This window comes from Salvia splendens, chromosome 3 (assembly GCF_004379255.2).
Source record: "Salvia splendens isolate huo1 chromosome 3, SspV2, whole genome shotgun sequence".
Lineage (NCBI taxonomy): Eukaryota > Viridiplantae > Streptophyta > Magnoliopsida > Lamiales > Lamiaceae > Salvia > Salvia splendens.
In genome coordinates this window covers 8,722,016-8,847,581 of record NC_056034.1, presented here as the reverse complement: position 1 = coordinate 8,847,581, position 125,566 = coordinate 8,722,016, and the positions used below count along the sequence as shown (strand labels likewise).

The following is a 125,566-nucleotide window of genomic DNA, read 5'->3' as shown; positions in this document are numbered from 1 at the left end:
GGTTGCAGGTTCCGTTCCTTAGTTAAGGAATGGAGTAAAAAAGTACAGTGGGGCCCTCAAATAGTGGTTTAAGGAACGGTTTAGGAACGGTATAGGAACGGCGTTGTGGATGGCCTAAATAGCTCAGCCACATCAATAGCCACATCACTAATAACAATTATATAAAATGAAATAATTAACAATCACACAGTATACGGAATTAAATTTACGCACAAAAACGAGAAAATTCACTAATATTAATAAAATTACATAATTAAAAAAAACTAACGTCATGCAGTCCTCCGCGCCCATAACTCTTCAATTAAATCCTTTTGGAGTCGAATATGAGCCTCCGTTTGGCGCATGTCGGCATGTGCTTGGAGGCGGCCGTCTTCATCGTGGGGTACCCCACTCCGTACGTTAGGGGCGGCAACGCCGTGGCTTGGACCAGCTTCATTATCGTCGTTGGCCCAATCAGTCAGTTGTCCACATTCATCTTCGACAATCATGTTGTGCATGATTATACAGGCGTACATTATATCAGCAATGCAGTCGACATGCCACAAATGCGTTGGCCCCTTAACTGCCGCCCATCGAGCCTGGAGCACACCAAATGCTCGTTCTACGTCCTTGCGCGCCGACTCCTGCCGTGCCGCAAAGTAGGCCTTCTTCTCATCTCCTGGGCATCGGATCGTCTTCACAAAGACGGGCCACCTAGGGTATATCCCATCCGCCAAGTAGTAGCCCATATCATGTCGGTTGTCGTTGGCGACAAAACTGATGGCCGGACCGACACCCTGACACTGCTCGTTGAAAAGTGGCGACGAGTTGAGGACGTTGAGGTCATTGTTCGAACCAGCTATCCCAAAATACGCATGCCAAATCCACAGCCGGTAATCAGCTACGGCCTCGAGGATCATCGTGGGATTCTTTCCCTTGTAGCCGGTAGTGTACATCCCCTTCCAGGCGGCGGGGCAGTTCTTCCACTCCCAATGCATACAATCTATGCTGCCTAACATCCCTGGGAACCTATGCTGTTCCCCGTGCATCCGCAACAAATCCCGGCAGTCATCGGTGGTAGGGCTTCGAAGGTACTGCTCACCGAATATTTCAATCACGCCCTGACAGAAATACTTCATACACTCCAGGGCAGTCGTCTCACCGATGTGGAGGTACTCGTCCCACATGTCTGCAGCGCCTCCGTAGGCCAACTGCCGGATTGCCGCAGTGCACTTTTGAATAGGAGTGTGGCCGGGTCTGCCAGCCGCATCGTGCCTAAAGCGGAAATACAGATATCGTTGCTCCAATCCGTTAACAATACGCATAAACAGGGACCTGCGCATCCTAAAACGGCGCCTGAAAAGGTTGGTGTTGAACCGTGGCTCCTGTGCGAAGTAGTCTTCGTTAGGGCTGGCAATTTTCGACACGACACGATAATCCGACACGAATCCGCACGAAATTATTGGGTTGGGGTCAAGTCTTAATGGATCCGTGTCCTTACTGGGTTGACCCATTAAGAACCCGATAATTTCGGGTTGGGTTCGGGTCGGATGCGGGTCGGATACGGGTAACCCATTAAGAAATAATATTATTATTTTTATTATTATTTAAAAATATATATATTACTTTAACGTTTTAATTTCTTATAAATTAGGTTTAAATAGTATAAAACGAATTTTAATTGTGTAAATTAGGTTAAAAATTAAGGTTTAATCGTGTAATATTATGTTTTAATCGTGTAATATCAGGTTCGGGTTGTTATCGTGTCGTGTCAACCCATATTATATCGTGTCGATAACGGGTTCGTGTCGGGTGCAGGTCGTGTTCGGATTTGAAGGTAGCAGGTCGGGTTCGTGTTCGGATTTACAGTTTCCTTAACAGGTCGGGTTCAGGTTAGGCCTTATTGGGTTGGGTCATTATCAGGTTGACCCGATAACGACCCAATCCGCACGATTTGCCAGCCCTAGTCTTCGTATAGGCGCTGATATGCAGCTACGTGATCACGATCAATCACCGCTCGGCGGTGTACCACTGGTCGAGGTCGAGGTACCGCCGGCTGCAAGGCCCTCTGCATCCATTGATCAATCTCACGGTTCGTATAGGCCTCTAGCGCTTCGTTCATTATATATAGTGTTTCGGAAACAAAAAAAAATTAAAAATTCGCGCTAGGCGATCCGGACGCTGCAATAGCGCCTAGCGGATCGCCTAGCTCACCGCCTAGCGCCGCGGATCCGCCGAGCGCTAGGCGGTTTTTTTCCGTGAAATCGGCTAGGCAGCTGCAATAGTTCGCCAAGCGCACCGCCTAGCGCCGGCGCTCGGCTAGGCGGTGCGCTAGGCGCTATTGTGGATGCTCTTATGGCCAGAGTTGTATATGTGGACAAGTATATGCTGAAAATCTATCATAGTGTTCCCACTTACTTGCTCGACGATGAAAGGGTGAAGATGGGATCATCTGCCATACAATAATTTGTTCGTTTTACTTTTAGGGCGTTCATTGCCTTCCCACTTGTATTCCAAAAAATATATATATACCATGCCGCTTTAAGTAATATTTTCATTATTGTGGAAGCGTTTTCTTTTTGCATAAAAAAATTAACAAAATAAATTTTTATTACTTGTATTAAATGGAGATGTAGTAAAGCATGAAAGAAAAAATGACATAACAGAGAAAATAGGTTAAATGTCAGTAATATACTAGCGAAAAATGAATCAACTATAATGAAACTTTCTAAAATGAAAAAACGACTTACCTATAATGGAACTTTCCAAAATAAGAAAAGGTAGAGAGCATTTTTTCTATAGAGGTGAGCAAAATATTTAAAAATACAAAATCTGACCTTACGAAATTGAAATTTTAAATTTGGTTCAAATTTCATTTCGGATCATTCAATTTTTTAAATATTTCAAATATTTGGATCAAACTGGATCTGATATTTTAAAATTTGAAGTAATGCAAAATTGGAAATACATTTATATACTTATACCACTTCAGTCGATTAAAAAAAAGTCTTAGTGGTGGACACCACGAATTTATATACAGAATTGGTAACTAAAGATATTGGTTGAAGTGTCATCACAAGAAAATAGAACTCACCTCATTAGAGATTGAAAACTTACAACAGATTAGATATAAACTACTTTTTGTCATGACCGAAATTGAATAATAATACTATTTTTGAGATCGGGTTATTATATATATAATAAATATATTATTATTATTATTATTATTATTATTGTTAAAATCTAACAAATACTATAAAATATCTGTGTTTAAAAAATCTGAAGGAATTAAATAATTTGATTTCCCATCTTTTGGTTTTCAGTTTTGAAATTTTGGATTTTAATATACGTATAACTAATTTTGAAATTTTTGGATCGAATTTCATATCTCGAGTTTCAGATATCGGGCATTTCAAATTAGATCACATTCATCTTTTATAAAATTTTGGATTTTCTGATCAAATTGAATTGGACTAAAATCCAAACCAAAATTCAAATGCTCACCCTATTTTTTTTATTCCAAATCAAATTTACATAAGGTGATTTACATCTTAATCCCTTTTAACTATGCCAAAAAAAATGCTAATTCACTTTATTTTTCCTATCCCTTCTTACATTCTTTTATCAAGACAACAAATTTCATACTTCTATATATATATTTTTTAAGTGATGCATTTTATTCTAACACAAAAATTAAGAAAATAGAATTTATTAAATTAAATTAAATAGAAAAAACAAGATACACCAAAGTATTAGAGCAAATAAAAATTACTTTCACACAAGATTTTATAAGAGCATCCGTGGCGGTGCTCGCTGGGACGGACGGCGTCCGTGCCGCTGCGCTTTCGCTGCTGGCACGGCGCTGCTCGATGCATCGAGCTCGTCCGTGCCGCTGAGCAGGCGACGTGGCGCGTTTCTATTCGCCAACGGATTTTCCGTTGGAATTCTTTTTTTAAAAAAAATCGAAAATAATACAAAAATTTTAAAAAAAAATCAGATTCCAAAAAATATAGCCGTTTTTTACCGTTTTTTTTTTGGATTTTTTTGATTTTTTAAAACCCCAAAATTATCTATAAATACACACATTCATCATCTATTTTTCACATCAAATTTATCTCTCCTTCATCATTTTTCATACAACTTATCTACATCTTCCTCTCTCACTCAAACCCTCTCTAAAAATGGAATTCACCGATATCATGGCTGAAGCGGAGCGCGAAGAACAAGAATACTATAAACAATATCGTGCCGCCTATGAAGCCTATATCGCCGCCACCACCCCCGCCCCTCCTCCTCGACCAACTAGATCAATTCGCCGCTACATCCCTCGTGACCGGGAGGGAGCCAACGAAAGGCTCGTTGCCGACTATTTTTCCGACCAGCCGCAGTTTCCGGAAGATTACTTCCGGCGCCGTTTTCGCATGTCAAAACGGTTGTTTATGCGTATTATCAACACATTGTCCGCCCGTGTTGAATACTTTCAATCAAGTAGAAACGCAACTGGTCGGCAAAGTCTCTCGGCGTTGCAAAAGTGTACTTGTGCCATCCGACAACTTGCTACTGGGCAAATGGCTGACCTCTACGACTAGTATTTGCATGTGGGTGAGTCAACTGGAATCCTATGCCTCAAAAATTTCTACGACGACATTCGTTCTGCTTTCGGTGAGGAATTCTTTCGGGCACCCACCACCGAAGATTGTCAACGGCTGCTTCATCTTCACGAAACAGTCCGTGGTTTTCCCGGTATGCTTGGCAGCATTGACTGCATGCATTGGAAGTGGAAGAATTGACCGACTGCTTGGAGGGGGCAATACTTAAGTGGCCACAAAGGCGGATGCCCAACGGTTATCCTTGAAGCGGTCCTCGACTACCGCCTATGGATTTGACATGCATATTTTGGTGTTGCCGAATCCAACAACGACTTGAATGTTTGAATGTGCTTTATTCTTTACCACTCTTCAATGATGTTTTGAATGGTGTAGCACCGGTGATCGACTTCACCATCAACGGAAATGCATACCACATGGGTTACTATCTCGTCGATGGTATCTACCCAAGGTGGTCTACTTTCGTGAAGACGTTCAGCAATCCGCAAGACCCGAGGCGAGTTTTTTTGCGCAGCGTCAAGAGTCGGCTCGGAAAGACGTCGTAAGAGCTTTTGGGGTCCTTCAAGCCTTATTCAACATTGTGAAGGTCCCGTCTCGGCTGTGGTACGTTAAGAATATCGCTGACATCATGTACAAGTGTATTATCTTGCACAACATGATTATAGCTTACGAAGGACCGAGTGCGGCTAACTTTTACGACGAGAATGAAGCCGGAAGCTCAACCGCGAGGTCTCCCCCACGCCGAGGTGTGCATACGACGGTGTGCGAGAAGATCGAAACAAGACACACAATGCGCGATACCAAAACCCACACTGAGCTACAAGAAGACCTAATCAAACACATTTGGGCGAAATTTGGCCACGAGTAGTGTGTTTTTTTTATATTATGAATTTAATTATATAATTTTTTATTTTTAGGATTTTAATTATGTAATTTTTAATTTTTTAGTAATTTGTAATGGTATCAGATATTGTTAATGCATTTTAATATTGTGAAAATGTTTTTAGTAATTGAAGTATTTAAATTAAATAATTGAATGGTGGGACCCTTGAGCACGTCCTTGCGAAAGAACATGAATGTGAGTGTTGTGCTCTTGGGGAATAGTAGAGAGTAAAAAAGTAATAAATGTGGATCCAGGCCCACATCCGTGCTCTTGCCAAAGAGCACGGATGTGGATGCTCTAATAAGGAATGCATCACTTTGGGGCGTAGAGAGTATTAGCAAACGCAAGAGCTATTTGCGTTTACTTTACTTATTTCTTGAACGAGTGTTGTAAGACTATCTCCAAGGGTACATTAAAACCTAGAATGAGATATTAGCTCCAATAGTACTCTAAAATTATTCTCATTTTACGTTTTTGAGTAAAACATACCTATTTTTAGGTTTACACTAAACCAAAACCAAAAGCTTTTTCAAATTTTGTGAGTAAAAAAACATAATTTAGCGAATATTCCTTTAAGTTTGAGTTTAGTATAAATGGTTAGAGTATAATCATATTTGACGTGACATTTACACTAAAATAAGTTTGAGTTTAGTGTAGATGGTTGGAGATGTTATTAGACAGAAAAAAATATTAAGTTATAATGAAGGGTTATTAAGAGGTGGCAAAATTCTAGTCGTACTGAAATATTGAATACAGAATAAAATTGTTAGTTTGAATACAATTGCAAGGAATTCAATAGAGAATAGAATACGGTCATTTTCAAATCGATAAAGACGATCAAAATTACTTTTTTGTTTTATCTTATTGCGATAAGAAAAATCCTAAACAGATCATAATAATAAAAAAAGAATGGCCGTATGCAAAGTAGTGTATTTCATTTTGGCCCATTGTTTATCGAAGGAGGCGTGTAACTTGGTGGCCATGAAGCATTTTAATTGGATATTCTAAGTCAAATGTAGATATGCAAATCACTAGTGCTTCCAAATTGGAGTATTTAATTTGGTAAAAGATTAAGACAAATAGTTTCCTAAAGAATAAAGTTAGTCCACCACCACCTGTAGCCTGCATTTTTTGACTAATCACGAGTGAGATCTAATATATATTATATACACACATATACTATATTATATACACACATATACTAATAAAAAAGTTTAAAATTCGTTAGAAAAATAATCAAAGAGACGTTCTAAAGTTTGTTTTGGTGAAGTGGAATGTGAAATATATAATCATTAGTAACTGACTTAATCTTGAATCCATTAAAATCACAAGAAATGTTGTATAATCATCAAACCTAAACTTAAGGTCATTCTTTTTACTTATGTACAGATCAAGCAATACTGTATTCGTATTTTTTTTAACAGGACTATATGTTAATGCTAATTGAATATGACTTTTGGTCCTACATAAGTCCATCTTTTATATTTGTTTCACAGTTGTTGATAGGTAAATTTCTATTCAACATTAAATAAACCTAGTCTAACTTATTCCAAAGTTTAAGTGAGACTCAATCACACGGCAAACTAATACTAGTATATTGAGGGGTGTTCGGTTGGCAAGATTAAATCTCATGATTAAATATGTATCATGTTTGGTTCATAAGATTGAACCCTTCAATTTAATCCTAGATGGATAGTCTCGTGATAATTAGTCATAGCCTCCCCCCTCAAACTAAAATAATCCCACAACTTAATCCTAGATGGATAATCTCATGATATTAGTCATGGCAACCGAACGCCACCTGATTAGATAAAAATTATAGTGGATTGTTGTAATTCTTCGAAGGTTGTGATGAAGAAAAGGAGGTCTAAATCTAAATTTGTTGCCTTCAATTAAATGCACTTTATCCACTTATCCATTTCTCCTTCATCTACTGCAATAATTGCATCTTACAACCAGTCTTTATTTTCAACCTATATTAATATACCTAGAAACATATAGACACGTGCAAAATTATTCTATCAACAACAATGATATAAATATGGATCTGCCTGCCTTTCATCTGCTTCACTCGGTTGATATAAATTATAGGAGTACATGCAATAGACGTTATTCTACATTGTATTATGTTTATTTGTAGTTGTTAAGTAAAAATATTTTATTCATAATTAACAATGTCTATATCTGCTAAACTAGCCTTTTGTTTAAAGAAGCCTGGAGCATATTTATACATTGCATTATTTTGGCATCGTATACTCTCTTAGCCTTGAACTTTAATTATCCTTTTAGAGCATCTCCAATCACGGATGTCCCACTCGGACTTCCCAAAAACACCTCCTGCCACGTCAGTAGGACTTCCCATCCCACTGCCACGTCAGTAGGACTCCCCTTCACAATACGCCCTTCCCACTAAGACTTCCCGCAATAAAAAAAAATCACAAATTCACAAATAAAGCAATTTACGGTTACGGAAATAAAATTTCAACACGAATACGAACGGGAAAAATTATCAACTTCATTAAAAAAAACATACATGATTTGAAAATAGAGATGTAGAGAGAGAAACTTGTTAACACAAGTGGTGCGAATGAAATGAAGTTCAACGAGCCGTATATATAGAGTTTTAAAAAAAAATTAAATACCGGACGTCCGACCCACGCCACACAATGGCGGACGTCCGCCCGCCCGTCGCCCGCACGTCTGAGGACATCCGACGTCCTTACGGGACGTCCGTATCCGAGTTGAAACGCCACAATGGCGGACGTCCGGATCGCCCGTCGCGGATGTCCGACCGGACGTCATTCATTGGTGATGCTCTTAGCCTTGCTCAATTAATACTCCATACACGTCAAGAAGGACAAGGAGTTACAAAAAATGTTAGTTTATGATTGAGTTTATTAAAATTATTACTCCCTCCGTTTCGCCATAGTTGAGGCGGAACTTTTCGGCACGGAGTTTTAGAAATGAATGTTGAGTGTGTTAAATAAATAATAAAAAAAGTAAGAGAGAGCAAAAGGTAGAGAGAATAAAGTATAAAGTGAATAAAGTAGAGAGAATAAAGTAAAAGAGAGTAAAGTAAGAGAGATAAAAGTTACCATATATGGAAATGACTCAACTATGAAGAAACTTCCCGAAATGGTAAAATGACTCAACTATGACGAAACGGAGGGAGTATTTGCGAAGAAACATTTAGCAAAATTTAGTTGTACTAAGACATCTGCAATATCTGATACCACCATAGATTTTATCCAAACTAAACATAATCTCATGGTGCAATAAAGTTCAGTTTATTTGTGTTGATATTCAATATGTCTCTACCAAATTACAATTCCTCCTAGCAATTAATGTGTAAGGTGTAGTTTGTTCTCAACTTCTCCAACGATTCACCATCACCATTTGTTGCATCTAATTTCTCCAAACTGTTTCTTTGGATTAGTTTTTAGTCGCAACGTCAAATTGTCAATCGATGTAGGTCTTGTTAATAAGAAGGTTTCACATTATAGCTTAAAAAAGAAAAGTTACGGTCAATTAATATCTTTACACTACAAAAAACTCTCCATAATAGATATCACACTTTTTTTTTAGTTTGTCCCACAAAATATGTCACATTTCCTTTTTTGGAAAAAGCTTCATCTCACATTAATATAAATATACTATTTCCTCTCTTCATCTAACCAACAAAACAACATCACCTAAAATCTCATGCCAATCCCCAATTGTGCCATCTATTATGGGACGGAAGGAGTACTATTTTAAGGACACAAAAATTGAGATGCAATACCTAGTGTTTGAATTTGTTTGAAAAATAATCACAATTTATGATGCAAAAGAAAACGTTCCTAAGTTGATGACAAATTATCTTATTTTTTTTTGTTTTTTTAGGACGCTTCTATTTGTGTCCTCTAATTTTAGTTGTGAAATCAATAATAAAGACATTTTATAAAGTGTTAGGTGTTATAATTGGAACATAAGTTAGTATCCTTAATAGCATTAAAAAATGTCCTTTGCCGTTTTTTTTGCTAAGTGTTAACTAAAACAAAGTTTTATTAGTATCATTTTCTTCTCGCGATGTCTTGTCTCAGTTAGTTAAAATAATCACATTTTCGACCTATAGAGTTGCGAGTAGCTATAGATCCCCACGTTCTAGCTATCATATAGTAGTATTAAAATATTATGAAGTGGAAAGAGATTAAAAAGTAAATGACAATATTCACGTACTCTTCCATTCAAACTAAGATAATTTCCTTTTTTTAGACGATACAAGATTTTATATGTATTATTTGACCTGTCAAATTGTGAAAGAGTAAATTTGAGAAGATAGTATTTTGATTTTTAACAATTATTCACTTCGTTCTACATTAAGAGTCACATTCTGCTATTTTGATCTATCACATAATAAAAGTCACATTTCACCTTTATCATAAATAGTAAGTAGATCTCACATTCCACTAACTCACTTCATTTATATTTTTTTTATAAAATCGATATAAAAAATGACCTCATAGTTCACTTATTTTTTTAACTCATTATTTTTAAAAAATTTTAAAACTCGTGCCTATACACAATTGTGACTGATATTATAACACCGAGGGAGCAATCAACTTCGCTAGGAAAAAAAATGAGTCAAACGGAGTATTCATTATTTCTATTCGAAATATACAAATTAGTCCTATTTGTATTTTATTGAAAAGTCAATATCATATGTATGTATGATGGCGGGGCAACTCTGATTACCTATTCCTCATTATCTCAAGTCTATATGTATTTATAAATTCTTAGGCCATCCACCATAGGAATAGCCATAACCTAGCCACAAACTCCTCCTGCCACATCAACAACACTAAAAATCCTCCTGCCACATCATAAATAGCCCAGTCATAGCCTAGCCACATCATAAATAGCCCAGCCACATCAATAGCCACATCACTCAAAATTATATAAAACAAATAATTAACCATCACACAAAATACGCAATTTAATTTACGATACATATACGAGAAAATTCAATAATATTATTAAAATTTAAAAAGTACATTAATTAAAAAATATTACATAATTAACAAAAAAACTACGGCCGTGCAGTCCTCCGCGTGTATATAGTGTTTCGGAAACAAAAAAAAAATTAAAAATTTGCACTAGGGGGTGCGCTAGGCGATCCGGACGCTGCAATAGCTCCTAGCGGATCGCCTAGCGCCACGGAACCGCCGAGCGCTAGGCGATTTTTTTTCGCGAAAATCGCTGGGCGGCTGCAATAGACCGCCTAGCGCCGGCGCTCGGCTAGGCGGTGCGCTAGGCGCTATTGTGGATGCTCTTATACTCTCATATTTTAAAATATCTATTTATGGGGGTGAGGTGGAATGAGCAAAAACAGCACGCTGGGCCCCACTTCCGAGCTGGAGTGTACGTATTCGGATAAGATTTATCGGACACATCAACAGCACGAAACGTTTTACTCCATGACACGTCATTTTTTTTATATACATGTGTCTAGTAATATCAAATTTTAACATAGATTATCTTAAAATTTGAAAACCACATCATAATTTTAAAAGTTTAAATGTATTATTAAATTTTAAAATTACAACAAGTCAACAACACTCATAGGCTTCGTGACTACCCCAGTTCCCACGTTACCATGTAACTATTGAGTATAATAATCTTTAACACTTTCTAACATAATTGGGATAAATGTCATCATTAGAGCATTAGTAATGGGGCGCCCTAAAGGACACCCTAAAGTTTGTCTTATGCACCATCATATTAGCATTTTATCCTCCTACCATTCCACCTGCAGTAGGGCGCCCTATAAGCCGCCCTAAAGACCGTCCTAAGCATTTTTTTATTTGAATATTTAAATAATTATAAAAATTAGAAAAAAACCTACATTTCATTTAAAATTAATACATTACAATACGAATTTAAAAAAATACGCATTCTCAACGACGGCGGTTACGGGCCCAAACTTTTTCAACCATGTGTTCATGAGCTGAGCATGGTCTTGTTGGTTGCGCATTGAGGCATGTCTAGACAGAACCTCATTGAAGCCCGTCGGTAATCCTCGAGCGTGGGGCGCGGTCGCCGTGCTGGAGCTAGATCCACCTTCATCATCGGCCCAATCGGTGACGCTTTCACCTTCGTGTTCGACTATCATGTTGTGCAAGATTATGCATGCATACATGACATCAGCGATGACTTCCTTGAACCAGAGACGCGCCTCCTCTTTCACTATTGCCCACCGTGATTGGAGCACACCAAATGCCCGCTCCGCATCCTTCTGCGCCGCCTCCTGCTTTTGCGCAAATAAAACTCCCTTCTCACCCATTGGGCAGCTGATCGTCTTCAGAAAAACAGGCCACCTTGGGTACATGCCATCGGCCAAGTAGTACCCCATGTGATATTGGCACCTGTTGGCAGTGAACTCGATGGCCGAGCCGTTGCCATTGCATTGCTCGGTGAAGAGGGTGGATGAGTTGAGGACGTTGATGTCGTTGTTCGACCCCGCTACACCGAAGTAAGCATGTCAGATCCAGAGCCGATAATCAGCGACGGCTTCGAGGATCATCGTCGGGTGGCTGCCATTGTATCCACTAGTAAATTGGCCTCTCCACGCCCTCGAACAATTCTTCCACTCCCAGTGCATACAGTCGATGCTCCCTAGCATCCTAGGAAAGTCGTGCGTCATCTCGTGCATCTTCATCAGGCCATGGCAATCCACAGCAACCGGCTTTCGCAAATGTGTGTCGTTGTAAGCCTCCACAACTCCCCTACAAAATCTCTTCAGGCACTCGCGGCCAGTTGTCTCCCTGACGTGAAGGTACTCGTCGAACATGTCCGCCGTGGTGCCGTAGGCCAACTGCCGGAGTGCAACCGTGCACTTCTGCAACGGGGTAAGTCAGGGTCTACCGAGGTCATCTTCCCGATACTAGAAGTATTCATCACGTGACTCCAACGTCTGGACAATGCCGAGAAAAAGATAACGATGCATTCTAAACCGGCTGTGAAAAACAGTCGGGCCCCACCGTGATTGTTGGTGATCTACAGCGTGTTCGCGGCGGACAAATGTCCGACGTCGAATAGGTATGGGGATCTGCTCCGCCGACGCCGCCTCCTCGCGCTGCATTTCGGCTAAGCAACCATTGCGTCATTGACGACATCGAATAAGGCTCGCGTCAAGGTCCGACTAACGCCCTCCGAGGTACTCCAGTCGTCGTCGTGGTACATTTTTATTTGTGAGAGATTATCGAAATATTCGTATGGAATGTGAGAGATGAGAGAAATGTTCGTATGAAAAATAGAACGACAAACGAGGTTTAAATAGACAAAAAAATTGAAAAAAAAACGAAAGCTCGTTGCATCGTCCGCGCCATCGTCCACGTATCGTCCGCGGACGATCTATAGGGCGCGGACGATGCATCGGGCATCGTCCGCGCACCCACAGTGGGCGGACGATGGCGCGCCCGAGGCATCGGGCTGCCTATCGTCCGCCCCATTGCGGATGCTCTTAGACAATTTTTAAAATTTCAATCATACTATCTCCTTTATTATATCATCGTTAAATGCAAATTATACAACTGATACTTCTTTAAACCTAAAAATCGAATGTATTTCAAACTTAATACTAGTAGAATATTTCTATATTTTGTAGTAGTAGTATATTATATTTATTTTTTGTTTTGCACATCTACCCATTTTATATGATTATTATATCATTTATCATACTCCATGTAACAACTTTATATGGAGTACAATATAACTTTTTGAAATGATAACAATATTTATTTACACAGTACTATATTTTATTTTTGAATGAACTGCTACGATTTTATGTATTTCATAATACTTATTTTAATTCTCTCTCGTATTAGAAATGAGCTATCAATTGTTGTAAAATAGGTGGGGTGCGCCTTAGTTCTTTACAATATCACTTAATTGTTTAATAAATAATTAACGCTAATGATATTGACACAACCAAGATAATGGATCATGGTAATTTGTAATAAAAGTAACATATACGATATAATATACTATGATTTATTAAAGTATGGTAGTACTAAGTGATCCAAATAAAGCTCGAAATCACAAGTGAATTTGTCATAGAAATTTTATTCATCTACTATTTTTTATTTCTACAAAATAATCTACCTAATAACAAATTAATTAATATAAATATAATCCAATTTAAGTATAAAGGAATTATGTACACTTATCTTTATTCTTTGGCAAAATCATATACTCCCTCCGTCCCACTTAATTCGTCCCAGTTTTCCATTTTGGTCCGTCCCACATAATTTGTCCCACTTCAAACTTTCCATTTATGGCAAATTTTTATACTAATACTAATTACAATAAGGGACCCAAAATCACACAATTAGCATATAATTAGTTGTTGATTGTGTCCCCCTAATTGATGAACACATTCATTTTCGTCTCCCACCTTCATCCACTCTTCTCTGTTGGAATTTACTCCTCCCAACCGCCCCCCCCTTCAATTCACCTACCCCATTCACTTCATCCCCCATTCAAGAAACCTTCCACCGCCTCACCCATTCAATTCTCCTCCCAACCGTCTCCCCCATTCAATTTTAATTTACTCATTCCCCCCGTCTATAAACCCTAGATCTACACTCATTCCTCCTCAAATCCCACCGCCTCCCACCACCGTCTGTAAACCCTAGCTATTCGCTGTGAAAACCCTAGATATACTCGGATTCCTCCACAAATTCGACCGCCTCCACCCAAATTGATGGATGCGTATCCCGACTCACCAACCGGTTTATTATCGATGGATCTGGACGATCTCGTCGTCCCAGACACCCCGGAGCATGTATGGGGTTCTGACTCCGCCGTCGACGCCGGAGCCCTAGTTGATACCGTTACCCCAGCTGATCTCTTCATACCCGTAGATGTGTGGCCTTCTCACTGTGGCATCATGTACGACGACCGCGGTTGCCCTTACTACGGGCCACCACCACCAGCCTCCCCCTACGCCGGGCCACCACCACCAGCCACCCCCTACGCCGGGCCACCACCAGCCACCCCCTACGCCGGACCACCACCAGCCACCCCCATTGTGTATTCTGACTTCGAGAGGCAGATTCTTGCAATTTTGGTGCCTGGGATTTTAGATTTAATATAAGCTTGTTGTCCCTCAATTTGGTTGTGTTGTTGATGCGTTTGTTTGGGTTGGAGGCTGTGGTTGTGTCATTTGGGTTGGAGGCTGTGGTTGTTCCATTTGGGTTGGAGGCTGGGGTTGTGTCATTTGGGTTGGAGGCTGTGGTTGTGTCATTTGGGTTGGAGGCTGTGGTTGTGATATTTGGGTGGGAAGCTGTGGATTGGAGTGATTGTGTGGGTTTGAGGTTTTGGGTTGGAGGCTGTGGTTGTTCCATTTGGGTTGGAGGCTGTGGTTGTGTTATTTGGGTGGGAGGCTGTGGATGTTTTGTTGGGGGAGGGTCTCTGGTTGTTGGATTAATTGTTGGTTGTATGTTGTACATTGTGATGTGTTGCATGATGATACTCTTTTGCCCTGTGATGATATGCTGTGTGTCTAAATTACTGATACTTTATGCATGATAAAGCCACCCCTCTAGTTAGGTTAGGAGGCTTATTTGTGAGTTCATATAAACACAAAGATCTGAGGGATTACAAAAAGCCATGCAATGACATTACAAAAGCCACCCCTCTACAAGGTTAGGAGGCTGCCCTATGATGAAACTTTTCTGAGGGATTAGGATTTTAGAAGCCACCCCTTTACAAGGTTTGGAGGCTATACAAAAGATGTCAAAATACAGTTGATAGCATAAGCCACACCTAATCTTGAGGCTTACACACCCAACTGCCAAAAAAATGATTCCTAATGACTGAAATTAGAAACCTACAGCCCTACATATATGTGAGATGTCATATGCTGTCCCAGCATCATTTTCACTCTGTTGTAGATATGTCACTGCAGCCTTGACAACATTTTCTTCAATCTCTAGAGTCTGTGGTAGTATTCCTAACCTTGACAACCTATCTTTGTTAATGTGTGGAGTTTTGTAGCCATTTCCCCCTTCCACTTTCAAGATCTCTGTTAAACAAGTTTGAAGAGTTAGAAACACTTTGTTGAGTGTTTGTGCACTAAGTTCTTCAAATGAGCTTTGCACATTGCTCAACAAGTCATCCACTCCCCTGGCCAGTTTGTCATCTTGTATAGACTGTATTGCTCTGAAAAAACCTAAATCCAACACATTACAATCTGGGGAATTGGCTGGTTGGCAAATGATATGGAATTTGAAGCCATCAGTGTTTGCAACTGACTGAAATTCAGCATCATTATGCATGATGTGGGGTCTTGCATTGTCTTATTGTATGAATATCTCCTTGCTTATGTTGGCTGGCCATTTAGCCTTGATTGTTGGTATGATCTGCATTAAGGGTGCTTATGTGAGGGCTGGTTTCTGATTTGTTACAGTTTGACGAAAAAATATGGAACAAAAACATTACCTTGTGGATAAGGCAGTCTCTCATGACTTCCTTGTTCACAGATTGAATTGGTTTTGTCTCCAAGGTGCCTTTTGCTCTGTTCTTCGATTTTCTTTGGGCTTGCTCTTTTGTTGTGAATGGAAAGATGCCTATTTTTCTATCAAATATGACATCTCCATCTTCTCCAAAGCATAGTCTGCACACAGGACACATAAACATCACCTTTGTGATAAACCGCTTTGACTTACATGACCTATATGGTTCTTCTTCATCTGGCAGCAGGTAATATCTATCTGTAGCCTTGGTCATGAAAAACCATTTTTCATCTATGTGTACTACATTGTGCATTGTGTGGTATTTGAGCATACCATTGTGCACCAGAGGCTGGACATGAATGAGACCCCATTTCATTCTTGCTAACTTGTTTGCGGCAGTAAGTAGGGGCTTCACCGCATTTGTGTGTGGCCTCAGTTCCCCTGCTTTAACCTTTCTTCCCACTGCACTCTTACTTAACTCCAGTTTGAAAGCCAGTTTGCGGATGGTAGATCTTTCAAGGAATGAAAGAGCTCTTACTCTGTTTGAATCTATCTGAACTCTATCACTGCGCTTGTATCCTCTAACACGATCTTGTATGCTCACAGGTACTCCAAGCTGGATTTGGTTGCTGGCCTCTGCCCATATTCTATGTACTGTCTTCCTGCTCACTCCAAATGCCTTGGCTGTCTTCACAAAACCTCCATATGCTACTTTACCTTCATGGCTCAATTGCAGCAGCCTCTGAGCTATCAGATTTTTGGTATCCACTCCTACTATGCACGAGTTCTTGTCGCTGGCACTGCCTCCGGCACTGTCTCCGGCACTGTCTCCAGCAGTATACACCATAGCCCAATGATGAAATTTTTCTGAGGGCAATACATAAATGAATCTCTTTTTGTTGTGTAGGTAGTCCTTTGTAGCTAGTGGTAGTTGGCCATTCCCTACTAAGTTCCCTCCAAAAAAAAATTGTTTGAGTTACTTGGATTTGGGATTTCCCTCCCAGAATTTCTCATTTGTAATCTTCATTATGTACATTAAGAATTTGTATTGTGTGGAGTTGAATTGAAGAGGCAATTTGGCTAACTTTACATTAAGAATTTGCATGTTTATAACATGCCACGAATTAAGTGGCTAACATTACAATTGAGTACCTAGAATTTTATTTTGTGTACATAAACACAGTAATTACAATTAAAAAATTTAACTTTCTTAATTTAATTATCCTCAAATCATCACTACTTCAACATTTACATAAAAATAGAAGAAAAAGAAACAAGGTGGGACCCCTTTTCCACTACCTAACTTCATTTAAATCAAAGTCAAACAATATTTCTTAAAACTCGTGCCAGGTCAAACTGACCCGAATTAAGTGGGACGGAGGGAGTATACAACATCTTTCCTATTTTATTGTACACATATTTGCCATATATGAAATTACTGGTATACAAAAGAGTAAACTTTGAATGTTTGTACAAATTGCCAAATTTATGAATATTTTATACTCATATAGGTTGGTATTGTGCAATCTCCCAAATTTGATCTCACGCACAAACTATAAATTCCTCAGTAATTACCTCCTATAAAATGACAATATCAAGTGACTATCAGAACACAAAACGAATAAAAACAAAGGGTAGTGATTTAGAGACATAATGTCTCCAAGCCATAATACCCTTATGGCATTTTGACATAGATATATTTTTTATTATGACTAATTTACCCAATATCATATTAAATGGATACAAATCTATTTAAGGAATATTAAATTAAATTAAATATCTTTGTCTAAATGCATATTTATTGATATGATTAGAGATAAACCTCGAAACTTTTTATATGTTTACATATCATTTTTTCATGTTAATTTTATACTATATTATTTATTTAAAAATCATGAATTTAGATTATAAATTAGTTACTATAGTATTAATTATCAAAATACATACTAAATTATTACTATTTAATAATAAAATAATTTGATAACTTCATATATTATTATTTTTAAAATAAATTTTTATCTAATCAGTTGATAATTTAATTATGAGTTATTTTCTTTTTTTATGTTATACTTTCACAGCCGGTTTTATTATTTTTTTTGTTAAATTTCTTATTCAAATTTGAATTGTATGATTAAATAATAGTAGTAGTTATTATGATGAATCATTTGTTTGTGTTATCTTTTGTATTTTTGTATTAATTTTCTTAGCTTTTATCACATGTAATATTTTTTTTATATTTTGATTGACAACTACTAGTTAGACTTCGACTCTATAAAATTATGCTTAGAAAATTAACTTTATAACATTTCAAAAATTAAAAATTCTTGTATTTTTTAAAAAATTATTTATTAGTATTAAAAAATTATAAGTCATAAAAACGGCTACATGTATATATATACTTAATTTCTAAGTGTTATAATCCAACGAAACGGTAATAGTACTCACATCAAATTATGTTATTAGTAGTATTAAATAATTATTAAAATTTAAAGTCATAAAAATGAGTACATGCATATAGATACTCAATTTCTTAGTGTTATCGTCCAACTAAATAGTAGTAATAGTCATTTGAATCAAATTATTTTATTAGTATTAAATAATTGTTAAAATTCTAAGTCATAAAAATGACTACATGCATATACATACTTAGTTTCTTAGTGTTATCGTCCAACGAAATAGTAATAGTCATTCTCATCAAATTATTTTATTAGTAATATTAAATAATTGTTAAAATTCTAAGTCATAAAAATGACTACATGCATATACATACTTAATTTGTTAGTGTTATCGTCCAACGAAATAGTAATCTTCATTCTCATCAAATTATTTTATTAGTAATATTAAATAATTTTTAAAATTCTAAGTCATTAAAATGACTACATGCATATACATACTTAATTTCTTAGTGTTATCGTCCAACGAAATAGTAATCGTCATTCGCATCAAATTATTTTATTAGTATTAATTAATTATTAATATTCTAAGTCATAAAAATAATTACATGTGTATATGCACTTAATTTCTAATTGTTATCATCCATCGAAATAGTAATAGTCAGTCTCATCAAATTATTTTATTAGAATTAAATAATTATTAAAATTCTGAATCTTAAAAATGATTACATGCATATACATACTTAATTTCTTAGTGTTGTCGTCTAACGAAATAATAATAGTCATTCACATACAATTATTTTTTTTCTATAAATAATGTGTAAAATTCTAAATTTTAAAATAGTAGTAGTATAAATATGTTATATACTTAATTTCTACTTGTTATCATCTAGTGAAATGATAATAGTCATTTGCATCAAATTATTTTATTAGTAATTATTAAAATTTGAAGTCATAAAACTACTACATGTGTATATATACTAAATTTCTTAGTGTTATTACCCAGCGAAATAGGAATATTCATTCGCATCCAAGTATTTTGTTATTAAATAATCGTTAGTATAACGAAATAGTAATAGTCATTCTCATCAAATTATTTTATTAGTATTAAATTATTATTTAAATTCTGAATCATAAAAATGACTACATGCATATATACTTAGTTTCTTAGTGTTATCGTCCAACGAAATAGTAATAGTCATTCACGTCCAATTTTTTTTTTATTAATAATGTTTAAAATTCTAAATTTTAAAATACTAGTAGTAAATAGATGTATGTATAGATACTTAATTTTTTACTTGTTATGATCTCATGAAAGAAAGGGTTGTGCATGAAAAATGAAAAATTTTAATTGTGAAATATGACTATTAAATTTCTATAGCTAAATTATTTTAGCTATAGAAATTATTACTTAATTAAATTATTTTGACACTATCTAACAATTTAATTCTAGTATACAAATTTAAATTGTTGTTCCCTAACATTTTGTCCATTAATAAATTAAAACATGTATAAATTTCAAATCTTAATTTTGATGCTCTAAGAACTCAAGCAATTAAATTGATTTATTAATTTTATACATATAAATTATAGATTCAATAATGTTTTGTAATGATAAAATTAAGATTGAGTGTTAAATCTATTTAGTACCTATAAGTTTAGAATTTAAAAAAATATAATTTTATAATGTATTATTTAAATAAAGTTTAAATTCATTATTTAAAATTATATTTTTTTAAAAATCGTGACTTAGCATCATTGGAGTATTTAATACACTTCATACAATTTGAATATAATTTGCTTAAATCAAGCCATCCATATAAATACACACAACTTTCCTAAGCAAGTAAATATAAAAAAATGTTTTTATATGCACAAGGGTAGTATGGTATATGTACAAAACATTTATTTAAATAAAAATATAAAACAATCTAAAATGACTACTTTAACCTCATTATGTTTTAGACATTATGTCTCCAAAACATTTTTCAAAAACAAAATACACGACACATAATTAAGTTATGATTTATTATTCAAAAAATGAGGTTTTTCATTTGTATTTTGGTTTGAACATTCTTGTTTCTATCATACTACTTATGTATATCTGCTTTCGAGATATTTTTTTTCAATAATAAATACGCCGTATAATAATTACACTATGTCATTGTGTTGTTGTCTCATTGATTATGGAAGTACTAATTTGTCATGTGGTAAATTGTAGTACTGATCCTTATACGTTTCTCGTAGGAGTATATTTCATGCTAATCAGAATTGTATACGATTTTAGATGGATTAATGCTAATTAATTATGAGAGGATTGATTTCTTTATCTCAAAAAGAAGAAAGAAAAATCAAGATGGCTAACATTGTAGTAGTAGTACTCCCTCCGTTTTTTAAAAATAACAACTATTTTCATTTTTTGCCGTTTTTTAAAATAGAAATTTTAGAATTTTTCTATTTTAGGATATGGATCTCACAAATCCACTAACTCTACTTTCATTTTTTTTTCTTCCCCTCTTTTACTTCACTAATTTTTTTCATCTCTCATGTTTTATCAATTTTTCACTTACTTTACCAATTGTGTATTAAAACTTGTGTCATTTCAGATGTTTCTATTTTTTAGAAGGAGTATTTTAACAGGAATAAAATATTTTTGGAGGGAGTATTTTAACAGGAGTAAAATAATTAGCCAGAAGAAAAAAAGAAGTAGCAGAAGCGTAAATAACGGTAATATAAGGTCTGTGCGGCGACAAGTTTGTTCAAATCGGACAATTATGAGTATTCCGACAAGGATATTTTCGGATTCACAATTTCTATTTTCCTCATCCACCCACTGACCCACCGTCGACGTCCAGCCGACGGGCCCACATCGACGCCGACGTACCAATTAGCGCACAACACGTCTTCCAAAAATGGTATCCAACTGTCTACGTCAGAAGATGGGCACGTGAGAACCACGTGGTCCGAAGTTGGAGCGTGGGGCCGACGTTATCCGAAAGGCCGTATTTATCGGACAGGCTATGTCTAGAGAGATGGATGGCGTGTGGGCTGCTGTTTCACCACCCCCTCTAATTTGACCCCACACCTTTTGATTTTTCCATTTTCTTTCTTTTTTCTACCCACTCAAATAAGAATGTTCCAAATTCCAACCGCATCTTCAAGCAACATTTAGCCGCTTTTAGGTGGATATATATTTAATGGGGATATGAATTCAGATTCAAATTTTGATCAATCTTATTCTTAGTACTCCGTGTACAACTAAGACGGTTTTTGCAATTCAAATTTTGATCAATCTTATTCTTAGTACTCCGTGTATAACTAAGACGATTTTCATGCAAATTGTTTTGATCAATCTTATTCTTAGTACTCTGAGTATAAGTAAGACGGTTTTCATGCAAATTGTTACTCTCTCTATCAAAAAAAATATGAACATTTGATTCGGCATTAATTTTAATGTATAATTAATAAAGTAAGAGAGATATAGATAAATAGTAGTAGTATAAGTAGTGTTAGGAGAGTGGACTCCACATCATTTATAATGTAGTATAATGATATAAGTTGTAAATAAGTTGTTTAACTATTCAAAAATTAGAAAACTCATACTCCATTCGCCCCATATTCCTTTTTGGGATGATCCAAGTAAGTTGAGTAATTTCTTTTTGAGACAAAAAATAAAACATTCAATCATTCTTACTTTACTCCATCACCTACTTTACTCTCTCTTTATCTTTCCTACTTTATTATTATTACATATTTTTCAACACAATTTCTTAATCTCTGTGCCCAAAAGTTTTGACTCAACTTAGTTGGGACAAATAAAGTACTTTTCAAGAACGGGCTGGATTGATAAAGAAATAGTTCATATAGTACTTCTTAGAGACAGAGAGAGTATTTTAATTTGGTAAAGTATTTTTTAGCTGGTATTTTTAATTGCACCATGAAAAAAAGAGTATGTTAAAAAAACTTCATTCTATTTTGGATAATCTCCTCGATACTTCTTAAGGGGATGAGTAACTCATTTCTATATGGTACTAGAACAATTCAGGTCGATGTGAATCTCTTTGTTCCGGTATGGAAGTCTAATCTCTGGTGTGCATTCTGATCCACAGGTGGTGGGAATTTGTTTTCTTGACTTATATCAACTTATTAATGATCATTGAATTCCTTGATTTGTAATGTCTATTATATTCATCATTGACTCACTTAAACTTGAAAAATGAAACGTTATACGAGGAGAAAGACTTACTTTAACTTCAAAATTGAAACCTTATATAGGAAGAAAAAGGTTTTCAAAGTAGTAAAATTTAATTTTATTCCACCACATTGAGCAAGATCTAACTAGCACATCACAAATTATATCCGCTAAAAGAAATTTATTGTTTGCTAGATACAATTAATAACATAAACTCATATACATTGCTGTTAAAAATGGCATTATGTTTGATCAGTTGAAGTACTTATATTGTGCTTAGATTGACGTTAAACTCAAGTAACAAATCTTGTGTTCTTTTACATATTTTCATTAATTGTGAGTGGGAGATAAGAGAGGAATGAGAATAATTGATACGTATGTTCTTTGAAATAAGTGTGTGTGGTGTGTGTTTACCAAGTTGCAGTGCATATGGACATATTGATACAGCATGGATATTGTACAACATAATGACTCGTTACATTTATTGTTCCACTTGCAAAGTCTTTATTACAAATCTCAAAGATTCTCGTGTCCCACAAATGATCTTCAATCTTAAATTTGCAAGTCCTAAATTATTTCCACAGCCAATTTGCAGCCTTTATTGGGTAACTTTGAAAGCTTATTCTCTTCCACAATCGGACAATTACCTTCAGAGTCAAATGAATGCTCAATTACAATATATTAACCTATATTATAGTATCAATTTCAATTTATACTCTATAATAAGTGGGTGTTTCTATAGTATATACAGATCAGGATATGCCTCTTAGTTTATGATGATCATTCACGGTCAATATTCGCCATAGTTTAGTTGTTGATAATTTACTAAACATGATAGTACTTATTTATTTGTGAAAGTAGTACTAGTATCAAATAAAAATCGTTCTATAATTTTGTGAAAATAGTATCCTTTATTTTGAGTGGAAAAGTAGTGTTTGTTTGGACGAATTTTGTTAGAAGTAGAGCTATCATTGATCCAATCAAATTTTGCAAACCTTTGTCTAGGATTTTGACATTTTTGGGCCTCCTCGGATTCCATTTTTGTATGCTAGGATTTTCCTTTTGTGTTAGAGAAAAGTGTTAAGAAGGAGTATGATATTTGTAGTGGCTTTATGTGAAAATCCTTGTACATCAATCAATCGGTTTTGGACTTTTGGTAGTAAATTACAATCATACTACTCCAAATCATTTGATCTCGCTTTTCCGAATTGTGGAGGGGATTCTGTGAGATTTGGATCCAATTTTTTTCTAATTACATCGAAAGTTGACTACAATTCAAATTTTATATATATTATAATTGTGAGATCACTTTAGATTTAACAATTATTTAATGGCCCAAGTGGACCCAAAACTTAACCCTGGTATTAGTCGCTCAAGTGACTTACTATGGTTTCATGGTTGGTTTCGAGGACAAAGGCATGTGTCTCGTATAACGAATACATCAACTTTTATATTTTCGCATTGTGTTTTCTTTAAATTTTGTAATATTATAGATCACAATCGATAAAAGCTAAATCTAACTCAATTAGGGTCTTCTTGTTACAAATTTTGTATATTCTCAGTATTAGTATTTCTGTAAAAGATGTGTTCGTCTTATAGAAATGAAGTCTTGGTTAATAGTGAATCTTGGACAAGTCTGATGATCCTTACATCAAGATGTGTACTTATACTTTTCTTTTCTTTCTGAATTCTGAATATAGTCCTCATATTTCAATGGTTCAAAGGATATCAGTATTATTATTTTGGTTGAAGTTAAGTTATATTTCTAGAATGTGCTCTAACATAGAGATTCCATCTTAATCAAATCAATCCAAAAAAACTGTATATGTCCAGGTTCTTGTATGGGTAATACATTTATTAAAATTATGAGGCACGTGAATTAATATTGATTAATTAAAGTATATGGGAAGAAGATACCCAAAACGAAAAACACAATAATCCACCATTTATTTATATTTGGAATAGGATAAATGCTGGGTATATGCATGCTGACTTGTTACCCGTAAACTAGCTGGCATTTCATGCCATAGCTTTTGTTTGTGCCTAAAATTTTAATAGTCCGAACACATTATGTGGTATGTTAGTTAAATCACAATTATAATAATTAGAAGAATATATATATATAGGGTCCTATTAGGTTGAGATTATTTAGCTAAATTGATAAATGAGATGCAATATCAGCCACTAATCTACAAGATTAACTAAATGTCAATAGCTATCACATTATGTCAACACGGGGGTATAAGTGTCATTTCATTCCAATAGTCAAAATATCAAATGTCAACCGCTCGTATTAAAATGTCAACAACTAAAAATTAACACTTACAATTCACATATCAATACCGAAAATATCAAATGTCAACAACTCATATTAAAATGTCAACAACTAAAAATTAACACTTACAATTCACATATCAATACCGAAAATATTAAATGTCAACAACTCGTATTGTAAATGTTATTGTGAAGAACGCGAATTGAAAGATGATGATCTTGAGACCTCGTATTTGGAAAGGGAAATTTTATTCAATTGAATGGGAATACAGAATACAAGAAGATACACACGTGTTGTATATGTATACAACTTCAACTAACATTTCACACCTAACCGAAACCAATCCAACGGCTAGTATTTATCAGCTAACTAAACATGAAAAGAACGGCTCAGATTCTTCTATTTAAAACCTCTTCCAACAGTCACACAATGAGCTCGATTAAGCTCCATGTATATCATGCAATCAATCACCCAACAGTCTCCACCTTGATTGAATGTTATCAACCTTCCTTCAACCTGCATATACGCACCAAGAACTTGCATTTTTCAAACTTGTCTCGGTTTATTGGCTTTGTCAACATATCAGCCGGATTGTCATCGGTGTGCACCTTAAACACCTTTACTTCACCCTTCTCTATACCTTCTCTGATGAAGTGTAAACGTACGTCGATATGTTTACTCCTCTCATGATACACCTTGTGCTTTGCCAAACACAATGCACTATTGTTGTCACAACCTATCGAAATAGCTTGTTGTTTGAAGCCAAAATCAGTAGCTATTCCCTTCAACCAGTAGCTTTCTTTCACGGCTGCTGTCAAAGCCATAAATTCAGCCTCTGTAGTTGACAATGCAACTACACTTTGAAGACTCGATTTCTAGCTTATAGCTGCTCCAAACATAGTGAACAAGTACCCGGTTTGTGATCTCCTATTGTCAATGTTTCCCGCAAAATCAGAATCACAATAACCAACTATCACATCACCCTTGTACTCATCATCACCCCTGAACAATATACCAACACCCTCAGCTCCTTTCAGATACCTCATTAGCCATTTAAGTGCCTTCCAGTGATCTCTTCCATGGTTGGCCATATACCTGCTGATCACACTTATAGCATGAGCCACATCTGGCCTTGTTGATATCATAGCATACATGATGCTCCCAACTATGTTAGCAAAAGGAATCTTCTGCATTTCAATTGCCTCTGCTTCTGTCTCTGGTATCTGCTGCACTGACAGCTTGAAATGTTGAGTCAGTGGGGTTGCAGCTTCCTTGACATTGTCCATCTTGAACTTCCTCAAGAGCCTCTGAACATAATCATGTTGATTCAGCCATATTAGCCTCCTCTTTCTATCCCTGACTATGTTCATACCCAAGATTCTTTTGGCTGGACCCAAGTCCTTCATATCAAAGGCTGCAGTCAAGTCATCCTTCACCAGCTGTAATTCTTTCTTGCATGCTCCAGCTAGCAACATATCATCTACATAGAGTAGAAGGTAAGCAACAGGTACTCCATCCTTGCTCTTGATATATACACATTCATCATATAGAGATTTCTTGAAGCCACAAGTGAGCATGTGATCATCAAATCTCTTGTGCCATTGTCTACTTGCTTGTTTCAAGCCATAGATGCTTCTCTTAAGCAAGCAAACTTTTCCCTCATCTCCTGTACTGATAAAACCCTCAGGCTGAGCCATATATATGGTTTCTTCTAGCTCACCATGCAAGAAGGCGGTTTTGACATCTAACTGCTCCATTTCCCAGTCCTTCTTGGCAACCACATCAAGCAAAATCCTAATAGAGGTATGTTTTACAACTGGAGAAAACACCTCGTTGAAGTCCACACCAGCCTCTTGTGTGAATCCTCTTGCAACCAAACGGGCCTTGAATCTGATGTGATCACCATCAGCCACTGATTCAAGCTTCTTTTTATAAATCCACTTGCAACTAACAATCTTTCTACCCTCCACCTTGTCTACAAGTATCCAAGTGCCATTCTTGAGTAGAGATTCAATTTCCTCCACCATAGCTAGCATCCATCTATCAGATTCAGGAGATTGAATTGCCTCTCTGTAAGAAGCTGGCTCACTATACTCCACCTCCTCAGCAACACAGAGAGCATAGAATAACATCTCTGAATCAGAAAATCTTGAGGGCATCTTGACATTCTTCCTTCTAACTCGGTCCCTTGCAAGTTGATAATCCTTCAAAACATTTGAACCAGTTGCTGATTCTTCTGGACCAACATCAAATCCTTGGTCTTTGTCAGCATCCTCAGCCTCAGGTGGGGCCTCTACTGGCTCCACCTCAAGATCAGTAACCATCATCCTTTGATCAGTTTCAGACCTTTTATTTGAGAATGGCATCTCAGATTCCCAGAATACTACATCTCTGCTAATGATAATCCTTGCTTCTCTAGGCTCTGTGCACCATAATCTATACCCTTTCACCCCACTTTGGTAACCCAGCATGATGCATCTCCTTGCTCTTGCTTCCAGTTTCCCCTGCCTCACGTGAGCATAGGCTTTGCAGCCAAAAATTCTCAATCTGGAATAATCACCAAGGGCTCCATGCCATCTGTAATCAGGAATGTCACCTTCAATACTTTATGCTGGGCACATATTAAGCAGTTTAACAGCTGTGGAGGCAGCCTCGGCCCAGAACTTTCTCTCTAGACCAGCAGAAAGTAGCATGCATCTTACTCGTTCCACAATTGTTCTATTTGCTCGTTCTGCCACACCATTTTGTTGTGGGTTCATAGGGACAGTTCTGTGGCGTTTGATGCCCTTATTCTTGCAGTAATCATCAAACTCCTTCGACAAATACTCCAAGCCATTATCTGTCCGGAGACACTTCAGTACCAAGCCTTTCTCAAGTTCAACTTCAGAACACCAAGTAGAGAACTTCTTGAAAGCTTCTGATTTTTCCTTTAGTATATAGATCCATATCTTTCGTGAGAAATCATCAATAATGGTCATGTAGTATCTGCCACCACCTATAGAGTTCACTTGAGCAGGCCCCTAAAGGTCACTATGAGCATAATCCAGCGGCTGAGTAGATAGATGCCTTCCCTTTGGAAATGATTGTTTCTTAGATTTTCCCAGCACACACTCTTCGCACTTGAGTTGTTGCTTATCAATCTGAGTCTGCACTGCTCCTTTCCTGACCAACTCCTTCAAACTCCCTTGAGCAGGGTGACCAAGCCTCATATGCCATAGCCTCTCATCTGAGACTACTGAGTTTATCTGATCAGTGGAGATCTGCACTTCGGCTAGCAGGTAATACAAACTGCCCTTTCTGTCAGCCTCCATAATTGTCTTTCCTCCCTTACTGACAGTCATCCTTCCATCAGATGAACCAAATTTACATCCCTTCCTTTCAAGAAGTCCAAGGGATATTAAATTCCTCTTTACTTGAGGAATATATCTTACATCAGTAAGGGTTATCACACAGCCACTCTTCATTTTTAACTTCACAGAGCCAATTCCTCTTACTTGACAAACTTGATTGTTGCCCAATATAACTGACCCAGTGCTTTCACTCAACTCTTGAAACCATATCAAATTGGAGCTCATGTGGAAGCTGCAGCCTGAATCCATAATCCAAGAACCACCAATCCCATTCTCCATCACATTAAGAATCTGATCTTCATCCATCTCATTTTCACCATCAGTGGCATTAACCAGCTTCTCACCAGTTTGTGCTTGCTTCTTCTTCCAAGCAAAGCAATCTTTCTTGAGATGTCCAGGTTTCTTGCACCAATGGCAAGACCTGCTTTCCTTCTGGCCATTCTGGAAAGATTTCGAGCCATCATGATCCTTCTTGAACTTATGCTTCCTAATGTTCAGACTCTCTGCAATAGATGATCCAGCTTCACTGTTTATTCCCTCTTTGTGAATTTCCTTAGCTCTCACAGCGGTTTGAACTTCCACAAAAGTAATCGCCTTATCTCTCCCATACAATAATGCATCACGCAATTGATCAAAAGACCTAGGAAGAGCATTTAATAACAGAATAGCCTTATCCTCATCTCCTATAGCTGCATCAATATTTTCCAGATCATCTACCGATTTATTAAATTCTTCTAGCTGTTCTAACACCCCTCTATTCTCCAAGAATTTATACGAATACAACCTACGCTTCATATACAACCGGTTGGCCAAAGATTTCGTGAGATAAAGATCCTCTAACCTGGCAAGAATGCCCGCAGCCGTTGTCTCCTTCGCCACCTCCCGCAACACTTTATCGGCGAGGCACAATACAATCGTGTTGTGAGCCTTGGCTTCGATCTCGGCTTGCTTTAATAAAGCCTTCTCATCGAGAACCCCTATTTCCTTCGGATCTTTCTGCTTCGTTTCCAAAGCCGATGCGAGCCCTTGCTGCGTAAACATTGCTCGCATTTTCATTCTCCATAACCCGAAATCGTTGGTGCCGGTGAATTTCTCAGCTTCAAGTCGAGCTGCCATCTTTAAGAATCGCGATTGAAAACCTCACTCCGATTCTCAGGTTGGAACTTTGGGGAAAACTACAATTTCCCACAGACGGCGCCAATTGTAAATGTTATTGTGAAGAACGCGAATTGAAAGATGATGATCTTGAGAGCTCGTATTTGGAAAGGGAAATTTTATTCAATTGAATGGGAATACAGAATACAAGAAGATACACACGTGTTGTATATGTATACTACTTCAACTAACATTTCACACCTAACCGAATCCAATCCAACGGCTAGTATTTATCAGCTAACTAAACATGAAAAGAACGGCTCAGATTATTCTATTTAAAACCTCTTCCAACAGTCACACAATGAGCTCGATTAAGCTCCATGTATATCATGCAATCAATCACCCAACACGTATTAAAATGTCAACAACTAAAAAATAACACTTACAATTCACATATCACTAGCGAGAACATCAAATGTCAACAACTCGTATCAAAATGTCAACAACTAAAAAATAACACTTATAATTCATATATCAATACCGAGAATATCAAATGTCAACAGCTCGTATTAAAATGTCAACATCTAAAAAATAACACTTACAATTCACATATCACTAGCGAGAACATCAAATGTCAACAACTCGTATCAAAATGTCAACGACTAAAAAATAACACTTATAATTCATATATCAATACCGAGAATATCAAATGTCAACAGCTTGTATTAAAATGTCAACAACTAACAAATAACACTTATAATTCACATGTCAATACCAGCTTCTGCAAACTCATGTCAAGAGACAGTGCCTCCTAAAATCCCTACGCCGATCGAGGCCTCGACAAATTCTACGCGCTCCTAGCAGATCTCGATGATAAGAATCAGAAGATCTACAAGCAGAAAGGCTCCGAGGACATCTCCTTTGTCCGATTCGTCTACGATAACGACTCCGACAACGCTAAACAGATCATAATCAAGGTCAAGGATAGATCTCCGCCTAAATTGGCGAAGAATTTCACCGATCAACGCTGCGCCGCCGCCATCACCGGAACCGGAGGCGGAGAGCGAGAAAATGATGAAGAAGAAGAGATCGCGGAGAAGCAAGGGGAATTTCAAGATAGAGGATCTGAAACGTCCTCAATTGATTTTCCCGGTGATGGTGGTGCTGATTCTGCTGTTTCTGGCGATCTACGGCAGGTCGTTCACGATTCTGTGCACGTCGATTGTGTGGTATTTGGCTCCGACGATCAGCGACACATCGGCAGCGGCGGGTGGTGAGAGAAAACCAAAGAGGAAGAAGGAGTAAGTGAGGAAAAGGAGCGAGAAGATGGTGGTTGTGAATAGTGAGAGAAGAGCAGCTGCTCAATCTGCTTGGACGAGTTTGGAGGAGGCGCAGAGGTGTGTTGAGAACCCTAATTAAACCACGAAATGACCATTATACCCTTTCATAATAAATTAATTAAAAAAAAATTTTTGTGTGGCAAAATCTGGACCACTTATATAATAAGAATGAGTGGCTGATGTTGCATCTCATTTCTCAATTAGCAAAAAAAATCTCAATTGATCATGGACATATATATATATATATATATATATATATATAGGGGAGCGTTATTCTCCTTTCCACATCTTAGATCCTTTTTCCTTCTTAATATTACGCGTTAGATCTAAGGCATCAACGGATCAGATTGATTCTATAAAACTGGTTCCGTGTTGCATTATAAAAGGTGGTTGTATGCATTACAGGGTTATTATTGACATTTGACGGAAAAGTAACTGCCACATTTTGGTATCTGCGAATAATGCACCACATGGTCACGAGTAATGCATATAATTGACTATATAATGCACAATATGTGAACTGCAATGCATACGAATAAGATGTACCATGTTATGATGTTTGGACACACGTTTCTTGTTTCCCCTAAGGGTTTAATAAGCTTAGGGGCTAGGGTATAGTACGTAGACACGTATGTAATCTTCACATGGTAACGAGTAATGGATATAATTGACTATATAATGCACAATTTGTGAACTGCAATGCATACGAGCAAGATGTGCTGTGTTATGATGTTTGACACACGTTTCTTGTTTCCCCTAAGGGTTTAATAAGCTTAGGGGCTAGGGTATAGTACGTACGCATTAATAACAAATTATAAAACGATACGAATAATTCACCAAATTTTCACGAGTAATGGATGTTATTAACTATATAATGCACAATATGTGAACTGCAATGCATACGAATAAGATGTACCATGTTATGATGTTTGACACACGTTTCTTGTTTCCCCTAAGGGTTTAATAAGCTTAGGGGCTAGGGTATAGTACGTAGACATTACTAACAAATTGTTGTTATTGGAATATACGTATGTGCATTATTTGGTTTAGGTAGTGCATTATGTAGCTGTTAATTGTCATTATCTCAGTATATTATGCATTATTAGAGGTATTGTGTATATGGGTTAATCAACGGATTGAATATTACATACGTGCATTTAGTAATGTCTACGTACTATACCCTAGCCCCTAAGCTTATTAAACCCTTAGGGGAAACAAGAAACGTGTGTCAAACATCATAACATGGTACATCTTATTCGTATGCATTGCAGTTCACATATTGTGCATTATATAGTTAATAACATCCATTACTCGAGACAATTTGGTGAATTATTCGTATCGTTTTATAATTTGTTATTAATGCGTACGTATACCCTAGCCTCTAAGCTTATTAAACCCTTAGGGGAAACAAGAAACGTGTGTCAAACATCATAACACAGCACATCTTGTTCGTATGCATTGCAGTTCACAAATTGTGCATTATATAGTCAATTATATCCATTACTCGTTACCATGTGAAGATTACATACGTGTCTACATACTATACCCTAGCCCCTAAACTTATTAAACCCTTAGGGGAAACAAGAAACGTGTGTCAAACATCATAACACAACACATCTTGTTCGTATGCATTGCAGTTCACATATTGTGCATTATATAGGCAATTATATGCATTACTCGTGACCATGTGGTGCATTACTCGTAGCGGTTTCCAGCCATTATTAGATTACTATTGTACCCTCATAATGCACAAAATAGGACAAATAATGCAACACTGGATTAATTACCCAATGTTGATCTTGACCGTCCATTTCTTGATATGTTTGAACCATTTTTTCACATTCAAAGAAAAAGACACTTCTTTAAAATCAAACATTGTTCATATATTGAACACAATCGGTCTGAAATCATCCCTAATTGGTCACGCAAAAACTAATCGAACCCCCGTTGATCCTTGGAGCCTCATCTAGTAAATCTATCCAGACATTGATTCCTCACCAAAGCTCGCATGAAAGTCAATCACCTAGTTTCCTTAGTTATAAACATGGCCAAATCGAACAATCTACTCTCATTGTATCGCGATTTGAATGTTTTCCACCAACACCAAAGCACTTGTTCTACTTCCATGTCTTACAACATGTGCACAACAATCAAATTATCGCTCTGAGCAAATAAATTTTGAATATCTCGTTGCGGGGCTGATTTCATGCTATCATAAATCGTCAACAACTCGACTTGCACTACAATGTGTCGCCCGACCTGCCTTGACAAGCCGAAGTCCGGCACCCTGTATTAACTCGTCACCTATATATGTCTAAACCAGATTTTTATACACTGGCCACTTGTCACCTCATTTTGATATCTATGTACACTTGACGCATGATATAAGTAACATAGTAGTGCGAATCTACATCAAAAAATAGGCTACACTCTTTATAGTCATTTAATGTAGGCCTAACTGTCCTATGAATATTAGTACAAGATTTGTCATTTTCGAGTTTTCTAAAATTGACATGCAAATAATATTAACTCGTTGTTTTTCTTTTCATATATCGAAGAATTTAATTATTATAGTCAGCCCAAAACACGTAGGCCCAATGTTGAACTCATAAGCCCATAACTTCTTACACATAAGTAGAACAATAAAAAACAAAACTTTAAATTGGAAGAAGTATGTGTAGTAAACTTACCAATCTAAACAAAATGTTATCAACTCCTACAATAGATTTTGCTATTTTAACTCATCATCCTCAGCAACACATGTAAAGCTTCCTATCTACAATATAAATAAACAAAAAGCAAAAGAAAAGGAAGAAAAAGAAAACATGTACAAAGTTGTTGAGAGTAACTCAAATCAAGAAGACTCATATATGATACACCATTCCCACTTCCAATGTTGAAGAATGAGGTGAGCTCAAAGCAAGAGTTGAAGCCCTACAATTCCTTCTCAAAAAATCATAACCACAATTTATTACCATCTTCTTCATAAAACTTGACCCTTGCTTAGCTCTCACATATGAATGCCCCAAGATATAGGCTATGCCAGCTTCCCTAGCATCCATCAGATCCCTCAGCTCCTCCCGCGCCCCTCGGTCGATCTTTGGGTTCTCCGGGATCACAAACCTAACCTTCTTCCTCGCCTTCATGGGCGGGGCCGGAGGCGACTGTATCTCTCTGTGCTCGGACGTGCCAGCCACGTCCGGGTTCACCCCGTCGTCCTCGCATAACAGAATCCCGTGCAGATGAGTCGAGGGAGTCCCGACCACTATCATGTCCTCGTTCTGTCTCGTCACGTCCTTGTCTTTACCGTTGAGCCCCGTGCTTCCGGTTCGGATGTACTCTGCGATGCTACACACGAGGTCGTTCTCAAACTGCAGATCGTCCTTGTGAGCGTCCCGGTAACCGTACCTGACGATGCACCTATACATGCGATACTCTCTCGGGCCAATGTGTCCAACGAGAAACCGCTCCTCGTGTTTGACGTGGGGGATGGGGACCGATTTTACGCAAAGGAACACGAGAACCTGGTGGAAGGCGGGGAGGTTGGTGACGAAGTGGGAGAAGATGGCCGGGATCCCAGAAACGAGTTCCGTGTGGATGAGGCCAATTCCACGGACGCGCACAATGCCCAAGCTCGGACCCAGGCCGAGGAGCCAGTCAACCGAGACCTTGTTTTGGACGTCGAACTCATACTTCTTTAGCGTTCCGTAATGCCACACACACATCACAATCATGAAGGTCAATGAGAGGGCAATAGGCACCCAAGCTCCTTCCAAAAACTTTATAAGCGAAGCAGAGAAGTATAAGGCTTCGATCATCCCGAAGAATAACACAAAGCAGACGGCGAGTATAACGTTGTGGTGCCAGCATAAAACGATAACGAGAGACATCAAGCACGTAGTCACCAGCATGACAGTTATCACTGCTAGACCTGATCGAAACGAAAATAAGAAATCAAGAAACTAAATAGAAAAGATCAACATAGGCATCTTTACGTGATCTTGTAGTGTGTGTCGTACCTGAAGCATTACCGAGCCGTTTGGTGTCTCTAAAACCGATTGTCACAGCCAAACATAGAACCATCAAAATCCAGTTGATTTCTGGGATGTATATCTGCCCGTGCATTTTCGACGACGTGTGCACTATTTTGACTCTTGGAAAGCACCCTAGAGCAGAGCACTGCTTTATGATGGAAAAGGTTCCGGTTATGATGGCCTGGCTTCCGACCACCGCTGCCATAACAGCAATCACCAGCACCGGCCATCTCAATTTCTCTAAGAAAAGAACGATATTATCCATGAGGTGAAATTTTTTTATACACATTCTTATACGCTCAAAGAGCATCGGTTAAAGGCAATACCAGGTACGGACACATAAAAGCCGATACGGTAATCACTTTGAAAATCGTGGTGCATGGAAAGATAAGCAGCTTGCCCCATATACGCGAGGACTAGTGACGGATAGACAATGGATGTGAATGCTATCTGCCATTTCACGACAATTAAATGTTAGACGAGGCATCATTTTTCACTAAATTGTTATGTAAAAATTAAAGAAAACAGTATACGTGCCTTAATTGACAGCTGAGAGAAGTGTCCGAGATCTGCAAACATCGCTTCCGAACCTGGAAATTTGAAATCAAGTGTTAAAGGAAATCTTGTGAAGGAAAGCAAAATATCTGCGACAAATACTTGTATTTACCAGTGATGCACAGTAGAATTCCACCCAACGACATCCAACCTCCTCGTTGGGTTTTCTTGAGAAATTTATACATGTAGTACGGAGAGAGAGCTTGATACACGTGAGGGTTCCAGTAGAAAATGTTATATAAACCGATAGCACTGATGCACAAGAGCCATGTTATGACCACGGGTGCAAACAAGAATCCAACCCTGTGAGTGCCATAATGTTGAAGGGCAAACAAGGCTATCAGTACGATACAAGCAACTGGGACTTCTACATCTGCAAAATTATAGGATTGAGTAGTGCAGGCATGTATGAAAAGAGGGTCATAATTTATCGAACAAACATGCCGAGGGAAGACAAGAAAAGTTAAGGCATCACTGCATCAGAAAAGGAAATATATCATGTAAATATTCATACTGTACTTAATCAAACTCTTAATCAATAAGATTAGAATGAAGTACTTCTTAGATCTTGACTGCTCATAAATATGATGTCAAATTCAGCCACATTCCAATATTATCCATGGTGAAATGCTTAAAAGAATCATCCATCGACAAACAATTCATTTAGCAACGGATGTTTGTTGGAGCAGCGATTGGTAACAGCAAGCAATCAAGGAAGATTGGATTGATGTTTTTTTGTCGTGAAAGGTAAATTATAGCTTTCAGCAGCATATATAACCATGTTTTGATAAAAATGGGAATCTTCACATAAAGAGTCGGAACATGTTGTTCGCACATCACGATTCATTCTAAATGATTTCCCAAGCCTAAATGAAAACCATAAACAGCTTGACAATCAAAGCATGAATACTATTTATCTGTTACAGTAAACACTTGGAGTCAAGGGTTCCAATAAACATGAGTTCCAATAAACATGACAGCTAAAATATAAGGAAAAGAAGGAATTTTACAATCTTACATTTATGATGCTCCTTAGCCATGGCAAGTTCTACGCCAGAAACGGCTGAGAAAACTGCAATACCAACCCAAAAAGGTTACTCAGATAGATACCAACAAACTCCAAAAGACACAGGGCTAAATTAAATCAACAAAAGGTGTGAGGCAATACCGGAAATAGCCGGAGTTAATATGCCATCTCCAATCACCATACAAGCACCAAGCAGAGCCAAGAGAAGCAAAACCCTCTGCAACACTCTGTATTTCTCCAAAGTGGATTTAATCTTCGCCCTAACAGTCGAGGGAGCAGGGCTCGTTATATCCTTCTTATAAGTCGACAAATCCTCATCGGCCGACTGAAAACTAGGCAGCGAATTAACTTTGGCGTGCCTACATAAGAGTGAATACAATGCAAATGTGCCTCCTTCACCATTGTCATCAGCTCTCAGCACAATGAACACATACTTCAAAAGAGGGACTAAAGTCAACGTCCAAAATATGAAGGAAAGAACTCCAAAAATCTCATCATTTGTCTCAGTGTGTTCTATATCTTCAGCAAAAGTGCTCTTGTACACATACAATGGCGATGTGCTCAAATCCCCATACACTACACCTAAACTCTGATACGCCAATGTAAATACAGTTCTCCAAGACTCTCTCTGCAATCCAATCATTTAATAAAGGGCATAATTAAAAAAAATGCTCAAATTGTTCAAAGATTGCAACTTTATTGACAAAAAAGCTAAAAGAACTCACCTTAACATGATTCTGATAAAACCCACTTTCAAGATCCATGGTAATGCCCTCAGAAATTCATGCCCGCTGCAAATTCAAGAATTTCAACCATGACCCTTTCTCCAAACCACCCTCCCCAGTAGAGAACTCCCACCAAAACACATACTGACTCACACAATAGGAAATTATATACTCAACACAACCACAGAAATGGATAATTTATTCGGATAGTACCTAAATGTGCCGCAGTTCAACAGCCTCCAGAGAGAGAGAATAAACAGGGAAAAGAAATCACAAACGTGTGATGATGTAATAACAACAAAATACTATTATTAATAGGCAGTTGGAAATTGAAACAGAGGAGCATAAATAGTGGGAGGAATATTTCTGTTGTGACCCCGAAAAGAAACTTCCACTTTCCATTTATTACTGAAAACTAATTTTTTATGTTGAGGTAAGTGAGATATAGCTTGTTTGCTTCAGTTTAGTTTATTTCTAGGAGTGATCTCGGACATCACACACGCAATGCTCCACGTATTAGTGTGTGAGAGAGAGGGGGGGAGAGAGAGAGAGAGAGAGAGAGAGAGAGAGAGAGAGAGAGAGAGAGAGAGAGAGAGAGAGAGAGAGAGAGAGAGAGAGAGGAACGTGTAGACGTGTGCTTCAAGCAGACAATAGATATTAATATATGGATATTCAGTGAGGATTATAGAAAAGTTTTCTTCATGTTTTGCTGATTTTACTCTCTTATTTTAGTTGACTCTTGAAGATATGAAAGTGACCATCAGATTTATTACTGGTTCTTGATTTCTAGTATATAATTATTATTTTTTTTCTAATTCGAGAAATATTTACTTTTAATTTTTGGCAGATAGAAATATTTACTTTTAATTTTTGGCAGATACCTTTTTTGACGAATTAAAGTTGTTGATTGGTGAGAAATTTGTGTGTGTTTGGTGAACTAAATATCCTATATTTTGGCTTTTGGGTGTTCAAAATTAGGTTCTACATATTTTTTTATGTATTTATGAAATATATTTAATGTTTTAAACATAACCCTTACGTAACAGCTAATAAGAGTAACAATATTTCAACGACCAAATGTTAGTAATTAAGAATTGTTAATTAATTTAAAACCTACTTAAATAGCCTCTAGGAAATATTTTGAGCCTGCCTTTTCTGTAACGTATAATTAAACAGTTTTTTTCGACCTTAACTGAATAAAATAAAGCTATTTTTTTCCGTTTCACATAACATGAAAGCTTGTGTTAGTGAAGGGTCAAGATTTATAAGCACAATTATGCAAGTTTTAACCATTGACTTATTGAATGGTAAACCAATGCCGTTTACTAAATATAGGCTAAAATATTTTTTAGATGCCGTTTTTGTTGAAGATGGATACCTAAATTTATTTCGATTATATTCTACCCTGCATATTTTGTCGTTATTTAGAATTTCCATCTTATTAATTAAGTACTAAGATAAGTCTTTTCTCTAGAACAACATAAATTAAAGATTTAATAATTTTCTGTTGGAACATTATGAAGTTTTTTAACTTTGGATTCCAAAATTTAAATACTTCGAATACTCAGATCCAGCATGAATATTAAATAATATTGTTAAACTAAATGGAATCTTATATTTTTTTTAAGTTTGTATGGTTGAGAATCTAAAATATTTATTGAACATTATCTGAAACTATCTTATGTAAGCTAGTCATTTTGCTTTTCTACTTTCCTGAATAAATTTGAGGATTACCCGATAAAGAAGTTGCAAAAACTAAATGCTACTACTACTACTGGTTAAGAACAAAATATAGAGAAATTCATTAAATAAAGACCAACAAGTTTATCAGTTTCAGCTAAATTAGAGGGTTATGGATTAGTTTCAATAGAAAGAATTATACATATCATATATCAATTAAAATGTTACTACTATAAATCTAATCATCATCGAGACCTAATCTAATCCCTTTAAAAAGGGTGCAAATAATCATCATTTAACTTTTACTATTATATGCCATCTCGCTTCTCGAGATGCCACCCTGCATTTCGTATTTGCTGCTTATCACCTTTATTAGGAATAATTAATTGTTAAATATCATTATTTAGTCAGTTAGCTTAACCAGCCATGGGCCCAAATCAAAGAAACATGAAGTGGGGGTAGAGATGCTTCATATACCGTTGGTTCCGACTTTAGAAAATCATGAAGCAGAACCGACCCATGAGCATGTTGCGGTTGCGGTTCCGGTTTGTAAACTGCCAGTTCCGGTTCCGGTTCCGGTTCGAAACCGTGTTTTTCGGCATTTTTCACTGTTTCGATTCCGATTTGGCAGTCTCCCGGTTTTCTCTATTTTTTTAATTTTTTTTTAAGTATTTCGATATATAATTATAACGTACATAAATTAAATTCGAACATGACAATGCGCAGATTAAATTAAAAGTAAGACTGAGGAAGGTGGAAAAAAACCAATTTTAATGAATTAGAGTTGTAATGGTAGTAGCCGTACATGTACAACATTACAATGTATTGGTACAATTTACAAGTGTCGATAACCGACATGAATTGGGGAAAAGGAAATAAATTGAAAATGACTTGAGTTCAACTTTAACTTTTAAAGTTGGACTTTTCAAATTTACGTTGAGTTGACTACGTATCACCGATTTTATTAAGGCATCAAATTACACATAGTTCTATTACCTCATTTACCTCTCTTTAACAACAGCTTAAGCACTATTGCCAAAGAGTATTTGAATGAGATGCTTATTAGAAATTCATTCTAGTTCATGAGTTGGATTACATGGAAATATGAGATCTTGCAAGATTCATGATTTACTGAGAGATATATCTTTGAAAAAAGCTCAAATGCAGAGGTTTTTTATACATTGATCGAATATAATACTGGAGTAGAAAATAGCCAACACTGCATTGTTGTACTTGTACCCAAAAGCACTTTAAAGGAGAAAATACTCGATGCTTTGGAATATATGTCACATGCCCTTTCTTAAGAGCATCTCCAATAGGTTAGGACGTCAAATAGCCCTCAAATAGCCTTCACACTGCCACATCATCAGCACTACAATTCTCCTGCCACATCAGCTTGCCACATCAACTGGACATCAAATAGCTCTCACATAGCCTTCACACTACCTATCCACATCACTAATAACAATTATATAATTTAATTTACACTCGTATCAACATACGGAATTTAATTTACGAGACAAATACGGAAAATTCGAATAATAATATTAAAATTTAAAAAGTACATTAATTTTTAAAAAAAGTACAATAATTAAAAAAATTACATTCAAAAAATTACATAAATTTGCATAAAAACTAACGCCTTGTAATTACATAAATTTACATAAAAATTACATAAATTTGCATAAAAATTACATAAATTTGCATAAAAATTACACTCGTATCAACCTCACGGCTCGTATAGGCATCTAGCTCTTCGTTCATCATACGCTCGTACTCATCCGCATCCCCACCACTACCACCGGCATTACTCATTTCTTAAATTGATCTTGAACAGAAAGTAAGGTTGAGAGAATACTCGTTAAAACAAGTGGTGCGAATGAAAATGAGGTTCAACGCGCGTATATATACTGTTTTCGAAAAACAAAAAAAAAAAAATTTAAATCCGACGCCGGTTTGGCGCCGATCCGGGACGCACAATGGCGCCCGTGAGGATCGGCGTCGGAACCGGCGTCAGCGCGGGAATCGGCATGGCGACGCTGATTTTGACGCCGATTTCGCCGACGCCGGTTCCAATGGTTCGGCGTCAAACCGGCGTCGGCGAAAAATCGGCGTCGCGGTGGTGACGCCGGTTATTGGAGATGCTCTTATGTATGTCATGTCAATAGAGTGCCACAGTTGCCAAATTCGAGGTTGTTTGAGAATGTGAACACATATGATAGTAAAATTGTAAGGATTGGCGTTGAGTATTGCACAGAACATCTGGTTCATTTGGTGAACTTAGAGATGCTCAAGGTTCGTACACCGACCGTTGCTGTTCGAAACCGTTGGTTACGATTTTAGAAATCATGAACCGGAAAACCTACCCGTGAGCATATTTGGCAGTTCCGGTTCAAAACTATCCGTTTTTCAGCGATTTTCACGGTTTCAGTTCTGGTTTTGGCGTTTTCTCGATTTTCTTTATTTTTAAAGTATTTTGATATATAATTATAATGTATAAAATAAATTCGAATGAAATAAATAAAATTCAGAATAAGACAAGGAAGCTGAAAAAAATCAATTTAATTGAATTAGAGTTGTAACGGTAATAGTCGTATATGTACAATGTATTACGATTTACAAGTGTCGGTAATCAAAGTAATTCTATAAACATGAATTGAGAAAAAAAGAAATAAATCGAATAGGGCTTGAGTTCAACTTTAACTATTAAAGTTGGACATTTCAAATTTAAGTTGAATTGTCTATGTATCCCTAATTAAATTGTAAATTTGAATTAAAAAAATTGAAAATCTTCGGCCATCGATTTTGATTGAAACCACCAGTTTCTGTCAAAAACCACGTCACAAAAGCCTGTAACGCCTGCCATGCACTCCTCTCACGCCTAATGCATTGTGTTTGGCGCCGGAACCGTGAAACTGGTGGTTCTGTCACATTTCCAATTCAATTATTTTTAAATCGCGACCAGCTCAAGATTTAAAAAGTCACAATTCTAGTTCCTGGTTATTCTTATAGTCCCGGTTCTGATTTTACGGTTAACCGCCGATTAAAAAAACATTGGGCATCTGTAAGTTGGGGGCCATTATGCTTTTCACGTAAACCCCAAAGTAGACGAAAAGTAACACACATATCCACACACACATACAACTTCGAAATACTTTGTTCCTATAATTAATATTAATACTTTTTAAAAATGATTAAGATTGTTGGATTATTCATTTATATATTTATTTCCATAAAGAGAATCTAGATATACATCTTCTAATTTAAGTTCCTCCCATTGTAATTAATCCAATTTGAGCACTTAACGGTTAAAACATGTTTTTTTTCGAGTGTACCTCACATTTCCAAATCAAATTCATGTTCTAACTTCAATTTATGCTATAATTTCATTCTAAATCATAAAATCCAAATTTAAAACCATAACACTGATAATAATATAAAGATAAATATATGGAGTATATTTTATATATGAAGTATAAATTTTATAAATAAATTATAAATTAAATACAAGCTAAGTTTGATAAATATCGTAAAGTGATAAGATAACCTAACTCATTTATAAAATAATACTAGTATGATAATACTACTCCATAAATTTTATCAGTCCCGTTTACATATAATAACACTAATTGCTTCTATGGTTGAGTTTTACAACCATGGCTGGATTAAACATATTAATTTTTGTATTATGCTCCATATATTTCCAATTGACCATAAATTGTAGTTCTTCGGTCATCAAAACTACTCATCACATTTCTTGATTTATAACGACATGAAAAGGAATAGTACTTTTTAGTAGTTGCAATTAATTGACTTCGATAATAGTAGTAGTAGTAGTAGTAGTAGAAAAGAAAAATGAGAGAGAGAGAGAGAGTCTGTTCAATTAACTACAAAAAACTCTCTATTATGGTTTTTAAAAGGCAAGTCATAAAAAATGGACACATTCTCTATTACTCTCGTATGGTGGTGAGAAAAAGAAGGTAGAGAAAAAGAAATGAAAGAAAAAAACAAATAAGGAAGAAAGAAAAAAAAGAATATTCAAAATGATATGATATGATGATTGTTGTGACAAATGGTAAAACCAAGCGTTGGGCGAAGTTGAACGACGACTGCGTGTATATATATAATAATTAGGCCCAATATGATATAAACAACTGCATTTATCAATATATTAGGTGAAACATCATACTCTGCAAACAGCAAATTGATTTTGGTCATTTAGATAAATGAATTCAAAGTGGAGATATATATGATTTGGCCCTTTTATTTTCGGACTCGGACACACTAAGTATGTTCCATTGCTGGAATCGAATTAAATATATATTCGTATTGTATATTTTATTTATCTATCATTGTTATCATTATTGTGGTGACCCGTGAAGCACAGAAGTTGGTATAAATTGCAACATCACAAATAATAATAATAATACATAATACATAATGTTTGAAATTAATAATCTATTAGTTCTCTATAAAAATCTATAAGTATATATACAATGAGATTTCAATAAACGAAATGATAAAAAAAATTAATACCCAAGTTTTGTGTAAAACATAAATAAGTAGTAACAATTTTGAGAGTTTCTTTGCCAAACTATAAATTTCTTACTTATTTTTTGTGACAAATATATTTGTATCCAAATAATCTAATAGTTCACTTATAAAAACAAAATCTATTATCCTACAAAATACTAAGTAATTAGCTACAGACTTCGTATATATAAAATCAAAACATGTGGACCTTGATGACAGCCCAAAAATAGGCCAAGATGTGGATTCCCATTTCAAAATGATAACGTAATCTTCAAATTAAAACTCCTATTTATTGAACGATTTAAAAATAATTACCGACCTCTAATATTTGCATCATCTCTCACAAACTTTATGTTACTTGCTCCAATCACAAACAAATGCTTTTAGATTATTTACTTTATCTTTGAATCAGCACACCAACATCTTTTTCCAACTGGGTCCATTAAAAGCTACAATTGGGAAACAAAATTAATTGATACCTAATTTTCCTTCTTTTTATTCCATGACCTAATTTAATTTAGTGCACAGCCACTTCTCCCCTAATTGAGCACTCAACAACATTAACGAAGCAAGAAAATGACACCACTATGGAAGGCTAGCTTAACCCATAAACAACCTTTTTATGCAATTTCATCACACGTGGATAATTGTTTGAGCATGGGAAATTAGTCCATATTTCATAATTTTGAAAGATTATTGTGTCCCTATTTTTCAGAAATGGGCTAGGCCCTCTACTTCTCTACTCTTGTTTCCAATTCTTGGAACATTTCACCTCAAATGGGATTCCAGCATTTTTTTCAATAGCATGTGGAAATATGTATGTTTTAATTACCAGTGTCTAAATTATAGTATGACCTATGTCATTGGAATCTACGGATCCAAGTCGGGCGTGAGGGTGCGACCGACCGACCGCGATGTAAATAAGGACTTAATTTTCTTTCGATTTGAGTGAAAACTAATACATTCTCTGTAGCTCAGATTTGTAAGCTATCTTGTCTAGTTTAGTTATTTAATGGGGAATGATTGTTAGATCCCTAGAATTTCACAAGTTTTGTTGTTGTATGGAACTTGTAGCTTGGCTTTGAATGAGTTAAGATTTTAGTTGAATTATTTTTATTCTTTAATTGTCTCAAATTTATGTTACTCAACTCTTAAAAGAATCTATCGTTTATAATGTTGTTTAGTAGGAAATGAGGGATTTTTGCTGGTGTTTTCTATCTTGTCATTCGAAATTAGTGTCAACCAATAAATTGAGCTGTGTAAAAATGAGGTCTATACATTTCAAACACTTAATGTCTAGCCACAAGATTTTTTGGGGTATATCATAGTAGATAATAAAACATCCCAAATCGAATTCAACAATTTTGTGAAAACGAATATTTAAGTTGACCCGTGATTTCGACGTCGGTAGCTAAATTTGAACGGGCGACTCCCAAATCCCAATTATGCTTATGCGGACGACTAATCAACATTCAACCCTCGTGTAAAATAAATTATTCTGTTTTCTCGGCCACACAAATTTTTTGTCTCCAAAGAAATGAAGACGTGATTTTTTATCATGAAAATTAAATTGATTTCAACTTAGGTCCCCATAAGCCGTGCATCATGTGTTAAATTCGTAATTCATTATTAAGCCGACCAAAAAAAAAAAAAAAGATTCAGGCTTTTAAAATGACTCGTATATAATCTAAAATATTAAAAAATTAATAATAACAAGCCATGGAAGGCATCATTTATGGGCAAGTGGCCCAAAATCCAATAGAACATATTATTACAAGATGCTTACAAACACAAGGAATATTCAATAAAACGGTCTTAAAATCCAAAACACAAGTTAGATATAGTACAAAATATCAAACCATATAAGTCATACCAACTTGCAATATGTTCATGTGAGGCACCTTCATAGTTGCAACACCTCCCCTGCAGTTATTCCTCAAGAATGCATAGAAGTAGTTCACCACCAGCTTCTTCAAGAACACAGACTTCTTCCCCGCCCGCACGTCGCCATGCGCCAACAGGTACGTGAACCCCGACTCAGACGCCTCCCTCAGCGCGGCCAGCTCGTATTCCAGGCTAGGATCCTCATCTGCACACATCACACTGGCTGGCAGATCATCCCCTGCATTTGATTCCCTAGATGTCGAGGTCTGTGCTGCTTCGCGCATCAAGGGGGCCCTCATCTCGTCTAAATCTTGGACCTCTCTTGACCACATAGAGATGCTGTCAAGATCCTGCTCCCCAATGCTGCTCTCAAGAGCAACTTCTTGAGCTTCCTTCCTTAGGAACTTCTCAAGGCTCTCGAGAAGAAGCTGCTCGAACGCACGGTGATCTTCCTTCCGTATGTCCTTGTATCCATAACGAGCAATGCAACGGAACATATGGTAGTCTTTGGGACAGACCCTCCTGAACAGGAACCTCTCCTCCTGAGGCACAACCGGCACAGGGACATTCTTGATGCAGACAAAGATTATGGTCGAGTGGATAGCCGGGAGGTCGAGTAGGAACTGCCCTAAAACAGAGGGGATGCCTTGAACCAGCTCGTTGTACACCAGCCCGATCCCCGGTGTTCTTACTGTCCCGAGGGAGGACCCGAGGTCAAGCATCAAGTCCATCGAGATCTTCCCTTGTACCTCGCTTTGGTACTTCAACACACTCCCGTAGTTCCACGTGTACATCACACAGAGGAAGAAGGACGCGAATGCTAAAGGGAGCCACCCGCCTTCTAATAGCTTGGACAGAACGGCGTATAAGTATATCAGCTCAATAGTTCCAAACACGAGGGGGAAGCAGAGCGCGACGAACAAGTTGGTCTGCCATATGAGAAGCATAACCAGCGTCACCAATGCAGTGCTGACTATCATAACTCCAACCTCAGCGATGCCTGCAAGAACAGATGATTTAGCCCCAAATTATCCTTGATCTTGTACAAAAACAGGAAATTAGGATGAAGGCTAACCATATGCGTTTGCTATCTCCGTTGTGCTTCTGAAAACGGCAACCACAATGATGCACATGACCATCAAGAAGTAGTTGATCACAGGGATGTAGATCTGGCCCATGAGTTTTCTTGAAGTGTGGATGATCTTCAGCCTAGGGAAGCACCCCAGGGACATGGCTTGTTTGACACATGAAAACGAGGCGGAGATCATAGCCTGGCTAGCAATTATAGCTGCAACTGTTGCTATGACAAACACAGGCCAGAACAAACTCTCTGCAACATTTACCAGTACATTGTCAAAAAGAGGCCAATCCAAGGTCAGGAAATTTTGGGAGCGAAAGATGTCGGATTTCTTATATATACGAGAAATCGTTACCTGGGACAGAATCATAGAATATCCTGCTTGTGTCATGAGGGTTTTTCATAAGGTATGCAGCTTGACCCATGTAAGCTAAGAGAAGGCACGGGAAGACAACAACGTTGAAAGCAATCTGCAGCAATAGTTGAATACAAAATTAGGATGCATGAGAATAATTGCAGGTTTCAGAAAAATCAAAATAAGAACCTGTATGGATGGCACTGAAAAATGGCCTAAATCAGCAAACATTGCTTCTGCACCTGTAAATGTCATTTATATAACATGTTATTGATGAAGAAGTTCATTTATTGCATAAACATAGAATGTGGATTTCTGCAGCCAATTTAATCTCAATGGATTCAGTAGCATTGTCTTTCTATCCCTTTACAAAGTGACTAATAGTTTGATGAATACTAGAACTCATTGTTGACTGTTATTAAGATTAGTAAGAAGCTAAGCCTATATAGTGATTTAGTATATGCATCAAATGCACAAAAGGGTCATAGTTTTTAAATTAAGACGTGAATCGTCTTGAGTTAGCAAATTTCTATCAACTGTAACCACTATGATCATATTTTTCAAACAGCACACTATTTCCTTGTGATTTCAGTTTCATTGTTTCGATTTGGGAGTGAAGTTTTTCAAACTGAGGAAGAGCGACAGGATTGATATCATGTAGGTGTTGTCCGGTTGCTATGACTTGTTATCATATGATTACCCATCTATGATTAAGTTGTGAGATTACTTTAGCTGGAGGGGATGGCTTTGAGTTTATACATCTAAATTTAAGTTGTGATATTCAATCTCATGAACCAAACATAATACTACATACATATTGAGATATAATCTTTCAAACCGAACGGGCCTGTAGAGTATCACAGAACAGGAGATAGCAGAAAACAACTCACCTGTGATACATAAAACACAACCACCAAGTGCTGACCAAGCCTCACTGCTATTCTTCTTAAAGAAAAGATATATATAGGCAGGATTCACGGCCTTTATAACAGTTACATCGTACTTGAGCATGTTGTAGAGTCCAATTGCTCCCAGGCTGAAGAACCACAGTGCAAGTGCAGGAGCGAATGTCAAGCCTACTTTACTTGTTCCAAACCTTTGTATGCTAAACAGCCCCACAAGAATAATAATTGATGTAACAACAAGAGCATCTGCAAAAAAACGAGGACAGTTTAATCAATATTGTTGCAGTCCCTTTCTGAGCCATTTTATGTCAAGCAATATTGTAGCAGTCCCCTATTAAGCCATTTCATGAACTAGAAAAGAAGAAAGACAACTTGGTAAAAGTAATTATGTGTTTGTTTTGTTTGTTCTGCTACAAAGGGTATCATTAGAGAAGTAAGAAATGGATGGTAGGTAGCTCTTGTTCACTGACCTGTGCCAAATCCTGGTATCCGACCCTGCAGACCGCTCACCGCAGACATAACTGTGAACGAGAATTGTGTAAGTAGATTATGGAACTTCAAAATAATGCAAAATCAACCAACAATAAGTGCAAACACGACCCTCTGGCCTTCAAAATATGGGAATTGTGCTTGCTTTGCAGTGCATCTGATTAATAAAAAACTAAATCCATAATAGCAGTCTTAGCATGCATATATGCTTGAGATTCACAATACTTCAATGACCCGGAGTTCGTTTGTATACAGGACGTGAAGAAACATCCAACAGTCGATTCAACGCAAAAGATAGTTAAGTGACTACAAAATTGTCTATCAGAGTTACCCGCTAAAGGGAACAGCTGCACCAAAATCAGCAGTGAATATGAACTAATGGAAGTATCATTTGGTTAGTGTAACCTTTTGACTATCACCAACACAAAATTAAGGGACCGGGTATACCTGAAATAGCTGGCGTAAGAATACCATCCCCTATAATCATAGAAGTCCCCATAAGAACAAGTAGTAAGAGAAACTTCTTCAAGAAAGCCTTACGCTCCAAGGCCTCCTTTATGGTCAAAGCTCTCTCCAGTTCAGGAGTGGGTAACTTGAGCTTGAAACTGGAAATGCGTTCATCGGCTGGCTGACGATTTGGAAGAAGATTAACATTTGCATACCTGCAAATCAATGAGTATAATGCAAATGTTCCACCTGTCATTGGATTGGATCAATATGAGGTATCAATAGCAAATTGTAAATGGAGCTCTAGTTTTCCAAAAAAGATCTTGCACCTTCCCCACTGTCATTTGCCTTGAGCACGACGAAGACATATTTTGCTAATGGAATGAGAGCAATTGTGTAGATTACTAGCGACAGAGTCCCCAAGACATCCACATCTGAAGTGATAGGCACCTTGCTGAATACATCAGAGAAGACGTAGAGAGGGCTTGTTCCCATATCACCATATACAACACCGAGTGTTTGAAATGCCAAAGCCAAAGTTCTCCAAAGAGAATCATCCTGCATTAGTAAAGTCCAGTTGTAAACTGCAAGTGTGATATTCTAAGCTAGACTAACTTAAAGCATAATACTCCTAGATACATCACGTGATAATCAAGAACAGGTTTGTGGTCTGTGGAATACATATTACAGTGAATCAGATCACCAAATTCCGCAAGTTCAACATGCATACAGCAAATTCTGCTAAAGATGAAATGCATCAGTAATTTTCTAGTTCTCATTAGTGTATGAGGCATATAATTACATTTCACTAGCAAATTAGTAGTATCTCTCAATAATAGTAGCAAATATATATAGTACTAAAATATAGTATCATAGAATAAAACATTAACCAATTCCTAGCTGCTTTTAGTACTAAAAATGCTTATAACCCCCAAGAAACATAGAGAAGATAAACTTTTCTTACAAAAACCCCACACAAACGTAGTAACAATCAAAGGAACCAATCACACACAAGCAATGATGTCTTGAGTTACAGCAAGAGAGGGAAAAGAGCATTCAACAGAAAATTTTCAAAAATATAGTAATTTTTATTTCTTGATAATAAAATTGGAAACCTTGTGATGGTGACCATGAGCGCCGGTAATCTCCATGGCTTCAACATCAAAGGAATCAACTCTCCTGGGCTTCTTAATCAGCCTTCTTCTCACAGTCCCATATCCTTCTCTCCCTTCCCCATCGCCAGCCAACGACCATGGCGGCGACTCCGAGTCCACCTCACTCCCGTCCACCCAACGCCGCGACTCCCCGCCGCCGCTGCTTACTAGCAGCCTTTCGCTGCTCCCTTCAATCCAATCACCATCACCGTCCATTTGCTTCACTCCTATCAAGAAATGGGCAATTTACTCCTCAAAAAAACGATTCCGCGAACCACCAATCAAATTTCACGCCAATTTCAAGAAAAATATATTACTACTATAATCCAAATCCTTCATGGGCAAAGAAAAGAGTTGGACTTGATAGTGACAGTGGTACCTTTCTATTTTTAGAATGTGTAAAAAGTACCATCGGAGCTAAATAACTTTCCGACGACAACAAGTTTATGGTTTTTTTTTTCTGAATAGAACAATAATTGATGTATTATTGGGCTAGGATAGTATGGCTCTTCACTTCTCTTTGAAATTAATAAATTTGCCAAGAGACCAGACAACAATAATCTAATCTGACCATTGATAAGGAGTACTCCTATATTATATACTACAACCAGAGCAAAGCTAAGCAACCCCCATTTCGTTCACTCTTTCCCGCTATATTTCTTCACGTATTAAAAGTAAACATAATCCTCTAGGGAAGTTAAGGCGCATCCTTAATTAGAGTCACAATATACATTCAATCTCGTGCTACCATGTGGCACGAAATATGCAATATTGTAAACACTAAAATGCAATACACATTTGTGAAGCTGTAAATGAATTTTAGCAGATTGCATTTTAGTTATAGATAGGCACGAAATATGCAATATTGTAAACACTAAAATGCAATACACATTTGTGAAGCTGTAAATGAATTTTGACAGATTGCATTTTAGTTATAGATAGGCACGAAATATGCAATATTGTAAACACTAAAATGCAATACACATTTGTGAAGCTGTAAATGAATTTTGGCAGATTACATTTTAGTTATAGATAGATTACATCAGATTGCATTATAGTATATGGTTGAGTTTTTAACATAAATTGTCTACAATACAAAACTCAACAATATAAAATGCAATATGCATATAACGAAAATCCAATCTGTCGAAATCCATCAACAACTCCTACAAATCTTATTGCATTTTAGTGTTTACTCCTCTATTTACAAAGATAGATTACTAAAGTTAAAAAATACTATGATAGTATATCCTACAAAGCAACAATATTTTGGCCCTTATGACAAGAAAAGTTATAGGTGTAATAGTCATAAAGTTTGGCCAAAATATGATATTTACCGCTAACTTAAAATTTGGTTGTTAATATCACAAATTTATGTCTTAGAGATTGAATTCGATGTGCCAGTCAGATTATGTAAGTGAACTAATCGGTCAAGTTGGAGAAACATCAATTTTTCCCAAAATTAATGATTTTAGAAACACATCCTTTTTTGACGCCTCACCAACTAAAATAATGGAATAATACGTGATCCGAGGTTTTACAAAATAAACGGTATGTGGGTGTTTAGATCATCCTGTAATCATTGTTCAACTTCCCTGACCTCACTCTGTCATCCGAAACTTGAATGCAACAAAGATAACATATAATACGGCAAAATATCATAAGTTCTCATGAATGATCAAAAACAAAACATGATGTCCAAACTCCCTGGTACATTTCTAGATTGTTAGTATTTAGTCAAATGCATTAAATAGACATAAATTAGGAACCAAACAACAGCCTAATTCCTACGTTTGCTCTTCCCGGCCTCCAGAATTTCTTCAGTTAGCCGCAGCTTTTGCTTCGATCACCTTTTTGGCAAACGAGGGCAAGCAGAACGCAGCCGAGTGGATCTGGAGATGAGATCAAAAGACACAAATCGTCAATGGCTAAATGTGAGGTAGTTTTGCAGACAATGCTAAGTGTAGTACCTCGGAGTTGTAGAACCTCAACGGTCCATTTGTTTTGGCATGATTATCATCAGCATCTATCGGGTTGATTGGATTCTTAAAGTCAACTGGGGGGCCTTCCGTGGAACAAAGCATGAAACCAATCACACCACTGAAAAACAGATTCATTACATTGCATTAGCATCATCACAGATATAGCCTTCGCCTTCACCTTGTTAATCGTATGGTGGGTTATTTGGTGAAGGAATACGTATATGGGAAATCGTGGAAAAGCGAAACAATTAGGAGAACTGCACCACATTGTGTGACAGGAAATACCTTGGGTATGTGGGGACAGTGGTCCAAGCATAATTGACAGAGCCTTTGAAGATCTGGCGGCAATTCGCAACAATATCTTCAATAATGTGCATGTGAAGCCATATGCTTTCGGCCTGAGTACACACGACGCCTCCTGGTCGGAGAGCCTTAGCTACTGATGCAAAAAAGGGCTTTTCAAACAACTCTTGAGCAGGGCCTGAGACGTGAAACATACAACTTCAACAATTGAACGGGATTTTTTCGGAAGTGCCGCTAAGAGGAATACTTTACCTATTGGATCCGAAGAATCCACTATAACTGCATCATAAGTTCCCTCTGGAACAGCCTTTAGGAATGCAACCCCTGCAAAGAATTCAAGAAAAAAATCCCAAATTCAACTAAACATAAGCATAAAACATGCATATGTTTTTTTTGTGGGGGTTTTGAAGCAGCAGGGGACTGAAAGTACCATCTCCAATGTGCAGTGTGACTCGGGGATCTTCATATCCCACAGCTACATTCGGGAAAAATTGCTTAGAAACCTGTGAGGAAGGACCATATTAGTTCTATCATATATTTCAGAAACAACGCTCCAGCACATCAACTACAGGATCAAGACAATGAACCAAAATACATTTAGAATAACTCACATCAACAACCATCTTATCGATCTCACAGATGTCAATCTTCTCAACAGAGGCATGACGCGATACTTCACGCAGGACACCACCATCCCCTCCTCCAATCACCAAAACCTGAAAGAAACTTACTTTCAGACCTAAGAATGATGAACTAAATGTATTAAGTAATTTTATTAATAAAGAAATGGCCTTCCAAAAATCAGCTGAAAGTAGTCAATGAAGAAAGAACAGTTGGATATATTTGATGCTTTTAGTGTTTGCCCACCAATAATACTAAGATAGCCAAACAACAATTCATTCACAGATTACAGCATATGCTCATAGTCATTGCAAAGAAATGCCCCTATTGTAAGTGAGTATCATATTATGGCATATGTTAAAGGCTTCCCACGAGTGAAAATACCTTTTTTGGGTTTGGGATTGAGCAAAGTGGGAGGTGAGTTATCATTTCTTGGTAAGCACATTCATCCCTCTCAGTAAGTTGAATTACACCATCCAAGACAAGAACCTTCCCATATGTTGATGACTGCAGTAGAACATTTGACAAGGGCATTAGCATGCAATAAGACAAAATATAGCAGTTAATTGGCACAACAGAAAACTAATGCTTAAAATGATCATGTACTCATCAAAGCGGCAGGTACCTGGAAAACAATGACATTCTGATAATCAGATTTTCCCTGAAACAATATCTTTTCAACCTTCAGTGAGTGCGCTTCTCCTGTATGTGTTCCAGCAAAATAGCAGTAAGGATCATGTTACTACATATATACAGAGTTCAGATACACCAAAACAAACAAGTAATTATTAACTGATTATTTATGCAATCTCGACAGCATGATTAGAAGCTTCAGGTTTCAAATATTAATCCAAATAAAAAAGAATCAAGGAAAGCCACAAAACAATGCATTTTAAAAAGAAAGCAACCGGCTGAGTGGATGGTATTTTGTAACATAGATGATGAACTGTTGCTTTATCAGCTTAGGAAAGCTAAAGCACAACACATAGGTGCAAATAAAAAACACAGATGAATGGAAATTATATGCACTTGCATTTCTCTGCTGTAATACATAAAGAAAAAACAACTTATGCAGAAAAATTACAAGTACACATCATCATCAGCATATACGGAGTAATCTAAAAGCTGTTGCTGTCTCTAACATTAATAAAGGACTAGGTAGGTCTTCAGTGAGTGAAAAAATTGACCATAAACAGAAAGCTGTGCCATTTTTTTTTCCTTTTCTCGTTTTTCATGATTATAGAGACGATAGAGAAGTAGTCCTTATTAAATTAGAACAACGTAACAAAGAAAACGGTGAGTTGGTACGGCAACATATAACGACCAAAAATCATTTAACAGAATATGGGTGGGGTGTACTAGAGGGACTTATTCTCCTGATTATTATCAGGCACAGGCATTATTAAAGGGAAAAACATGCCGTACAAATAGCAATAATATTATACTAGCAAAACAATATTCACAAAACAAGCGTCACAGAGACTTGAGCTAAAATTGCATCTAAGATAATGTATTCTATTCCCACTCATAGGCAGTGAATAAATCAAATCATATAGATGTGCGTGTGTGAGCACCACAGCATATTCGCCTCGAATAAAAATCTTTAGACAAAACAGCCAACAATCAAAACTCCAACTTGTAGAACACAATTGAACAAAAGCTTATGCACAGACCAGATTATGAACCAAATTGAGATGAAAATACAATACAATACATGCGTTCCGAAAATCAAAACATAAAATACAGTAGCAAAGAAGGAAATCGATGAAAATACGCAATGAATGAATAAGAAATCACCTGGCCACATTGGGCTCATCTCCGAGAACCACCCGGGGATAACGGACGACATGCACTCGGGAAGCTCCGTAACGGCACCGTTATTCACTTCCATCTCAACCGAAACGCCGCCGTTTTCCTCCTCCTCCTCCTCAGCGCGAGGTCTCTTCACCGGCAATTCACCTACAGATTGAGCCGCCGCCTCTGCCATACGCTCAGCACGAGTGGTTATATAGTATAGCTATATGTGTGTGTATATGCTCACGCAGTAGAATGTGCTAGTGTGTGAGAATTGATTGGAGAGAATCTGTTTAAGGCTATAGGCGCCGCTGCTTTCTGCTTTTAGTGACCTAATATAATTAGCCTTCCTCTGTTTTTTTTTTGTTTTTTTGTTATTATTTATCTTTATAAAAGCATAAATATCTCTCCCACCCCCCTCGATAAAGGTGGTCAGTGTTTCCCTGAAGTATCAAGATGTTTTCTTATTTAATAAATTAAATTGGGTTGGAATCTTAAATGTAAGATGTTCGGTCAACGAAGTTTGACCAATAATAAATGTGACGAGACATTTAATTTTTTGAAGTTAAATGATATAGCGTCGATCTACGTTTCGCATAGATGACTGTAGTATATTCACTTTCTCAAATCCGATTCCCGGTGAGTGAGAAATAGTGGATAAAAGTTGGTCACATTGTAGCTTTTGATAAAGCTATGAGTTGAAAGTGTAGGGAGTAATTAACTAATGTTAATTATCCCACATAGGAGATGAGACACATCTTTAAATGTGTATTTATTAAGTGACTTACTACACTTAGGGGTGTTCGGTTGGCAAGATTAAATCTCATGATTAAATATGTATCATGTTTGGTTCATAAGATTGAACCCTCCTAGATGGATAGTCTCATGATAATTAGTCATATTCTTCCCCCTCCAACTAAAATAATCCTACAACTTAATCCTAGATAGATAGTCTCATGATATTAGTTATGGCAACAGAACGCCACCTTAGTAATTATCGTGGACTAAGATGGGTGAAAGAGCCCACACGCGCGTCGAGCCGTGCCCGTGCCCTTGGACTTGGACTTGGATCTTGGCAATTGGTCTTTGGGCTTGGTTCTTGGGCTTGTCCCTAGATCCAGACTTAATGTTTTGGACCACCTCAGTTTTGGGCAGCGGCCTGATCAACTCGACATGCTGCTCCTTGATCAGCAGCCTGATCAACTCGGCCTGCTGCACCTTGAGCGATGGCTTGATCAGTATCTTGATCAAGTCACGAAGTCCACATGTGACGGTTGAACTAGGGCGTGCAACGTCGACCACTCCAGCTTTCAAACTCGTAACGGTCGGCGGTTACAGGCCTGCCATGATGAGCCATGATGACAGCCATCAAGGTTGAGTTGACCCCCGCAGTGGACCAAGCCTATAAATAGGCTAGTCATTCCTTGCATTAGTACAACAGAACAACATACAAACATACTCACAAGCATCATACTCTCTCTGCATTGTCTTTCTTCCCGAAGCTTTGCCCTCTCCTCTTCCAGTTCGCCGGAGCTCTGTTGATTGCGGTGCTGCTTCACCAGAGACGTAGCCGTTTTATCTTTGGGGATGACACGCCAAACCGAGAGCACTACCGGGGCGTATCTCGTCTTGCGGAAAGAGGCCTCCTCGACTCGGCTAAGTTTAATTTCCTTTTACAGTTTCGATTTTCGTGTAATTTTCAGTTTTCAGTTCCTCCTTCTTGGGTTGTATTACGTCCGGTATTGTTTATCTCTTGTAATTCCTGTAAGAAGAAACCAACAATCGCAAGACGAGATAGAACTTGCTTTTGAAGGAATTTGGACCTCTAAACTGAACTTAATCACTTTCGAAACTTAATACTTTTCTGGAGATGCCGACTGAATCCAACACTGTCGCTGCCACCACCGCCGCCTCATCTCTATCCACCATGTCAACCACTGCACCGGTCAACACATCGTCGATTCCGACGATGATGCCCACTCCCGGGCGCTATCCATCTTCATCAACAACACCTTGGGAGTTTGTTAACTCCTTTGGGCCCACTGGTGGATCCACCTCGAGTGGATCGGTTGGTTCCACTTTTAGTGGTCGGATCCTTTAATGGATCGAGTGCTAGGGCCTTCGGGTCTCACACGAATGCTGGGGCCTTCGGGTCTCACGCGGGTGCTAGTTCCTTCGGGGCTGGTACGACAATGGTGGGCCCTATGCCCAACATGAATGGTGGGGGCTCTATGCCCAACTACGTTTTTGGCTCCTTCGGGGGCAACGGAATTGGTTCCTACCATAGACCAAGTACGGCACCTTTGGCACCAAGAATGATGCCACCTGCCGAGAAGCCACCTACCAAAAGATGTTGTTCTACTTGACAACATTGGGCGTCGCCAACTTCCTCACGGAAAACGAGCCGCCCGCGCCAAACGATCAAGAGACTAGGCTCGAAGTCATGGCAGACTATGAAGCTTGGAGAAAAGAAGATTATCTTTGTAAAAATTTCATTCTAAGTGCTTTAGATGATAGTTTGTACAATGTATACTCCGTTGTAACCACATCAAAAGAGATGTGGGAAAGCCTAGAAATGAAGTATAGCATAGATATTGCTGCAGGTACTGAACAAGTTGTAGCATCCTAATTTATGGACTACAAGATGGTCGACTCTCGACCCATCATGGAACAAGTTCAAGAGCTCCGAATGATCATCCACGCACTAGTGGCTGAAGGGATGACCTTGCCCGACAAATTCTTAAGGTGCACGATTATTGACAAGCTTCCTCCTAGTTGGAAGGACTTCAAGAGCTATCTCAAACACAAGCGAAAGCAGATGACCCTTGAAGACTTGATCGTGAAATTACGCATTGAGGCTGATGTGCGCAAAAGCGACCAAAAGGCTAAGGGCTTTAGCCCACTTGAAGCCAAAAACAATCTGTTGGAGCGGGGCGGTCCCTCCAACAAACGCTCTCGCCCAAGTCAAAAGGATAAATGGAAAGGAAAGCAGCCTGTAAAGAAATTTGAAGGCGAATGTTTCAAGTGTGGCAAAACTGGCCACTTTGCCAAGGACTGCCGCAGCAAGAAGAGGAAGCCGGCAGCCCACGTCATTGAGAAGGAGTTTAAAGACTGAGATGAAAACGACCTCATTGCTGTGGTCACTGAAAAAGTTAACCTTGTTGATAACAAGGGTGGCTGGTACATCGACACCGGCGCTACTGCTCATGTCTGCTCAGATAGGAGTAAGTTTGCCTCCTACACTGCTATTGAAGGGATGAAGATCAACATGGGGAATCAAGCATCGTTCGAAGTCCTCGGCATTGGCAACGTGATTCTTATGATGATGTCTGCCGTCACTATCACTTTGAAGGATGTGCTGCATGTCCCGGACATCCGCAAGAACCTAGTGTCAGGATCAATACTAGTTAATAAGGGGTTTAAACTTGTATTTGAGTCTGATAGGTTTGCATTGTACAAGTTTGAAAAGTCACTCGGAAAAGGTTATATAACCGATGGACTTTTCAAGCTTAGTGTGGCAACTCGCAGTATTGCAAAGCCGTTGGCTAATAATAATAAAGCATCTACTTCCTCTTACTTGACTGAGTGTTCAAATTTGTGGCATTGTAGATTGGGACATGTAAATTCAAAAGCCATTAAAAGATTAGTGAATTTAGATTTACTAAAGGCTAATGAAGTGAATACCCAAGATAAATGTGAAATTTGTCTTGAAGCAAAAATGACTAAGTTGTCGTTTCACTCGGTTGAACGAAGCACAAAACCCCTTGAATTAATTCACACGGACGTATGTGATTTAAAGATGGTGCAAACTAGAGGTGGTAAAAAGTACTTTATCACTTTCATAGATGATTGCACAAGGTATTGCTACATTTATCTTTTAAGAAGTAAAGATGAAGCAATAGAAGCATTCAAAAATTATAAGAACGAAGTTGAGAATCAACTTGGTTGTAAAATCAAAACGATTCGAAGTGATAGAGGATGCGAATATGTAGCCCCGTTTCAGGAATTATGCAACGTAAGTGGTATAATCCATCAAACGACTGCACCATATTCACCACAATCTAATGGTGTTGTAGAACGCAAGAATCGAACTCTAAAAGAGATGATGAATGCACTGCTTCTAACTTCAAGATTACCACATAACATGTGGGGGGAAGCTGTTTTGACAGCCAACTATATCTTGAATAAAATCCCTCTCAGAGGAAAAGATGTTACTCCTTATGAGTTGTGGAAGGGAAGGAAGTCATCCTACAAATACCTCAAAGTGTGGGGGTGTTTGGCAAATGTGATGGTTCCTCCGCCCAAAGAAGTTACAATTGGACCTAAGACAGTTGATTGTATCTTCATTAGATATGCACTTAACAGTAATGCATATCGATTTGTTGTTCACAAGTCTGAAATATCGACTATTACAGTAGGAACAACAATTGAGTCAATGAATGTTGTATTTCTCGAAAATACATTTCCTTGCAAAGACAATGAAAAAGTCTCAACCAATTCTGAGACAAGAATTGAAGTAGAAGTCACTAGTTCTAAACCAGTGGAAGAAGAATCCATTAGTTCTAAATCAGCGGATGAGGAACCTGAATCGCGCAAGCGTGCAAGGCCCGATCCAAAGGATACAATACTAAGATGTGGTAGTAGGGTCAGAACACCAAAAACATTTGGTCATGACTATATTGCTTTTATGTTAGATGAAGAACCGATATCTATAAAAGTAGTCATCGATGGCCCAGACGGGCTACATTGGAGAGAAGCTATTCAAAGCGAAATTGATTCAATTTTGCTAAACCACACTTGGGTGTTGGTAGATCTACCTGAAGGTGCGAAACCTCTAGGTTGCAAATGGGTACTTAAAAGGAAATTTAAGCCGATGGAACAGTGGATAAGTATAAAGCCCGACTAGTAGTAAAGGGTTTTAAACAAAAGGAAGGACATGACTTCTTCGATACCTATTCACATGTAACAAGGATTACATCTATCCGAGTGCTTCTCGCTATTGCTGCATTGCACAATCTTGAGATTCATCAAATGGATGTAAAGACCGCGTTTCTAAATGGTGAACTAGAAGATGAAATTTATATGGAATAACCTGAAGGGTTTGTAGTACCTGGACAAGAGAAAAAGGTATGCAAGCTCGTAAAGTCTCTATATGGATTGAAACAAGCGCCATTGCAATGGCACTTGAAGTTTGGAGAGAAGCTATTCAAAGCGAAATTGATTCAATTTTGCTAAACCACACTTGGGTGTTGGTAGATCTACCTGAAGGTGCGAAACCTCTAGGTTGCAAATGGGTACTTAAAAGGAAATTTAAGCCGATGGAACAGTGGATAAGTATAAAGCCCGACTAGTAGTAAAGGGTTTTAAACAAAAGGAAGGACATGACTTCTTCGGTACCTATTCACATGTAACAAGGATTACATCTATCTGAGTGCTTCTCGCTATTGCTGCATTGCACAATCTTGAGATTCATCAAATGGATGTAAAGACCGCGTTTCTAAATGGTGAACTAGAAGATGAAATTTATATGGAATAACCTGAAGGGTTTGTAGTACCTGGACAAGAGAAAAAGGTATGCAAGCTCGTAAAGTCTCTATATGGATTGAAACAAGCGCCATTGCAATGGCACTTGAAGTTTGGAGAGAAGCTATTCAAAGCGAAATTGATTCAATTTTGCTAAACCACACTTGGGTGTTGGTAGATCTACCTGAAGGTGCGAAACCTCTAGGTTGCAAATGGGTACTTAAAAGGAAATTTAAGCCGATGGAACAGTGGATAAGTATAAAGCCCGACTAGTAGTAAAGGGTTTTAAACAAAAGGAAGGACATGACTTCTTCGGTACCTATTCACATGTAACAAGGATTACATCTATCTGAGTGCTTCTCGCTATTGCTGCATTGCACAATCTTGAGATTCATCAAATGGATGTAAAGACCGCGTTTCTAAATGGTGAACTAGAAGATGAAATTTATATGGAATAACCTGAAGGGTTTGTAGTACCTGGACAAGAGAAAAAGGTATGCAAGCTCGTAAAGTCTCTATATGGATTGAAACAAGCGCCATTGCAATGGCACTTGAAGTTTGATAATGTGATGTTATCAAATAGGTTTAAAATCATTGAGTGCGACAAATGTGTCTACATCAAGAGCATTAATAACAACCATGTTATCGTGTGTCTATACGTTGATGATATGTTAATACTGGGTAGCAACACTCAAGTAATTAACGATACAAAGACCATGTTAAAGAGAAACTTTTACATTAAAAGACATGTGTCTAGCCGATGTAATTCTTGGAATGAAGATTCTAAGAACGTCAGATGGAATCATCTTAACACAATCACATTATGTTGAGAAGATATTGAATAAATTCAAGGCCTATGATGGTGCGTCGGTTAAGACTCCAATTGAACTCGACGTTCATTTGAGCAAGAACAAAGGCGAGCTCGTTGCACAAGAAGAGTATGCACGGGTCATCGGATGCATTATGTACTTGACTAATTGCACTCGACCTGACATTGCTTGTGCAGTGAACAAGTTGAGTCGTTACACGAGCAATCCAAGCAAAGAGCATTGGAGAGCTCTTGTGAGGGTTTTGAGATATTTAAAATAAACTCAAAATCATGGGCTACACTTCTCGAGATACTCCCGGTACTTGAAGGGTACTGTGATGCAAATTGGATATCCAACAATGGAGACTCACTTTCAATAAGTGAATACGTCTTTACTATTGGGGGTGGTGATGTATCGTGGAAATCCACAAAACAGACATGTATAGCCCGATCAACAATGGAATCGAAGTTCATTGCCTTAGATAAGGCTGGTGAGGAAGCCGAGTGGCTTAAAACTTCCTTGAAGATATTCCATGTTGGTCTAAGCCAGTGCCACCAGTGCTGATCCACTGCGATAGCCAAGTGGCTATTGGAAGGGCAAACAATGGCTTCTATAACGATAAGTCACGACATATACGTCGACGACATAACACCGTGAGACATTTGTTCACAACAGTGGTAATTACAATTGACTATGTGAAGTCAATAGATAATCTAGTTGATCCACTAACCAAAGGGTTAAACCGTGATCAAATGAATAAGTTTCTAGAGGGAATGGGTTTGAAATCCACAAATTAAAGAATTGTCATAGTGGTAACCCAACCATGATGACTGGAGATCCCAAAAACTTGGTTCAAAGGGACAACTAAGTTATGAAAGTTCATGAGAAACACTCAACTATATCTATTCCATAGAGAGCAATAGAGTGTTGGAAAATTTGCCTAGTGGTGAGGCTAAGTCTATGACTTTTAATGACTCCTAAGGATCTCGAGGAGATTGAGTTCTCAAGGAGACCGAGTAGGGCAAGATACTCGATTAGGACTCACCTATATAAGTGTGAAGTGAGGCCGCTTCAAATAACACACTTATGAATCGAAAGTGGTGTCCAAGGCCGCAAAGGACACAAAACATGAGAACGGATGAGGTTGATGTGTTTAAGCGTTAACACCATTGTCTCGGTGCACGCCGTGGGGGATTAGTTCAAAGCATCGCGCTACTAAGCCGCTTGTGTATCCGATGGTGTCGACTATGGAGGGTTCAAAGCCAAAAACTACATATCCTTATGCTTATATGCCTCGTGAGGGTTGAGCTTGTGTCTGCATGCATATGCATTTGACTATTTCTACTCATGTGGGGGATTGTTGGAATCTAGAATTTAAGATGTCCGATCAATGAAGTTTGACCAATAATAAATGTGATGAGACATTTAATTTTTAGAAATTAAATGATATAGCGTCGATCTACGTTCCGCTTAGATGACCGTAGTATATTCACTTTCTCAAATCCGATTCCCGGTGAGTGAGAAATAGTGGATAAACGTTGGTCACATTGTAGCTTTTGATAAAGCTATGAGTTGAAAGTGTAGTGAGTAATTAACTAGTGTTAATTATCCCACATAGGAGATGAGACACATCTTTAAATGTGTATTTATTAATTGACTTACTACACTTAGTAATTATCGTGGACTAAGATGGGTGAAAGAGCCCACACGCGCGCGCACGCGCGCCGAGCCGAGCCGTGCCCTCGGACTTGGATCTTGGCAATTGGTCTTTGGGCTTGGTTCTTGGGCTTGTCCCTGGATCCAGACTTAATGTTTTGGACCACCTCAGTTTTGGGCAGCGGCCTGATCAACTCGACATGCTGCTCCTTGATCAGCAGCCTGATCAACTCGGCCTGCTGCGCCTTGAGCGATGGCTTGATCAGTGTCTTGATCAAGTCACGAAGTCCACATGTGACGGTTGAACTAGGGCGTGCAACGTCGACCACTCCAGCTTTCAAACTCGTAACGGCCGGCGGTTACAGGCCTGCCATGATGACAGCCATCAAGGTTGAGTTGACCCCCGCAGTGGACCAAGCCTATAAATAGGCTAGTCATTCCTTGCATTAGTACAACAGAACAACATACGAACATACTCACAAGCATCATACTCTCTCTGCATTGTCTTTCTTCCCGAAGCTTTGCCCTCTCCTCTTCCAGTTCGCCGGAGCTCTGTTGATTGCGGTGCTGCTTCACCAGAGACGTAGCCGTTTTATCTTTGGGGATGACACGCCAAACCGAGAGCACTACCGGGGCGTATCTCGTTTTGCGGAAAGATGCCTCCTCGACTCGGCTAAGTTTAATTTCCTTTTACAGTTTTGATTTTCGTGTAATTTTCAGTTTTCAGTTCCTCCTTCTTGAGTTTTTACGTCCGGTATTGTTTATTTCTTGTAATTCCAGTAAGAAGAAACCAATAAATTGATTATGTTGGGTTTTCTTAATGATAGTGAATATTGTCCTATTTTGGACTCAAATCTCTGATCAAATCTTTCTATTCATTTTTTTGGTTTTCTTACTTAATTTACAATTTTATCTTGTGACAAACCAAATTAAAATAAATGAAACATTCAATATATAGCAATCTAATTATTCATATGACTTAATCTTTTTGTTTAATCGATAGAGAATGTATATGGAAAGTAAATCTGCAAATATTGTGCATAAATACAAAGCAATTTCCATAGTGGAAGGTTCATTATGAAGTAACTTATTATCTTAATTTATTAAAACTTAAAAAATGAATTCAGGGTGAGAAATATAATGATTGTCTTATTATTATTGTCAGACGCAAATTTCGAATATTTCATTGAGTTTATCGATTAGCCTTTGAGAGAAAGATAAACCCAAATGGCCAAATCCCATGATTGCGGCTTTTCATTTAGGGTTTTGCAGAGGGTCAATAATGTAATTTCGCAGAGTGGGTCCATCGCCGAATGTATATGTTTCGTCTGTAACTGTATGCTTTTGTTATTGTTTGTTTGTTGGTAATAGTATCCATTTTTTTGGTATCCGCATAATCTCTGCAGTAATAATATACAGTGAGTCATTTTGCCATTTTTTTTAGTAATAGATTCATTTTTTTCTAGCATTCTTATTCTTATTCTTATTCTTATTCTTATTTTATTTTTGTTATAATTATTAAGGGTATTCATCGATGAGCCAATGAACTATTTCTCGCACTGATTTGTAGGCACATCAATGTATGTGACAACTGACTCAAGAATTTAAAGTTGCTTCATACCAAAAGGCATAGATCAATAATAATCTATTCATCTTTTAATCTTTTCATTTCTTACTTTTTTTCTCCTTTATTTAATTCAATTAACAAATTTTTTCTTAAATCACATGCCAAAAAGAAACGCTTCCACTACGGCAGAACGGAGAGAGTAGCACTCCCTCCGTTTCACTCAAAATGTTCACCTTTTCTTTTTAGCTTGTCTCACTCAAGATGTCCACTTTCCATAGTTGGAAACAATCATTTTTTTCACTCTCCTTTATATACTCCTCCGTCCACCATTTACAGAGTCTTTTTGACTCGATATGAGTTTTAAGAAGAGGGAACATCTTTTTAGGTCCATGAACTTTGCCAAAGTATCATTTTAGGTCCGTGAACTTTGAAAATATCATTTTAGGTCCGTCAACTACAAGTTAATATCATTTGAGATATTTTAAACTTTTTCCGGACGAAAATGCCCTTAAGGCCTTCATAGGGCAATTTGGACAATTCTTTCGCCACTCATCTTGCGTCAAAGACCTAGAGTCCAACAATTTTTTTTACTACTATTTGATTCAATTACCATCCAAATTGAATTTAAATATAATTAAAATTTGCCTTCAAAAATATGTGTTAATTTTTCAATTATTAGATGACCAATTATTTAGGGATAATGAATTGGGACTTGATACTTTATTTTATTTTTTTCAATCTAAATTGTATTTTAAGAACTTACTATAGGTGATTTGTGAATTATATTTAGTTTATTTATTTTGGAATTAGATAGTTATATTAATTTGGATTGTCATTTGGAGTATTATTTATATAAATTTCAGAATGAAGATCAATTACCATCCAAATTGAATTTAAATATAAAAATTTGCCGTCAAGATGAGTGGAGAAAGAATTGTCCAAGTTGCCATTTGAAGGCCTCAAGGGCATTTTCATCCGAAAAAAGTTTAAAATACCTCAAATGATATTAACTTGTAGTTGATGGACCTAAAATGATATTTTAAAAGTTCACAGACCTAAAATGATACTTTAGCAAAGTTCGTGGACCTAAAAAATGTTCCCTCTTTTAAGAAATTATTTGAGTTTGTGAAGAAAAATAAAGGGAGAAAGTGAGTGGAATGTGAGACTTATTTAAAGTACTACTCTCTCCGTGTCACAATAATATACACCTTCTAATTTTGGAAATTCTTTTGTCTCTAATGAGTTGGAACCTATTCTCCCCAAACAATACTTTAATTATTTGTCCTCTCTACTTCTCTCTTACTTTACAAATTTTGCATTAAAACTCATGTCGAACCCAGAGTGCATATTCTTTTGCGACGGGAGGAGTATTAGTTTTATGTTCGATTGTGAGTGTAAAAAGTTGGTGGAATGTGGGGTCAGCATACTAAAATTGAAGTAAGATGAATGGTTTTATAAATCATGGACAATCCAAAATGACAAAATGGTTCTTTAAATGATGAATGGAGAGAGTATTTAGTACTCCTTCTAAAATCTCGTGTCATTCAAGAATGTCTATATATTCGACCGACCATAAAATCCCGTTAACTTAATAGTGCATCAATTCTGAATTTTTTTTGTTTTGTTGCTGCAATGAAATTTTATCGGGGTAATTATATATTACATACAAAATGTTTCACCATTGCTTCAATTTAGTACAAAAAATTTTAAGTTTACATATTGCATACAAAAAATTTACTTGGGGTTCCAAATTGATACGTTCCGTCAAATCCCTTTAAGACCGTTACTTCTCTTTTTTTCTTCCCATTTACAAATTAATTTACTATAAAATATCACTCTGAGAAGCAAGAAGAAGAAGACTTACTATGTATCGCTAGAAATCACTATGAAGAACTCCAAAGTACTCAAGATCGTTCTTTTCTCTCTCCAGATTCATGGATCTTCCCTTTCTTTTTATTGCTCTCTGTCAATGCATAGTTATAAAACTTTTACAAAAGCTTTGCAAAAACTTAATTGGATACGATAAAAAATTTTGTCGGGAAGAAAGGGAAAGATAGAGATTGGTGGGCTGCTTTGTATGTGTATGAGCAAGAGAGAAGGAAGTGTTGCAGACTTGCAGTGATAGATTGCAAATGGCAAAAATGTGATAAGAGTACTTTTCATAAGAATATTTTGTACAAATAGAGGTTTCATACTGATATTCTTTACTTTAAAAAAAGATATTGAGTCCAGAACATTTTTATGCTTATATTCTTGCTGTCTTTTTGTTTATAGATATAAGATGGAGGGAGATTTGGGGGTATTCTGATTCTGATATTAAAATGGATGGAGAATATAAAGAAGAAGAAAAATACTCCTAAGAAAAGTAACGGTGTTAAAGGGATTTGACGGGACGTATCAATTTGGAACATTAAATAAACTTTTTGTATGAAATATGTAAACTTAAAACTTTTTGTACTAAATTGAAAAATATGTGAAACATTTTGTATTAACTATATAATTAACCCAATTTTATCCTAATTAAAGCTAACGTGTTTATCGTAAATATCAGTATGTCATGCGACATGTCGACCGACCATATAACAACACAATTTTCAATAAAATTGGATATTTTGCTTATGATTTTTTTACTATATTTTATTATTTTTTATAATTTTTATTTTTTTAATCTATAAACATGAACATTGGTTTTTCTAATTTTTATACAAAATAAAGTTGACTTGTCCCTTGAAAATGCAAATATGACATATTAGACCTATCATTAAAACAAAGCGTTTCTAATAGAATAGTGTAATTGGTACGAAATATTAGGGATATAGGATTGAAAGTTTATGTGCTAAGAAAAATAAGAATATGCCCACAAAGAATGAGTTTATTAATTATGTAAATTAGATTTTTATTTAAAATAAATTAAGATTTCAAAAGAAAATGAGATCTCAAAAATAAAAATATAATTACGCACATATTTGTGTTTGTCATTTAATCAAATGATAAATATTGCATGAGAAATCATACTAATTGCCATCGAGATGCATGATTTTCAATTTTGATATGGCATCAATTTGTGTTTGTCATTTACGAAATACTAATTGCCATCGAGTAATAACAATAAAAAACGAATAATGGATTGTAATGATTGTTTTAGTGGAGATTACTGGAAGCTCAAACAAGCGTGTGCATGTGTGTGTTTTAGTACTTTAACAAATTACATCTTTGAATGACCTTTGAGGAATCTATAGAGCCATTATCATTTATTCTTGTTTTTTTTTTGCTAAATATGTTTATCTTTACTAGATTAAAGTGTTGGAGAACAATATAAAATACTAAAAAGCAAGGCTCTTTTTAGAAATCTTTATACTGTTTGATCATAATCTTTATCAGTTTTCACGTCAGGTCATAATAAAGTAGTACACGTGAAGATTATAAACTCTAATTAATTCATAATTGATAATTGATTATCCCAAATTATGGATGTCGTTAAAATAAAAGATGCTGCTCGTGAATTTAGGTAATTTACGAATCCAATTCCATGATATAATAATGTACATCAACAAAGAGTATAAATGGCTACATGATACTTAAATTATTGACGCACTTAAAATTTTTTATTGGCTAAAGCATGCCTTAATAGTTAAGATGTCGTCTTCTCTTTTCCGCTTAAATCTTTTAGAATAAATTCTCTTATTTGATAGCGCAATTTAGGTTCTAAATCACAACTATCTTTTGCAAGATCAAAAAAATATCTTTTGAATGAAGTTCAACCTTTTCTAAGAGACTTTTGAGCTTGAAACTAGTTTAATGGAGTAATACCGTTACTTAAGTTTACATAATACGACAGTGAGATTTTTAGTATTATTAAAATATGTGTGATATAATTGTAAACAAAATTCTCATTAGCAAAGTTGTGAAAATTTCAACCTCTTAATTTATTTTGTTTGCGGTGATTGTTACACATTATATCTTTCAACTAAGCGAAACTTTATACTACTATACTACTATTCTACTATTAAATTATTAATTGTATTAGTTAGAAAATGAGAATAATATTTTCAAATATACATAGTATCAGAAATAAATTTGTAGTTTCTTTAGCTCAAAAATTATTTCTCCTTTGGGTTTAATTTATTATATACTAGTACTATAAGATAAGTGATTCAAGCTTGAAGGTCTTAATTAAGTGACATTTTGCGGGATTTAATTTCCTTTTGCCCCTTTTTTGGGCTGAAATTTTGGAGCTCCCTATTTTATGAAACTGAGTCTTGCAAAAATTGGGGCCAAGAATTTCTCTTGGGGTGGATATTTAAATGGTACTTTGGGTTTGAACTAATTAATTCAGATGGGATGTACTACAACGGTTGTGGATATGGACTCCTTAATTAAATGGTTTGGATATAATTATTGAGACCCAACATAAATAATCTACTGATTAATCATAAGTAATTAAGTTCTTAAACTTAATCAAACTTGAAATCACATCACTACATAATTATTTCCATTCGTTAAACTGTCAGATTTAGTTAATGTGAGTTAGCAGAAACCTTTACGTGACATTTCTATTAAAGTTTATTATAGCTGAAAAACTTATTCCTCTCGATCCAAAGGTGGTAAGCTTATACTGAGGTTTTTGGAAGCTTATCATGTGGGCTTTTACCATGTATATAACTAAAGTAAAATGAGTTTCAAGTATGCCTTATATGATTTAAATTCATGAAATACTTTTAAGAATATTTGTTTCGCCAATACTCCGTTTTGAGAAAGGTTATGTCGATTTTAAGTAAATCAAATTTTAGTCTGAATAAAGAAGCGTCCCTACTCAGACTAATGTATACTATAGCTATGAATCATCGAGAGAGTTGGTCGGTCGAGTGTCCATGGAAGATGGTTACCTTTCCCTGCACTAGTTGTTCAAATATGACACTTATTGAAGATAACTTAGACTGGACTGTCAAATGTGAAAATTGATTTTCCATATACAGTTTTGTCCTGTATCCACTTAGAACCTCGTAATCAACTATGTATGTTTTTCTGAAGTTGTGTAGACTCTCGAAGGAAAATGCCCTCATACAAGTTGCCGATTCCCTTTATATTTTCTATTGTATTCCTTGATGTTTGTTGTAATAGTTTAATTATCATCTATGCGCAGGGGCGGACGCAAAAAAATATATGATTGGGAGCTGTGATTTCTAAATTTTGTTCTAAAGTTATATTTTTAGTGTTTTAGATCATTTATAAGGGCTTTTATATAATAATTTACATTAAATTTGAATAAATTTTAAAAATTTTAAAAAGAAAATAGTTTAAAACATATTTTTATTAAAGGCTTTAGCCCTACCCTATTTCTACCTGGGTCCGTCCATGTCTATGCGTAAATTTCATACTTGAGACCTCTTGTTAGATACGATTATGGAATAACTTATTTGGAATATTCTTTTGACGTGAATGTAGTCCCCTTAATTTTTGTTTCGTTCTTCGTATATCTCACCCCTGTCACGGTGCCTTGGGTGTTGCTATCCTTAAAAAAGTGAGGATGTGACAATTCTCTTCTCCTCAACACAAGTAATACTTTCTTTGTAGCTCATGACCAACAAGTAAGGTATTAGACCATTAATTCAAAAATATCATTTTTTTTTGTTTCTCAATATGCTTAAACAGTGGCGGATGCAGGATTTTGACGTTGGGGGTCCAACACTAAGATATTTTTTAAAATGTCGGTGTTGCCAAAAGTTTCGACATTATAAAGATGCGAAAGAGGTTGTCACGGTGCCTTGGGTGTTGCTATCCTTAAAAAAGTGAGGATGTGACAATTCTCTTCTCCTCAACACAAGTAATACTTTCTTTGTAGCTCATGACCAACAAGTAAGGTATTAGACCATTAATTCAAAAATATCATTTTTTTTTTGTTTCTCAATATGCTTAAACAGTGGCGGATGCAGGATTTTGACGTTGGGGGTCCAACACTAAGATATTTTTTAAAATGTCGGTGTTGCCAAAAGTTTCGACATTATAAAGATGCGAAAGAGGTGAATAATGAGATAAAAATAATTAATGATATGGAAACTAGAAAAATTTATGCATTTATTATTATTAATTATGAATAATTTTTTAAATAAGTTAGTCATGAAGGAGGAGTACAAAACATAAACTTTTTGTGCCTAATAGCTGTAAGAAATACAAAAAGCAATACAAAAAATAGCAACAAAACAAATAAAAATATAAAAAGCGCTCTAAGGGAATCGAACTCAGGCATGAAAACTGCTAGCCTGGTGATATGCCACTTGAACTAATGAGTGAATTTTAGTTAATTGACTATATGCTGTATAAATAGTGAAATTGTTAGGGGTTCCATGGGACCCCCAAACCCTTTAGTAGGTCTAATATATATTTTTGAAAATCTTAGTCGCTTGTCATGAAAACTAACTATAGCTATTAGCAAGACAGGGTTACTTTCGAATTTTTAACGAACAACTATGAGATATGAAGATCTTATATCAAAGGCTACCGCATCACAATGCAGCAAGACCTATGTAAAAAACGATGAAGATGCTCATATATATTATTGATGTTATGTCAAACTACAAAGGTGAGACAAATGCTTATAAGTTAACTATGGTCTTACAAGCTTCAGACAAAATATTGCTCAGAAATTCCTTATGATTTCTGAAGCTATATACTGTATGATATTATGTTCAAATGTTGGTTTCAGGCTTCATCCCATGCATGAATATATATAAGTTCGAAATTGATCTTTCATAGGAGTAATTATTCATATGAGATTATGCTTAGAAGTTAATTATGATCTTTCAAGCTCCATATGAGATGATATTCATAAGTTAACTATCCAAACGTAAGATGTGCTATTTTATGATTATAACTACTTAACTAGATGATGCTAAAAAGTGATGTTCCACAATTACATGTACAATATTTGAGTTTTAAATAATGATATGGTTTTATATCAAATGGTAATTATATTATCGCAATAAAAAAATGATTAATCAACTTTAATATTATTTGAAATATACAACTAATACGAACGGGTCAGATTAATAAGTAGTACACAAATGGACTAGTAAATATTTTTTTAATCATACAATGAGTACGGGACATCCAAACAGAAAGAATGTGGGCTAAGAGAAATAAGTTTATAATTTTGGGCATGTATACAATAAACCGATTTCCAATTACTTCCATATTTTCTATTCCAAAATAGTTGCTGAGCAATACGCTTCTCGGAGCCCTACGATTCTAATTTGAACCTGTTCTTCGTTATCTGATTCTGTGCAGGAATTTAGCAATTCCGCTCTTTTTTTCTCGAGCAGTAATCCGTTCGCATCAAGCAATTTAGGGCATCGGTGGGATATGGTAATTCGATTGGATTTTTTTTTATCGCTTTAGTTTTTACTAGACACTCATGAATTGGTGTTGCGTACTACTTCTGAATATAGCTTTTGTTTGTATTGCATACGTGCCTGGATTTAAGTTGAGTCGTGGTTAAATTAAAATGATGCGAACGTTGTTTTTATTGATAGGCGTTGCAGATTTCATGAGATGGCTGCATTCCATGTGTTTAAAATTTAAATCATGTTTATCGATAATTTATGCAATTGTTGTTTATACGAACTCTGGGTTGCTGTTGGAGTCTGGAGAATAGATGGGTAGTCGAATGGAATTGATAATCTTCCTTGTTGGTGCTGTTAAATCAACTGGCTTATCTAATCGTTTAGTAAAAGAATCAATTCCAACTTTCCCTAATCCCATGCTTTCCTGCATAATGCTGTAGGCCTCTGGCTACAGTGAAGTGTGTTGTCTTTGTGGTTGCGTATCTGTCGTGCTCAATCTCCTTTTCTCCTTGTCGTGTTTAATGTTTATTGAGATCACCTAGAGCCAACCATTTTCTCTCTGATTATTGAGAGACATCTTCTAATGTTTTGCTTGTGAGTCTTCATGCATTTTAATCAGTGTTGTTAGGGTCGCGGGGCGCATCGGGTCGATAAGGTAAAAATTCGGGTCGCGGATCGACGAGTCGACTGGGTCGAGAGACCCACAAATCTAGGCTAATTGTTTTGCCTTTTAATATTAAATAAAATAAATATATTGCTCTAATGTAGACGCAATTCATGTGAATAGAGATAAAGTGGAAAATAGAAATGATCAAAATATCAAAACAATTCATAAGTCATAACATAATAAATAATTGATACCATTGTCTGAAAATATCAAAACAAAGGAATATATGAAGGATGGCAGCAAAAGATCTTTGAATTGTTTATTTGTTTAGGAGTGAAGAGGCCGAATTCTAAAGTGTAGAAAGTAGGTTTGAAAAGTTTGATGTGGTGCATGCATATATATAGAGAATTGTGATTCAGAAAGTCAGAAAACATGTGAGAGATTTGAGAAAATCAGAGATAGCATATGTTTAGGGCGACCCAGGCGACCCACCGGCGATAGCATATGTTCGGGTAGCCCGGGTCGCCTGGGTCGAGACCATCACCGCCCCAACATGGGTGTGTTGATCGAGATATAGGGTCGTCATTGGGTCGAGTGGGTCGCCTGGGTCGCCCTAAACATATGCTATTTCTGATTTTCTCAAATCTCTCACATGTTTTCTGACTCTCTGATTCACAATTCTCTATATATATGCATGCACCACATCAAACATTTCAAACCTACTTTCTACACTTTAGAATTCGGCCTCTTCACTCCTAAACAAATAAACAATTCAAAGATCTTTTGCTGTCACCCTTCATATATTCATTTGTTTTGATATTTTAGACAATTGTATCAATTATTTATTGTGTTATGACTTATGAATTGTTTTGATATTTTGATCATTTCTATTTTCTACTTTATCTCTATCAGTGTTGTTAGGGTCGCGGGGCGATGAGGGGGGACCCCGGGGCGAGGGACCCACGAATCGGGGCGCCAGAATAGCCGAATGATGATTATATTTGTCTCTTTTATAAGTTTGTTGCTTGAATATTTATCACATCAAATAAATCTACATACATCATTACTCCATATTAAAAAAAAAAGATTAGACGAAAAATATAAATTTTTAAACAACATAACTGAATTTTATTATCAAAAATCATCAAAGTTCCAAAAAAAGTTGCAAAACATAAAATAATTAACTAAATAATATCATCATCACTCATAGGTAAGTCCTCTTCTCCTTCATCGGATACAACCAAGTTAATATCTTCACTGTCATCTTCATTATCCACAAGAGTATAAGAACGCATAGAGCTTGAGGCTTGTTCTCTTGTGCTTGTGCTACCTCTAGTATGGTACACTGTTTCCGACGCTCCAGAAGCTCTACCAACATCCGTCCAACGAAGATCATCATCATCAAACACCAAATCATCAAAATCATTATCCTCATCCTGCATCCTACCAAGTAACCATTCGTTACTTTCATCAATATCACTCAATAGAATAGGATCGGTGGTGTCACTAATCTTGAATCTTCGTTCGAGCGCTCTATTATATTTCACAAATACCAAATCGTTCAATCGTTGTTGTGCTAGACGATTCCTCTTTTTACTATGGATCTGGAAATAAAAAGAAAAATAATATGTTAAAATATAAGAATGTTACTCATTCAAATTCTAATTACTTACATGTGAAAAAACACTCCAATTTCTTTCACAGCCGGTAGCACTGCAAGTTAAGCTCAATACTCTAATTGCAAAACTTCGCAAATTTGGTGCGTCAGATCCAAAAGTATTCCACCATTCAGCTGAAGTAAATAAAAAATAAAAATAATTATTGTTACAATTTAAATAAATAATATGGTTATTAAGCAACAAATAAACAATGCATATTAAGCAGCCACATTGATTGCAAGTTCAGAAAAACAAAATAAAATTATATAGTTATTTTCTAGAAAACATGTAAACATTGAGATGTTTTTTTTTGAATTGTTCTTTTGAATTGTTTTTATATATTTTGATTGCAAGCTCAGAAAACTAAAATAAAATTATATAGTTATTTTCTAGAAAACATGTAAACATTGAGAATGTTTTTTTTAATTGTTCTTCTGAATTATTTTTATATATTTTGGCTTCTGTTTCTTACTTGTGGAGTCGCAGCAAATTAGAGGAGAGAGAGACTTTACAAAACAGTTCTACAAATCCAAATGTACCCAATATCTCTAAAAACAATTCTTTACAAAAAAACACATACACAAACTCTAGATAAACTGAAATTTCGTGAATCCCCATAACAATTGATGCTCATACCCGTAGAAACCTTGAGAATCTGGACGTCGAAGGAGTGATGGCTGAAGAATAACGTGATTTTTGCTTTTGCTGAGGAAACCCACGTCGAAGGAGTGGTGGCTGATGAAGAAGAAAGGAGAAGAAATAGGAGAGGAGAAGGCGGCTGAATAGAAGGGTTGGTGTAGGTTTTCCATAAATAAGAGTGTGGGAAGTTGGTAAGTTACTGTTTTTTGGTTTATTCAATGAAGAAGATGAAGAGTCATCAATATTTAACTTAAATCGACCCGCGACCCAGGCGACCCAAGCGCGCCCCACCGTCGCTCCACGGATCTCGCACGACCCCGCCGCATCAGGTCGATTACAGGCTCGCTTTGATCGCCCCGCGCCCCGAGCGCGCCTGGGTCGCGATTTTCACAACACTGATCTCTATTCACATGAATTGCGTCTACATTTATATTATTTGATATATTATAAACATTAGAGCAATATATTTATTTTATTTAATATTAAAAGGCAAAACAATTAGCCTAGATTTGTGGGTCTCTCGACTCGTCGACCTGCGACCCGAATTTTTACCTCATCGACCCGATGCGCCCCGCGACCCTAACAACACTGGAATTGCTGCACGCCTCGTCTAGAGTAGATTTATGTACTCAGTGAAGACCATCTCTTGATGTTTTAAATTTAACAGGGCATTATTTTGTTTCAGGCAACTCTGAATGACTCTTTTCTGGCTGATCTTGATGAATTGTCTGATAATGAAGATGATCTTCTGGTAAGTATATGTGGTTTTATTAGCATGTGAATACGATATTGCATGTAATGACTGGGGTCCTCTGTTCATGATGTTCATCTCCGCTTTTGCTATTTTCTTGGCTGTGGACCTAGTTTGATAGTACTTTTGATTAAGGAAGCAGATAACGACGATGCTGAGCACATGGAAGAAGATGTAGATGGTGATTTAGCTGATATAGAAGCACTTAACTATGATGATCTTGATAGTGTGTCGAAGCTACAAAAAACTCAGCGATTTACTGACATCATGCAGGTTGGTTTAGTTTAGACTACTGCTATGTATCCAATATCCACTATGTTATGCTATGCGTCTTTTGATTAGTTAATCTATCTGATGCTGCTTGCTTTTTCTTTAGGGTGGTTATGTTGTTGCATTTCCCTTGTCTTATTCCGCAACTGATTTCCTTGTATAGGTCTGTATTTAGAGTGAATGATAAGCCCCTGCTTTCTCATTATTAATGTAATAGTTGGTAACATCTGATTTTTATTGCAGAAAGTTGAAGATGCATTGGAAAATGGGTCTGAGAACTCCACTCATGGAATTGTTTTAGAAGATGATCCAGAGTATCAGTTGATAGTTGATTGTAATGCCTTGTCTGTCGATATTGAAAATGAGATTGTGATAATTCACAATTTCATCCGTGACAAGTATCGCTTGAAATTTCCAGAACTTGAATCTCTTGTTCACCACCCAATTGATTATGCCCGGGTTGTTAAAAAGATTGCTAATGAAATGGATCTGACGCTTGTTGATCTTGAAGGATTTTTACCGTCTGCTATTATTATGGTGGTTTCTGTCACAGCATCAACTACTAGTGGAAAGCCTCTTCCGGAGGATGTCTTGCAAAAGACAATTGATGCTTGTGATCGCGCACTTGCTCTAGATTCTGCAAAGAAAAAGGTTCTTGATTTTGTGGAGAGTCGAATGGGGTATATTGCCCCAAATCTCTCAGCCATAGTTGGAAGTGCTGTTGCGGCAAAAATAATTGGTACAGCTGGTGGTCTTTCGGCATTAGCAAAAATGCCTGCATGCAACGTTCAGCTTCTTGGTGCCAAAAAGAAGAATTTAGCAGGGTTTTCAACAGCAACATCCCAATTTCGTGTTGGCTATTTGGAGCAAACTGAGATTTTCCAGAGTACTCCGCCTTCCTTAAGAATGCGTGCTTGTCGACTTTTGGCTTCAAAATCCACTCTTGCTGCACGTGTAGACTCTACTAGGGGAGACCCAGCTGGAAAAACTGGGAGAACTTTGCGCGCAGAGATTCACAAAAAGATAGAGAAGTGGCAAGAGCCGCCTCCTGCTAAGCAGCCTAAACCACTTCCGGTTCCTGATTCAGAGCCCAGAAAGAAGAGAGGAGGTCGGCGTTTAAGGAAGATGAAAGAAAGGTGCTTGAATTTCCTTATTGATTATTTCTTCATTAAATTTTATTTTTCAATTTTTAGTTGAAATTAATATTTTCCAACTTCCAAGTCAAAATCCTAATGTTCTTGCAATTTCCATCAGATATGCTATTACAGACATGCGGAAGCTGGCTAACAGGATGCAGTTCGGGATACCAGAGGAGAGTTCACTAGGTACCATTATACTAACTGTGTTGTTTGTTATGTAAAGTAGGATTGGTACATTTTTATTTTGAAGGTGTTAAGGCTGCTAATATATGCTAATCCTAAGACTTCATGATTTCTTGAAGGTGATGGACTTGGCGAAGGTTATGGAATGCTCGGTCAGGCTGGTAGCGGAAAGCTTCGTGTATCTGTTGGACAGAGCAAACTTGCTGCTAAAGTAGCCAAGAAGTATGATTTCCTCGCATTTCTGTTGAAGTATAGCAGTTTTTTTTATTGATGTCGCATTGGATTCGTTCGATTTCCAAACTTATAATAAGCTTAATAGTTGAGTTGCTCTGAAGTTCTACTTCACATTTGCTGCTTTCATAGCTGATGAGTGACAATCACTATTCATTGATGCAATATATTTTTTTCAGGTTTAAGGACAGGAGTTATGGAACCAGTGGCGCAACTTCTGGACTGACATCAAGTCTGGCTTTCACACCCGTCCAGGTTTGATGCTTCCCTGTGACATTGGTTTCGGTTATTTAGCATTGAAACACTAGCCTCAAAAAGGGGCACAGCTGAGTTCCACGATTAGGGGGAATTTGATAGGGAAGTTAGATTAAGACAAAACATGATAAGAACACTCATTTTAGTTCAAATAACTCCAAGATGATAGAGGAGTTATCTACCCTATTAAATGGACCCTACCCAAGCTTAATTTGTTACTCCCTCCGTCCCACTTTAGGAGTCCCAGTTGAGTTCGGCACGGGTTTTAAGAAATGTAAAGGAAAGATGGTGAAAAAAGATAGTGGAATGTGGGTCATACTTTTTTATATTAGTTTTATAATAAAATGTGAGTGGAATCATACTTTTTTATATTAGTTTTATAATAAAATGTGAGTGGAAAAAAAGTTAGTGGAATGTTGGGCCTAATACCATTTATGAAATATTCCAACCGGGACTCCTAAAGTGGGACACCCAAAAATGGTAAACCAGGACTCCTAAAGTGGGACAGAGGTAGTATAACATTTGCTAACTTGCTTGTACTTTGGTTTACTGAGTGAAGATTTGACATGCTTTTCAGGGAATCGAGCTTTCAAATCCTCAGGCGAACCAGTTTGGAGGAACTCAGAGTACTTATTTTTCAGAGACTGGAACTTTTTCGAAGATCAAGAGAACATAAAAAACAGTCTGCTACTCCACCCCCGTGGGCATTATCGTGAGATTCGGCCTTTATTCTGGTGTAACTAGCTGCATGCAACTTTTGTAACGTATTCTGTTTGCTGATTCTACTCGTCGCTTTAACTAAACCCGCTATGTTTAATTATACGAGGAAATTATTTTGTGAAATTGCTAAATTTGACCACATGTTTCAGTTTCATATTTTGATTTCTGTATACGGATGAAGAACTTGCTTCTAAAATTTGCTTTGAGTTTGAAAAATGGAAATAGTAGTAATTATTTGTATATGCTCTTCTACCACAATGCTTCTAGGTACCTCCAGTGCCTTGCAGGGATCAACGGCCTCCAGAAAACGGTTCAACGGTCTTATGTTCAAATCAGATCAAACCAAATAATGTTGAATTGATCGATCCGGTTCATTTTTATAATGCTGGTTTTAAGAGAACAATTTTTGTTTGGAATATTTGTCATTTAAATCATACTACTTCATTGTCTCTGTTTTTTAAAAATACAAACTTTTAAAATAGTACGAGTTTTAATGCAAACCGTTAAAGTAAGAGAGAGGAAAAAAATAATTGAAATATTATTAGTGGAGAATGAGTATTATTTCATTAGAGAGAAAAAAGTTTTCTATAAGTAAAATGTTTTTAATTTTAAGGGACAAATTAAAATAAAAATAACTTTTATTTTTAAGAATAGAGGTAGTACTAACTTTTCGTTGACTTCTCTAATTGTTAGAACTGGAATAGAAAATCTAACTTTTTCAATAATTCCCAATTGTCCTATGATGATCAAAATTGAATTTAATATGGCAAACTCAAATATAATACTATAACAACGCAAGAAACTACACCGTTTTTGTATATATAAGAATAATTAAATTAACATTATATATAATGACATCATTTTGTTAAAAAAGTGTCACACAGCCAATTACAATCTCTAAAGTTTAACTATGATAATCAGATAACAATTTCAAGGACGACTATGTTGTCTAAGCATCACACATCGTCCTTATCCATCTTTTTCACAAATCAAGAATGACTTGGGTGAGGAAATTTTTTAATATTCTGCAGAATTTTATGTTAATCCAAATGGGAGGATACGATGTTGATATAGTAACTAAATAGCCTAGAATGTCGAAATTTTTTAAGTTATTACATATACTTTTCAATAAACCGAAATGAACTTCTTGGAAGGAGTTGAAATTTAGAAGTCTGGGAATGTATGGTTTTTAGAGTTTTATAATGTGGACATTGTTGATTTGTCGGATATATGAATTTTAGAATTTAAAATTATTTTATTATGAAGGTGGGTTGATTCTAATTTGTTGCGAATATCATGATTTTTTTTTAGGTATTGGATTAAATGATAATTGTGTTGTACCATGCTAAAATATGAATTTAAGAATTTTAAGATTTGAATCATCCCGTCAACAAAAATAAGTCTTTAGACAATTTCTCTAACCATACACTAAAATCAAAACCTATTTTTGACTTTTTCAATATTCAGTGTTATTCCAAAATTACAGTTCTGGTTTATAAAGTTGTTGCCCGAGTCATGAATGTAGTCACTGCCAAAGATTCGTATAGTGGCTTTTCCTATGAGGGTTGTTTGCCGTGATTTAGAGTCAATACTACAGTTTCTCTCTTTTATTTTCTTTCCTAATCTCAGAATACGATCCTTGTCACTTTTTGATAGATCTATTACTACTGCTAGATTAAGTATAGTGTTAGCTTGAATAGCTTCTGTATTCTGATATGCCTCATTTCCTCTATATTGTTCAAGCAGATCAGAAAACTGAAGCGTACTGTTGGGGATCCATTCAAGGCAGGCATAGGGCAAGGCCCTCAGGTAAACCTGCCCGTACTTCCTTATCCCTGGGTGCAATTTTATAGCATTATTACATGTTCAGGACGTCTCTTGTCATCCTGTCCGTAATACTGATACAACAGCGTTTTTGATACGGGTATATCTATAGAATATTCTCATATCTCTATTATTTCATCTTCTCTGCGATCTCACAGTTATCTCTCGATACGAGTTTACTCGTATCATCTGGTGCTTTCATTGTGTTCTCATCCTCCGTCAGCATGTACCAACAACGACAATTCTCAGAGTTGCAATTTTCCAACAATGGATTGCCATATGATGTGCCATCATTCAACGCGGCAGATCAATTTCAGCCCACTCCCTACCACCAGAACCCTCAATTCGGCAACCGTCATACACAACCGCCGCAGCCACGACCCCCTTCCTGTTGGGACCCACCTTGGTATCACGTGCAACAAGAGTACAAATCCTATGTTCAAGAATCCCCAACCGTCTGGCCATCTACCTGCTGGGACTTACCGAGACAACACACACCTCAACACCACCACCAAGATCTGATCCAGCCGCCTTATGGCTACGAAACAGCGTCGACTTGTGATCTAGATCCCTACCGACGACAACGCAGCCCTCCTGACTGGTCATCGCCACCGCAGCGCTCACCCTCTTCCCGGTATCCACCGAAGCATCAACGCACAACAACAACTATCAATTATGGAGAGAAGGAATCCGTAAATGGTCCTAATGATTTTTGGGATTCTTCTAAATACGAAGAAGACATGATTGCTGGCTATAGTGAGAAGACTTGGTTATTGGCTCATGAAATTGTTTACCAAAGTGACACTGTGAAGGGGAAAGGATATGGGAGTACTCCACCCACGGAGATGCAGGATTTGGAACCGGACCTACCATTGGCTGCCTTGGCTTCACAGCTTGAGCGCTTGACCGCAGTTGTCAAGCAATTGGTGTCCCAGATGGATGCAAACGAGCGTCGCTTGAGCGATTCACACGCTGCAATGCGTCCTCCACCAGCCCCAGCGTTCAGCGTCCATCCAGTCCCTCCGTTAAGCATCTCATACACAACGCCGGTATTGTGTCCCCTACAGCAACCGACCGTTGCATCCCCAGCTGTTCTCCGTCACGTTCCACTCCGTACTCGCCCGATATGTCGTCCTACTCCGCTGCACCCTACGATTTGCAATCGCTCGTGAACCGCGACACTGCAGGCAGCCTGCAACAGCCACATCACTGCAGGAAGCAGCTTGCCGGACCCTTCACCAAGAATGCCGCTCACATCGAGCACCCCCTTGCTTCAATCGCCAAATTGGAGTCTTTCTTGGATGACACCGACCGCCACGTGGGGGAACTGCACACCCAGCCTCGACCTCCACTAGCCCCGCCCAACGGACAACTGTCGGGCTCACATATGGGTCCCTTTTTGGAGTTGCAGATTGAACAGGTGGTTAAAGTCGAAGAGATATTGTTAGATAATGAAGGAGATGGTGGATCCAACCCCCTATCTGTCATTGACTCTGTTAAGTCACCATTTGGGTGTATATCGACTCCACTTGAGTATATATCAACTTTATTGAAGAGTAGTGAATGGAAGAAATGCATCAATGGGTCATTACAAGACTTGCAAGAGTCAAATAATCTCTATTTGCATATTATTTGGAGAAGTTCAAGCAAATTCGGTGATATATATTATGAAGTCCATTTTGTGAAGACGATGGAGCTTGATATTTTTGTTAAGCGGCTTGATGAGAAGATCAAGAGATTGTCACCCTTTGCAACTCGGCTATCAACTGGTGCTCCTCCATTTGTGGATGTTTTGCTTGAGTTATCGAGGAATGAGAGATGTGGCTTTGTTCTCGGTGATATCTCTATTAAAGCACTCATTTTGAACATGTTTGTGGCCGGAAGTGATAAAACGTTCACACTAATTGAGTGGACATTGTCCGAGCTCATACAACACAAGAGAGCTAATAACACTACTAGAAAATTGACTTTTCACTTCACTTATTTCACTACACTATATAAAAAATGCCATTATAAATGCTTCATCACTACATTCGTCTCTTATCACGTTTATGCCGAACACTATATTACACTGAGAAGTAAAAGCCATAATAATAGTCATTTACTGGCACTTCCAATAATCAACATCTTTTGATTATCAATGGAATATTGGAATGGTAAATGAAGAAAGAAACATTTAGTAAATATTTTGGCGGTAACTTATACTCCACTACTTAAACTTGTTAAGATTTAGTATATTCTAAAATTTTATAACTCAATTAGTACTCCAAAATTTAAAAAACTGAAACCTTGATATACTTAATTTGGTGGAAACTTTACCACTAATACTCCCGTTACTTACCCCACCGTTCTCACCGCCATTAACTCCCAGCCAAACCCTAACGCCTTCTCATCTAACAAATCGAAGAAGCCTCGAATTAATCTGCAAGTGCCAGGATTGTATGTTGGTGTAGTCCTGCATTTTACCGTTCTTGCACTATCCACCGGTAGTTAAAGCGCTTCTCCTTAATTTTTACATTTTGTGGTGTAATTGGTTAATTTGCAGTTCTCTTTAATTTTGCCGTTCTTGCACTATCTACAGATATTTAAAGTGTTTCTCTTTGATTTCTACATTTTGTGGTGTAATTTATTAATTTGAACCATTTAATTTGTATGTGAATTTTGTAGCGAGTCAAGCAAGACGAAATAATACGACCCTTGATTTCACTCATTTGTTATCTCACTGTGTACAATGGTCCTAAAAATTGTACTCCTTACCCTAGATGTTAATGAATTTATTTTGCAATTTTATTTATGGATTACAGTTATGTTGCAATTCCAAGTTTAGAATTTGGATAATTTGGTGTAGATTAAGTCACTAAAAACGTTGTTGGACTGAATTTTATAAGTTCTGGAGTTTGGGATGCCTTGGGTTGGAGATTGAGAAAACTTAGTATTTGGTTGTGAGTTGGGTTTTTTTTTTTTTTTAAATTAACTTCATATATTTATATCATATATATGAAGGAGGAAATTACAAATCAACTCCTATAACAAGGAGGAAAGACAAATTACGCCACCCAGTGTTCGAACTCGAGACCTCCAGGATGGAGGCGGTATCCAGCACCCTTTACCGCTAGGCCAAGGGGCTTGGATAGGTTGTGAGTTGGGTTTATCAAAGTGAGTTTTAATTTTCCTTCTTTCAAAGTAGTATATATTTTTCTATTTAGCAAATATATTTTTACTTCTGTTGGATCTCTAAATTGTACTCTGTTTATCGATAGTCTGGTTGTATATGTGTTTTTTACTCAATGTAAGCACTTATGGCTTCTAAGGACGGAGCAATGCTTGTTTTGTTTTGCAAGACAAACCAAATATGTCACAAAGGTAAAAACTATTGTTTTTTGTTTGTTTTTTGGTGTTCATTTGAGTATGTAATCTGATAAGAATTTAAAACATAGTTAAAAGTATGCTTAAGCTTTGTTCCTTTTTAACTACGTTCCATTTTTTGCCTTTTGTTCTATGTATACATATTTTAGATTATAGGTTGTTCTCACTGTTTTGCTTTTCATATTTGATATATTGCACTTTATGTCTAAGAGTCATCTTTGTTTGTTTCTACAAGGTCTTGGATGCAACTACCCATGTCCAGGATATGTGGAGTATAGAGATTGCATACTTGATGAATTGTGATCTATAAGTTTCATATTTCAAATTGTTTATTGTTTTTAAGTGTGATATAATCTCTATGGTTGAATATTACAAAATTGAGGCAGAGAGAAGCTATTTCCAGATTCATTCGGAACATCTTGCAATGATGGAAATGGTGCTCAAATTACTACATCCAAGTACGATCATGCGAGCATAGTGCATTGTTTATTACTTTCGTGGAGTAAGCTTTGACAGTGAGACTTGATACATTTTATTTCTGATTTCACAGTTATCAAATGCATATTAGTATTTTAATATTTTTAAAATTTAGATTGTTTCGCACAGCGAAGCTTGATACATATATAATTTTGCTTTCTTTATTATGTTTGGGACTCCATATAAGGATTTGTATATTCCCTAGGTGTTGACTAAGTTTTTTAACAAGTGCCACCAAGGAGTCCCATATCAATATATTGCCCTGTTTCCTTTACATGTCTTTGTCTAATTGATTGGTTTTGTTTAAATTTTGATTTAATTGTGTATTGGATGCAGGGAACTGAGTTGCTTGGACGATCGTAATGGTCAAATATTGGGGAGAATATGAGAATGGAGGCTTAATAGAATAGGTGAAGCGATCTTGGAATGTAGTTTTGTAGGATATTTTTAACACTTCATATTCGAATATTGTATGACTTCTATTTTATTGAAAGTATTAAGTAAATTGATGATATGATAGCTGTTTTACTTCGTATTTTGAATGTTTATTATAATTATGCCTCTTGAAAGGGAGAAAGTTTAAATAATTGAAGAATGAAAAGTTTATATATGTTTGAAGGAGCAAAATATAAATTATATATATATATATATAGATAAAAATGTAAATTGCAGAAATTTGCAGGGAGAAATGTAAATATATATTTGTATAGGAGGTCATTAGTAATTTTAGAATTATAATAATCAGTGTAGCCATAGATTATGCTATAAGGCACTACGGGTGTATCTATAGAATATTCTCATATCTCTATTATTTCATATATTATTGATTTAGCATATCTTTCATATTTCTTGATTACTAAATTAGGTTATTAGGGAGTGTTATAAATATGAGTCTTTGTTATCTTTTAAATCATTCATTGAAGAAATACAATTTATCCTTTTTATCGTCTTTTACTTTTCTCTGCAATTTATTTTATCAAAAACTCTAGTTGAACGATAGTTGGCTGCTCGACGGGAGGATCCCGCGAACGAACCATCATCTTCTGTGCGATCTCACAGTTATCTCTCGATACGAGTTTACATTCAGCCAACTGTTTTCTCCATCGATCAGTTTTGAACTTCAGATCGATGGGGAACAATTTGAGAAGATCCTCAAGTATATCAGAATTGGACAGGATGCTGGGGCAACCCTTGAAACTGGGTACAAAGGGATATTACATTCAGCCAACTGTTTTCTCCAATGTTAAGGTAATCAGTTATGTGAAGCGTGAAAAGGTCAAAATTGGTACTTGATAGTTTATTGATCATCCGTTACTAATTTAGTAGTTTAGTGCGGATGATATGCCGATTGCAAGGGAGGAGATCTTCGGACCTGTGCAGACAATCCTGAAGTTTAAGTAGGTATGCAGATGAAAGTGAAGAGCCAACTTAGTTATTTATTGAGGGCTAACAATAGCATGTACGGTCTTGCTGCAGGAGTGTGGACAGTTGTTACCCCTATCAAGAACCCAGCATGGCTGTGAGCTCTCTGAATCATAGATTCGTAACTTAATGTTGCAACTCTCTGAATTTGATTTGATGACTATAGACTTTGAAATTTGTCTTAGCTTGAATGAAGATATAATTAAGTTTATTTGCATATTGTTATTTGGTAATGGAGTACATCAATGGTTGTTTCATTATTCGATCTCTATCTTTTAGTGGGTGGATAGCAAAACGATGTCACTTTGCCTCATATTCCATCTTCTTTCTTTTCTTATATGCAAACGGCTTTCATTTTGATATGCGTTCTTTAGTTTAGTTTTTCTTTTTCTTTTGTCACCCCAATTTATTTCATTATTTCTTTTTCTCATCGCTCATCATTTAATCAATTTTATGCACCAAATAGCTTATATAGATGAAATATCACAAAAGCAATTCACTACTAAAAACTTACTATAGTAATTATTGGGCTTCTATTTATCAAGAAGTTCTACAGCCCATAGGTGTAGCATATTTTTATTTGCAAACGCACTTTTGCGGTTGCGCCTCCGTCATTCAAATATTGTCCACTTTTATCATTTTGATCCGTCCACAAAATGTTATCCATTTTTTTCATTTTAGATAATTGAAGTTCACTTTCCACTAACTCACTGCACTCACATTCTATTATAAAACTAATACTAATATAAAATGTACCCGCATCGACCGCACAGTTGGCAACTGAGAGGCAAATCTTGCTGCAATGAGCATGGGTTCAAATTTCACTGCATGGGCTTCTGGCAGCCAGTGGGTTAAGGCCTCCCCTTAACGGGCTACTGCGTACCCTGATTGAACCCCCTCACATGATGTCAAGACGGAGTGTGGCTGCCAAGGCGACGGAATCGTCTTTTTTCTGCTGCAACTAATACTAATATAAATGTAGAATCTACATTCCACTAACTTTTTAACTCGTTTTTTTTCACATTTCTTAAAACTCTCATTGAGTTAAATGTTGACAAAATTTTGCAGACGGAGGGAGGGAGTAGCCCTTGGTCTAGATTAAAAATAAATAACTGATCTTTCAATAATTATTTTTTTATAAATAAGTCCAAATTTTAAAATCCTATAATGTTAATAGCCTGATGTACTTTAATTTTCTAACACTTTTCTACATTTTTTATATTTTTATGCTTTTAATTTTAACTTTTCTTACATTCATATATAGAATAGTAATACTCCATTTTGCATCTTTTTTAAAATAATAATTTTGAACATATTATTTATTATTTATCTTGTATCCCTGATTCTACGAGTTTTGTTATTTGGATTCGTCAATGTGGACACAATACTTGTGAGTTAGTATAAACGATTAGAGTGGCAATAATTGTGAGCTATAGTGCCGCGACGCGGTGTTTCGTGGACATAGTGGCTTCATTAAATTAATTGAACACAATTAAATCTATAAGCATTTGAAACTCTAGAATAAAGATAAATTAACAAAAATTGTATACACAGAATGCCCTTAAATTTTAAATCGATTTTTATTTACACCGGTTTTCTTATAAACTATTTATTCCTTTACTTGTTGTCCTTTTGTTATATTTGTTAAGTTAACTCATTACCAAATTACATGGATTTATATATGGAAATACAAAAATTATGGATGACTAATGCAACAAAATGGTGCCATTTATTTAGAGAAATTCATAAATTGAAGTATAACAAAATTTTGGTAGCCGATTTTAATAGTGCTGCATCATATAATTTGCCTAGTCATTTTATTCCATCTACTTGCAATTATATCTTAATCAGAGTTCAATTATTTTTAATTCTTAAACTGCAATTAAAACACTTTTAAAATAGAGTGTGAATATAATTATTCTATAATCTTAAATTAATTTCTTATAGAAATTTATGTTTACAACAAAAATATAATTTGATGCAAATAGCTATGATTATTTAAAATTTTAAAAAATTATTTAATTTAAAATTTATAATTTTATAGTAATCAAATAATTAAATGTGAATGATTATGATTATTTAAAATAAGTGAACTGCATCAAATAACCCTAACTTTTGCACTTGTTGCACCAGTGACTCATAATAAAATAAAAATAGCATCAGAGAGGCCTAACAATATATATAGTCACAAATGAGGTTTTTTCAGACGATAACACCCTGAGGCCCTAAAAGGGCATTTTTATCAAATTACCCACAATGATGACTCCGCCCTGCATGCAACCTGACACAACAACATATGATTTGACTTAAAGTTGAGTAGACCATCCTAGGTGTGCACACGGTTCATGAACCGCCGGTTCCGGTTCATGAACCGGCGGTTCATGGTTCACGAAATGCATGAACCGGAACTGGCCCGCCTAGGGTCCCGGCGGTTCCGATTCTGGTTCAAAAAACCGGCGGTTCAAGCGGCGGTTCAAAACTGCCGGTTTTCGGGCCGGTTCGGCGGTTCGGCCTTTTTTTGCATTTTTCAATTAAATTACGACTCCAACGTGTAATATTTATTCAAAAATGTACGATGAAAGTTGCAATTTTACTGAAATTACACGTTTACAAGTTACAACAATTACAAATCGAAAAATTTAAGTACAAGTTACAACAATTACAAATCGAAAAATTTAAGTACAAGTTACAACAATTACAAATCGAAAAATTTAAATACAAGTTACAACAATTACAAGTTACAACAATTACAAATCGAAAAATTTAAATACAAGCTACAACAATTACAATTTACAAGTGTTGACAAAAAAGACTTAGAAGTTCTTATTAAAAAAATTATAAGTATATATACTCTTAATCGGCGAAGGAGATCTTTCTACATAACTAAATTAAGGATACCTTTAGCAATTCAACTTTTAATGTTGAGTTTAGTCTAACAATCAACAATTATAGTAGAATTGTCAAAAGTTTCCCGGATTTAGCCGTATAGAGAAATCTACTTCATCGACTAGAGTATATACAAATACAATTATGTAATTGTATTTGCATATTTTTAAAATAAGAACAAATGGGAAAAAAAGAAATAAAGGAAAAAGGACTTGAACTCAACTTAAATTTAAAATTTAAGTTGAGATGCCTACGTATCCCCAATGCTCATTTGCAGTAGGGAATCAAAGCCCACGTAGTTCTCTTACCTTACTTACCTATTTGGCATGGCCGCCGGCGGTTTACGGTTGGCCTACGATTCATCCCCGGTGAATTCATCTTGTGATCCCTCCTGACGATCATCCCAATCATTTTCTTCTTCTCTGACGTCGGCTTTGGCCCAATCATCAAGTAACATCACGGCTTCCATATTTTTCGCCGAGAGCTTACTTCTTGATTCATCCAACACACGCGAGCCAACACTAAAAGCGGACTCGACGGCGACAGTGGAAGCCGGAACAGAGAAAATCTCCTTGGCCATTGACGCAAGGATGGGAAAATCTTTCTCGTGGGTAGCCTCAAATTTTTTATCATCATAAACGTTAAAAGGAAAGTGCTTCATTGCCGCCCATCTAGTCATAACATCACAAAAAAAAAATTGATCATATTTAAACAGAGGCGTACCTGTAACAACCCGAACTTTCGTACCTTATTATTATTATTAACCTAAAGATAAATAATAAGTGATCGTTGTAGAATCTGCCATTTTCATGTATAATAATTGATCTTGGAATTATAAATAATCGTTGCTTCGTTCTCGAACGAATATTTCAAGTACAACTAAAAAAAAAGTAAAAAAAAAGAAAGAGTAAAGTAACACCAAATAAAAATTTATATGCGATTACCTATATAAGTAACGTTTATGCGATTAAATCCGAGCTATGATGGATTTCCGTGGTTGTTTGTTTTGACGTTAGGCAAGTAAATAGAACACGTAAAAATATAATACACCTATATGTATATAATAAATTTAAATAAATAAATAAGATCCCAAAATTAAAATTTCAATGTCTGATACATCGAACAAAATTTAATTTATACATCCTGCGTTCTAAGAAAATCGGGTACTTCAGCGCGGACAGCCACAGACTTGAGCCGATTATACTGATAAGGCTAATTTCATGCATGGGTCTAGGGACTTAATTCGTGATTTTATTGGGGCTAACGCACGTTTTAAGCCAGGTGTGTGAAGGAATTCGCCAGATCCAGGAAAGAAGACCAAAAAATCACAGGGTCGAGGAAATGGCGATTTAGTGAACGATTATGAAGAGAATTGCTCGACGGAGGAAGCTCTAGAGTTGAAGGGTAGAATAGGGATTTCTACGAAGACTCGAGGGCTATGTCCGCATCTATAAAAGGCAGAAGCATGCAAGCTGGAGGGATCTTCTCGGTGGAGACCTCACCACAGCCTGTTGCTTAGTTCATTTTTCCATACACACACTTGGTACTAATTTGCGGAGATTTCAGTTCACACGTCCGGGGTTTCATCTTAGCTTTCGATAGTGTGTAACACCGCTCTTATTTGGGGCGAAGAAACAATTTCTCTTTCGCTTTCCGGATTTTACTTACTCTGCCGAGCTTCGTTGTTCGAAGCTCGGTTCGCTGTTTTTACCGAAGAATCTCTGGTTTTAATGCAAGTTTGATTTTCTGTTATGGCAATTGTGTTGATTTCTAGTTTGATTGTTTCGTTGTTGAGATTTTGGTGTTTTAAATTGTCTGAGTTGGATGCGTTTCGCAGCTGTTTTTGAGTCATTGCAGGTTAATGGTCAGATCTGGGAGATTGGAGTTGGATTGTAGAGGAATCCGTGTTTGATCTGCTGAATTTGTTTGTTGTTGAGTTCGGATGTCTTGGATCCGGAGTGGATCAAGTATTCTGGCGTGAATCTGAAGTAGTTTCGATCTGATTTTTATGCCTAGTTTACGTGTTTTTCTTTCATTCCGTCTAGTGTACGCAGATCTGATGTGTTTCCATTTTGTGGCAAGTTTCCGACGAGCAAATTTCTATATTCTGTTCGAATCTCGCTTTGTGTTCTGTTTTGTTCATCTGCAAGTTTAATCCAGCTGAGAGGATGCATTGTGCTACGAGCTAGCGTCAAAGTTTGTTGTCTGCAGTCCTTTCTGTACTTGCCACTTTTTGAATGATGGTCCCCACTTTCAGTTATATTCTGTTTAGCTAGATTAGGTAGTTGTTTACACTGTCCAGGAAGTGGTTATGTTTCTTGCTGTCGAAGTCTGAATTTACAAGTTAACATGTCCTAGGTCTAGCATTTACATTTCCTGCCTAGGTCTAGAGTTAGTTTAAAATTCTCAACCCTTTTGCGTGGCAGCAGCCATTTGTTTGTCCAAAGCCTCTGAGCACTACTTTGCGAGTCCATCTCTGTGGGATCGACCCCACTTCCCTATACTAATTCATAGTATTCGGGTTGAGGGATTTATATTATTTTTTGAAAGGGGAGTTGAGAGTGTCCAACGACTAAAGCACTGTATGTTCTCTTGAGTTCCTGGACCCTGTGCTCCAGTGGACTTAAGAAGCATGGTGTCTTGACCGAGCGCTTGCATTGATCAATTTCTGTGCATACGTACGAAAGAGCGTCTCTCTGAATCCACTCTCCCCCCCTTCCATATACCTACTCAAATTAAACGAACAAGTGAACAAATCCTCAAATAATTAAATTAATAAACAAAAAAAAAGGAGGGCATATCCGTGAGAATCAATATATGCAGCAGCAATTAATGCTCCATTAATGGTTACAGAGGAAAAAAAACAATCTTTATCCTCTCACAGAATTTTTTTTGATACATATCCGTCCCACTTGCCATCTTTTATACATATATACACATACACAAATCTTTTTCACTCAGCCACGTCACCATCAAACATTCTAAATTCTCTTCCCACACCAACACAATATAGGATAGAGAGGGAGATTTGCAACCATTGCAGAGTCGATCACTACGATCCAACGACACTTTTTCACCATCAAAAGGTAAACTCCAAGAACCCCTTTCTCTTTACACACACGAACCATGCATACATCTTAAATCTAGAACACCAACAATACCAAGTAATACCAAGTAAGGAAGTAGACATAATACATGATCCATAATATTCAAGTTCACCGAATTCAGTAAATACACCAACTAAAATCCTACCACCTAAATTAACTAGAGAGAATGGAAAAAAAAAGAACTTATCTCTAGAATAAGAATTTGCCGGATTTCCGGCGATGGCTCTTTGGCAGCCCGGAGACGACGAGGACAGCCCACACCCCCGTGCCAAGGATAACTTCACAATCTTGATGAATCTATAAGATGAAAACACAAAACACTTAAATCAAATGTTAAATCTTTAAGAGAAGGAAATTAAAAAAAAAGAAAAGAGAAAGAAGTTTAAAAATTAACAATACCTTCCGGGAGTTCGGCGAGGAGGCAGCGGCCGGGGCTGGAGTGGCGCCGGGAGGCTGCTCCGGTAACATGAGGCGCGGAGGAGGCCGAAGCCGCCGCCTGTGCTTGAACGGCGGCGGCGGATCGGGAGAGAGAGGAGGGGAAAAGAAACACAGCCGGAGGTGGCAGCGACGCGAACGGCGGCGGGAGGAGCTGCACGAGGTAATAGCGGGATCCACGGCGGCTGGGGAGGCCCTCGGCGACGGCGGCTGAGGCGGATCCGCGGCGGGAGCGGATCCGCAGCGGTGGTGGCGGCGGTATGGAGAAGAGAGAAAGAGAGAAGAGAGAGAAAGGAGAGAGAGAGAAGAGGAAGGAGACGTCGGCGAACGGTGGTGCTGAGGATGGCGACGGCGGATCGGCGACGAGAGAGAGGGGAGAGTAAGAGGTTGTGCATTTTGTGAAATGAGGGAGAAGGTGAATAGTGATTAGGTGAGAGAGAGAGAGTAGATGATACGTGTGGTGGAAGGGCGGAGTATAATTTGGGCTCACTTATATTTTTTTTTGAATTGGGCCTTTTGTTTTCTTTTTTATTTAAAGAATTGGGCCTTTGCTTTATTTAAGAAATTTGGGCTTAATAAATTAATTGAATGATTAAATTAAGTTGGGCTCCACTTAATTTGTTTTGGGGCTTTAAAATATTAATTTGAGAGATAAGGTGGAGAATTTGGGTTTTATAAATAAATCATTGGGTTTATAATTGAATTAATTGTGGGAAATCGTTTAATTAATTTTAGAATTTTTCCAAGGCCGAAATAAATATAAATTCTCGGTGGGAAATTATTACGATAAGTTAATCATGGGATTAAATAAATTTTTAGGAGTAATTTATTTAATTTCAAAATAATTTTGAAGTATGAATAATTTATCCCAAGCCCGGAAAACATATGAATTTTTCTTAACAAAGGGGAAATAGTTGCGATAATTCAATTATGCGCTTAAATAAATTTTGGGATTTTTGTTTGAGATTATGATGGAAAATACGAGGAGTTAACAGAGGAATTATGGGCGTAAGCGGCCGACCGGCATCGCCCCGCGACGCCTCGGGCGGCCACTAAGGAAATGGAAAGAAAGAGGGAGACGACGTTCTCAAGTCACAGAAATAATTAAGTCTAATAAAGAAGTGCTATTAATTAAATTTCCCAATTTAATTAATATGCAAGTTTCTAAAATTTTCTAACGGTGAACAAATGATAAAAGAAATAAAGTAGGGGCATGCATTCCTGTAAGTATGTGAATTTCTCGAGTCTTATTAGTACGTTGTTTGTTTTCAAAAGGCTATCTCCGTGAGTTAAGGGTGGAGTCAGGAAAATTCAAGTTAAAGAAACTAAACGATCAAGGTGAGCTTTCTTATACCAAAAATACAAATCGTCTTTCATGAAAACACGAACACATGTTCGTGATTCTTAAAGATGTTGTCTTGCCATAAATGTTTTTGTATGATGCCTATCTGTTTGGCTAAGGCCAAAGGAATTATGAATGATGATATAAGTCGAATTCGGGTCCCAGTGAGGGTGGTGTCCCCGCTCGGACTAGTGTACACAAGCTCCCTCTGCATGTTGGGCAGAGCAGGTGACCGAGGAAGGTGGCCACCTTCCCGGCACAAGAATACCTCTGACATGTTGGGCAGAGAAGGTGACCGTGCGAGAACACCATCTCGACGGCACAATGTGATCAGATATGGCTAAGTACAGGAAAAAGGGACTGCAGTCCAATGTGAATATTTTTAGTAAGCTCGGGCATTTTCAATAAACCCCCGAGTGTTACTGTGATGATGGCTTGACAATATTTTCAAATGTATATGTGTAACTTTCGGCAATGTGTTCACTGAGTACTTTTTGTACTCAGCCCTGCATATATTTCTAAATGTGCAGGTTGAGCGGCGAAGTGGTGGGGGAAGTGCTATTGAGACAAGACAGTTAATTCCGTCAAATTTTGACTCTCGGAGGTTCATGTCTTCATACATGGAACCGCGTTCATTTGCTTCCGTTGTGCATCTTAAAAGACTCAGGTCTATTTTGTTCAAAACTCTGATATTTTGACATTTTTACAAACAATTACTCAAGATTTCATGATCGAGTATCTTTTCTTCTATGTATCAGCACTTGATTAGCCATGTCTCGCAACCAATGCTTGATTTTATTTTCCCCTTATTTCTTTCCCCGCTTCTTTAATCATCCCCTAGTCGCGATCAACCGTGTTTTCTATCCTTAGAAAGTGCGGTCGTGACAGAGTGGTATCAGAGCATTCTTTCTCACTCTGAACCCGAGAGTCTCGTTTGAAAATCTTTGGTCTAGCCTTGTTCCACTAGACTGTCTAATCGATGAAAATGCTCTTAGCACTCCCACCAATCGCGCTCAATGAGGAAAAAGGTAACTTGTTATTTTTCAAAAGAAAGTCAAGATGTTTGAAAGTTTGAAATGGAGAAATAACTCATACAGTTGATTTGAGTGAAAAGATGAAAATACTTAGTTTAAAGAAAGAGTTGATGTTTCTTGATTTGGTAGCGTGCTTAAAAAAAAGAGTTAGTATGTCTTTTCTTGGCTAAAGACTGTGAATGCATGAATAAAATAAGTAACTTTCCTAAATAGAAAAAGGTACTGAAATATGAAAGTATAAAGTATACCAGTCTAGTACCAATTGGTGAAATGACATCTCTTTTTGAGTTAGTCATTGAATCATGTTGCTAGAATGGGAAAATCAAAATTTCCAAGAACTTAGAATACGTAGTTATGCGTTCCTTCTAGAACACAATATGAACTTGAACTTAGAAGTACAGTATGAACGTTTCTCGCTTTCCCGAGCGACGAAAAGAAAAGGACGTGATAAGAAAGAAACTTCGAGAAAAGCAATCCAACATAGAACAAAACGATGTTTCTACGTCCCAATGACATGAATAATCTAGGTTAACTATTGTCTTTCTGGACAATCCAATCACTCCAAAGGATCATACCTTTGATCCAACTAAGTGATGTACACATACATAGCAAGAGAATATGATTACAATGTAAACAAAGAACCTAGCTCTACAATAATAAGTAAACAGAAACGACGTGTTACGAGGATGAGCATTATGACGAACCGAGAATACCCAAGAGTCATAATCCCCACATATGGTCATCTGACGTGATCGTAAGGTGCAAGTAGCTTGTGACCAAAGTTTCCCATAACTCATTTACCATTATCTATAAAGAATTAAAAAGGGAGTATCACCATTGTAGTTAACCAAGAAGATTCATCAACAACGCTTACTTGGATTCCCATGAATTCCATTTTTCTCGCACCCCTCTTGATCAAAATACCTTTTGTTGAATTAAGAACTTAAATGACTCCTTTTGCAAGGTAATGTGCCATTACTTTCCTTCTTCTATGTCAAGATTGTGAATCACTTTCAGTTTTGAGCTTACTCCCTCATGTTTTCTGATAACCTCCAGTGACTACGGTCCTTCTTTACTCATTCTGCATAAAAGCAATACTTTGACTCTCTGAATTCTTGCCAGCAAACTCTTATACTCGGAGCTGGTTTATTTATAGCCTTCAGAATGAACATGTTTCCCTAAACTATTGTCTCTTCAATGATAATATTCTTCAAAGATCATTAGTGGACTTTTTTGTTTTCAAAGGTGCTTCTTGACAAGCTCTTTATTTTATATGAGTAGTTCCCTCTTCTTAATTCCATTAAAAATTATTCCATCATGCTTTGAGCTCTTTAGCAACTCCAAGTCTAAAGTACTTTGTTCTCTTCCTGAACTAGTTTGCTCTGATTGTCTTCTCTACTAGTTAATTTCCGTGATTTGGTTAAAAACTTTGTGAATTCATTAACGTGATATAGTATCACGATGTTGTTGACCCAAAAGGGTAGTTCCTTGTTATTCTTCTTTCTCAAATCCACTTGAGACCAGTGATTTTCAGTCTTACTATATTGGAACAGCCATCTGGTGAGACCTTAAACCTTTTAATTTGACCCTTTGTGTTTTAAGACATACTTATTGATAAGTTCTTTGTTTTATATGAGTACTCTCATCTTCTAAATTCAAATATGACTGTTGTCTCTTGATTTGAGCTTTTCTACAGCTCTATATTTAAAGCTGGCATATTGCTTCTTCCTTGGCTAGTTTCCTCTTGTTGCCCTCTTTATTAGTTAGTTTCCCTGAATTGCTTATAAACTCTAAAAATTTTGTTGATATGATATTCTATCACAGTGTTGTTGAGCAAATTGCAATTGTTTGTTTTTCCTATTATTTTCAAATCCATTTGTAACCAACCATCTCAGGTCTTCCTGTTATCATCTGGGGATACTTGAAACTTTTATACTTCACTGCTCATTTTGATTATATTATTGACAACCTATTATTGGCATCTGCATTCGATTCATTATACCCTCACTTTCGCAATTTATTCCATCTGGCAAGCTCTTCCCATAATAAAATTTCCAAGTTCTATGGGTATAGCTCAAGCCCTTTGAAGTTGTATCTTTTCTTTTCTGGTGGGTGAGCATAATGAGCCCAATTGAACCTAGTCTCCGCATTTAAAAAAAAAAAAAAAAAAACCTTTGTTGCAAGCAACTGGTGAGAGTTTGTGGTGAACCAAATACCCACGTAATTGAAATAATTATAATCGTTTTGTTTTCATGGTTACCTTGGAGCCTACCCAAAGTAAGAACGATTCGAATATTTCTCTTGGAATCCCAAATTCAGTTCCTATCAAAGTTAAAACGGTTAGATCAACTCTATATTTCCTCGCGTGAGACCCTCATGGGAGGCAAGACATTGACCACTGCAGAAAACGCCAAAAAAAAAATGATACGCCACCGAACGTCGAACGGAATTGAAATTTATCATCGGGGAGAAGGTCTTCTAGAAAGTAACCCCTTCCAAAGAAATAATCAGATTTGGACTCGAAGGAAATTAAAACCACAATTTATTGGACCCTATGAAATTCTGGAGGATGTGGGCCTAGTAACATATCGCTTGGCATTACCACCCAACTTTGAAAACGTACACAACGTATTCCACATCTCCCAACTTCGAAGGTACGTGTTCGACCCGAAACATGTGATTCGTCATGAAGAAATCGCTCTAGAACCTGACCTGAGTTATGAAGAAAAGCCGGTAGAAATACTAGATCGAAAGGTGCAGCAGTTTCGGAACAAGTCAATTACTACATTGAAGGTTTTGTGGAAAAACCACGGACAGGAAGAAGCAACATGAGAGCTAGAAGAGAAAATGAAGGAGAAATATCCTGAACTTTTTGCCTAAATACTTTCTAAATTTCGGGACGAAATTTCTTTTAAGGGGGTAGAATGTAACAACCCGAACTTTCGTACCTTATTATTATTATTAACCTAAAGATAAATAATAAGTGATCGTTGTAGAATCTGCCATTTTCATGTATAATAATTGATCTTGGAATTATAAATAATCGTTGCTTCGTTCTCGAACGAATATTTCAAGTACAACTAAAAAAAAAGTAAAAAAAAAAAGAAAGACTAAAGTAACACCAAATAAAAATTTATATGCGATTACCTATATAAGTAACGTTTATGCGATTAAATCCGAGCTATGATGGATTTCCGTGGTTGTTTGTTTTGACGTTAGGCAAGTAAATAGAACACGTAAAAATATAATACACCTATATGTATATAATAAATTTAAATAAATAAATAAGATCCCAAAATTAAAATTTCAATGTCTGATACATCGAACAAAATTTAATTTATACATCCTGCGTTCTAAGAAAATCGGGTACTTCAGCGCGGACAGCCACGGACTTGAGCCGATTATACCTACTCAAATTAAACGAACAAGTGAACAAATCCTCAAATAATTAAATTAATAAACAAAAAAAAGGAGGGCATATCCGTGAGAATCAAATATATGCAGCAGCAATTAATGCTGCATTAATGGTTACAGAGGAAAAAAAACAATCTTTATCCTCTCACAGAATTTTTTTTGATACATATCCGTCCCACTTGCCATCTTTTATACATATATACACATACACAAATCTTTTTCACTCAGCCACGTCACCATCAAACATTCTAAATTCTCTTCCCACACCAACACAATATAGGATAGAGAGGGAGATTTGCAACCATTGTAGAGTCGATCACTACGATCCAACGACACTTTTTCACCATCAAAAGGTAAACTCCAAGAACTCCTTTCTCTTTACACACACGAACCATGCATACATCTTAAATCTAGAACACCAACAATACCAAGTAATACCAAGTAAAGAAGTAGACATAATACATGATCCATAATATTCAAGTTCACCGAATTCAGTAAATACACCAACTAAAATCCTACCACCTAAATTAACTAGAGAGAATGGAAAAAAAAAAAGAACTTATCTCTAGAATAAGAATCTGCCGGATTTCCGGCGATGGCTCTTTGGCAGCCCGGAGACGACGAGGACAGCCCACACCCCCGTGCCAAGGATAACTTCACAATCTTGATGAATCTATAAGATGAAAACACAAAACACTTAAATCAAATGTTAAATCTTTAAGAGAAGGAAATTAAAAAAAAAAGAAAAGAGAAAGAAGTTTAAAAATTAACAATACCTTCCGGGAGTTCGGCGAGGAGGCAGCGGCTGGGGCTGGAGTGGCGCCGGGAGGCTGCTCCGGTAACATGAGGCGCGGAGGAGGCCGAAGCCGCCGCATGTGCTTGAACGGCGGCGGCGGATCGGGAGAGAGAGGAGGGGAAAAGAAACACAGCCGGAGGTGGCAGCGACGCGAACGGCGGCGGGAGGAGCTGCACGAGGTAATAGCGGGATCCACGGCGGCTGGGGAGGCCCTCGGCGACGGCGGCTGAGGCGGATCCGCGGCGGGAGCGGATCCGCAGCGGTGGTGGCGGCGGTATGGAGAAGAGAGAAAGAGAGAAGAGAGAGAAAGGAGAGAGAGAGAAGAGGAAGGAGACGTCGGCGAACGGTGGTGCTGAGGATGGCGACGGCGGATCGGCGACGAGAGAGAGGGGAGAGTAAGAGGTTGTGCATTTTGTGAAATGAGGGAGAAGGTGAATAGTGATTAGGTGAGAGAGAGAGAGTAGATGATACGTGTGGTGGAAGGGCGGAGTATAATTTGGGCTCACTTATATTTTTTTTTGAATTGGGCCTTTTGTTTTCTTTTTTATTTAAAGAATTGGGCCTTTGCTTTATTTAAGAAATTTGGGCTTAATAAATTAATTGAATGATTAAATTAAGTTGGGCTCCACTTAATTTGTTTTGGGGCTTTAAAATATTAATTTGAGAGATAAGGTGGAGAATTTGGGTTTTATAAATAAATCATTGGGTTTATAATTGAATTAATTGTGGGAAATCGTTTAATTAATTTTAGAATTTTTCCAAGGCCGAAATAAATATAAATTCTCGGTGGGAAATTATTACGATAAGTTAATCATGGGATTAAATAAATTTTTAGGAGTAATTTATTTAATTTCAAAATAATTTTGAAGTATGAATAATTTATCCCAAGCCCGGAAAACATATGAATTTTTCTTAACAAAGGGGAAATAGTTGCGATAATTCAATTATGCGCTTAAATAAATTTTGGGATTTTTGTTTGAGATTATGATGGAAAATACGAGGAGTTAACAGAGGAATTATGGGCGTAAGCGGCCGACCGGCATCGCCCCGCGACGCCTCGGGCGGCCACTAAGGAAATGGAAAGAAAGAGGGAGACGACGTTCTCAAGTCACAGAAATAATTAAGTCTAATAAAGAAGTGCTATTAATTAAATTTCCCAATTTAATTAATATGCAAGTTTCTAAAATTTTCTAACGGTGAACAAATGATAAAAGAAATAAAGTAGGGGCATGCATTCCTGTAAGTATGTGAATTTCTCGAGTCTTATTAGTACGTTGTTTGTTTTCAAAAGGCTATCTCCGTGAGTTAAGGGTGGAGTCAGGAAAATTCAAGTTAAAGAAACTAAACGATCAAGGTGAGCTTTCTTATACCAAAAATACAAATCGTCTTTCATGAAAACACGAACACATGTTCGTGATTCTTAAAGATGTTGTCTTGCCATAAATGTTTTTGTATGATGCCTATCTGTTTGGCTAAGGCCAAAGGAATTATGAATGATGATATAAGTCGAATTCGGGTCCCAGTGAGGGTGGTGTCCCCGCTCGGACTAGTGTACACAAGCTCCCTCTGCATGTTGGGCAGAGCAGGTGACCGAGGAAGGTGGCCACCTTCCCGGCACAAGAATACCTCTGACATGTTGGGCAGAGAAGGTGACCGTGCGAGAACACCATCTCGACGGCACAATGTGATCAGATATGGCTAAGTACAGGAAAAAGGGACTGCAGTCCAATGTGAATATTTTTAGTAAGCTCGGGCATTTTCAATAAACCCCCGAGTGTTACTGTGATGATGGCTTGACAATATTTTCAAATGTATATGTGTAACTTTCGGCAATGTGTTCACTGAGTACTTTTTGTACTCAGCCCTGCATATATTTCTAAATGTGCAGGTTGAGCGGCGAAGTGGTGGGGGAAGTGCTATTGAGACAAGACAGTTAATTCCGTCAAATTTTGACTCTCGGAGGTTCATGTCTTCATACATGGAACCGCGTTCATTTGCTTCCGTTGTGCATCTTAAAAGACTCAGGTCTATTTTGTTCAAAACTCTGATATTTTGACATTTTTACAAACAATTACTCAAGATTTCATGATCGAGTATCTTTTCTTCTATGTATCAGCACTTGATTAGCCATGTCTCGCAACCAATGCTTGATTTTATTTTCCCCTTATTTCTTTCCCCGCTTCTTTAATCATCCCCTAGTCGCGATCAACCGTGTTTTCTATCCTTAGAAAGTGCTGTCGTGACAGTACCTGACGAACCCGAGCCGTCGGGCGGCCCGGGTTGGAAGTTGAGTTGGGGTTGGGTAGAGGTAGTGCCGCATTCTACCGGATACTTTGTCACCAAATGGCGACGGAGGGTGCCATATCCTCCACCACTCGCAAATTTGTACACTTTATCGCAATAGTTGCAGTAAGCATGAAACGCCGATGTCTCTTCTTGCGAGTGCGGATCATGAGGACTTGGAATCACCACCGGGACCTTCTTGTAGTGTTTGACAAAAATGTCAGATTTCAAAGCTTTTACCGGGTTAGTGGGTGGAGGGGGAGGCATCTCCTCATTTCCGCCGGTGCTAGACGGAATACGAGAATGAGATCTATCCTCGTTGTTATCCGAGTCCGAGTCCGACGATATAGCAACGTCGTCTTGTTGGGAACCACCTCCCCCACCCCCACCTTGTTGCATTTCAGCGAGTAGCATGGCGGTCCTATGATCTTCTTCCAACTACAAATATTATATAAGTTGAAGTTATAAGTATAAGTATGAATACAAAAAAATTATGAACTCAATTTTATGAAATATGAATTGTAAAAATAATTTTTCATTACTTACTTGCATGCGTTCAGCCTGCACTCGAGAAACCTCTTCCATAATTTCTCGACGACTAGGTCACCTTGATTTTGAGGGACGAGTAGTACTTTGATCTTGGGCAATTCCCTTGCCCCGATCACCACATCCGGATCCACCACGAGAAGAAGACATATTGATTATATGAAAGTAGTATGGATGGAATATGTATGGAGTATAAGTGATGAATTACGAGCACAACAACAAATATAGTAGTAAGCAGAAACTAGTAAACAACGTGAGCAATTAGAGAGAATGAGGAGAGAATAGAGAAATTTAGATTGAGAAGAGAAATTCTTATTAACACAAGAATGGGGCGAGGAGAAATGAAGGGGAAGTGGGGTATTTATAGGAGTAAAATTGGAAGAAATAAAAAAAAATTCAAATTTTCGGACAAACCGCCGGTCTATCGCCCAAACCAGCGGTTCACCCTCGAAACCGGCGGTTTTCCACAAAACCGGCTGTTTTTCCACGGTTTTCCGACAGAAAACCGCCGGTTTCTGACCGACACGCATGCCAAAGCTCTGCACCCTAGCCCCTACGCCTGAAAAGCTCCCGGAACCGGCGGAAACCGGTCGGAACCGCCGGTTTGAACCGGCGGTTTTCGTCCAAAATAGGCCGTTTTCGCCCTAAACCGGCGGTTTTCGTCAAAACTGCCGGTTCACACCAGTCCCTACTTTGAACCCCTACGAACCTATCCCGGAATTAGCGGTTTGAACCGTTGAACCGGCGGTTCAAACCGCCGAACCGCCGGTTTTGAACCGCCGGTTCACGATTCATGATTTTGCCGAACCTGAACCGGCCCATGTTAACCGCCGAACCGCCGGACGGATCGAACCGCCGGTTCCGGTTCCGGGTCCGGTTCACGAACCGACGGTTAACCGCCGGTCCGGTTCAGTTTGTGCACACCTAGACCATCCTTTTCTTACTTTTTTTTATATTTCTTTACTGAATTTATAGATTTACATTTCATAATAATAATGGAATGCAGACATGAAGAATTATTGATGTAGTTGAATTACAACGACAAATTTTAAACAAAAACTCAATATGATAGACAGTTATTTAAAACTTTTCCTATTCATTTGTAATGATATTAATTTTCATACCATGCAGTATATTTTATATGGTTGAATAATTCCCATTGTGGAAAATTTTTCTAATTTAAATACTCATAGATATTTTAAAATTCAATCCGATAATAAGCTAAAATACTTATAAATTCATAATGCTATCAAATATTATAGTATAGTACTAGTATATGTTTTATTTTTTGTTTTACACTTTTTAATTTTTTTGTTTAATATTTTTATTTTATTTTCTAAAAAACTTTTTCCTTTAAATACTTAAAGCTAATTATTCTATTCTATAACTAATATTTGATGTCATAACTACCACTTATAAGTATTTTAGTTTACATGATTATTTGAAATTTATACTATTCTTTGAAAGTAAAAAAAATATACTAGCAAAATTGTAGGGAAAAATTTGCGGTGTCGCGAACTACATTAGCTGTTTTTTAATCTTAATTGAAAATTCATACAGCCTAAAATAGTTATCTATGCATTTATTTAGTAATACAGAATTAAATCTATACAACGAGTAAAGAAATGTAAAAAGTAAGAAAAGGATGGCCCACTTTTTCAAATCCTGCGTTCCATTCAGTACACAGCACCTCATGCTGTGTTTTGTGAAACTATATAGGTCTGTGAAGCTGCAGAGTAGGTGTGCAGGCTTCAAGTAATCAGACAAAAATACTCTTAAAAGTCATTTAGTTATTTTGGTCCGAAAAATGGCTAAAAAATCTCATTTGTGATTATATATTTTGTTAGGCTCCTCTGATGCTATTTTTTTTATTAGGGGTCACTGGTGCAAGAAGTGCAAAAGTTAGGATTATTTGGTGCAGTTCACTCATTTAAAATATTAAAACTCATTTAATAATAAGATAAGTGGGTGTAAATAACTATGATTATTTCGTTTGATGCTAACACTAAGAAATTAAGTATATTGTAGTATTTTTAACTTGAAATTTAATAATTGTTTAATAATAAAATAATTGGATGTGAAATACTATTATTACTTCGTTGGATAATAATACTAAGAAAGTAAATATATATGCATGTAGTCGTTTTTACAACTTAGAATTTTTAGAGTTATTTAATAGGAGTAATAATATTATTAGATGCGAAATACTAATATTATTTCATTTCGAGATAAAATTAAGAAATTAAGTATATCTACGTGTAATCATTTTTATAACATGGAATTTTAAAAATTATTTAACGATAAAACAATTGGATGTGAATGACTATGCTTATTTTTTTGATAATAACACTATGAAAGTAAGTATACATATGCATGTAGTAAATTTTTATAATTTAAAATTTTTAAAATTATTTAATAATGAAATAATTGGATGTAAATGACTATGATTATTTTGTTTGATGACAACACTAAAAAAGTAAGTATACGTGCATGTGGTCGTTTTTATAACTTGAAAATATTATTTAATAATAAATAATTGGATGTGAACGACTAAGATTATTTGGTTTGGTGGTAACACTAAGAAATTAAGTATTTATATGCATGTAATCATTTTTACAATTTAAAATTTTAAAAGTTACTTATTTAATAATAAAATAAAAGTACAAATTTAAATAATTATGATTAAATTGTTGGATGATAACACTAAGAAATTAAGTATATATGTTGTAGTCATTTTTATAAATTAGAATATTAAGTATTATATAATAATAAAATAATTGGAGGTGAAATACTATTATTATTTTGTTGGATGATAACACTAAAAAATTAAGTATATAACTATGTAGTTTATATTTTTAGTAACTTGAAAATTTTAAAAATTATTTAATAATAAAGATAAATGGATGTGAATTACTATGATTATTTCGTTTAATGACTAACACTATAAAATTAAGTATATATATACATGTAGTCATAATTTAAAATTTTTAAAATTAATTAATAATAAAATAATTGGATGTCAAATATATTATTATTTCATTGGATGATAACATTAAAAATTAAGTATGCATACATACATGCATTCATTTTTAAAACATAGAATTTATAAAACTATATAATAATAAATAATTGGATGTGAATGACTATTATTAAATTTTTGAATAATAACACGAAGAAAGAAATAAATATAAATGCATGTAGTGATTTTTTATAAAATAGAATTTTAAGAATTATTTAATAATAGAATAATTAGATGCGAAATATATTAGTATTATTTCGTTGGATGATAACACAAATCAATTAATTGCATAATCATATAGTCATTTTAATAACTCTGAAACTTTAAAAATTACTATTTAATAGTATAATAATTGAATGCAAAGACTATGATTATTTCGTTTGATGGTAAAACAAAGAAATTAAGCATATATGCATGTAGTTAATTTTATAATTTATAAATTAAAATTTATTTAATAATAAAATAATTAGATGTGAATGTCTATGATTACATTGTTGGATTATAACACTTAGAAATGAAGTATATAGGCATGCAATCGTTTATAACTTAAAATTTTTAAAATTATTATTTACTAATAAAAAATTAAACACAAAATACTAATATTATTTCCTTAGATAATAACAATAAGATTAAAGTAAAAATTACTATATACATGATGCAGTCATTTTTTATAAGTAGACAAAATTGTGCAATTAATGTATGTTATAATTGATTACTAAAACGTTTCCTAAAAGTGTAAATATTGATTATGGAAAACTTAATTTTCCTATATGGGACTAGAAGGTTACTTATGTAATATAATAAATTAAGTGATCATCATAAATTCATTTTTAATGTAAAATAACTAAACTCTCCAATTTTGTTTATACAATTTTTGTTAATTTATCAATACTCTTAATTCTAAACCCTAAACTGAAATATAGAGTATCTTTTGTCTCCTGTTATTCTAATTTGATGGTTTAGGCCATCCACAACGCTGTCTCTATACCGTCTCTTAAACCGTCTCTTAACTACTATTTGAGCACTATTTGAGGGCCCCACTGTCCTTTTTTCCTCCATCTCTTAACTAAGAGACGGAGGCTGCAACGCTCCGTCTCTTAACCGTCTCTATACCGTCTCTTAATTACTATTCATTCAATTTAATTTATAATTTTTTTTAAAACCCAATTCAATTTAAACAAACACACTTTATTAAAATTAAAACAATATTACAACTTAACATTAAAAAAGCGAAGACATAATTAAAATTCTAAAAAAATAAAAATGACATAATTTAATATTCTCCGCCAAAGTTTTCCCAAATGTGCTCAATTAGATCCTCTTGGAGTTGGGTGTGGGCGCTAGAGTCGCGTGTCCTTGCCCGAATAGCGAACCGTTCTTGTATAGATGGATGCGCTCCACTTCGCGGCGGACTACTTGCAGTTGAGCTTCCGGGGGATTCGGGGTCGAACCAATTTCCGGCATCGGGTCCTTCGTCTCGGACAATCATGTTGTGCAAGATTATGCACGTATACATGATGTCGACCATGCTCTCCATGAACCACGAACGAGCCGGGGCTTTGATGATGTTGAAGCGCGCTTGGAGAACCCCGAAAGCCCTCTCCACATCCTTGCGCGCAGCCTCCTGCTTCTGCGCAAAAAGAGCCTGCTTTGGGTTCGCTGGCCTGCCGCACGTCTTCACGAAGGTCGGCCACTTCGGGTAGATGCCGTCGGCGAGATAGTACCCCATTTTATACCGTCGGTTGTTGGCGACGAAGTTGATGGCCGGCGCTTTACCATCCAAAACTTCGGTAAAGAGGTCGGACTGTTGGAGCACGTTTACGTCGTTGTTCGAGCCAGGGACCCCGAAGTACGCGTGCCAGATCCAAAGTCGGTAGTCGGCAACGGCCTCGAGTACAACGGTTGGGTGGGTGCCTTTGTGGCCGCTCGTGTAGGAACCCCTCCAAGCCACCGGGCAATTCTTCCATTGCCAGTGCATGCAATCGACACTGCCAAGCATCCCGGGGAATCCGTGCACTTGTTCGTGCAGGTTGAGGAGGAACTGACAATCCTCCGTGGTTGGCCTCCGGAGAAATTCGTCACTGAAGGCTGCCCGGACGCCTCTGCAGAAGTTGAGCAAGCACAAGCGCCCAGTGCTGTCTCCGATGTGCAGGTATTCGTCGAATATGTCGGCCGTTTGTCCAGTCGCAAGCTGCCGGATGGCTGCAGTACATTTCTGCAGCGTCGTGTGGCTGGGACGACCGACCGCGTCGAACCCTTCTCGGAAGAACTCCTCCCTGGCCGCCAAAGTATTCGCTATGTGGAGAAATAGCGGTTTCCGCATGCGGAAACGGCGACGGAAATAGGTATCTCCCCAAATCGGGTTATCGCAGAAGTAGTCGCGTACTAACCGTGCGGCGGCTTCCTCCCGGTTCCGATTGATGTACTTCCGGGAGCGTCGTGGGGGTGGTGCGGCTTCCTCCGCCTCTCGTCGTCGATCTTCTTCGAGTGATTGTTCCATTAATTGGCGCATTTGCTCAAAAGGATCCATTTGTTTGAGTTGATTGAAGATGGAAATTGGAGTGATAGAGAGGATTTGAGAGGAATAGATGTGTGTTTGTGTTTGAAATGAGTATGGAATAGAATTATTTATAGAGTAAAAAATTAAAAATTTAAAAAATGAAAATAAATATTTAACGGTAATATTACCGTTTGAAAAAAAAAAAATTATTAAAAATCGATTTTTTTTAAAAAAAATGAATTATTGCGTCATCAGTGACGACGCCCACTCGCGGGCCAGCGAGTGGGCGTCACGCACGCATGGGGACGTGCCACGTGTCTCGGGCGCGTGGCGAGACAGCTCGTCTCGTGTCTCTCCGAGACGAGCTACGCGACGAGACGGTCGCGAGCTGGAGACGAGATGGCCGCTGCAATGCGTCTCGCGGGGGTCTCGTCTCTCCGAGACGAGACGCGAGCCCGGCGCGAGATGCGTTGTGGATGGTCTTAGACTTGACTCTTGAGTAATCGTCTAAACTTGAAAAAACCCCTTCATATTCCACAAATTGCATATTCGCCCCATATCCCAACAAACTATCTCAAATCCCCAAAATTGAGGATTCATAACAAACTCATCGGCTCAACTAAACAAAGTCAACCAAATTCGTTAATAAACCGCCGATGGGTACAACTACCGCCGACGCTGACACCGACACCGCCGCGGTGAGAGGAGATTCCGAGTCTGCCGCCCTCCTCCTGAGCCCCAACCAAGTGAAGATCCCCAGGGACACGTTCCACCTAGCCTACATTATATACTTCACGCTCGGCGCAGGCTATCTCCTGCCGTGGAATGCATTCATCACCGCCGTCGATTACTTCTCCTTCCTATACCCGGACGCGTCCGTGGATCGCGTGTTCGCCGTGGTTTATGTAGAAACTGAGAAACTAAACATCACACACAAAAATACCAAATGCATACTCACTGATATACATGAAAAGAGATAGACGAAAGAGAAGAATTTTATTTGATATGAGATCTGAAAATTACAGAAAAAAATGAAGAAGATAAGATAGCTCTATATATACTACACGAGCTAATCTTCCTAACTAACCCAGCTAAGATATTTTTCCAGCCGGAATGACAGCTGTACAACGACTAACCGACTATCCGACTAACTAACTTCATAACCGTTTCCAACGGCTACTTTGTTTGAATTTTATTCTTCATTCTTCGACAACCGTGGCTCTTCATTCCTCAGCTATAAGCAGTAACTTCAACACCCCCTCTCAAGATGGACAATATAGACTATGAAAGTTCATCTTGGTAAGAATCCCTTCAAAAACAGAGGCCCCCAATGGCTTGGTGAATATGTCAGCCAATTGTTGATCACTTCGAATTGGCATAGGTTTGATCACCCCCTCTAAGTATCTCTCTCTTACAGTGTGACAATCAATTTCAATGTGTTTTGTTCGTTCGTGAAAAACCGGATTAGAACTAATATGAACGGCTGCTTGATTATCACAAAACAAGGGGACTGCCTTCTTAATACTAACACCGAAGTCATCCAACAATGCTCTTGCCCACACCACTTCACATGTAGCATGTGCCATGGCTCTATACTCGGCTTCAGCCGATGATCTTGATATTGTATGTTGTTTCTTTGCCTTCCAAGAGATCAAAGAGGTACCAAGAAACAAGCAATAGCCCGTCATGGATCGCCTTGTATCCGGGCAAGCTGCCCAATCTGCATCCGAAAATATGCTAAGTGTAGTATCATTCTTGCTCGAATATAATAAGCCATGTCCTGGAGTTCTCTTTACATATCTCAGTATCTTCTCGGTTGCTTCCCAATGCTCATCACAAGGCTTTGAAACGTATTGACTAAGCTTATGGACAGCAAATGTTATATCGGGTCTCGTTATACAAAGATATAGCAATCTGCCGATTTGTCTTCTATATTTGGATGGATCTTTCATGGCATGTCCTGTATCTTGCCTTAGATGATTTACTGAATCCATGGGAATTGAGGATGGTTTGCAGCCAAGCAAACCTGCATCTCTAAGCAAATCCATGGCATACTTTCTTTGAGATATCATAATTCCTTCTTTGCTTCTTGCTATCTCAAGGCCAAGGAAATATTTTGGGGTTCCCAAATCTTTAAACTTGAAGAACTGAGACAGAAATTCCTTGAAAGATTGTATCATTTCTGGCTTATTAGTGGCAATCATCATGTCATCAACATATACCACAATACCAAAGAAATCAGAATCACTTTTCTTGAAGAAGAATGAGTGATCCGAGGCTGATTGTTGAAGACCAAACTTAGCAAAAACTTCAGATAATTTGAGATACCACTGTCTAGATGCCTGTTTGAGACCATATAGAGATTTGTTGAGTTTGCAAACAAGCCTTGATCCATCAGAATTGCCCCCCTCAACAATAAGTCCGGGTGGAAGTTTCATGTAAATTTCTTCTTCTAAATCACCATAGAGGAAGGCATTATTGATGTCTAAATGTGACAATGTCCATCCTTTGACAGCAGCAAGGGCAAGAAGAAATTTGACAGTGGTTAGCTTAGCAACGGGTGAGAAAGTGTCAAGGAAATCCACACCTTCAAGTTGTGTGAAACCTTTTGCAACCAAACGAGCTTTGAACCTTTCAATGGAAGCATCAGCTTTGAATTTGACTTTATACACCCATTTGCAGTCAATAGGTATTTTTCCTGGAGGTAGAGGCATGATCTTCCAAGTATTTGTCTTTTCTAAGGCAGACAACTCCTCTTGCATAGCTTGCTGCCACTCAGGAGAGGATGAGGCTTGTGAATATGATTTTGGTTCAAAGACAGCAGTCATGAGGACTATGTATTTCATGTGTGGAGGAGACAATTTGGATAGAGAAAAGAAAGCAGATATGGGGTATGGTGTTGAAGAGGAGACAGAGTTGCACAGGTAATCAGTCAAGTGAGTAGGAGGCTTGATGATTCTGCCAGCTTTTGTGGTTACAGAGGTGGTATGATCTGAAATAGATTGTGAGGCAGAAGAGCTTGATGAATGATGTGCATCAGAATCTTGGAGTGTGGCTGAAGTGTTGCTTTGTGAGGCTGAATTATTGAGTGAGGCTGAGGGATTTTGTGCGGCAGAATTATTTAGTGTGGCTGAAGGATGTTGTGCGGCAGAAGGGAAAGAGGATGGATGCAAGTGAGAAAAAGGGAATGAGTCTTCATGAAAAACCACATTCCTAGTTATTATTTCTTGCATAGAGTCAAGGCATAAGACTCTATATCCTTTGTAGCCTGAAGGATATCCTAGAAAAACACATTTAGATGCTCTAGGAGAAAACTTGTCTCTGTCTCTATGAAGTGTAGAGGCAAAGCACAGACAACCAAACACCTTCATGTGAGTGTAAGATGGATTTTTGTTGAAGAGAACATGAAAAGGAGTGGTATTATGAGGAAGTACAGAAGAGGGAGTACGGTTTATGATATATGAGGCAGCAAGAACACTATCCCCCCAGAATGTAATGGGTAGATGAGACTGGAATAGAAGGCTTCTAGCCACATTGAGTAAGTGTTGGTGTTTTCTTTCCACTCTAGCATTTTGCTGTGGAGTTTCTACACAAGAATGTTGAACCAAAGTACCAAAAGATGTGTATAAAGAGGTAAGGTTGAATTCAGGTCCATTATCAGATCTTATGGTTTTGATTTTTCTGGAAAATTGTGTAGAAATGGTGTGGAAAAACTGAGTCAGTATGGTTTTGACATCAGATTTGTGTTGCATGAGAAAGGTCCACACAAACCTAGACTTATCATCAACTATAGTCAAGAAGTAGGCATATCCTTGTGTGGTGGATGGAGAGAAAGGTCCCCAAATGTCACAGTGAATCAGATCAAAAATATCAGATGCAATTGAATCAGAAGTAGAGAAAGATGGATGATGTTGTTTAGCCAAGGGACATACTTCACAAACAGAATGAGAGAGTTTGGAGAAAGGAAGAACATCATTCATAGATTTGAGTTTATTAAAAGACAAATGACCAAGTCTTTGGTGCCAAACATCAATAGCAACTGTAGAATTTACACAGAAACTCAAATCTGAGGGAACTGGGGGAACATCAGTGGGAATTTCAAGGGAATAGAGGTTGCCAAGTCTGCTACCCCTCCCAATCACAGTCCCCGGAGAAGCTCCCTGGATGATGATAGAGTTATGAGTGAATGAGACAGAACAAGACAAAGAAGAAGTGAGGGAACTGATAGAGATTAGGTTAAAAGAGAAAGAGGGAACACATAACACAGATTGAAGGGTGATAGTAGGTGTTAAGTGTATTGTTCCCATGTGAGTTACACTTGCCTTAGCACCATTTGGAAGGTTCACAAAAGCATCATGAACAGGGGATGCATTAGTGAAGCAAGTAATGTCACAACAAACATGGTGAGTAGCACCAGTGTCAAGAAGCCAAAGAGATGAATGTAAAGAGGAAACAGCAACAAAAGGTGAGAATAGAGTGGTACCCGTAAAAGGATTGGACTGAGTGGACTGGAATGGAGATGGAGGACTTGGCTGAAAAGTAGCAGGAATATGTGATGGAGATGGAGATGGAGTTGATGTGGCAGCAAGCTGTGTTTGCAATAGAGAGATGATCTGTTGTAGTTGATCAGATGAAGACAGATTAGACACAGCATTAGCAGCCGGTTTATCACAGATGTCAGAGGCAGAATCTTCAACATAGTTGATCACTTTAGAATTAGAGAAATCTCTGTTGATCGGTTTGCCTCTGCCTCGACTATAACCTTGAGGGAAACCATGGAGAGAAAAACATCTGTCAACTGTATGGTTCGTACGACCACAATGAGAGCATAGCAATCTTCCTCGACCAAAATTAGAAGCAGCAGCATTGACATTGAAAGGCTGCTCACTGGTAGAAATTGAGGGAGAGTGGATCAAACTTCCATCTATGGTGCGTTGTCTCTCCTCTTGGATAACTAAAGAGAAAGCCTTAGACAATGAAGGCAAAGGAATAGTGGATAAGATAGTGGATCGGATCTGAGAATAAGAAGGATTCAAACCGATGAGAAACTGAATTGTACATTCAGCTTCCTGATGTGTGTGCCATCGTATAGCACTGTGGCATCTGCATGTGCCACAAGTACACCAAGCAGCAGGTTGTGAGTGTTTATATTCATCCCAAACAATCCTGAGATTGGTGAAGTATGTATTGACATCAGAACTTCCTTGCACAAGAGCCATAAGTTGTTGTTTTAGTTGATAGGATCTAGCTGAATCACCTTGAGAGAAGCGATCACTGAGATCAGACCAGATTTCATGAGCATTATCCAAATACATGATGCTCGAACAAATCTGTGGAGAAACGGAATTCCGCAACCACGAAACCACCATACTATTACATCGGATCCAAGCTGAAAATAATAGATCATCATCTTGTGGTCGTAGCAATGATCCATCGACAAACTGAATTTTATTTTTGGCAACCAAGGCAGTAATAACAGATCTGCTCCAATTGATGAAGTTAGAGCCGATCAAAACTTGAGAAACGAGCTGGAGACTAGGATTATCGCTAGGATGCAGATAATAGGGGCTGGTGTGATCTTCAATCGGAACAATCACATCACCTCCACGATTTCCACGATTTCCACGGGTATTCATGGTGAAAAAAGAGAATAGAGAGGAAAACAATGCAGAGAGATAAGCGGAAACGATGTGATTACATCTGATACCATGTAGAAACTGAGAAACTAAACATCACACACAAAAATACCAAATGCATACTCACTGATATACATGAAAAGAGATAGACGAAAGAGAAGAATTTTATTTGATATGAGATCTGAAAATTACAGAAAAAAATGAAGAAGATAAGATAGCTCTATATATACTACACGAGCTAATCTTCCTAACTAACCCAGCTAAGATATTTTTCCAGCCGGAATGACAGCTGTACAACGACTAACCGACTATCCGACTAACTAACTTCATAACCGTTTCCAACGGCTACTTTGTTTGAATTTTATTCTTCATTCTTCGACAACCGTGGCTCTTCATTCCTCAGCTATAAGCAGTAACTTCAACAGTTTACATGCTGTTGGGGCTGACTTCAGTGTTGATCGTCATCGCTTTCGCCCACAGATCGAACGCCTTCGTGAGGATCAATGCGGGCTACGCGCTGTTCCTGCTGTCGCTGGTAGTGGTGCCGCTGATGGACGTGTGGTATGTCCAGGGGCGCGTCGGCGTTTACGGCGCATACTATGTGACTGTGGGAGTGATGGGGCTGTGCGGAGTGGCGGACGGCCTTGTGCAGGGGGGTGTCGTGGGGAATGCCGGGGAGCTGCCGGAGAGATATATGCAGGCTGTGGTGGCTGGAACTGCAGCTTCTGGTGAATAATAACCTTTTTGGTTGAAAATGCTTTTGGCTGTTTGATGATTTTGATTTGCATTGGATTTTGGTCAACTCTGTGAAAACAAGGGATTTTGGGATCTCATATTGTTCCCCAATTTTAGTTTTCATCCTTATGAGTTGATTGGTAGCAATTTCAAGAATGAAACCGTGATGTTGACTTTTTTGTGTGTGTTAGTTCAAAGATGCATCTGTTGGTGTTTCTGGTTTGAGTTGGGGGTTAGTGGATTCGGCTATACTTCGATGTGATGGTTTATGTTTCTATATTGGCAACTCAATCTAAGCATGTGATTCACCTTCTGTTTTAGCTCAACACATTTTGAAATTCAACCATGTTTAGTTCAGCTGTGTCATAGTTCGGCATCAATGGCAAAGCTCTTTCATTTATTTAGATTTTAGGTGTTTAGATATCTTTCGGAATTATCAATGATGATTTGTCTTTACTATTTGCTTATAATGTAATGCCAGAATTACATTATCTCGTGTATTTATTGCAAAGATTTACACTGTTTTGTAAATGCTTGCAACTGTCTGAATGCATTGTTGGTGCATGATATTTGTAGTTCGATTACATGTCTTTCAAGTTCAGCTGTTTGAATACCGTGTTATGTGCCGAAGAAAAAAAAAGATTAACATATTTTTCTTTAGATAAAGAGGTTGTACATTTGCTCACTTGCATAACGGGATACAACTTGATGAATAAGCTTCAGAAATTAGATGCTACTAATATAGTTACTTCCTTGCACTATTTTAGGCGTGTTCCTAAAAATGTGTTCTTGCTACTTTGTTAATATTGAATTTTGTCAATTGCAGGAGTCCTTGTGTCATTATTAAGGGTTTTAACCAAGGCTATATATCCTCAAGATGCCAGTGGACTGAGAAAAAGCGCCAACCTTTACTTCATCTTCAGCATTGTTGTGATGATATTAAACATAATTTTCTATAATGTAGCACATAAGCTTCCAGTCATAAAATATTACAACGATCTGAAAAAGGTTGCAGCAAATGAGGAGAAGGAACAGAAAGGGGAACCTACTGGAAAGCTATGGAGGTCGACATTGTGGGAGATTGTTGGGACCGTGAAATGGTATGGGTATGGAATCATGGTCATATATGTTGTGACATTGTGTATTTTTCCCGGTTCTATTACAGAAGATGTACACTCTGACATTCTGAAGGACTGGTTCCCAATTGTTCTTATTGCTTGTTACAACGTCTTTGATCTGGTTGGTAAAACTCTGACTCCTCTGTATCTCATGGATAATGCCAAAGCTGCTATTGGTGTCACTTTCGCAAGGCTATTGTTTCTGCCTCTCTTCTATGGTTGCTTGCACGGCCCTGATATTTTGAGATCAGAAATTCCAGTCATGATCCTCACCTGTCTTCTTGGTCTCACAAATGGCTACTTTACCTGCGTCCTGATGATATTGGCACCCAAAACTGTCCGGTTACAGCATGCTGAGATGGCAGGGATCGTGCTGGTGTTGTACTTGATTGTTGGTCTGGCAATTGGTTCTATCCTATCCTGGTTTTGGGTCTTATGAGTGACCGGCTTATCTGGAGTTGTCTGGATGCCTCCAACTCCAAGCCCCGGCCTCGCCCTACATTGGTAACAGCCAGTTCTCTCTTAATCCTGGCTTCTACAAATAGTTGAGTTTGTATAACAATTATGTGCTTTATTTGTAATTATTCTGATGCTTCATGCTGTTTTTTTAAATGTTCCTAGCCTTCACACGGAAAGTGTTGTGTAATTAAGAACATGCTGCAATATCGCTCGAATTCCATTTCAAATATCTGTTGATGGGTTGTTGCTAGTATCTCTGCTTTCTTGCCTTACCCAGATTTCTGGCATCTATGTCTCCTCTACATTGTGTGATTTGCATTGATCACGAGCCATGTATCTTTAGAGCTCTAGTCATTCAATTCATAGTTACCTACTCTTAGAGGCAGTGCTGATAAATCCCAGTCAGCAAAGTTATTTAGGACATCAACTTTGTTTGATAGGGACTATGTTGACCGACATTGCGGCCTGTGTTTGAGCATCAGCCTGCATGAAAAAGGGTCATTTTCTGGGTTAATTGAAGCATCTGCCTCGGAAAGAACATCGTGATAAGAGCACAAAATTCCCATTAACCCCTCGAACTCTTTTTCTTCCAAAAATATGGTTCAGACAATTTAAATCTGATAAACCTTGGTTGGGAGTCATTCCTTTTCAGAGTTCCAAGAAATCGCCTGACCATTAACAACATGGACAAAAGAATAAATTTGGGAGGTCAAAATCTATCTATATATACTAATATAAAAGGGTAGTTTTGGATTTATTTTTAAAAATGTCATTGAGAAATGTTTTTCCTTTTAAATTCATGTACTAATTTTTGGTATAGTATTATTTTTAATACCTAGGTGAAAAGTTGTACTACTGTCTACTCACATTCTTTTTTGATGTTTCAATCTTATTGACACGTTTTTTAAAATAGAAAAATTATTATTTTTATATTATTTTTTCACCTACTTTATTTACTTTCGACAAAATTCAAAAAATAAAATTACATAAAATCTCGTGTCGAATAAAAAATGTTCCACTTAAAGTGGGACAAAGAGATTTATAAATAAATTGTGTCAACATGCTAACAAGAGACGCATGCTTTGAATTTTGGCCAAAATTGGCAGTTTCCACATTAATGTTGAATTATGATAATTTTTTAATTAGATTTTAAAATTAGTAACGTATCTATAAATATAATTAAAAATAATTCAATTTTCATCTTTATCATGAATTAAAGGCATATAAATATTTTCTAAAAATTGTCGAAAAACTTTTAGATGCAATAGTAACAAATTGATGAATAGTTTATAAATTACCTTACGTAGAATTTATAAATTACCTTACGTATAAAAACTATAAAAGGCGAGGCGCTTCATTTTTAATATAAAGAATACGTTTCTCTACATTATTCTCTCTACTTTGTCTATTTTATAGAGTACTATCATTTTCTCGAAATGAGTGCGAAAAAGAAGCGTCTAGCTTATGGTGGGATGAGGTGAGTACTTAATAACCAAGCTTCATACATTTTATTATTATTATTATTATAAATTTAAGATAATAGTCTACAGTTTATTATTTTCTTTTAACATAATAACAAAAATTATATCAAGAATAATCTCTCGTATAAATTTTCTTTTAAATATAAAATTAAGTGGGGAAATGAAGGTTTGGAGAAATTATCCTAATTAGTAATATTTTTATCTATAAATATATGTCTAGCTTATAATCCACTCACTCATTATCTTTTTTCTTACATTACTGAATATTCTGCAAATTTTTTTTATCGGTTTTTGATATTATTCTGACTCTTTAGAATTATTATTTGACATGAAGTTAGCTTATGAATTTTTCCTATAGTTTTTTTTTATTTGAATGTTCGTTTTGCAACCGTCAATTCGCTCTCTAATTTGTTTTTGTTTGAGGGTTTATTTTTACGTTGATATGTTAATATGTACTCTCTCCGTTCCATAGTAGTGGAGACATTTTTTTCGTAAGAAAATTTTTGTTGAGTGAGTTAAGTAAAAGAAGAATAAAGTAGGAAATGAAAAAGGTAGAAAGATGAAGTGAGAATAAATTAAAGTAAGTGAGAAGAAATTTGTTGTTTGTTGTTAATGTTGTTGATGGCAAAATGACAAAATTTTATGGAATGTACTAAAAAGGAAATGACTCCACTACTATGGAACGTATTAAAATGGCAAAATGTCTCCACTACTATGAAACAAAGAGAGTGTTGTTTGTTGTTAATGTTGTTGATGCTAGTAGTAATGCTTCTTTGTTATTATGAGATCGGAAAAGTGTGCAGCTGCTATGAGAAAAAGGTGGTGACATTCGCGTTGGATCGGAAAATGTAATTTTTTTCATCGTATTTCTAAAGATTTGTAGTTTCTAGTTTGGTTTTTGTAGTTTGGATTTTGGTTTTCGAATTTCATTGGATATAATTGTGCAATTTCAGTTTTTCAGTTCAGATCAGTTTTTGTAGTTTGGATTTTGATTTTTTGATAATTCGATTCGGTTCGATTTGAGTATAAAAAAATGAACCAAAAATTGAGTGTTCATCTCTAGGTATATTTTTCATGTTGATTTGATTTCAAACTTATTTAATTTTATGTCTTTAATTATCTAATAACTTATAATTAGTAGTAGTATTTACTTTTAGTAGTGTTGTTTCTCATTTTATTTAATTAACTAACTATGTGAAATTAATAAATTCAGTAGAGTTGCGCATAGTGAGTTAGCACTAGATTTAGTTTAATTACCATCACTTGTTACTAATTCTTCACTTCAGTGAATATATATCTATAACTTATCAATATTATGTTTACCAATCTGAAAAATAGATATAACTACCCTCTACACATTAATATGATATTGATAACTGTTAGGCTCTTGGCCATGTGACTCGGCTCGAGGCTGGTTCAAATGAGATAGCTCAGCTCATAGGCTCGGATGAAACAGAAACTTAACCATGCATGCAGTTGGAGAGTCGGTTGTAACAAACTTGCTTCTCATCAAGGCATTGCGATTTTGGACGTTTGCATGCTGAGTATATATGTATAAGGAGCTACTCTTTCCGGCAAGAATGTGAGGAGAATCAAAGAAGGAAAGAAGGGAGAAATACTAAAGAGAGAAATACTTGAGCTCGTATCTTGAGAGTAGATAGTGTGTGTGTATTGTTCTTCATTCCTAGTTGTGTTTCCCATTGTAATCTCCATCTTTACTCGTGAATAAACTTCTCATATAGTTTCCCGTGGACATAGGTTTGATTTAAACCGAACCACGTAAAATCCTTGTGTTGCTTCGTTCTTGATTGTTTTGATTTCATCGCTATCACCAAATTCTACAATTGGCGCCGTCTGTGGGAAGCGAGGAAGGCGATGGCGATGGCTAGATTCGAGACCGAGAAGTTCAATGGCTCGAACAATTTTGGTCTCTGGAAAATCAAGATGAGGGCATTACTTACTCATCAAGGATTAGATGAAGCTTTGGAGCAAGGAGAGAAGGATAATAAATCTGATGCGAAGCAGATCGAGATCTTGAAGAAAGCCAAGAGCGTGATCATTCTGAATCTGGATGACAACGTATTGAGAGAGGTTGCAAGAGAAGAATCTGCAGTTGCGATATGGATGAAACTGGAGGATCTCTACATGACCAAATCGTTAGCCAACAGGTTATATCTTAAACAACTCTTATACTCTTTCAGATTTAGTGATGATAAGCCGATTGAGGATCAATTGGATCAATTCAACAAGATTCTAGATGATCTGGAGGATGTTGATGCTAAGATGGAAGAGGAGGATAAAGCGATTGCATTGCTGAATGCACTTCCCAAATCGTTTGAACATTTCAAGGATACTATGTTGTATGGAAGGGAGAAGTCCATTACACTGATGGAAGTACTAACAGCCTTAAAGTCAAAAATCTTGCAAAGGTCCGAGAATGGGCAATCAGAGGCTTCTGTAGAGGTCCTGAATATCAAGAAGTTCAAGTTCAAGCCTAAGCCTAAATCTAGAGCCTCCAAGAATTTCCAAGAAAAGCAAAAAGGAGAAAGGAAGGAGACCCACAATTGTCATTACTGCAATAAACCAAGGCATATTAAGAAGAACTGTTTCCCATGGAAGAGAAAGCAGGCTGCAGAAGGGAATGATCAAGGCTCCACTCATGTAGTGCAAGAAGAGCCCGCACATCAGATCATGAATGTAGTTGCAGAGGCAATAGGAAAAGCCTGGATGATAGATTCTGGCTGCAGTCATGTGAGCTCTCACAAGCAATTGTTTGAGGATTTTAAAGCATCGAACGACTCTGTGATTCTTGGAAATAATCAGACTTGTATGATAAGGGGGATGGGTAATATCATATTGAAGCTTGCAGATGGCTCTGTGATACTACTCACTGATGTGAGGTTCATACCAGAGATCAAAAGAAATATGGTTTCTCTTGGACTTCTTGAGACAAAAGGGTATGTTTTCAGATCAGAGGATGGAAGATTGGTCATCTACAAGGGCTCCAAGATAGTGATGAATGCTATGAAGAGACAAATTCTCTATTATCTGGAAGCAAGTGTTATTACGGAAGCGCAAATGTTGCTGAAAAACAGATTAGTACATGGCACATCAGGATGGGTCACCTCAGCACAAAGGGATTGCTGCGTCTTGCAAATAAAGGTGTGCTCAAAATGGGAAAGGATGAAGATCTCAGCAAGTGTGAGCAGTGTATGATGGGAAAGAGCAAGAAGCTTCCATTTCCAAAAGGAAGACACACATCTGCATCAGTTCTTGAATATGCTCACAGTAATATCTGGGGTCCTGCTCAGCCACTGACCATGAATGGAGGAAGATACTTCATGACCATCATAGATGTTTTCTCAAGGAAGCTCTGGGTTCAAGTGCTCAAAGAAAAGTCAGAAGCTATCAAATTCTTCAAGGAATGGCACTTGATGGTTGAAAGGGAAAAGGAGATTAGCCTCAAATGTTTGAGGACAGACAATGACTTAGAGTACCTATCTTCAAAGTTCACTGAGTACTACAAGAATAAAGGGATTCAGAGACATAAAACAACACCAAGAAATCCTCAACAAAACGGAGTAGCTGAAAGGATGAATAGAACTATTATGGAGAAAGTTAGATGCATGTTGTCATCTGGAGTTGATAAGAGATTCTGGGGTGAGGCTGTAGCCACTGCTGCTGTGATAATAAACAAGTCCCCTTCATCAGCAGTGAATTTTGACATACCAGATGCTAGATGGCATGGCCATCTACCTGATTTCAGCAAGCTAAGATCCTTTGGTTGTAGAGCATATGCACATGTCAAGCAGGGAAAGTTGGAGTCAAGAGCATTGAGGTGTATTTTTCTAGGATATCAGAGTGGTTACAATGCCTATAGACTCTGGTGTACTGAACCTAGAAATGGAAAATTGATAGTGAGCAGAGATGTCACTTTTGTTGAGGCTTTTATGCCTTACCTTGCAAAAGAAAGAAGGACTGCATCAGTTGAGGTGGAGCCAATGGATAATAATGACACTATAGCCACTGATGCAGATAATGATATAAGACACTCAGAGATTGAGCATGATGCTGCTCTTTCACAGCCTACCCCCACAATACCAAATGCGACAAGAGAGAGACCAAAGAGGGTACCAAAGCTGCCATCCAGATTCTCAGATTATGAGATGGCCTATTTTGCACTTCATGTGGGAGAATGCATAGAGTTTGATGAACCTGCCACATATGAGGAAACAATGAAAGGGAATGAATGGGAAAAATGGTTTGAGGCTATGAAAGAAGAAATAGAGTCCCTCATGAAAAATAAAACATGGATCATATCTGACAGGACATCTTCTCATAAACCAGTGGGATGCAAATGGATATTTAAGAAGAAGGTGGAGGTTTCTGATGGGAACAAGATCAAGTACAAAGCAAGATTAGTAGCAAAGGGATATTTGCAGCAAGAGGGAGTGGATTTTAATGAGGTATTCTCCCCAGTAGTGAAGCATTCTTCTATCAGGATCCTGCTATCAGTGATTGCTCAGAAGAATTGGGAATTGCATCAACTCGATGTCAAGACAGCATTCTTGCATGGAGATTTAGTTGAGACCATATATATAGAGCAGCCAAAGGGTTTTATTGTTCAAGGGCAGGAGGACAGAGTCTGCTTGTTGAAGAAAAGCCTATATGGCCTAAAGCAAAGTAGTAGGCAGTGGTATCTCAAGTTTGACTCACATTTAAACAGCATTGGGTTCATCAAGTCAGCTTATGACAATTGTGTATACATAAAGTCTAATGGACAGAAGACATTGGCCTATCTAGTGCTATATGTTGATGATATGCTAGTGGCTGCAGTTGACATGGATGAGATAAGATTAGTGAACTCTGAATTGAGTAGAGATTTTGAGATGAAAGATCTAGGGGAGGTTAGAAGGATTCTTGGAATGGATATCTAGAGAAGCAGAGACATGGGGGAAATTTATCTGGTGCAAGCTGACTACTTAAGCAAAGTTCTTAAGAGATTCCAGATGGAAAATCCCAAAAAGGTATATGTTCCAATAGCTCAACATTTCAAGCTATCTCTGCAGCAAATCCCTAACATAGATGAAGACAAGCAAGAAATGTCCAAAATTCCTTATGCAAATATTATAGGAAGAATCATGTACATCATGATCTGCACAAGGCCAGATTTAGCTCATGGAGTGAGTGTCACAAGCAGATACATGAAGGAGTTTGGCAGAGAGCACTGGTGTGCATTGAAGTGGATTCACAGATACCTAAAAGGCAGCAAGAACCTTGGAATATTGTTCAAGTGAGTTGATTCTGGAGTTGATAATCCATTGATTGGATATTGTGACTCTGATTATGCTGCAAATTTGGACAGCAGAAAGTCTCAGACAGGTTATATATTCAAGCTTTATGGTGCTGTAGTTAGTTGGAAATCCACACTTCAACCGGTTGTTGCTCTATCTACCACAGAGGCTGAGTATATTGCTCTTACAAAGGCAGTGAAGGAAGGGATCTGGTTGAAGGGAATCTTGGCTGATTTTGGAGTAGAACAAAAGAAAGTTAAGGTGTTTTGTGATAATACTGGGGCCATTAGTCTGGCAAGACACCAAGTGTTCCATGAAAGATGTAAACACATAAACATCTGGCTGCATTTCATCATAGATATGATTGAGAAGGATGAAGCAGAGGTGTTGAAGGTTACACTGAAGATAATGCAGCTGATGCATTGACTAAGGCACTACCAGTCTCCAAGCTAGAACATTGCTTAAGGCTGGTAAGTGTGGTTGCACAGTGAGGTGGAGTGTTGAGATGGAGACAAAGTATGAGGGAATGATTCACATGTCCAAGGTGGAGATTGTTAGGCTCATGGCCATGTGACTCGGCTCGAGGCTAGTTCGGATGAGATAGCTTAGCTCATAGGCTCGGATGAAACTGAAACTAATTAACCATACATGCGATTGGAGAGTCGGTTGTAACAAACTTGTTTCTCATCAAGGCATTGCGGTTTTGGACGTTTGCATGCTGAGTATATATGTATAAGGAGCTACTCTTTCCAGCAAGAATGTGAGGAGAATCAAAGAAGGAAAGAAGAGAGAAATACTTGAGCTCGTATCTTGAGAGTAGATAGCGTGCGTGTATTGTTCTTCATTCCTAGTTGTGTTTCCCATTGTAATCTCCATCTTTACTCGTGAATAAACTTCTCATATAGTTTCCCGTGGACGTAGGTTTGATTTAAACCGAACCACGTAAAATTCTTGTGTTGCTTCGTTCTTGATTGTTTTGATTTCATCGCTATCACCAAATTCTACAATAATATCTTAGATTTTCAATTGGATCTCATCTCACCTATCGTAACATTCCTATCGAGACATTAATGTGTTTTGTACGGTCATTGGACTGTGGGCTGTTCCAGTATTGGGTCATAATTTTCTGAAGTGTATAACATTTTAGTCTTTGGATTGTGGGTTGTTCGAGTATTGGATCATAATTTTCATTCATTGTGGCCCACCACCGCTAGTCCCAAATTTGAAGTACCTACTAGATTATTAAAATTTTAAAAATACAGTAAATAAATCAAAGTGATTTTATAGATGTTGATGGAATCAAAACGGGTAGGGGTGTCACGGGAGAATTATGAATGAATAGTGGTGAAAACGTGGATTACACAACTCCAGTAGGAATAGTATGAGTGTTTGTGGTTTGGTAAAAAGTGAAGTGGAGGCATGCATTTCATACCTCAATAAAATTATGGCATGTCCTATGCTTTCATTCCACCCCTACTTCCGTTTCTAATCTTTTTAGTTTCAAACACACTTCCTCTCTCTCATGTTTTTTGTTTTGTTTATATTTTTATATATTAATCATATAGGCTACCACATTATTTTGCCGATCTAGCCACTGATTTTGATACGAGTAAACTCGTATCGGAGAATAATGGCGAGAAATCACCGGATAAAGGAGGTTCATTTGCAGAAGGAATTCCGTCGAGCAAACGATGAACAAAGACGGAACAGTAAATTGCATAAATGTAAAAGATGATAAAGAGATAAATTGTATTTCTTCAATGAATAACAAAGACTCATATTTATAATACTCCCTAATAACCTAACTTAGTGATCAAGAAATAGGAAAGATATGGAAATCAATAATATATGGTACAATAGGGATATGGTGATATTCTGTAGATATACTCGTATCAACTCCCCCACGGTTAAAATTCACCTTGTCCTCAAGGTGGAAACCATGAAGCCACGATGAGAGTTAAAAGCCGAAGCTCTGGCGAGGTATCTCCTCCCGGATCAAACGCACACCGAACAGTAGAGCATCTCCCTTCATCACCTCCATCAAAAATCATCAAAGGATGACCATTGTGGTTGCCAAAATTCATCGTTAAAATGGGAAGCTTGTCCACGTGTCCCAGAATGATCAAACACGACGTGTCCTTGCGCGGAGGAATCCACCGTGTATCACCGTCAAGCGATGTTGGCCGATGATTCATTATTGCAACATCACCATCAATTGGATTCGCGTCATCATTAAAACCTATATCATCTAAATTGTGAAATTTCTTTGTAGCTCTACTCTTACCGAGAGAAGAACTAAAGCAGTCGCGTTTCACACCCTCTGAAATCCCCAATTTTATAGAACCAGGAAAAACAACAGGTACCAAATGAGGGACCGATGTAGGAATGGTATTGGAGTCGCCGACTGAGAGATCACGGCTAGTGGGGATGGGTCATCGTCTAACAATTGGCCCCCATCTCCACTGATATCGGGGCTGCACGGAGGAGCTGGCGGGGGCAGATTCATGGACGAGACAGCAGTTGTAGCGGCCAGTGGGGCAGTTGTGCGTAGATGGCTAGTCAGCCTCATTGTGGCGTGTGGATCGCCCAGGCAGCGTTTGTTTGCATCTATCCGAGACGTCAATTGCTCGACAGTTTCGGTCAAGTGCTCAAGCTGTGAAACCAAGGCAGCCAACTCCCAACTGTAGGTTCGGTTCCAAATTCGGTGTCATCGGAACTTGTGGCATGCCGAGAGGCTCCGAACCCGGATATGGCGGTGGTTCCGATAAATCGAAGCTCGTATAGGGCGGCTGCGCAGGCAGCTGGTCAACAGCCTGTTGCTGGTACGCTTCTAGTTGGTAGTTAGGATTCACGGTCTGCTCGTCAATATTAGGATTCGAATGCTGAGGTTGTTGATACCATCCGAAATGACCGGCGCTGAGGGCGTCGTGAGTAAACTGATTCTGGACTAGTGGGGGCTGGTACTCAAATTGGCGGTTGTGATACTCTGATGTTTGATAGGGCGTCGGCAAGTCCCAGCAGGTAGATGGCCAGCCGGTTGGGGATTCTTGAACATATGATCAGTACTCTTGCTGCAAATGATACCAAGGCGGGTCCCAACAGGAAGGAGGCCGTGGCTGCGGCGGTTGTGTGTGGTGGTCGAATTGATGGCCCTGGTGGTAGGGATCGGGTTGTAATTGATCCGCCGCCCTAAACGACGGCACATCATATTGCAATCCTTGGTCGAGCGATTGCAACTCCCAGAATTGTCGTTGCTGGTACATGTTGACGGATAGAGGCGTGGCAGTGGTAGAGACGGTGGTAATGCGGAGGATGACTCTCAATGAAAGCACCAGATGATACGAGTAAACTCGTATCGGAGAATAATGGCGAGGAATCGCTGGATAAAGGAGGTCCGTTCGCGGAAGGAATTCCGTCGAGCAACCGATGAACAAAGACGGAAAAGTAAATTGCAGAAAAGTAAAAGACGATAAAGAGATAAATTGTATTTCTTCAATGATTCCTTCAAAAGATAACAAAGACTCATATTTATAATACTTCCTAATAACCTAACTTAGTGATCAAGAAATAGGAAATATATGGAAATCAATAATATATGGAATAATAGAGATATGGTGATATTCTGTAGATATACTCGTATCAGATTTCCAGGATTCTTTATTCTGAAAAGTGCGCGAATAACATTTCATCCGTCCATAATTTAAAGTCTCGTTTTGGTACGATTAATATTAAGGTGAAGAAAATTGATTGAATAAATTAGTAAAATAACAATCTCATTTTTATATATTTCATCGGTCTACAGAATAATGACCCATTTTGTCATTTATGGAATGCACTATTTAAAAACTATGTATTGCTACTATTTTACTTGTTTTGTACTATGTAAATTATCACACTTATATAATTATAAAAGTGTGACTCGTATTATACTAACTTTTAATCTCATTTTCATTCATAGAATCAATCAATTTTTTAATATTCATTCTGAACCAAATCGAATCTTTAAATCATGAACGGAGAGAATATTCGTTTTATAATAAAACGTGAACGTGAAAGAGTTTGGGGATAACTTATCTAAATGGAAAAAATTAAATGAAATTTTAAATCATAGATGAACCGAAATAACAAAAAATTAAATGAAATTTTAAATCATAGATGAACCTGTTGAAAGATATGAGTATTATTCATTCAACTTGTTCAGAGAATTACAATAGGTACGCCTCCTTTAAATAGGCCAAGGGTTACATAAAATTGGCAAGATTTGCCATAATACTCATTCCCTAATTAATTTTTTTTCCTTGCTTACCTATTTTCCTTACTTACATATTTTCCTTTCTAACACTCCCCCTCAAGTTAAGTAATGGGATTACCGATACTTAACTTGCCCAATACCTCATGGAAGCTTCTTGCATCGACAGCTTTCGTGAGTATATCCGCCAACTGATCTTCAGATCTCACAAAAGGAAGTTCTACCGTCTTGGCCTCTATATTGTCCTTGATGAAATGTCTATCCACCTCGACATGTTTTGTCCGATCATGCTGAACTGGATTTTCAGATATACTGATTGCCGCCTTATTATCACAGAACAACTTACATGACTTCTGTGAGTTTAAGTTCAACTCAGTCATCAATTTCCTCAGCCACAGAATCTCAGTCAACCCACTCTTAATCCCTCGAAATTCAGCTTCTGCACTTGACAAGGCTACCACTTTCTGTTTTTTGCTTCTCCAAGTGACAAGATTTCCTCTCACAAAGGTAAAATATCCAGCAGTTGATTTTCTGTCATTTGGGTTCCCTGCCCAATCAGCATCCGTGAATCCATGAATCTCTAAATGTCCATGATTCTCGAATAGAATCCCATGGTTCG

At 37.1% G+C, this 125,566-nt stretch overlaps 6 protein-coding genes and 1 long non-coding RNA gene across 17 annotated transcripts; 3 read left to right on the top strand and 4 right to left on the bottom strand.

Moving 5' to 3' along the window:
* Window positions 1–15,332: 15,332 nt before the first annotated feature.
* LOC121796523 lies at window positions 15,333–16,812 on the bottom strand. Its single transcript, XM_042195355.1, has 2 exons — window positions 15,952–16,812; window positions 15,333–15,764 (listed from the first exon to the last, which is right to left on the bottom strand). The coding sequence occupies exons 1-2, from the start codon at window positions 16,810–16,812 to the stop codon at window positions 15,333–15,335; spliced, it is 1,293 nt and encodes a 430-aa protein (XP_042051289.1).
* Window positions 16,813–33,286: 16,474 nt separating this feature from the next.
* LOC121794744 (potassium transporter 6-like) lies at window positions 33,287–37,456 on the bottom strand. Its single transcript, XM_042193071.1, has 8 exons — window positions 36,952–37,456; window positions 36,368–36,854; window positions 36,218–36,271; window positions 35,312–35,572; window positions 35,182–35,234; window positions 34,971–35,094; window positions 34,630–34,884; window positions 33,287–34,541 (listed from the first exon to the last, which is right to left on the bottom strand). The coding sequence occupies exons 1-8, from the start codon at window positions 36,988–36,990 to the stop codon at window positions 33,475–33,477; spliced, it is 2,340 nt and encodes a 779-aa protein (XP_042049005.1). The 5' UTR covers window positions 36,991–37,456; the 3' UTR covers window positions 33,287–33,474.
* Window positions 37,457–44,847: 7,391 nt separating this feature from the next.
* LOC121794743 (putative potassium transporter 12) lies at window positions 44,848–50,069 on the bottom strand. Its single transcript, XM_042193069.1, has 9 exons — window positions 49,438–50,069; window positions 48,652–48,880; window positions 48,323–48,571; window positions 47,857–47,907; window positions 47,372–47,632; window positions 46,671–46,723; window positions 46,482–46,596; window positions 46,124–46,378; window positions 44,848–46,048 (listed from the first exon to the last, which is right to left on the bottom strand). Exons 1-9 carry the CDS (start codon window positions 49,690–49,692, stop codon window positions 45,018–45,020), a joined length of 2,499 nt encoding a protein of 832 aa, XP_042049003.1. The 5' UTR covers window positions 49,693–50,069; the 3' UTR covers window positions 44,848–45,017.
* Window positions 50,070–51,112: 1,043 nt separating this feature from the next.
* On the bottom strand, window positions 51,113–65,832 carry LOC121794742 (spermidine synthase 1). Of its 2 annotated transcripts, XM_042193068.1 has the most exons (10): window positions 65,596–65,832; window positions 54,180–54,362; window positions 53,008–53,084; window positions 52,767–52,889; window positions 52,373–52,477; window positions 52,192–52,264; window positions 52,014–52,085; window positions 51,744–51,939; window positions 51,447–51,576; window positions 51,113–51,368 (listed from the first exon to the last, which is right to left on the bottom strand). In XM_042193068.1, the coding sequence occupies exons 2-10, from the start codon at window positions 54,271–54,273 to the stop codon at window positions 51,297–51,299; spliced, it is 942 nt and encodes a 313-aa protein (XP_042049002.1). In that variant the 5' UTR covers window positions 54,274–54,362; window positions 65,596–65,832; the 3' UTR covers window positions 51,113–51,296. The 2 variants fall into 2 exon arrangements, with proteins under 2 accessions (XP_042049002.1, XP_042049001.1); XM_042193067.1 differs by lacking the exon at window positions 65,596–65,832 and having other exon boundaries at window positions 54,180–54,515.
* A 5,078-nt stretch (window positions 65,833–70,910) lies between these two features.
* LOC121794740 (U4/U6 small nuclear ribonucleoprotein Prp31 homolog) lies at window positions 70,911–77,655 on the top strand. 8 transcript variants are annotated; one of them, XM_042193060.1, is made up of 9 exons: window positions 73,883–74,166; window positions 74,247–74,304; window positions 74,661–74,726; window positions 74,840–74,999; window positions 75,240–76,132; window positions 76,251–76,321; window positions 76,438–76,540; window positions 76,729–76,804; window positions 77,382–77,655. In XM_042193060.1, exons 3-9 carry the CDS (start codon window positions 74,671–74,673, stop codon window positions 77,478–77,480), a joined length of 1,458 nt encoding a protein of 485 aa, XP_042048994.1. In that variant the 5' UTR covers window positions 73,883–74,166; window positions 74,247–74,304; window positions 74,661–74,670; the 3' UTR covers window positions 77,481–77,655. The 8 variants fall into 8 exon arrangements, with proteins under 8 accessions (XP_042048995.1, XP_042048994.1, XP_042048993.1 ...); XM_042193066.1 differs by having other exon boundaries at window positions 73,885–74,166; window positions 74,869–74,999; XM_042193063.1 differs by having other exon boundaries at window positions 73,886–74,166; window positions 74,862–74,999.
* Window positions 77,656–81,621: 3,966 nt separating this feature from the next.
* On the top strand, window positions 81,622–83,705 carry LOC121797150. 3 transcript variants are annotated; one of them, XR_006049800.1, is made up of 2 exons: window positions 81,622–83,172; window positions 83,528–83,705. It is a non-coding gene; the product is annotated as an uncharacterized LOC121797150 (long non-coding RNA). The 3 variants fall into 3 exon arrangements; XR_006049801.1 differs by having other exon boundaries at window positions 81,622–83,216; XR_006049802.1 differs by having other exon boundaries at window positions 81,622–83,229.
* A 22,926-nt stretch (window positions 83,706–106,631) lies between these two features.
* Window positions 106,632–113,989, top strand: LOC121796522 (equilibrative nucleotide transporter 1-like). Its single transcript, XM_042195354.1, has 5 exons — window positions 106,632–106,923; window positions 108,491–108,899; window positions 109,673–109,734; window positions 112,064–112,339; window positions 113,173–113,989. The coding sequence occupies exons 1-5, from the start codon at window positions 106,632–106,634 to the stop codon at window positions 113,901–113,903; spliced, it is 1,770 nt and encodes a 589-aa protein (XP_042051288.1). The 3' UTR covers window positions 113,904–113,989.
* Window positions 113,990–125,566: the final 11,577 nt, after the last annotated feature.

What these genes read in the sequence shown, in the direction of transcription:
- LOC121794743 (XM_042193069.1), bottom strand. Translation starts at nt 49,692, where the DNA reads ATGGACGGTGATGGTGATTGGATTGAAGGGAGCAGCGAAAGGCTGCTA. An exon ending in TCTTACGCCAGCTATTTCAG is followed by an intron (nt 47,908 to 48,322) that starts GTATACCCGGTC and finishes TCTCGTTCACAG; the next exon opens with TTATGTCTGCGGTGAGCGGT. An exon ending in TTGTGTTTTATGTATCACAG is followed by an intron (nt 46,724 to 47,371) that starts GTGAGTTGTTTT and finishes TGACATTTACAG; the next exon opens with GTGCAGAAGCAATGTTTGCT.
- LOC121796523 (XM_042195355.1), bottom strand. Translation starts at nt 16,812, where the DNA reads ATGGTGTATACTGCTGGAGACAGTGCCGGAGACAGTGCCGGAGGCAGT. An exon ending in GAGACTGCCTTATCCACAAG is followed by an intron (nt 15,765 to 15,951) that starts GTAATGTTTTTG and finishes GCTGAATTTCAG; the next exon opens with TCAGTTGCAAACACTGATGG.
- LOC121794740 (XM_042193059.1), top strand. Translation starts at nt 74,671, where the DNA reads ATGACTCTTTTCTGGCTGATCTTGATGAATTGTCTGATAATGAAGATG. An exon ending in ATAATGAAGATGATCTTCTG is followed by an intron (nt 74,727 to 74,839) that starts GTAAGTATATGT and finishes CTGTGGACCTAG; the next exon opens with TTTGATAGTACTTTTGATTA. An exon ending in GATTTACTGACATCATGCAG is followed by an intron (nt 75,000 to 75,239) that starts GTTGGTTTAGTT and finishes TTTTTATTGCAG; the next exon opens with AAAGTTGAAGATGCATTGGA.
- LOC121796522 (XM_042195354.1), top strand. Translation starts at nt 106,632, where the DNA reads ATGGGTACAACTACCGCCGACGCTGACACCGACACCGCCGCGGTGAGA. An exon ending in CACACACAAAAATACCAAAT is followed by an intron (nt 106,924 to 108,490) that starts GCATACTCACTG and finishes ATCCTTTGACAG; the next exon opens with CAGCAAGGGCAAGAAGAAAT. An exon ending in GAGGAGACAGAGTTGCACAG is followed by an intron (nt 108,900 to 109,672) that starts GTAATCAGTCAA and finishes AAAATTGTGTAG; the next exon opens with AAATGGTGTGGAAAAACTGA.
- LOC121794744 (XM_042193071.1), bottom strand. Translation starts at nt 36,990, where the DNA reads ATGGATCTTGAAAGTGGGTTTTATCAGAATCATGTTAAG. An exon ending in AATTCTACTGTGCATCACTG is followed by an intron (nt 35,235 to 35,311) that starts GTAAATACAAGT and finishes TCAAATTTCCAG; the next exon opens with GTTCGGAAGCGATGTTTGCA. An exon ending in TCTCTCAGCTGTCAATTAAG is followed by an intron (nt 35,095 to 35,181) that starts GCACGTATACTG and finishes GTGAAATGGCAG; the next exon opens with ATAGCATTCACATCCATTGT.
- LOC121794742 (XM_042193067.1), bottom strand. Translation starts at nt 54,369, where the DNA reads ATGGCAGAGGCGGCGGCTCAATCTGTAGGTGAATTGCCGGTGAAGAGA. An exon ending in AGAATGTCATTGTTTTCCAG is followed by an intron (nt 52,890 to 53,007) that starts GTACCTGCCGCT and finishes GTTCTACTGCAG; the next exon opens with TCATCAACATATGGGAAGGT. An exon ending in CACACTGCACATTGGAGATG is followed by an intron (nt 52,086 to 52,191) that starts GTACTTTCAGTC and finishes AATTCTTTGCAG; the next exon opens with GGGTTGCATTCCTAAAGGCT.